This window comes from Alligator mississippiensis, chromosome 1, assembly GCF_030867095.1.
Source record: "Alligator mississippiensis isolate rAllMis1 chromosome 1, rAllMis1, whole genome shotgun sequence".
In the NCBI taxonomy this organism is placed as follows: domain Eukaryota; kingdom Metazoa; phylum Chordata; order Crocodylia; family Alligatoridae; genus Alligator; species Alligator mississippiensis.
This window is the reverse complement of record NC_081824.1, coordinates 384,856,914-385,001,092: the sequence shown is the minus strand read 5'-3', so window position 1 is coordinate 385,001,092 and position 144,179 is coordinate 384,856,914. Positions and strand designations below refer to the sequence as shown.

Sequence of the window (144,179 nt, the reverse complement as noted above, 5' to 3'; positions counted from 1 at the left end):
AGTGATCTCTGAACAATACATGATACCAGGAGTAAAATCAACTAAGAAAAATACAGCAAGTGCCAAAAAGGATCAGTTAAAGGCACCACTACAATGACACTTCTGGGAAATCTAACAGACAATGGATAAGTCTTAAGTCATGCTTCACTCTGTATTTGCAAGCAATCTACAAGCGACAGGTCCTAGTAAAAAAGGAGACGCATTAAATACCCCCATTGGGAACATCTTTTGTTCAGACTGCTGTTTGGGTTGTGTTTGGCACATGTGATGTTTCATAGGAAAAAAAATATTTAATGACAAAGAGCAGAGCTCTTCAACTAGCAGCCTGTGACTTGCAAGGAGTTAATTTGTGGCCCCTAGCCCCCCTTGACTACTGCTTCCCGTATTACTCTGGCCACTGCTGCAGCCAGTGTCACTGGGCTTACCATCTCCTCCAGCTTTGACTTCCTCTTTTGAGAGGGGGTAGGGCTGCCTGTGTGTATGATGAAGCAAGGCAGAGGTCCTGTGGCATGTACTATTGCAGCCCTGGCCACTTAGAACTTACAGCCCTGACATAGAGGGTATTACATTTGTTGAGTTTATGCTTTTATCTGGATAAAAGTGGTAGAACAGCATGACCTGAGACTGAGGATCATTGGAAAGAGTCCTGGTTAGTTAGAGCTACACCAAAAAGAAGCATAAATTTCACGCAATAGAAATAGTACACCAATGAAAGAAGTCAACGTGCAAGGGAGACAGGTAGATCACAGTAACACCAAGGCCGGCACCAATGAAAAACCAAGCTTGTCCCAGTGAACAAGGAAAACATGCAAAGTTTCCACTGACTACTGAGAACTGCATCAGGAAATGTGTGTTTAATCTAATCTGTTTTTATAAGACAAGAGCCATCCTGAAGGGAAGTTTTGGGCACTTAAATAGAGGAAAGGGCTTCAAGTTCTGAATCCCAGTCTCACTTAGGTGCTTAGTTGAGGGCTGGAAGCTAAGGCCTTAGAGTGATAGGGCTTCAGACATGTTTCTCCCTGCACTGTGAAGTCCTTTTGTGGATTTAGCTTTCAGCCCTTATTTGTTTTTTAACCATGAACTTAGAAGGTTAGATTTAAAGACTTACAGGGAAATCCTAACCTTGAAGCAATGACAATCTGACATAATGCAGCAGATACAACCCTGCACATGGTTTTTTAAATTCTTAACCCAAACTTTTATTATTTAAAAAAAAAAGTATAGACCTATTTGTAGAAAACAGTATCTTTATAAGTTGACTTTAAAGAAGATAATATTCTCTTCCTATATACAGAAGGCGGTTGCCCCCCAAATGTACTGCATATAAGTAGGGGTCTATCAAAGTTGAGGTGTGTGGCAGTGTACCTTTGAGTGCCTGCCACTTTAAGGGCAGAGTCAGGCACCTAGCAGGTGCCTAATGGCAGCAAATATTTTGGGAACCAGGTATATAAAGGCTGCAGTTTGCTGCTGCTAGCTGAGGCAGAAATACTGCCTGGCTGAGCTGCAGCATCAGGAGGTAAGAGCTCTTGGCCCTGGGCATGACATAAAACTGCACTCTGCCAGGGATGGGTGGCCTGGTGGGGCTCCTGGTGGTGTGGGTGTGCCCAGAAAATACCAGGCCAGTTACCACCCTGGTGAAACATGGGTCAGGGCACCTTGACCCATAGCCTCCACAATTCAGTGGGTAGGAGGGCCAGTCATGGCTATAGCCACCTGAGCCCTAGGGGATGGAAGATCCCAGGAGAGGAGTGGGGCCAGGCATGGCTGCAGCCACCTAATCCTGCATGGAGGAAGACTCTGAAGGCCCCTGGTCAGGGATAATTGTGTTGCCCTAGAGAATGAGGGCAGTTATGTAGGTGGCCCCACACAGAGTAGGGTTGAATGGGAGAAGGCCTGAAGGGCTGTGGGCAAGTGGGGATGAGTGGGGATGAACAGGAAGTAGGTCTGAAGGGCAGTCCCAGGGGCATGTTGAGTAGGGCTGAACAGGGAGCAAGCCTGAAGGGCAGTGCAAGGGCCAGCCCTGTGAATAGTTGATTGTGAAGATGATGAGAAGATCCCAGGGTGGGGTGTGGTATACAGGCCCTAGAGTGGGCATAGTATGAACCCCATGGGTGGGGAGTAGGCCAAGGTATGTTTTCGGGTGCCTGAGGCCGTAGTTGGGCCTGAGGCCAAATATGGGAGCTCAGCCAGGAAGCTAGGGGTGAGTTCTGACCCTGGTAAATTTTTCCACTGCAAGGAGGCCAAGTATGGGTCAAAAACTCCAGAAAGGGAGAGCACAATGACCTGCTGCTCCAAGGAGGGAGGGAGTGAGACCCGGGAGCACCAGTCATGGTGTGAGGGAACATTGTATGTGTGTGCCATCTGCAAGGCTTGGGATGTAGTATAGGGGTGTTGGAGCTGTATACATAGGACCAGGAGAGCAGAGCCACCAAAGGGCAGCCTCCTGCCTAATTAAGACATCAATTATTGAACAACAAGATATGGCAGGCACATGAGGTGGGTAGTTAGCCCAGAAACAGGTGGGTGGGCCAACTCCTAATCAGTCCCAGGAAGGCCCCTTGTTAAAAGGTGGCTGCCAGCTGATTTCACAGGCAGACTATATGCCTGGCAGCCATTTTCACAGGTGAAATGTGGCAGCCCCCCCTAAGCCTCTGATTGGCCCAGGTGCCCAAGAGAGCCAGCATTTTGTTTTCAGTGAGGGGGTTTTTAAGGCAGCCCACCAAAAGTGTAGACCCCACATTTTTTCAGAGCCTGGCCAAAATTGCAGTTTCTACAAAAATTGTGAAATAGTGATTTTGGCAGGTCCCTACATATAAGATGGAGGGGAAGAGTAGTTGCAAACACTGTGTCAAAAGCATGAATGACTTCTTTAAGACCAAGCTTCCAAGCCCCTTGCACACCTTACTCAGATATCAAAAGCTTTCACAGTGGCCAAAACTTCCAGCTTACTCCGCCCAACAGCTTCTGCCATTCAGTTTTATTTATTGTCAGAACAATAATCCACAGTCCAGTGAAAACTGAATATTGATGGACAGCATATAATAAATGATTTTATTACCAAAATAAAGAGAAAGTATCCAGCATAACAATTATTCACAATTAATTTTTAAATTTCCATGTTTAAAATTAGCCTGACATCCCAGCAGAATTGATCACATCCACTCAGCAAAAATCAAGATGACACAGCTTTGACATCAGTCTTGCCAGATGGTAAAAGAGCGAGCTTCCCAGAGTGCAATGGACAACATATACAAGAATGAAACATCTGACATACAAAATTGTAGAGACTGACTTGAAGTTTTTTCCAGAATTTAATCCCTAGAATGCCTTACACTATTACTGAATAACATGATATCTATAATCACTCCTCATTTCCAGGCCATAAAATACATGACATGTTTCAGGTACATTTATAAAAATAAACTAAAACATCTTCACCTGCAGTAAATATGGCAGAGTTCAAGATGGCTTATATTACATCTGTTATATCCCAAAATGTTAAAACTATGTATTTTGGGGTTTTTCCCCCCACACCAATCTGAAAAAAAAATTTTTTTTGATTAAAAGATCATGCAGGAAGGAGACAGCATTCATTGTTATCAATTCTTCCTGGAAACTATATAAAGAAAATTAAATGGAAATATGGCCATTGATTACCGCACCCAGGATTCTTCTTGATTAGATATGAATTCATGCAACCATTGCCAGAAAAAGTGGTTATTAAATTCAACTATCTAAACAGGTTAAAAATGCTCAATTTGTAAACATAATACTATTCTATAGAAAGCAACATATAATCTGGAGTATTATTAAAACCCCAGTTAGCAAAACATGTAAGTACCTGTTTAAAGTTAATAGAACTTAACATTAAATTTGTGCTTGACTTGCTCCTCTGAGCACATATAGACTTAAGCATGTGCTTATAAAGTTTGGTGAATAAGGGCTTAAACGGGAATTCCGATCAAATTATTTTTTCAAAAGATATAATTACAATGCAAAACATCATTACTACTGAATGGGCACATCTACATGTGCTATTAATGCAACACATTAATGATATTAATAAATTCTGGTGCAGTTCATGCCAGAGTTTATTGATCCCAGGCACAGAGTTTACATGTGCCCAGGACTGCAGCACATTGAGCCAGGGCAGCACAGCCCCATCTGGCAGAGGGCCCAAGAGTTAGCACACTAACCTGGAGCTGCTCCCCACTGGCTCAGCAAGCTATGAAGGGGCTGGCTGGGGCATGAGAGTGCTGTGCTATGGTGCAAGACTAGCCAGGAGGCAGCCCCCACATTGTAGCACTCTTGAGCCCCAGCTAGTCCAGGTCACCACCTACATATGTGTTGCAGTGGAGTAAATATCTCCACCATAGGATAGTACTTCTGTCTGGCAGTACTATCTTATGGCAGAGTTAATGAATTTACTCTGGACTAATAGGGGTGCATGTGTAGACAGTCACACCTTACTGTGGAGTGAATTAGTTAACAATAAAGCATCTTCTATAGATGCACCCAAGTGTGGTTTTTAGTTCCTCCATACTACCATCAATAAAAATGTATTAGAAGCATATGCCTCCAGAGACTATAAAATGAAATATTTTGGATATACCTAAAAATAAAACTCTGTAATTAATAACCATTATCTCAAGTCTGCAGAATAGAAGATTCTTTAGTACTCATCTTCAAATCAAAGTAAAGATTGGTCTTTACTGGACCTCTACATTTAAAATTTTAAAGTAATGATTTCAGTTCGGGTTTGAAAGGATGCAATTTCCTCTGTTTATATTCAAGTCCCATATACTCCTTTCTAATAACAAATATTCACAACCTCACATTCCTAGCCCCAACACTGTTATGAGTTCCCCTTCACAATTTGGGTGTCTGGCATTAAGTAGTCACAGACAGACAAACACATATTCACAACTATACCTTCAGGTGCTCCAATTTTTAACCCTTTCTAAGTTTTCACCTTCCTTTTTTAAACATATTGCAGTTTGAGCACCAAAACAAAACACTGCATTCAAGTAACAGTGTACTGAAATGCAATTATTAGATCTCACTCCTCCAACTCATTTGGAGCTAGCTACAATAGCTCCGCATGATAGTGGGCGCATCTACACATTCATTAATGCATTGTAATTATGGCACGTTTAGTACCTGTACTTACAGAAACCAACTTAATGTGCCATAGTCAGTACTACTGTGCAGTAGTGCCAGCGCATACTTTTTTTGTGACACTAATCAACACTAGACAAATTCTACTGTGCATTAGCCTGAGTTTTGCTTCCCGTGTTGATGTGCAGTAGAATTAGTCTACTGTGCCTTTAGCATCTCGTGTAGACACGCCCACTGAGTTACACTGTATAGACATACATTCCTTGGCATATACATCAAAGGAGTTAGCTTTCCTTACCAAACTACTGGGTTAGGAGCTCATGTTTGGTTGGTTTTTCACTTAGACCCATGAATCATTTAAAGAATTGCCATTTTCCTGGATACATTCTCCCATATTACAAGTGTGCCCTATGCTATTTGTATTTGGATACATTAAAATGCATGTTGTTCAAATGCAGGGGTTTAGGTTGTAGCCGTGTTGGTCTAAGGATATAGGCAGACAAGGTTCCTTGGGTGAATTTGATATCTTTTATTAGACCAACCCAAATGGTTGGAGAATAGTTATTAAGCAAGCTTTCGGGTTCAAAAACCCTTCGTCAGGCTAAGGACGCTGCAGCAGTTGCTGCGTGCTCTTCCTGGATGGAATGAAAAGTAAACAAGCCAGGGGCTGGGCTGGGCTGGGGAGTCAGTTGCCAGGCAGATTGTAATGTATCAAAAATCCAATGTCTGTGTTTAGTCCCTGATCTCTAGTATCCAGCAGGTTGATGAAATGGAGCTCATAGGCTCGTCTCTGGGATGTGTTGTGTAAATTTCCCTTGAGGATTAGGACTGAGAGATTGGAGAGAGAGTGGCCCTCCTGTGAGAAATGTGCCCCCACCAGTAATTGGGTGTTTCTGTCTTTGATGGATTTCCGGTGTGCGTTCATTCTGGTGCGCAGTTGTTGTCTGGTCTCTCCTACATATCTTCCATCAGGGCATTTGGTGCATTGGATGAGGTATACTACATTCCTGGAGGTGCAGCTGTAAGATCCTGGGATGCTGATGGCTCTGTTGTGGGGTGTAGTAATAGTGGGGGTGGTGGAGATGTGGGGGCAGGTTTTGCATTTCTTGTCATGGCACGGTCTGGATCCTTTTGGTGTGTTCTGGGGCTGAGGAAGTTTGCTTCTTGTGATGAGGTTGGCGAGGTTCGGTGCTTGTCTGAAGGCTAGGATGGGTGGCTCTGGGAAGATTTTTTTAAGAATAGGGTCTTTTTCTAATATGGGTTGCAATTTTTTGAGGATTTTCCATATAGGTTCAAGGGATGGGTGATAGGTCATAACCAGCGGTGTGCGATTTGTGGGTGTTTTTCTTCTGTACTGCAGCAGTTCTTCACGTGGTATCCAGGTGGCTCTTTCAAATGTGCGATCTACCTCTCTGGAGGAGTGTCCTTGCTGGGTGAAAGCCTTTTTAAGATTGGTGAGGTGGCGATCCCGGGTGTTCTCTTCAGTACAGATGCGGTGGTATCTGAGGGCTTGGCTGTATATCACAGTTTTTTTGGTGTGTTTTGGGTGATTGCTGGTTTTGTGCAGATATGTGTGTTGGTCTGTGGGTTTCTTGTATACTGTGGTCTGTATTTTACCCTTCTGGATACTGATCATTGTGTCTAAAAAGGGGATGTTGGTGCTGGAGTATTCTAAAGAAAGTCGGATGGAGGGATGGTGACTGTTGAATTTCTGGTGGAACTCAATTAGAGATTCCTGGTTCTCACTCCAAATGATGAAGATGTCATCGATATATCATAAGTACAGCAAGGGTTTGATGGTGCAGTTCTTGAGGAAGTCTTCTTCCAGGTGGCTCATAAAAAGGTTGGCATACTGTGGGGCCATTTTAGTGCCCATAGCTGTTCCCATCGTCTGGAGGAAGTGTTGATTATTAAAAGTGAAATTGTTGTGTGTGAGGGTGAAGTGTATAAGCTCAGTGATATCTTTGGGTCTGTATTCTGGGTTGTAATCTTGTTCCTGTAGATATGTAAGGCAGGCATGGATGCCATCCTGGTGTGGGATGTTGGTGTATAGGCTGGTAACGTCCATGGTGGCTAGAAGTGTGTTGCTGGGAAGGTGGTCTATGTTTTTAAGTTTCCGTAGCAAGTCTGTGGTGTCTTGGACAAAACTTGCTCTGTGGGTGACAAGCGGTTTTAGGATGGATTCAACAAAACCTGATATTTCTTCAGTTAGGGTCCCATGGTTGGATGATAGGTCTGCCAGGGTTCCCTTGTTTGTGGATTTTAGGGAGCATGTAAAAAGTCCCTGGGTTAGGTAGTGGGGGGATCAAGGTCTGTAGTTTTTCTTGTAATCTCGGTGGAAATGATTTGATGGTATTGTTGAGTTTTTTGGTGAAAAGGGGAGTAGGATCTTCTTGTAGTTCTTTGTAGTAGGTGGTGTCAGAGAGCTGTCTGTTGGCTTCCTTTATGTAATCCTCACGGTTTAGGATGACTATGGCTCCTCCTTTATCTGCTGGTTTTATTACTATTTGGTGGTTAGATCTTAGAGATTCTATGGTCTTTTTCTCTGGTAGAGAGAGGTTGTTGTGGTGGCGCGTGTTGCTGATTATTTCATTGTTCACTCTTTCCCTGAAGTAGTCAATGTAGCGGTCAAGGTTAGGGTTTCGTCCACTGCGAGGTGTCCAATCTGATTTTTTTTGGGTTTTTTGGCATTGATCTTTTCTTGAATGTTGTCAGAGGATGAGTTGTCGTTGGGAGTGGGTTCAGTGTGGTCGTGGAAATATTCTTTGAGGCGCAGGCGTCGGAAGAATTCTTCTAGTTCTCCACATTGAAGTATTTTATTAGGGTATTTTTCTGGACAGAAATTTAGGCCTTTAGAAAGGACAGATTTTTCAGTTTTGGTAAGCGTGTGTGTGGAGAGATTGATAATATTTGTGGGTTGGTTGCTGCTTGCAGTTTCATCAAGTCTGAGGTTGGAAGGTCGTAAGGTGTTGGTGTTGTTCCTCTGATGGTTGTTTTGTGGCTGGGGAGCTCGTTCTTGGAGTAATTTGTCCCATTTCTTCTTTTTATGTAGGATGAATGCTGTAGAAAGTTTTTCGTAGTCTCTTTGTATCTGCTGTATATTGTCAGGGAACATGCATGGATTTCTATCTTTTAAGTTGTTGTAGTGTATGACGATTTCCTTCCTGAGTTGGTCTCTTTTGGAGTAGAGTAGGTGAAGTAGATGTGTCATGGCACGGTCTGGATCCTTTTGGTGTGTTCTGGGGCTGAGGAAGTTTGCTTCTTGTGATGAGGTTGGCTCATGTTGTTCAAATGAGCTCAACTAATCAATCTATCCAAATCGGTCTGCCTAGCTGACTTGTCCTTACTTTATTAGCTTTACCACTTCCCCATTATATGCAATTACTTTTTGAGATCAATTTTTTTTTATTCTTTTATTATATATACCATCCAGATTTTGGATACTACAAAACTTTTTATCAGAATGTCATGCATTAACTAATCCTTACAGAAATCCAACTGCTACTTTTAGGAATCAAACTTCTGAACTCATCAAAAACCATAACTGAATTTCACAAAGTCTACTTTCTATAAAACCACATTGATTGGCAGTAGCTGTGCTATCACACTTTAATTCTTTATTCCTTGTATTCAGCTTTTCTATGGTTTTGGCAACGTTCAATATATTATGCTAACTGACCTAACATTGTGTAAATTCATCTTAATTACTTTTATTATTCATCTTGTTTACTTTATTTTTATATTGTCTGCAATATCTTTCCTCTGCCTTCCATGTTCATAATCAGGGATCCTGGCTTTCTTTGATTTAAAAAACAAACAAACAATTTTTTGAGTAAAAAAGTAACCCCAAATCCACATTTTTCAATGATTAAAATGAAACAACATTACACACATATACATATATGTGGCATTTCATTTTAATCACTGAAAAATATGGATTTTGGGTTACTGTTTTTAATCCAAAAATTGAGGATTTTTTTTTAATCAGAGAAAACCAGGATCCCTGTTCATAACAAAGTTCAGAGAATAACCATTAAACACAACCAATTAAAGAAAATTATGTCAATGAGTGATTTAATTATAAACTTAATTAAGGAGTTTGTCTTCTTTCCATGATATTTGCTGAATAATTTTCTCTTCTTTAATAAAAAATAGTTTACATAACAATTTAATTCATTTATTTTCATTTAATTGTTCATACAATCTAAACCTAGTTGGGTTAAATTCAGTAGATCAGAATATGTTATTAAACAATGTCACTGAACAAACTTTGTATCTAGATACATGACAAACACAATAATGTTTGCAAGACTTCTTTTGAAATATGCTCCCCCTCTATATTAATTCAAGAGAACGGAATCAGGCTGTCATCCATTTAAGCAATTAGGAAAAGAAGTACTGCCAATTTTCCAATTTACATAAATATTTAGGTTATTTATGTTAAATCCTAACTTTGGCACATTTACTACATTCCATTTTTTCAGTACTGAATAGCTAATGAAGACAATTAGTTTTGTTAGTAGGGATGGGCATTCCTTTGTCAGCTGTTAAGAAATGGAAGGTGGGAAGTAGCACCTGCAGTGGACATTAATGAACTACTAAAATACAGCTTATGAAGTTTTATTTCTATAATGGTAAAGTTCTTTAACTTTCTAACTTTATAGTTATTTGAACTCTTTCGCCTTGTTTTTCTTCTCTCATAGAAAACATCGAAATATTAAGACAGAAACGGATAAATATACATTGAAAACCTTTCACGAACTTTGCATATAATTTTGCAACATTCTTCATTATAATGGTATGTTTAATTCTGAATTTTCTGCTGCTGTTACTGTGTTCCTCCCTCACCTCAATAACCATGTTTAAAATTTTGCACAACCCAAGTCACAAACAACAATCTTTTTTACCCTCCAAGCAGGTGTAACAGCAATTATAAGTTTCCTGGTTCCTTACCTGCATGGTAATTCTCTCAGCAACCCTTCCTTTTTGTTTACTTTCCTGACCCAACCTAAATCGTAGGGTGCAAGAAAATGTCAGGCAAGCAATGTGGTTATCTAGGAGAGAGAGAAAAGCATAAGTCATCTATAAAGTCACTAGTAAGAACTTATCTGGAATACTGTGTACCCTTTTGGTCACCCATGTTCAGAAAAAAAATCAATTCACACTGAAACAATTGCAGAGAAGGGTTATAAGGAGGATCAGGGGAATGAGAGCCTAGCTTCTGATAGAAGACTGGACAGAGAAAAAATACTGAAGGTAAAAAAACTATACTGGATAAAAAACAAAGTGGCATAAACTGGTTATGAATAAATTTATACATTTGTTTGGGGTTTTTTGATTAACATGCTACCCTTCCCAACAAAGGCTCATGGATGGAAAAATGTTTGTAAACATCACAGCAGTGAGCTTTTGAAGTAGCTTTTTTATGGAAGTAATGGAGACAAACAATGACTAGGTTTAAGGTGGAGTTTGATAAAAATATGAATTGGCATACATGACGTGGTTGTCTTTGGTAGCAAGGAACTGGATTTGATGATCCAGAAGATTCTTTCCAGTCTATCTTTGTATGTAGTTCTTAAATTACTCATTAAACAAAAGTGTACCAATAATCAAAACAGACATTTAACTACCAACATTACAACTCACAGCAGAATACTTTCGAATCCTCTTGGCCTTGTCCATACCTTCAGCATATCAATGAGATCCAGAACTAGCAACTTCTTTTCTTGGTAACAACAAACTGAGAACGGGGAGGGAAACAACTCATTAGACCCCCAAAGTATCTTCTCAAAGAAAAATAAAGCCTACCACAAACAACTATGAGGTCAACCACCCAGGATACAGGTGGTGCAGTAGACTTTTTTTTTTTAACTTGAAAAAACATGGTGACAGATTAAATGGAAAGACTAAACTACTACCACAATGCTTGTTAGTGATGAAACTCAAATTTCAAGCCATAGCCTACTGCTATGGTACAATAGATCTCTTTACCTAGTCAGTGGCCACATCTACATGAGATGCTGACTACTTAGTAGCCTGTGACTATGGTGCAGTAGTGTCATGTGGCAGGAAGTGTGGCACAACAGTACTGTGCAGTCATTTAGTACTTGCTTATAAAGAAGTGCCTGTGGCCTACATGGCCTACATAGGAAGAGGACTTAGAGTCTTTTCTCACCAAGCCGTCACTCCAGTGTGATAGTAACAAGAGCTGTGTTGCACTTGCTAACATGAATAAGTTTAGTCTTCACATCGGCCATAGGTATTACACATTTTTCTCTGCGTAATGACTGTGTCATTTAGTACTTGCATATAAACAAGTACTAAATGACTGTGCAGTAATGACTGCTCAGTCAGCATTTCATGTAGATGTGGCCAGTATGTAGGGTAATGGGTAAATCTGGGATAAAAGTAACTTTATCCACAATAAAACAATTGCTTTGACATTAAGTTCAATTATTTTGGTGACTGTAACAGGGAGCTTCCTCGGGGCCATTCTACTAATGGCCCGCCCACCTGTTTCTGGGCCAACTGCCTGCCTTCTCTCCTTCCATGCCTTGTTGTTACATAATTATGTTATTAATTAGGCAGAAGGCTGTTCATTTCTTGCTCCGATTGCAGGGGGTGCTATCTGTGGCTCTGTTCCTCCCCTACCCAAGAGAGGTGGTGCTATCACCTAGCTTGGAGGTCTTCAAGAGGAGGCTAAATAGTCACCTGGCTGGGGTCATCTGACCTCAGTCCTCTTTCCTGCCAGGGGCAGGGGGTCAGACACAATGATCTATTGTGGTCCCTTCCGACTCTACAATCTATGAATCTATACTGCAGCCCAAGCCTCACAAATAGCATCCACAGATGTTCACCTCACCGGCCCCACACTGAGCCCCAGAATCCTCCAATCCAGACCCCAACTGGATCCCTCCTATCAAGCGGGATCCACCTTCATTCAGGGCTGCCTAGCTCCCTGAACTGTTCCCCTCTCAGATGTGGTCCCCCCAGGACCTTTGGCCACACAGGCCCTGGCCTCACCTCCAAGGCCAGTCAGAAACCCCAGGCCCTTAGCTCTGGGTGCCCCTTGCTGTGGGCCCCTGGCCCTTTTGACCCTTCTGGTCCTGGCCCCAGCATTGACCAGTCGAGGATTTTCAAGCTAGGTCTATGAGCCTCTAGCTCCGTCTCTAACTTGGGTCCACCTTCTTAGCCCGACTATGGGTTAACCCACCCAGTTGTGGAAGCTGGTGTTATTAAGGTGCCCTGACCCACCTTTTGCCAGGGTGGTAACTGGCCTGATATTTCCTGGGGGCTCTCGTGCCACTGAGAGCCCCACCAGGCCCCCCGCTCCTGGCAGGGTGTAGTTTTAGGTCATGACCAGGACCAGGAGCCTCCAAACCATGCCCTACAGCTCCTGCCTTACCTCCAGGGTGTTGCATGCAGCCTTGCAGCCAAGCAATGTTACTGCCTGGCCTGCCAGCAGCAAACTGCTCTGTTTATATAGGCGGCCAGAGATCTAAAATGGCCGCTGCAATCAAGCACCTGCTAGCTGCTTGGCTCAGCTCTTAAAGTGGCAGGCACAAACAGTGTCCTGCCACAGTGACCCTTCTACACAGACACACATCCCATTTTGTGAATTTTTACAGAAAATAGAGTTTTCTTACAGTAATAAACAAAATCAACAGTCCTTGGTTTCCTCAATAATAATCAGATTTCTGAGTAGATAGGATATAAGCATTAATTTTAATAGATTAATAGATTTCAACGGGAGCAGAGATCAATGATCATTTAGTTTGACCTCCAGCAAAACACAAGCTATAGGATTTCACCCAATACTTCCTGAATCATGTCCAGTACTTTCTGGTTAAGACACATTATGTCCTCTGGAAAAAGATCTGTGTACAATTTATACAGCATCCTAGGGCCTTGTTACATGGTCATTTTAGGTGGCTCCTGGTGCTCTTAACACCTGGATTGTCTGCACATTAACACCTGAAACTAGTTTTAAGAGCTCTTTAGGTGGCTCAAAGTTATATCAGTCCAGGGCAGGATTACCTCTGATGCATATTACTCAACTCATGTTACACTAAGGTACAGCCACTCCAGGTGACACCTCCATGTAAAAAACTCCATCCACCTCTTCCTCTACTGGCCTTGATCAGGCCCACTGTACCCCAAACCCCTCTGTCCCAGCATCTTAGATTCCCACTCGCTACCCTCCCTGTACTTGTGGCTGCCCATGCTGTCTGTCCCAGGGGAGCAGGTTAATCTGCCGGGGGGGGGTGCAAAGTGGAGACCTGGGAGCAGGGAGGCAATTGGGGGAGCCCTGGAGGTCAGGAGGAAGCCTGGCATAAGACAGGGAAGTCTTACCTTTCAGTCTTCCAGGCCCCTGCTAGCTTGAATGCCTGACTGCTCCAAACTTGAGCTAGCACTAACACTGATCAACATTCAACTCACAGTGTAACTGTAGTGGGACTGAATTCCAGGGGTGGCTATGACACCCCTTGGTGGTCTTGCAAATCCTGCCCTGCTCTGGTTCTCTGTGTGCCTTGCCTCTTTGTTCTTACCTGACCCATCTTGTTGTTAATACTTTTTAAAATAGAATTATAGAAAATTAGGGTTAGAAGGGACCTCAGGAAGTCATCTAGTCCAACTTCCTGCTCAAGGCAGGACCATCCCCAATTAGATCATTCCAGCCAGGATTTTGTCAAGCTGGGCCTTAAAAAACTACAAGGATAGAGGTTTCACCACCTCTCTAGGTAATCTATTTCACTACTTCACCACCCTCCTAGTTAGAACGTTTTTCCTAATACCAAACTTAACCCTTCCTTGCTGAAACTTGAGAACAGTTTATCTCCATCCTCTTTGCAACCACCCTTCAGGTAGTTGAAGGTTGCTATCAAATCCCCTCTCAGTCTTCTCTTCTGCAGACTAAATAAACCCAGTTCCCTCAGCCTCTCCTCATAAGTCATGTGCCCCAGCCCCCCCAATCATTTCAATTGCTCTCTGCTAGACTCTGCAATTTGTCCACATCCTTTCTATTGTGGGGTCCCAAAACTGGACACAGTACTCCAGATGTGGCCTCACCAGAGCAGAATAGAGCAAAATAATTACTTCCCTTGATCTGCTTGCAGTGCTCTTACTAATGCAACTCAGTATATTGTTAGCCTTCTTGGTAACAAGGGCACAACTGCTGACTCATATCCATCTTATTGTCCACTGTAACTCAGGTTAGAGAGACAAAAGGGAAGTTGTCCCAGGGTCCCAATGTGGAACTTTGTCTTCCTTGAGTCTACAGGTTCCTTAAAAATCCCTACCTGCCTCTGTTCTGCCCTCAGACACTAATTCATCCCCTCCTGGCCCATCTGCATCTCCCAGGACACTAATCACTTTAATGGCTCTTCACAGCTCCAACTTCCCCTACAGCCATGCCTTGCAGGTGTTATTTCAGGGACACTCAGCCCCAGTTCCATCTCAAGCCACTCTAGGCCTTATGTTCCTTGCTGGGACCTCAGTCTTTTTGGCTTTCACCCTTTTCTTCTTGCTGGATCCTTGCTGCCTATGCTTACTGTGCTGGACCTGACTTCTGCACTGCAGATACTGCCTTGTCCTATTTAGTTTGGGCCTCTGGCTCTAGTCCCGCTCCCCTAGAGTGGTGGGCCCCTGGCCTTGTCTCCATCCTTCATGGCTGCAGGCTATCTAGCTCTCTAACATCTCAGCCCCTCTTGGGCTATTGGCTCACTGGCCTTCTCTAATCTCTGCATCTCTTGGGCTATATTGTAGTTTGCGGCCTGCCCCAGTGGGCTCAAGATTCCTTCTGCCTTTCTCACACTATTTTGACCTACACCTCTCCTTGCTAGTCCCAATCAGTCTTTCGGTTAAAACTCAACTGCAACCTAAGTGCTCTAGCTGTCTACTCAAGATCTCTATTCATTCTGGGTCTCAGTCCCCTACCAGCCCACAGCTCTTTACTTCCTGTTCTCAAAATTGGTGGGGGCCTCAGTCAGCCACCCAGCAACAGCCATCTCACAGCAGAGCTCTTTCCCCTTTTGCCTCTAGGAGAAGACTGACTGCCTTGGCTCAAGGCCTGGGGTAGTCTTCCAAGCCCCACCCCTTTCTGGTCAGGAGACTTCTCTGGGCAAGCTACAGGTGTTCTCTAATTAGGTTTGATGACTGATCCCCAGGGGAGCCTTTACATGTGCTCTGGGATGGGGAAGGGCACCTTAATTACAGCTGTCTAATTAAAAAGCTCACAGCATTCCATGTATTCAGCATCCCTGCACTTCAAGACAGTGGTGGGGGCACTTTAAAGCTCATTGAATGAGCTTTAGTTAAAGCATCCTGGCACCATTTTGAAGTGCAGGATGCTGAATACATGGAATGTACCATGCACCATTCTCCATCCTAGATGCAGGGGGTGAGGAAAGCTTGTACACAGTGGCTGCCACTCCCCCACCCCATGTTCCGCTGTGCACTACCCCGCCGCGCCAGCCCCATGTTCAGCTGCCGGGGGTACACTGCTCCATGTCTGGCTGCCAGGGGTACACTGATCCAAAAAGGTTGAAAACCCCTCTTACAGCACTATTGCAAAGCCACTAACACTACAATAGGTTTCTTACCATTCTTGTGTATGGTACTTGCAGGATGTAAATCATTCTAGAATTTGTATTAAATTTTTCTCCATATTTCTTTCAATGGCAAATTTTGATTCCAAGGTGCAAGGCAATTGTGTTTATATAAATCTTTTATTCTTCCTGTATTTCTTTATACCCAGAAGGGTTCCCTGCAAAGGCCTCTGTCTCAACTCCTTGACTATTGCAAATATTTCTGAGAACCTGATGGCTGCCTATCCTTTTTAGCATCTAATTACACTTTGTAAGGGCTTGATTACCAAAATGCATTAAACAATAATTAGATAAGGATAATTTACATCTAAACTATAAAGTTGAAAAGAACAATATAACTGGTAATTGGCCTTGACCAAAGTAAATAATGTCTTCTTTTTTTATTTACATTTGGTTTTCCCCATAAACTGCCTACTGGGTTGTATGGAAGTAAGAGGCTAGCAAAAAACTGAATCCCCATCCATCAGTATTAATCTCACACGTTACTGAGGCCCCATCCATTTATCTTTCCGACACAAATTAGAAATTCAAGAGTTTTAACAAATGAGCCTGCAAATGTAAACTTATTAGGCCATATATTTTTACTACACACTGTGCGGTGCCCTCCACAAAGCCGTCCCTTCAGAGAGTGTTTTCCTATTTTGTGTTATTGATGGCAGCTAACTAATCACATTTTTAATGTTGTCTTTGGGGAGGGTTGTTTGAGTGAATGTGCAAACTAAACTACCCAGAATAAATCTACCTTATTAAATGCTTGAAATTATGTGTCTTTTACGATAAAGAAACTCTCGAGCATTGTTACATTTGCTAACCTTCTTTTCTGCAGAAATCAAAAGACTGGGATTAATTAAAATAATACATCAAAACTGGGGTTTGTAGAGAATGTGTCTGTATGTGAGAGAAAGGCCAAGAAAAATTGGTTAATTGGTCTCTTCATCCCTATTCACTTCCCCTCCATCGAAATATCTTTAAGAGTTGCTTTAAAACTAGCCTTTTTGAACTAAATGTTGTAATAATCTATGCTACAGGAGAATTTAATAGTGAACATATAACTCAAAGAATGAGCAATCCAGTCTTCATTCTTTCAAGACATGGCTGTCTTTTTGCATTCACCAATGAAGTTTGTCAAAGCTTCTGTCTAAAAGAGGATTTGAAATATAGTGTTTCACTTTTCAGATAAATAAGCTACTTTTCTGATAACAAAGCTTTGGAGAACTTAAGTGAAATATTCAGCGTTCCATTTTTTTTTCTCCAGAGTGGCCATTCATTTGAAACAGCCTGTATTTGTTTGCTTTTAGAGCTACCAAAAGAATAGACTAACTTGAGTTGCATAGACTTTATTACAAAATCTTAGTTAATAATCTTTTAGCTACATGTAGCTAAACAGCTTTGACCAATGATACTTGTACTGTTTAATCTCATTACTCTTAATGTTTAGCAAAATCATGTAATTACTTTAGGAATCTTTATTACTTTGTTAAAAGGCTGGTTAAATCATTTTAACCAATGATCAGTAGAAATGCTAATTGCCCTTTTATTGCTCCCTTCCCAGCAGCAAATACAAACATGGGTGAGATCTAGATTCTCATCTTTAAATATCAAGAATATTAAATGATGCCAAGACTTGAATAGTGGGAGACAGCTGGTTTGGGCCAACTGGGACTTACAGGAGTAGCGAAATATTCCAAATGGTGTGATTTCTAGTATATTTTCCTGAAAATGGAGAAGCATTTCTATACCTCTAAAATACAGAAAATGCAACCTAAGGAGTAATATATTTTACTTTTTTATGAACAGATATATTAATATTACAATATCCTGGCTCACATAAGTATTGACAAGAGGATGTCAGTATTTTTAAGAAAAGGGATACATAGTAGTGTCAAGAAAATACAGGTTGGGATAACAAAATACTCAGGATCCCTAGATGGGCAAGACCTCTGTGTGACATCTATAGAGAGCTGTGGGCACTCTTTACTCTCACCTTATCCCAGGGCTTCTTGGTGTAAAAAGCTCAGGCACCATATGAGGCACACTCTAATTTTAATCAGGAATGAAGAAGTACTTGCCGTGGCTCCATAGCCATTAGGTTGAAGTTCCACTCTGGACTCATGGCAAGGCTGCCCAGTCACCCAGTTAAAAAAGGATTATTCAGGCTGGGGAGTCAAAGTTAACCAAATGTGATACTAGCCATATCACTTCTTTTGTGTGACCTTAACCATTGTAGCCTAATGGGCTCCTCAGGCACTTTTACACATGCTCTGGGGACGGGGGGCTTTAATTACAGAGGCTCCGAGAACCCACATCATCTGATATATCCATGTCCCCATGCTTCAAAATGGTGATGGGGGCATTTAAAGTAAATCTCATTGAATGAGCTTTAGTTAAAGCACCCCTGCTTCCATTTTGAAGTATAGGGACACTGATACACGAGACGTGGAGGCTGCTGGAGGTGTGCTAATTAGCTTAATGCTTAATGTATATACAGTGCATTGGAGCAGCCTTCCTGCAGGTTTACAGGCACCCTTAGTCCCAGGGAGATTTTTGGTTTCAATTTTGTTCAGTTTAGGAAATTATTTGTAATTCTATGTCGGGGCATGTTTTTCATGTCTGTATCTAACAGTCTAGAAAATTTTGAAGACTTACAGGATGATCAAAATATACCTTCAGCATTATTTACCTTACCACTTAGCAGAAGGGAAAAACGTTGACTCATACTGTAGGTTCAATAGGTTAACAAATATTTTACCCATAGGCTAAATATATTGAATCTGCTCCTTAACTTCAGGAAGGGAAAACAATTAGATCATATCTATCTGTTTGCATGCACATATACACAGTGGTAACATGGATCTACAACCTACACTGTGACCATCTCAACATCTGAAATTTATTTCTGCAGCAGTCTACATTAAGCTATAACCTCAAACTATACAAATACGTTTTAAAAGACTTTATATAAATGAGTATGTGGAAGAAGTGCAGAACTGTGCTTCCTTTACATATTAATGAATTTCTACAAGGGGAGTTACAAACTGTAGCAAAACAAAAGATGTGGTAATGGAGGGTTTGTTTATTCTGCTAGGTAGCCAAAAAGACTGAGCTAGGAAAGAATGGTGTTTACCCAGGTGGATGTGGGAAAATGAGGAAATCTTTTTGACATACACAGAAGTATTAAGGGAACCAGGGAAAAGAATTCTTCTAGTTCATAAATATCTAGTAGTAGCAGGATAAACTGAAAGAGCACATTTTATTAGAGACAAGGTAATACTGCAACATATTTTCCATTTTCAAAAATTTAAACAACTATTTTTCATGCCCACTTTGGATTGGGTTTATGCAAGTCTATCAATCCAATGAACATGCAAGTGTGGAATGGTGATAGGGGGTACGTTTTAAGGAAATTTTTTGAAGAATTACATCTTTAAAGTGTTCACTTTGAAAAATCGGATTGTTGTAAATACTCATCCCTCCAAGGGAGAGAAAGAGAAGAAAGATCAGGCCCTGAATTTCAAGCATTTCTTTTACTCTGTTTCTATTCCACTACCCAATTCTCTTATGACTGCTCCTAAATTTGTCCTTAAATTCTAACCTCCTGATTTCTTATCACAACAAAATTGCCCTTCCCTTCACAATTTGCTTCATGGTTCCACTACCCTAAAAATTTGGCCACAAATGCTTCCTCCAATTTAAAATAGGCTTAAGAGATGGTGTCACTGTGTAGGCTTTGGATACCTTGACCTTGGTACACAGTTCTATAACAGTGGTCTACACGCAATGGAGAGTATTCATCTCACAAGCAGAGAGGAGAAGCTGTTTGGTATGAGAATTGCCACCTTGTTGAGGAAAGCTTTAAATTAGGCACATCTGGGAGCCAGGGAGAAGGTTCCAATGTTGTACATGAAGCCACTAACCCCAACAACAGACAGGAAGGCATTCAAGCAATGGACAACCACATTAGTAGTGACATCTTGACACATGGGAGGAATGACAGAAAACCTGAGGCATCTAGAGGAGAGCTCATGTGTCTTTATGGGAATGCCAGAAGTATGGGAAACAAAGAGAAGGAACTGGCACTCCTCTTGGTTGATGAGGATTTCAATCTGGTTGGGTTGACAGAGACCTGGTAGGATGACACACAATTGGTAAGTGAATATTGAGGGCCATAAGCTTTACAGGAAGGACCAGGTTGGAAAGAAGGGAGGAGGTGTGGCCCTCTATGTGAAAGAGCAGTACCCCTCCCTGTAGGTCATGTTTGACAGCAGGGAAGGGTCCCTTGAGATCCTCTGGGTCAGGATACAAGGGGAATCAGAAGAGGGAGACCTGATGGTGGGAGTCTACTACAGGCCTCCCTCCCAAGAAGAGGAGAGTGATCAAGCATTCTCTGGAAAACTAACTGAGGCAGCTTGCACTAGAGGCATGATTGTCATGGGTGACTTCAATTACCCTGGCATCTGTTGGGAGAATCATTCAGCTGCCTCTGACAGGTCAGCCAACTTCTTGGCAACAATAGACAACCTGTCTCTGACACAGGTTGTGGAAGGGCCTACTAGGGGTAAGGCCATTCTGGATTCAGTGCTGGCCAAAGGGGAGAACATCATAGGTGACCTAAGGATTGGTGGTACTTTGGGAGACAGTGATTACAACTTGATTAGGTTCACCATCCATCATAAGGCAGGGAAGTCAGTCAGCAGAACAGAAGTTCTGGATTTCAAAAAAGGAAGATTTTGGCAAACTCAAGAGGCTAGTTGGAGATGTCTTCTGCAACCAGCAAATGGATGATTTGGGAGTTCAGGAATGGCAGTGCTTCCTTAAGGAGGAAATTTTCACAGCCCAAAAACAGGCCATCCCCAAGTGGACAAAAGGCAGGAACGGAGCCAATAGGTCTACTTGACTCACCAGGGATATTAGGGAGCTATTGAAAAAGAAAAAAGAAGTATATGAGCAATGGAATAATGTCTCAGCAACCAGAGGAAAACACCTGTATTGCCAGAGCCTGCATATATGAGATATGGAAAGGTAAGGCAGGCTAAGCTGGCAACCAGAATTAAAGGCAACCAAAAGTCCTCTTACAGATACATAGGGAGCACGAAAAAAAATCAGGCTCTACTGTGAGACCCTTACTGAATACTCAGGGGCAGCCCACAGTCAATGCCCATGAAAAAGCTGAACTCCTAAATATATACTTAATGTTGGTATTCCTAAAATCAAATGGGGGACTGTTCACTTGAACAGAGGCCCAGGGACCATGGGGAAGACAACAGGCTACATGAAATCAGTCCTGAACAAGTGAGGGATCTCCTGTAACACTTGGATGTTTTCAAGTCTGCTGGCCCCAATGACCTGCACCCAAGAGTCCTGAAAGAACTGGCTGAGTTTATAGCAGTGCCACTGGCCAAGATGTTTGAAGACTCATGGAACTCAGGTGTGGTCCCGGATGACTGGAAGAGGGCCAATGTGGTGCCCATCTTTAAGAAAGGGAAGAGAGATGACCCCACAAACTACAGACCAGTCAGTCTCACCTTGGTCCTGGGTAAAATTTTTTAAAAAAATTATTAAGGAGGCCATCAGTTACAAGCTGGTAACTGATGCAGTGTTAAGAAGCAACCAGCATGGCTTTGTCTAGGATAGATCATGCCTGACAAACTGGGTGTCCTTCTATGACCAGGTAACTAGCCATCTGGATGAGGAACACGAGGTTGATATGATTTACTTAGAATTCAGTAAAGCCTTTGACTCTATTTCCCATGGGATTCTTGCAAAAAAAACTGGAGGGTGCTGGGCTGGACCAGTCTACAGTGAGGTAGGTGGACAATTGGCTTACAGGACACTCCCAGAGGGTGGTAATTGATGGAACAGCCTCATCCTGGAGGGCTGTCTCCAGTGGTGTCCCCCAGGGATTGGTGCTCAAACCTGTGCTCTTTAATATATTCATTAATGATTTGGATGAGAGGGTGGAAAGCTGAATGATTAAGTTCGCAGATGACACCAAGCTGTGGGGAAATGTGGGCACATTGGAGGGTAGGGTCAGGATCCAGGATGACCTTGACACGGGACTCATGGGCGGAATGGAATCAGATGAAGTTTAAAAGGTAGACTTACAAAGTCCTTCATCTGGGTAGGAAAAGCCCTCACCCACAACTGCACAATGGGTGGAGTCCACTGGTGGGCATAGCACGATCAACTGGAAGATGAATGAGCCAACAGTGCAATGCGGTTGCCAGAAAGGCATATAAAACTCTGGCGTGCATCAGCCAATGCGTGGCAAATAAATCCAGGGAGGTGCTCCTCCCTCTCTATTTGGCACTGGTGAGGCCTCAGCTGGAGTACTGTGTCCAGTTCTGGGCACTGCACTTCAATAAGGACATGGATAAGCTTGAGAAGGTACAAAGAAGGGCCACCCATATACTCAAGGGCATGGAGGATAGGCCCTATGAAGATAGACTCCGGGAACTGGACCTGTTCAGTCTGAGTAAGAGAAGACTAAGAGGTGACTTGATAGCTACCTATAAGTATGTCAGGGGTGAACACCAAGACCTAGGGGAGCAACTCTTCAGGAAGGCAACTCAAGGGAAGACAGGGACCAATGGGCCTAAGCTTATAGAGGGCAAATTCAGGTTAGATATAAGAAATAACTTTTTTTCTGTAAGGGACACCAGAATCTGGAACACTCCCAGCAGAGATGGTGCAGTCATCCTCCTTGGAGGTGTTCAAGATGAGGCTGGACAGGCACATTGTTGAGCTTATCTGAGCCCAATAATTTCCTGCCACAGCAGGGGACCAGACATTATGGTCTTACAGGTCCCTTCTGGTTCTACGTTTCTGTGATTGCAAGGATATCCCCGTTGCCAATGCAGAATTGAATCAGAAGCTTGAGAAGAGTTCTGGACTCAGCCAAGGAGAAAAGCACAAATAACTAGGATTAGATTGAAATTAAGCTCTAAAAGAATAATCTCCCTCTGGTATGGCTGAGGTTTTTTTTATTTCTATGCCGCCTTCCCCAAAAAGGGTCAGGGCTGAGTACAAAAACAAAACTGGCAATACAGCAAGGAGATCTGCAAGAACCTATCCCCAAAATGAGGAAAAACCCTGCCCTACACGCATCAAAAAATCTCAGGATAATGACCTTACCCCTCCTCCAAGCACTGACTCTACTATCAGGTGCAGAGTAAATAGAAATAAATATGAAATAACTAAAACTTTTTTCTAACCTCGAGTGCAGAGAAAAATGCATAATACCTATGGCCGACATGAAGACTAAACTCATTCATGTTAGCAACTGCAAAACACCTTTTGTTACTTTCAAACTGGACTGATGTTATGCAAATGGCATAAATGCCAGCTTTATATTAGGTAAATAACATGGAGATAGACTTTTACCTATTGCCTTAATCTTATGTATTTACTTGAGTTTTGAATTGCCTTAAGAAACTCCATTTTGTATTGCTCTGTAGCTTGACATAAGTGCTCAACCTTTGTATGCTGTACATGTGAGGGAAGGGATGAGAGTGTCTGTGGAAAAGGAAAACACCAGCTGGTGACTGGCTGAAGAATCCAGACAGATAAAAGACCAAAACAAGAAGAATCTGCCCCAGAACAGCGAGAGAACAACATCAATCGACCTTCAAGGAACAACACAGTGATAACACAGCAAAAGCCCAGAGGACTGAATTGACAAGTCTACAAAAGATGGGGTGAGACATATCAATTTTGGGTCTTGTTCTGCATGTCATCCTGGAGCATCAGTTCATCTGACGAGATGGAGCAGCAGAAGTCTGGCTCCCACTTGCAATCAACTTGGCTGGCCACTAAGTTGATCTGAGCACCAATAAGACTGGTAATGTATCCCAGAACAGAAAGTGTGTGTGAGTGTGAGTGTGAGAGAGAGAGAGAGAGAGAGAGAAGCTCTTAATCAATAAACACGGCACTTTGCCTTATCCCCCTCATAAGGTCTCACTCATGATTTGAGCAATTGGCAATTTGTGTAAAAATAAGAGCTTGGTGAGAAAAGACTCTAGGCCCTTTTCCTATGTAAGACATGTCAGTTACAGACACTTGATTGACCCGCTTCTTTTTCTTATTCCAGTTAGTTCTAGTATTTATCTGAAAGGCTCTCCAGACAGGGGATGAATTATCTTGGAGACCACCCTTTCACCTGTGATCCACAGAGCTGTTTCCTTAAGATGCAGCCAGGCAGACCTAAGTTATAGCTATGAAGAATCAGGAGGCAATAAACTGTGGTAACACTAACAAACATCCTACCAAAAGATAATTAAACTGAGCACATATCTATTAATCTTCAGGTATTAATATTCAGTCTTTATGATGGGCTTCCAAGCAAAGATTAGAGCTTAAAGACTGGTACTCCCCATTCTAGCAGAGGAAGAAGTTACCTCATTTGCAAAGTAGCAACCATTTGCCAGGCAGTCTCTAAAGCTCCTCTGTTGTATAGATCAGGGGCATTAAACTCACCCTGTGCCTTGGGCTAGATCCTCACAAGCTGGATCCAGACCTGGCAGGGTGAGAACCAGTGGAGCAAATGGCAATGTCTGCTGGCACTGGATTTAGGACCCAGCCCTTATACCCGTGTTCTGGGTGAACACAACCCTCAGACTGACCACAACCTTTCCGTTCAATAATAAGTAAATTTATTGATACGCAGTGATAACAAAAAAGCAACAATACAAACAATCAAACAATTCTGTATCTACCAATCCTAGGGCTGTCATCAGAGTCAAAGTACATCTAGTCAGGATGCAGGTTCCACTCTGAGGCTCTCTTAGGTGTCAGCAGTCTGGAGGTCAGATGCCAAGGTCCACAGCCTCCCTCCAGTGGGGTGCATGAGACAGGCTGCTAGTATGCCCTCAGTCCATGGTGGCCTCAGGGATTGGGACTCTTCTCAGGGAGCAAGAGAAGGAAGAGGAGGGATGAGAAGGAACAGGGAGGGACATGAACAACTGGTGCCTCCTGAAACTCGGAGGTACCATAGTGGCAAGCCCCTCCATGCCCCCCCTACGCATCACCTATGAAAAGAGACCCTTTGTTAATCTCAAACCTCTGCTTTTTTATTCTCCTTCCCTCTTGATGACTCTTCATCCATTGCTCTCTCTGGTTGGTTGTCTCTCTGTGGTCACATGTCTATGTACCTTTCCAGGCCTTCTCCTAATTTGGTCTGTTCCCCTAAAGCTGGGACTCAGCACCGCGCCACCCCTCCCCTCCCCTCCCCCCCCCGGGGCCAGGTAGCTGGTGTCACTTATGTTATGGGACAGTATGGTACATAGTACTTCGAGTCCCAGGCTTTGTGTTCTTGTTGTGTTAGACAACCTGTCTGCCTTGAGGCTGTGATCTTGTGTTATGGGATGCCACCCCTCAATTCTCAGGCTGTGTCCATCTATTGGCTTTGTTGTGCTAGACAGCCTGTCTGCTTCCAGGGCTATATGGAAGTGTGTGTGAAATTCAGGCTCTTACAAATCAATTAACCCTTGCTGACTATCTTGGACCCTTATAATGCATATATCTATACCTATAAGCCAATTCCAAGAAGAACTAAAAGATAATGTCAGCCTGAGAACAGATGGATACAAGCTGCCCATGTATAAATTTAAGCTAGGAATTTAAAAGATTTCTAAACATTAGTGCAGTAAAGTTCTGGAACAGCTTCGCAACAGAAGTGGGGACAAATAGCAAGTTGTTTCAAGCTGGAGATATCTGGATGGGATTGCATCATGTGACTACCAGTGATAGTAGGGAACTGGATTCCTTGACCTGGAGGTCTCAGCCTGGCCTATATTTGCAGGGCAAAAGAAGCGGTAGTAAAACTTTTTTTCAAATAAAATAGTTCAATTTTTAATTTAAATTTAACATGTTAGTTTAGAATCATATAGAATCATAGAAAATTAGAGTTGGAAGGGACCTTAGGAAGTCATTGAATCCAGTGGTTCTTAACCTTTTTCGTACTGGGACCCATTTGCAAAGATCAATGTCTTGTCATGACCCACAACCCCCTGGCCCTCCTGGTGCCTGATCCACAGTACCCTTGCCCTCACCCTGCCACAGCCTTGGTACCCAGCTGCCTTCCCCCAGTGCTAGCAGGCACCTGCCCCCCCACACCTATTCCCTCCCCATATGTGCACACATGCACGCACACACACATGCATATGAGGAGGGCCACTCGTATGGTTAAGGGTTTGCAGGCCAAGCCATATAAGGAGAGACTAAGGGACCTGGATCTCTTCAGCCACCGCAAGAGAAACCTGAGAGGTGATCTTGTGGCTGCCTACAAATTCATTAGGGGGGCACAGCAAGGAACCAGAGATGTTCTGTTCACCAGGGTGCCTCTTGGGGTAACAAGAAACAGTGGTCACAAACTAAGAGAGCAGATTTAGACTGGACATCAGGAAGAACTTCTTCACGGTAAGGGTGGCCAAAATTTGGAATGGGCTTCCAAAGGAGGTGGTGCTCTCCCCTACCTTAGGGGTCTTTAAGAGAAGGCTGGATAAGCATCTAGTTGGGGTCATCTAACCTCTGAGTTCTTTCCTGCCCAGGGCAGGAGGTCGGACTCAATGATCTGTTGAGGTCCCTTCTGACCCTAGCATCTATGAATCTATGACAGTCCCCAAGCCCTGGACCTCCAACTCCCACTCCCCATACACTTACCCTTTATTTGGCTGCTGGGGCTGCTCCTTTGACCCTGCCTGCCAGCATGCTGGCCACACCCCAAGCAGCCCCTTGCAAGCTGGAACGCTTCCAGCCAGCAAAGGGAAACCCATGTTTTTGTGCATTTTTCTGACACTTGCTTGCGACCCTTTGAAATATTCTTGTGACCCACTTGCTAAAGTCAAGGTATATCACATCTACTGGTCTCCCCACATCCACAGAACCAGTCATCTTATCACAAAAAGCAATCAGATTCATCTGGCATGACTTGCCCTTGGTGAATCTATGCTGACTGTTCTTAATCACCGTCTCAATTACATAAATTCAGTTTACTTCAATTACATTTTAAAAGACTTTAATCTTCAAAACATCCTCGATCCAAAATGAATCGACTTTTCAGTTCAACCCATGGACTAGAAAATTGGAAAAAAATATTTTTTAGCAAAGATTTATAGAATAATTTTCTTACTTTGATAGGACTGTAATAAAACTGCTTCCTCATTCTTTTCTAGTGGTATGTTACATCTATTTGGATGAAGTATATTTGTTACAGATATCAAAATGCTAGAAGAATTCGATATTAAATGACAGTTGTACACATAGTGTTTGTACACATCATCATTTGCTATTTTTTAAATAGCAACTGGTTAATTAGCAACCAAAAACTGCAGCAGGAGAAATTACAGTTATGAAAACAAAAAGTAATCTGTACAGGTGAGTTACAAATAGTGAATGAAAATAAACACAGTAGCAGCTTAAAAGCATGTTTGGAAAAGTAATAAAAATTATAGGTCTTAAAAATATCTGGGTAGTGTATATACTTAAGATCTTTTATACCACTTCAAAAGGGATCACTCATTTGAGAAAACGCTTTAAAGTGGATACAACATTTGTATATTAGCCTGTTATACATTTTTACAAAATAAGGATGTATTTTTATAAGTACTGTACAGTTTTGAACAAAAAAATATGAAAAAGATTTTCTATTTTATAATATAGAAAATATCGTGCTAGTATATGTAATCAAAATCACAAACATTTCCAGGGGTTATTGGAAGAAAAGGGAAGATGGCAAAATACAAAGACATATACCAGTAGAAGACTGCAAAATCAATTTAAGGAGTGCAACTGCAGTTGTCTTTCCCAGGTTTTTAATTATGTGTTTGTTTGCCATGGTGTCCTAATTTAGTCAAGTAGATGAGCCAACATTAAAAGCTGGTAGGAGAGGTAAGTAATCCCCAGGGTGGGTTGCTTGTGCAGAGAGTTTAAAAGCTACATGTACAGAAGCATAAGCCAAGGAAAATTTGAGAAGGGGGTCCACATGATAAACAGTGAAAAGCCAGCAAATCAAATTTTTCACAATTAGTTGAACAACAACTGTGACAGGTTCAGCGCTTAGCATTTTCATTTGTGTGCTCAAATTTGGTTATCCGTCCTCTTTTATGCAAATGTGATGTGACAGGAGAAGCTGGGAGCACTCATGCAGGCCGATCACTCACAACAGGGGCTAGGTCTGTACAGCTGAGAGGCCTGGATTAAATGGACTGAACACTGATGGATAAATGACAAGAGCAGCAATGAAAGCCTCATGAACTGATTTAAAACTTCTAAGAGAGGATGCCCAGAACATAAATCATCATTTATACACTTTGTCCTAAGATCAGAAAATATGGAAGAAAACCACAAACTGCTACCCACGAATACTGGCATTTATAATTTAACTAAACCCAACATGCTCATTGCCTATTAGAAAACAAAAGTTATGAAAACTGCCTGTAATAATTGCTTATGAATCTCCATGTAAGTGAATTGTTCACTGTGGAATGTTCTCATGTGTCTGTGGGATCCAGAAAGCAAATTAAGCTATTAAGCCACTTGCACTTTGATTTATTAGATTTTGTGTAGTGAAACACATGCACGGGCAGAGAATATATTTTCACTTCATACATACAAGTGGCTTAGCAAAAGAAAGCTGGTTAGTGCATCCTGCAGTGTTTTCTAGAGGATGCAATAATTAATGACTAATACCAGAAAGAGTACTTAGGCATGAAGGGATAAAGAATCGCAAAGGAAGAAATTCTCTATATGGAGCTCCCCCTTGTTGGCTTCTAGGAAACTGCACAGCCATGGATAAGTTCTCAAGAAAAATACCACAAGATGCTTAGTAATCAGTGCATTCCTAATTTTTCCATGCTGGGTGAATTTTAAAAGAGAGCTTGTGACATTTCTTGGTTGCAACACTTAAGTTTGTTTGAGAAAGGAACCCCAAGTTTTGCATTAAGACCTATATCCAATTTCTTTAACAAGTTTTTTTTCCCCACAGAAACTCCAAGGAGTTTGTCATCTATAGTACACTTTGCATCTTTACAACAATTATATTTCTCTTTTCCATCAGATTTGGGTTATTGTCCTCTGTATGTTGTAAAATTCCATCTATGCTCTTTTAACTATGTTGTTACAAGCAAATATTCTTTCAAAAGTTGCATATTGTTTCATTATTCTAAAATCATAAATCATTTAAATATGTGGAGTAACTTGATTCTATCCTGCCCTATGGCTGTATACCTGAATAATTCTATTGGTGTTATATGAACTAAGTATACTTGAAGGACCAGATTTAGAGTTCCATGTATTTTAGAGAATTGTATTTTCCCCTGATCTAAATCAGTGGTTTCAAACTAGTTTGAAAGAAAGAAAGCAATTCTGTTTATGGTGCACAGGTGAGGGAAGACTAGAGCCTTCTCCACAGTTGAAAGACCACTTACATCAACGCGTGGTTTGGACAGACATGGAAGGAGAATCCAGGCTTCATCTAGTCACAAAATATGTAGGCATTTTGCATTTGTTCAGTATTTTATCACCAGAATGATGGTTATATCTTTCCTTTACATTTGAAAGCCATAAGCTAAGCCACACAGTCATTCTTGGGTTGTAGATACACATCATAATTGCATCTCCATAGAAGGATACAGATGCAAAGTGTTACTTCTGTGTGATTCTGTAATGACACAAGTATAGCAAAACTGCTTCAGTTTTAACACTTCTTCATTCAGGGTCAAAGATAGGGGGATGTAGCTACCTTGTACCTACATGCTCATGCAGAGATAATATTTATATAGGAACAACTGCTGCATACTTCTGTGCAGCACAAATCCCTCCATTTTAAAAGCAGGTATCATGTACCTTTATCCATACCCTCAGTGTGTAATAAGCATCTTGCCGACCCCCGCCTTTTTTTTTTTTACTGACAAGCTGCAAACCTTTTATTGACATGTATTTACTGACATAATGTAAAATGCAACCTTTCTGCTAAGCCCTGCGTGGCAGTAACAAGGGCAGGATTCAATTTAGGGGTTTCACACTAACTTGCTAAATCTGGCTGGAGCCCCCACCCAGAAACCCAGAAAAATAAATTTTAACTGGATGTTTTAAAGTGAAAAAAAAATTCCCACTTTTAACTAACATTCAAACAAATACGTTTTATTATGGGGGGAAGGGATAAACACACAACCTTAAAAGAAAACTGTAGGCATTTAACAAGTGAAACCCAAACAGTTAATAGTTTTAGTCACTAGGGGTGCCTGTACACATGTGGGATGCCTGCTTCACTGCACTGTAATTACAATATATTGGAGCAGAATTGATTGATAAATTAACCAAATCTGCAGAAGCATGCCAATTAGCATGCTCCAATAGCCTCCTTGTCTCATGTATTAAGCGCCCTTACACTTCAAAATGGTGGCAGGAGCACTTTAAAACTCATTGAACTATCTTTAAAAGTGTCCCCACCACCATTTTGAAGCGCATGACACTGTATACATGGTATGCTGTGGGTGCTTTAATTAAAAGAGCTCCCAAGAGCTGCTTTACTAAAAGCACCCCCTCCCCACAACTGGAGCACATAAAAAGGCACTATAACAAACCAACTTGGAGAGCTGTCACCTAGCTCAGTCTCTTAGGAAGGAAGACTGGCCCAGGGCTGTTGTTTGGAGGTTCTACCACTTACGTTAGGCAAAAGTTACCCCAAAACAGCAGGGCCTATGCCCACAGACAGTAAAATTGGCATGAGCAGCCCCCAAACCTTTGAACACTACATTCAAATGAGACTATGCAAAGAAGGAATATAGGGTTACCATATTAAAACATAAATAGCGGAACCTACATAAACAGGGTTACATCAAGGAAATGCAAAGTACAAAAATATACACAACTAAGAATTTCAACCAAGAATTATTTTAATCATCCTCAGAATCCTTTTGTTTGTAGTTATACATTGGTACATCAATGCTGTCAACCACTGTAGTAGTAAATTGACCAGATCCACATAAGGCAATAAGTTCTCCAGCATAGGATTTAATAGTTTCGTTCTAATATTTGTTTTCATCAGATTAACAGATGGAAAAACTGATTCAATTTGTGGAGTTCCATGTAGTAGTGCTAATAGCATTTGTGTAAATTTTGTAAGTTGTGGAAATCTGTACATCAACTCAATGTGCATCAGCAATCAAAAATGCCAATAAGATGCTGGGCATCATTAAGAATAGAAAAGAAAATGGAGAACATCACCATGACATCATACAAGTGTATGGTGTACCCTCATCTTGAATACTGTGTAGTTCTGGTCTCTGTATCTCAAAAAGGATGTAGAACAATTGGAAAATGTAGAGAAGAGCAACCAAAATGATCAGATGTATAGAGTAACTGCCATACCAGGAGAGTCTAAAAAGGCTAGGTCTCTTCCTTTTGAAAGAGAGAAGGCTGAGAGGATACGACACAAGTCCATGAAATCATGAAGGGTATGGACCAAGTAAACAGGGAACTGTTGTTCACCAGAATCCTGAATACTAAAACTAAGGGGCTCGTGCTGAAATCAGCAGGAGACAGGTTTAAAGCAAACAAGAGAAAGTACTTATTTATGCAACACATAGTTAACTTGTGGACTTCATTGCCACAGGAGGTGGTGGAAGCAGAAAGCACAGCCAGGTACAAAAAGGAACTTGATAAATTCATGGATTGATCTATTAATGGCTACCTAACAGAATGGCTAGAGATATTCCCTCTGGCATCTGTAAACCAATACTTGTAGATGCCTGGGAAGGTAATGAATAAAGGACAGACCATTACATCTACCCAGTCCACTGCTCTCCCTCTAGTATCGGTTTCTGCCACTGTTAGATATACACTAGGATGGATGGACCATTAGTCTGACCCAGTATGGCACTTATGTTAACACTTGCATTCAGCCCCAATCCATATGACTGATCTTCAGTCAAGCTCGTGGTTTCTCAGGGTTTGTTTTGTTTTGGTTTTTTTACAGACTGCTCAGTTGTCTGTCCCCCACTCTCCCCCAGGCCTTTAAAGACAAGCATTTTTAGTCTTTTTTTTCTTTTAATGTACTGTCGATAAATTCAAGGACAGGTGGCAACCCCGATAAGCATCTAAATATTGAGCTAACACAATATTTATTCCAGGCTAATTCTTATTGTCCTTTTCAAGTCTTTTTGAGTGTATTACAAATTCTGTTAGTGCATAATAACTGTTGTAGTTTAAATTTACAGCGCTATTTAATAGTAGTTCCCTGGGCAGAGAAATTGTATAAACTCTCTCACCCTCTCATTTTTATACCCATATTGCTACTCTAGCACTTATATCTACATCACATTGTTCAACAGCCACAGTGCTTAGCTGCTAGACATCTGGCCTTCAGGGTGGAACTTGAAATCCTGAGTCAGGAAGCTAGGCCAAACTGGCAATCCAAAAATTGTACTTAGTGAGCTGAGTGCCACTTTGAGATAAGACAACACAAAACTGAAAATGGAATTTCAGATGCATTCCCCCCGCTATGATGCAAGCACCTAGGTCAGGTCTGCTGGGCTGGATCCACCTCAGCTCAGGAGATGCAGCACCCCATCTTTTTTGTAACAGTAGAGAGGTTACACTACTCACCCAGGATGAGAGAGATCTGGAGTTCATTGACCCCTCCTCAGCCTGAATAGATTCAAACCCACTTTTCACAAAGGTGCTCCGATCCCTGGCTCCAGGGACATCTTGTTTTAGTCTCATTGAATAAACTACACCAATGTGTGTACAGGTTTCCCTTGCTTTATGCAATACGTGTGTTCCCGAAAAAATGTGCATAACTCTAATTTGCATGAGAATGCAGTTTATAAGGTGACCGCAGGTGGTGTCAGCCACTCCTGGGGCTGCAGCAGGGAGCAAAGTGGAGGGAACTGTCAGTGGGTGCAGGGTGCGGGATGGGTGGGGCATGGCTCTTGCTACTATCCACACCCTGGGAGGGCTGCAGGCTGGGGGGCTGCACCGGGCTCTTCCCGGGGGAGGTGTGCCCCTGGATCTGTGTGTGGGATGAGAGCAGACTGCTACTGCAGGCTGGGTGTGGTGGTAGCACCGGGCTCTTCCCAGCAGAGGGCTGGGCTGCCCTGCACTCGGGGCAGGTGGCAGCGGTGCTGGAAGGGGAGCTGCAGCCACCCCAGAATTCACTGTAGCACCCCCCCCACTGCCCTTCCCAGTGCTACAACCGCCTGCCGTGAGTGCAGGGCAGCCCAGTCCCATGCCAGGAAGAACCTGATGCCACCACCAGCCCCAGCTCACAGCAGCAGCCTGCTCTCATACTGCATGCAAATCCGGGGGGGGCACAATACCCAACTCGCAGGCCTCTTGGGGCATGGATAAAAGCAACAGCCACGCCCCGTCCTGTGCCCCGCACCCACTGACAGTTCCCTCCCCTTTGCTTACTGCTGCAGTACAGGGAGCGGCTTACCCCACCTGCCTGCCACTGCTGGGCTGTGCTGTGCCCCTCCCTCTGCTCCATCCCCTACAGACTTATGTCGCATATAAAGAATTTTGGGTGTAAAAAGTGTCATCATCACATAAGAGCGAATCTGAATACACGGAACGTGCATAAAGTAAGGGAAACCTGTAGTAGGGACTGGAAGTCAGAAAACCTCTTTCCAATGAGAGCACCCTTCCTCACTGGACATACCACCCCCCTCTCTGCCTTCATAAATGTTGCATCCTTGGCTGTAAAAAGTATTCAGTGCAGCTTACAGTGCAGTGGTTAGTATATACTCCTGGAAGGTGGGAACTGTGGCAGATGTGGGTTTAAGTATGAAGGGAAGATCCACCACCTCCTCTTCCACTTCTGTGTTTGACTGAAAACAAGTGGCTGCTATATTTTCTGTTGAATTTAATACAGATAAGTGTATACTAGGCATGCTCTGAGCACACTAACAGGCTGATGTGTGAGAATAGCACTGAAGTACTAAGCTCAGTCAAGATGGAAATACCACTGGCTGTAAGCTGCTATAACTTCATTGGTTAAAACTTCAGTACCTATAGACTCTCGGGTGCCTAAACAGATTACCAGGGTGTTTTTCTGGCTGGCTTCCCAACTTGGATTTAAGTGCCTAAATTCCATGTTAGGTTTCAAAATCCTCTTCTAAACTGGACCTTAAGCCCATAACATGCATCTTTTTCTAAGGATGGTTCTTAAAGTGCACACGGGAGGGAATTGATTAAGCCAACTTCCAAACAAAATCCAGAGCTCCTCATTCTTTTCGAAATGAGAGATAGCAACTTAATGATAACATTTGGGAAAAAATGTGTGCGTGGTCATGAAAGAGTTATTCTTCACTACTTACAAAATTAGCTCCTGTAAAAACTATTAAATTCAGTGGTGGTGAGCAGAAATGGTCTAATAGAAAAAATTTAAGCAGCTAAAAAGACAGGCCAGTATTTGTTAATTCAGGATGACTCCAGAGAGTAATTCATAAGCTTCTAAATTAATATTTTTAAGGAGGTCATAAAATGTGAACTTTAGTAACTGCTACAGCCAATCAAGTTGCCATCAATCCTGGCTGTGACTACAGCAATACTAGTAATTATCTGCTGGAATTACTTTTAGAAGTTTTTTTTAAATCTTAATCTATGGCTAGTACTTTATAGTCCATAATCACTCTATAAAAGATTTGCTAATGACATCCAAAATACTGTCAATTTTTAAAAAGATTTCAGACTTCATTTTCTAATGTGATATTTGCTTATACCACTAACATTTTAAAATGCACATATTTAAAACCAGGGTACATTCTCTGATTTTTAACTTTTTTTGAAAATGGAAAATATTTTATATGTAAAATATAACATATAGAAGATTTTTTTGCAGGGTAGAGTGGTCTAATCAGTCAGCATCCTCACAAGACAAGGTACTCTACTGGTAATGAAAGAAAGACATGAGAGATGTACTGGGACAAAAATCAACAGAATTTCAAGACCCACTATAAAAGGAAGCTCAGTGATGCTACAAACAGATACAGATGGAATATTTATGTAATTATTTTAATATTAACATGTTAAAATCAATATCAAATTAGTGAAGAAATACAAGCATTTTGACAAGTTAATCAATACAATAAAGTATTCAAGTACAGTTCCATTCACTTGTACATTACATAACAAAATGTAGTAACTTATGTGAATCAACTTTTCATGGTTTAAATAACTTTAAAAGATAAAAAAAAAGGTTACATACATGTATTATGCTTTCCAGATAGTTGAGGTTAACCTTTTTATACAATTTTTTTTCTCTAGATCAGATCAGGAAAAAAAATCTTTTCCTACCATGCCTGCATCTGCTAAGCAATGAAAAGGACCAATTTCCAACCTCAAGATGAAAACCAGTTTTATTGCTCTGTCCTTCCTTTTGCCTCACTTCACCTTCAAAACTGGGTATACAAATAACAAATAGGTCCAACTGCATAATTTGTGGGAATGGATTTGTAAACTGGGAAGTCCACATTTGAAGGCAAGAATGTACAATGCTACATAAACATGGGTCACTTCATGTAGATGGATGGGCTTCATGAAATAAGTTAATTTTTTTAATGAAAAGCATCAGAAGTTCAGTAGTTCATAGTCTGAGACTTAAGTGCAGTCACCAATATTGGATATTAAACTAACGTCTACTTAGCAATTACTAAAAAAAAAAACATTTCTGAAATATGCTGGGACTGTTGTAATACAAGCCTTCCCTTACACAATTTCTTCTGAAGGGTTACCAGTAGGTGAAAAGTATATGCTCAGCATCCATATTAATCCAATCCTTGGGCAGTATCTATGGACACTTGCCAACAGTTTCTATTGTGCTTTTTTTTGTTGTTCTTTTTTCTAATTGTGTATATGACTGAACTGATCCCAGGACAGATCTGGCATTAAATTACTGTGGCACTGGTTCTCAACTTTTTCAATACTTTAATCCCATGTTAAAACTGAAAAAAACCCCTCCTTCCATCTAGCCACAAGAAGTAAGGTGGTCATAAAAACTCTGAGCTTATCTTCATAGCCCCCAGGCTGCAAACCCAAGACCCAGGCACTGGAGGTATACTGTAAATAATGTTCCACTGCAGTTAAGCAGAGAATCTGTACTTATCTTGATTTTTTCTACATTTGAAAATATTTATGACTGCAAGATTTAAGTGGGAATTGACATTCTCCTTTACTTCATGCATTTTCAGGATCAGAATTTCTTCCTGAATTTTCTTACATACAGCATGCCTCAGAATTATGTGCTTTTGCTTTTGAAAGGCAGAATGAACTGATAATGGTACAGAACCTAATGTTCAGCTGAATCACCCTCCCTTTCTTAACTAACACTGAAACCCTAGCTGCTGCTGAAGACTGGTCTCCAGGGCTAGATCTACGATTTTGAAAAGAGCTAAAGAGTCTCCAAGACTTGTGAAAGAGAGAGAGAGAGAGAGACCAGGAGCAACTGGCAGACAGCAACACTGCCCTAAAGATAGCTTGATCAGTGGAACATAAAGACCATTAAAAAGATAAATATGGTCATTAACACCTCTGGAGTAAAGAGCAATGAGCCAGTAAGTCAACTGAATCCCTCAGCTACCTGAACAGTAATGTCACTGTGGAGCGGGAATTAAAGCGAGGTGCTTCTATCCTGGGCAGAAAATCAGCTTCCCCCACTTAATAAACACACCCCAATTTTGGGGAGCTGATTTCTCAGGAAGGTGTGCATTGTATGCAAGGAAATATGGTAATGATGGAAAGTCCACTATTGGGTATGGCTGCACTATGTTACAGTGTCCAGGTACCCAAGCTACCTCATTTACAGGTAGCTCAGATCTGTATATGGTGCAACACAACAGAAAGTTCCTTAAGTCACATGAAAGGGGCTCCCAGTTAAGAATACAAGTATTACCATGAGGATATCTGTAGCAGGAGTTTGGACATAGGACACCAAGCAACACTGCATACAGGAAAAGCCCTCCTAGGCTACCTAGCCCTCCTAGGTTACAGACTGGGATGACAGCCAGGTCAGGCTAGGAACAGGGAACAGCTAGGGAGGAAACAGAATGGAACAGCCAGAGACAGTCGCAAGGAACAGGTGGAATGTCTGGAATGGCTGGCAGAGCCACGCACAGCACCTCTGAAGCAGCTGGAGGCAGCACACAGGCAGAAGCATTGGGGAAGCTCTGGAGGAGTGGAGCCATGCCGGAAACCACCCCTCTCATTGGACAAGAGACGTGGCAGGGGGAAGATGGTGAGCACCTGCAGACTCAGGAGTGAGGGACGTGGAATAGCTGGGTTAGCCCAGCCAGGCAGCACTCAGGAGCCCAGATAGGTGCTAAGAGTGGGACCAAAGGGGCCAGGACCCCTGAGAGGGGCTGAGGGAGGGACTAACAGGGTCTGGGAGCCCAAGGACTATTTCCCATGGGGACAGACTCGCTGAGCAGACAAGGCAAGCACAAATAGTGTTTACTGTTTGGACTCGAGATTCTAAAAAAGGTAACTGCTCAGAATGGGGCCCGGCACTTTAAGGAGGAAAGAAGAAAGAAGAGGGACCAGAGAAGGCTCTTGCTCCCACTACAACATCAAACAATGTGGACTATAATGGCAGAAACATAGAAGACAAAAGAGAACAATGAAAATGATCTGTGCTTTGAAAGAAAATGTGGGACTCTCTAATGAACAACTTTAGAGCGATCTTTTACCTGTGGGGTGTCCTTGGAAGCAACGAAGACAAGGTCTAAGTTTGAAACATTTCAACCTAGTAGATATAGTAATACCTTGTTAACATTACCCAGGGAAGCTTCTCCTTCCACATAATTTTTGCCATTTTATTCTCATTGGGGCAGAATTATGGACTAAAAGTAAATAAACCATTAAAACAAAAGTTCCACACATACTATATTTCAAGTATAAGAGAAACTCAGAAAAGGGCTAAACAAAGTTCTCTGTCAAAGTTTTAACCCTTTTATAGTTCAAATATTTTTCCTTGATTCTAGAAACCTGCCATCTCATAGAACAGACATCAAAATGGGCTGTCTTTTCCTTTCTACTTAATCATACTCCTACTTTCTATCAAGTTACATTTCACACATTGCTCTCTTCCTAACCAAACTGAAATAATCTTTTGGATCCTGAATTCGATTATATTACTGTTGCTCTCAATCATTAGGCTGGGTGATATACAAACAAGATAGATTACAAGCAAAGTAACTTAATATGAAAACAATGGGTTCTATATATTTGTCTCAAGTGACACGAGGGGTCACTTGTGGTCCTAATGAGCATGACTTCCCTATAAGTTTTGTTCAGCTCAGTGAAGCTGGAGGCACATATTCTACTGACAGAGATATAAAGAGGACATCTCGGAAGACAGCTAATGTTCACTGAAAGTGTATGCCAAGGTGCATATGGCTGGTTTCTAAGGATCTAAAAACCCTAACTGGTAAGACAGCAAGTTTCACATCCAGCAACAAGAGGTAAGAAAAGAGGGATGAAAAGCGAAAGGGTACGCCTGTTCCTCTTTTGTCCCATACATCTGGATCTGAAGTCCATGTTTCATGGTCTACATTTGGAACTTCCAAAGTAGAGATCAGTGAATAGCAAAGTTACACAAATCAATAGCATCTGATTGCAGCAGCTGAAACAGATTCATGTCAATTACATTGTACCAGTCCAAGTTACTTCTTCCTGAAAGCTAGTGCAGCTTGAAATCAAACCAAAGCATTACTATAAATATTAGACTGCCACAAACCAGAGTTATCTACTTTATCAATAGAAATTTCCTTAGACTTTCAAGTGGCCTAAATGCATGTTCCTTTTTTTCATGGTTTATATGAAAGTAGTTAAACCTCATTTCCTTTTGGGATATGACCCTTTAGCTCTGTGCCCACTACCTATGCACTTATTCTAGAGCTTGATATGAATGAGATTTGGCAGACAAAAGAGTTGACAAAAAACACAATGAACAGAAGATAACTGCGCAAGATCTATTTTTTCTTTGCAGTTTTTATCACAGTCTATTAAGAAAAATACAATTCAACTTCCACTAAAGAAAAAAAGAGTTGGATGGATGGGTGGATGAATGTTCCTACATAGGAATGCTCTCTTATTTTATCTGGATTTTAACATGTAAGGTTAAATTCTAACACTTGTAGCCAAATCTAAACAAGGCATTTGTGCCAACTCAAAAGCAGAATTTCTGCTGAGCTGATAAAGATGCATAGAGTCTTCTAAAAGAAATGTAAATATTAGCATGAGAGCTGAAAAACAGGGAAATCATATAAAAAGGAGGTGTTGAAATGAGAGCAAATTACTTTTAGTTGCTGGGTGTTTCACTTGTGTACCCATGCTGCCCTCTAGCTTTCAAAAGAGAAAACACAGCATTATCACCTGAGCTGTAAAAAGTCTCTTATCCTAAGAGGAAAGTGAGTTGAAAATGTTGAGAAAGAACATTTTTCCACGTTCAAAACAGGATACTATAATAAAAAGGACATTTTCCCCAGCTTTATGCAGCACAGTCCTGCACAGCTGGAAGATGATCGTTTTTATGCCCTTAAGGCATTTCTGTGCTTCCGTACATCCCACCTAGAGCAAATGTGCATTAGCAAGATGCACATTGTTTTGGTACAATATGCAATTTAACATGCATATATCAACATACATATTTGTCAAACGTCTGCTTTTTCCACCAGTAGGAAACATTTTGGCTCAAACATTTTTATCATATAAGATTCCATGCAAGATAGAGAATAATGATGAAACCTTTACAATTGATGAAACTTTTTTCTTATCTCCCCAGAGAGCAAATTGCTGTAGAGAGAGAAGGTTGGGTTTGCCTCAGAGGGAAGAAATCTTCCATGTAGCAAAGAATCATTATAAAAAAATTTGGAGAAGTCTAATGACATTTCCTTTTTTTTTCACAGCTTAGAAGGGTACTAAGCCCACAAAGCAGAAATCACCATTTACTGCTAAACAGAGGAAATGCTCCAATGATCATTCAAGTTCTAAGGACAGTAAAGTAGCAGCTTTTAAATGACTTCAAATTGCAGCTGTCAAAAAACATCCCTCCACTGTTATCAGGAGAAGCCAAACCCACAAGTCATAATGTAATATCTTTCCCTCTGTTTCTTAGCAAAGCAAATTTGCTCATCAGAAAGTACTTAAAAACAAGCTACCAAAAAAAAAAAAAAATCATATGTAAAAGTACAACATAGCTATTGCAAAGATAAGTGTTTTGGGAAATGTTGCCAACAAATAAAATTATGACAATTAGTGACATTGTCCCAATGTACATTCTAAAAATAACAAAATGAAATTTTACAAAAACAAAATAAAATTAAAAAAAACTCCACATTTCTATTGCAGACACTTTTATCTGAAAGAAGAATCCCATCTGAAGAATGAGTGCCCCAATATTGTCTTTCTCCAGCTGTTGACAAGGAAGCATCTATACACAGTTCACATACCTATGGAAATAACATTGCAGAAAGTTAACTTGTCATGATCTTGGAGAAAGTTAAAACCAGGATGTTTTGGTATTGTAGTAAGCACGTGCATCAGGACAGCAGTAAATCAGGAAGATAGTACAGTGTCAGTACCATAGGGGAATTACAGGACCAGACGAGAAGTCATTTCGAAAAGACATCACTTGGTCTCAGCATAACAAGTCTATTGAAAAAAAGTGAATCTTCACTTTTCTGAACAAAAGAAAAAAGATGCATAATTAACATTCAAATAAAATGTCTTCATAAACATATAAACAAATACAGCAAATATTAAAAGCATGCACAGTATGAATTTGTAAGCTGTTAACTATTGGGAAAAACAAATAACTGGCTTATGTCATGTTTTACAGGAGTTTCACTCAGTTTAGGTCTAAAGGGTTAAAAGCAAGAAAAGCACAATCCCTAATTTTTGCTGCGTAATTACCACTTACATCAATTCAAAATATGTTTGGGAATAAAAGCACAGAAGACTAAAAAATTGAAAATAAATCTATAGTATACAGCACTAATGCTGAACCATTAATGTAGCAATGCAATCAAACACAATAAAATATTTCATAAGCTACATAAATAGGCCCATACCATGGATTCACAAAACCAAAGGGATTACAGAGAGGATGGAGATGGGCTTTCCTCTGTGTTCGTAAGGCAGTATTAGGATCAATGGCCTTAAGCTGCCCCAAAGGACATTTACATTGGATATTAGGACGAACTTTGACAATAAGAGTTGTCAAGTACTGGAACAGGCTACCTAGAAAATTGTGGAATCTCCACAACTCCCTACAAACTTTCAAGAGCAGGTTAGACAGACATTTGGCTGGGATGGTTTAGTCCATTGTTTCGCAACCTTTTCCAGCGCAAGGCACACTTACATTAATAAAATTTTTCTGTGGCACACCTGTTAAGGAATTCCCCATCCTCATACTTATTGTAGCTCATTGCAATGGCAAAATTCCGCAGGAGACCTGTTCATTTCTGATAGCATGCTTTTGTTGGGAAAAACTGGTCGAGTCAGGGATGATCCTGCTTTCAGCAGGGAGCCGGACTGGATGACCTTGTAAGGTCTCTTCCAGTCCTACTTTCCTATGATCCTACAATCATCTACTGGTGGAGAACAAATTGTTTTGGACAAAGAATCAAGAGTTTTACTAGTTTTTGTGAATGCCAGCAATCTGAAATCACTACTAAGAATTTCTGAGAGATACCAGAAAAACTGGATTCTCTACGTTAGGTTCCTTAACCCACAAACAAAGATGAGGGCTTGCAAGACAGCAAGGAGTAGATGGTAACAAACAGCCCTATGGGACTGCTCAGATGTTCTAATTCAGCAGTTGCCAAAAATCTGTCCTCCACTGTTCTAGCTTTTTCAAAGGGCACTGCTGTTCCTATCAGCTGCAACTATGCTCCAGCTTTGAAGAAAAAGCCACAAAGGAGGCCTAGTTTTTGGAATCAGCTGCAAACTAGCCAGTTAGCAAACCATCCCAATATGAAAAACCCAGGCTGAATTCTTCCCAATTTGTTTCTTAGTAAAACAGCTGCTTCTGAAAGTGATAAATGGGATACTGTAGGAGCAACCCAAATCCAAATCAAGAAATAGAATAACAACCAAAATTGTTTATAAGTTTGTATAAATTTTGCAATTGCTTCCATTATTTTCTGAAGAAACTTTAGAATTTTAATTGGCTAATAATTGGTAACAATATTTAGTTAAATATGATACTATTTCCACTAAGCATCATATCTAATGGTAAAAAGGTAGAAAAAAAACAACGTGTCTGCACAAGTCTGGAAAAGTAAATGAGGTATATGGATAGAAACTTAGGTCTTTGGCCTAATCTGAAGAAAATCTCAGCCAATAACACCAAGTGAGGCTAGTGGGCTAACTAAGCAACAATCAAGGATCTTTGGTATATTTTAAGACATTTAATGGGATCTGAAGGCTTTGGAAATTCTAGTATGTAGGGACCTAGTGAAATCACAATTTCACAAGTTCTGTGGAAACTGTAAAATCAGTAGTTCCCCCATGAAAAAAAAAAACATGGGGACCGCAAAAAACCATGAAAACAGCCAGCAAGCGGGGGGGGGGGGGGGGGGGGGGGGAGAGTTATAAACAGAAAAGGGTGGGAAGCCCCAACGTCCTGAAGCATGAGGGGAAGGTGAGGAAAGGGGGGGCCAGATGCTGGCAGCAGAGAGTGGCAGGTCCCTTCCTACCCCCCATCCCCCACTGAGGGGCCCTGAAAGTCCCATCCCTCCCCCGAGACTGACAGATCACAAAAATTGTTATCGGTGCCGCTTTTGGACCGCAAAAATCGGGGGGCAGTCATCCTAAATGACAGGTCCTTAGTAATAAGACAAAGAATCTTGCTTCTTTTCAAGCCAGGGGTGGATAAAAGGATTAAAATAAGTATGCAGTTGATGTCCTTCTGGACTATTCTACCTGACAATAATCCTGATTTAGCTTCTTTACTATAACTGCAAAAGCCAAGTCATGAAGATTAAGCTACCTTTGCGTTTCAAGATGTGGCTTCAAGTGTTAAGCACGCTGGCAGCTCTGTGCAAGAATGCTTCCATACCTTTGTCTCATACTATACACAGTAGGTTTCAGTTTGTAGGGATGCTCCTAGATGAGTAATATATTCTTTAAACTGTTTGAAGTATGTTTAAATACCAAAAAGAAATCAAAATATGTTATCTGACAATTTTTCTCAATTTTTCAATAATAAAATAAATATGCTCACTTATCTATTGTTCATTTTACATTACCTTTTTCTGGGTGCTACAATTTTCATGTAGCAATTTAATTCAGTGCATTATTTGATCATCTGGTTGGAGTCAGGTGCAGAAACTATGGAACTAATGAGACAGGGCAATTTCTTCTCTTTATTTTCCTTTCTTTTTTTTCCCCACCCGTTTAAAGAGCACCTACATTCCCATCCAGCCGGCTCCACTTCAGAAGAATTTATTTTGCCCATGTTTAGACCAGTTTGCTCCTGAAAAAAGGCAAATACTTTATTAAAGTAATATATTAGTCAAGGTTTGATGAACAGAAAACTTGGGACTTAAATAACAGGTGGTCATTATGCAACTGAAAGTTTTCAACTGGCCATAATGACAAAAACCCCTCATGGATTGAATCATGGTTGTTTTGCATTTCATTTCATTACACCTTTGAGATTTCCTCAAATGGACTTTACTTTCTTTGGTGGAAGACGACTGTAAAATGGGATTTTCAGGGAGAAAAATATTCACAAGCCTAAAGTGCTATTTAAAAGGAAAATATTAACTAGAGGTATTTATATCAGCTTCCATGAAAAAGAAACATTTCAACTGTCATGCTTTTCTCTATACATCACTCAACAGCTTTTTCCACTATTTTAGTTTTAACTCAACATTTCAGTGAACAACATATTTGGATTTTTCTGATTCAAGCCCTTCAACCCAGAACAGAAAACAGCATCTTAAAAGATTTACCTTTCTTCCTTTAGAAATTTGGAACGGTTTTCTGGGGAAAAACAAACCAAAAAAACACAAGATGGCCATCCTTCTTAATGTTCAAGCCTAGCAAACTCCATTTGCGCAACTGTTAGAAAAAAAGAGCAATTTAGCTGAGCAACAACACATGCTAAGGAGGGAATCAAAAGTTGCAGAATGCATGGTTCATTGTTTAGAATAGAAAATTGCTCCAAAAAGTAAATGTCATGGCAGGCTTTCTGACCAAGGCAGGCTGTGACAAGGCACAGAGAACTAACTGCTGCTACAGAATAAGATGAAGCAAGGAAAAAGGCGCACACACACACTAGGCTAGACCAAGCAATAGGGTGCAAAAATAAATAAATTAAAAGGGCAGTTTTTAAAGGGTACTGGTACACATTAATTTAGTCCTGTAACTGGGATCTGAGATAAGGATCAGTTGGATCTCAATCACAAGACTGGGTGCTAGAAGCTAGGAATCAAGATGGATCCCCACTGCTACACTTCTCATGTCACTGTTTCAATTTGCTGGCTGACAAATGGAAAGTCAAGCAGTACTGCTCAGCATTGGGCTGCACTGTGTGGTTTCAGGTGCCAGCACACAGGGAGTGCATCAACTGATGGGCTCTCCGAGTCCAAGTTTAGCCCTGCAATTAAGCTGCAGAGTGATTTACAGCTTGCTGGCACGTGTTCTGTGCTGCCCACATACTGGGACCTAAAACCACACACAATGCAGCCCAGTGCCAAATATGGCACATGTTCAAATTAAAGTGTGATGCAAACCAGTGACAAATATGTCCCACATTTAAAATTAATTGGCGCTTATACACGTCCAGTGAGGATGTTCTGATGCACTATAATTACAGCGCGTAAGAGCAGACTCCAGCATAATGTGTATTAGCTTCCCCGCACTAAGTGGCAGCTTGGGCACTTTAACTAAAGCTTGTTCGATGCACATGATTTTCGGGGGCTGTAATTAGAGCGGCTTTCAGATCTGCTCTAATTAAAGCGCCCTCCCCTCTCTCCACTCCCAGAACACATGTATAAATGCCCAAAATGATTTGCCACTTTATCATGGCATGAATTGGCTGGACATAAGGCATATCCTGAATTACTGTGCAATTAACACATTAATTGTGATAAAATGTAAAGTCTACTAGGGCCCAAAAGGACACGGGAATAAATGGGAATCAATTTAGACTAGCAAGAACAACTCCTATGTAGAATAGCACTTAATCATATTGGGAGGCCTCTGAAAACTACCTACCACAAACAATGCCACTATGGTTGGAAACAAAATGAGTGGGTTTGTTTCCAACAGTGAGCCATACCACCTGATTCTGGAGTCTGTCCTTCAATAACTGAAAGCAACGTGGCAAGAACAGCAGTACAGAAAATATATTTCAGCGACAATTCTTCCATTTTATCCGACTTTAGAAAGAAATAATTCTAAGAAGTTTGTCACAGGAAAACCAGATGACTCAGGTGATCATAATTTGGCTATGCCCCTATTTTGAAGTTAAATCAAGTGAAAAATTTAAGTTGAGAATACCTGAAATGACCTACTGATTTCACTCTTTGGACATATCACTAACTTGTACTGGGTTGGCATTCAATTAGAATACATATTAAATGAAATATACAAAAGAACTATATCTAGAGAAGCATGTCAGTCCTTGGGCCTGTGATAAGTGTTCCATGGGGTGGAAAAAAAAAAAAGCCCACAAACTTCAGTCTCTAGGACTGACTATTGCCCTGACGAAAATACTAAAACTATTAAAAACAGAAGAGTTAAAATGCGTGTATTTATTCAATGAACCAAAGTAGCTCATTTGGAGTACCGGATTAAAAAAACTTCTTAAAATATTTTATTTTGCCTGAAATTAGTGTAAAAAAGTCATAGTTTTCCCAAATACAGTACAAGTCTTCACAGCATGTTTAAAAAAATTACAAGTCTGGCAGTCAACTGTGGAATTTCCATGTAATGTTAAGTTGTGTAAAAAAAAACCTACAAGCACACTTTTGCAAACATGGTGTGCATAATAGATAGCTAAGAAAAGATTTGGTATCCAAGGCTATCAGCAAAAAAGATCACAGAACAAGAAATCTACCTGGGAACTCCTCACCTAAAGGATGACATGGAGTTTCACTCTCCTTTCACTGTTCATGTAAATAAAAAAATCCCTGAGTGAAATAATTATGTTTCAAAGAATGGACCTATTGGGTGGTAATTTGCCTTCAAAGAAATTATTAAGAACATAATGAAGATACGATAGACAAAAACCATAATCTCCACACCTATCAGATAAGCAATGTAGAGGATTTATACTATACTATGCTTATTTATAAGTCAATGGATGCAGAAGAATTCCAATAGCTGACAGGTGACTTTCCCCAGCACAAAAAGTTGTGGAAAGGAGACTATATGCCAATTCAAGAAACATGGAACCCATTCTTTTGGGTGCAGGATGTCCCTTATTTCAAAAGGACTAAGCTTTAAGCATTCTTCCTTTTAAAGAAGGCGAGAAACTGCAGAATATATTAAAACAAAACTGCCCTGTGAAAAATTGCAGTGTTTCTACAAAAATCTCAATTCTATTAGTATCCCATAGCTTTATACATTTTAAAAAGAAACTAAACAAACAGACCATGGTATAGACCGATCACCTGCCAACCTTGGTTTAAAGTGGAAAAAATCTTTTTTTTTAAAAAGGACAAAGGAAACATTAATGTATATGCTCAAAAGCTCTTCAGACTAATACCTACCAAATTTTGCACTTTTCTTAAAGTATGCTGTATTACATTTCTTTTATTACATAGTTCTTCATGGGATCAAGTTTTCTTCTACAGGTCCATATTGTAAGCATACAGAAGGCTTTTCTTATTCATGAAACGTTATTTGGAATTGCTTGATAATAAATTAGATCATCAGTTTTAAAGCTTTAAAAACGTTTCAAAGGCTTTCATGGTGCAAAGCCATACATTAAAGTACACTTAAATATGAGACTTCACATTATGTCAAGTTACCTTTTTTATGCTTTCAATATTATGATGATGTAAAAAGACAGTGATTATAGCTCCTTTTGTGAATATGGGGGTGGGGGTTTCCATTTGGAATGGTCTTTCTTTTTTTTTTCTGTTTTTTCTTTTTTTAATTTTTTTCCATTATCAAGGACTGTTGTCTTAGCTTTTTTGGTTATTGCTTTTTTTCTTTTTTTTTCTTTTTTTTTTTTTAAGACCATTCCATTTCTTTATTTTTTTTAAACATCTTAAAGTCATACGACTTATATGCAAAGCAGTCATACACTGTATCATTAAAACCCATACGTAAAATACGTACACAAATCCAACAAAAGGCTAGTACATAGTAAAGCCTAAGCATACTACTATGCAATATTATGAGTACATAACTTTAGAGACTTCAGTTTAGTACTGTTATCTATTCATTTCTGAAAACATTCACAAAGATTTTAAATGCAAATTTTCATTCCATATCTGGAATAGAACAAAAATCATCTATGTTATAACAACCCTTGGTCATCTGTGTTTTGACCAATTCATTAAATTACAAAGAACCCAAAGAATTCTGTAACTTTCAGTAGAAGTATGTAATAAAAACATTGCATAATGTTCCTAATATGATGTCTTTAGCAATTGTTTACTGAAATGTAAAACATCACTCTCTCAAAATACTCAATCAGCTGCTTTTTCATCTATTTCTTAAATCCAACTTCATCACATTTACCAAAAACCCTTTAATACAAATATGCAAAAGTACATTAGGTAATACTAATGCAATACAGGTACAGTTCTAGCATTTTCAATGATCAGTTGAATCATCTTCTCCATGAACGAGATTCATTATCCTCTTCCTCTTCATCATCATCTTGAAGCAGAGAGTCATCTACCAAAGATTCTTCCTGAAACTTTAAAAGAAAGATCTGATAGGTTCCTGCTGAGAAGTCAGAGAACATATTAAAATAAAAAATATTTTTTTGGTAAACAGAGTTAAAAACATCATATACAGGAGCAAACTTTCTTAAAAATGAAATAGAAACAAGTATTTGAAATTGCTAGTATGTCATAAATAAATATAATTTCTTAAAAATGTCATTTTCTTTAAAAACAATAATTTAATTTTATTCTTTAAAACAACAAAAAAAGGACAATAAGGAACAGAAGGTGTACATCTTATGCTTTCTTCTGGCTCTTCAATACGTTATACGTGTTCAAAATTTAATTGCCATCAATCCTAAGACACTAAAATGGAAAGTAATCTATTACTCATATGATCATAGACACTTTTTGCCTTTACATCCAGAGGAACTTAAGCTACTCTAACCTCAAACCAATACCTAAAACCAGATATGCTTCATCTGGAAATTTACCATTAAGTTTGACACTGAAACTATACAAGCAATAGTTATTTTGCCTACCTCCAAAAGAAAGTCATTGCTTGTCTAAATAGAGCCCAACATTACATAAAAATTCAACAAGAGAAAATAAAACACTTACATCACCTTTTCCGCTTAGATTCATCACAAGATCATCTCTTCTATTCCTTATTCTCCAGATAATTCTACTTCTCCATTTAGAGGGCATGTACATGCACAAGTATGTGCCCATTTGTACACACATACATGCACTTGCACACAAATGGATGAACTATGTGTGCACAGGAATTACTATGGCATTCAGGTAGATTTCATGTTATAATAAATGCACGTCTGATGTTAAAAAGGTTGATTTTGGCAAAATGAAAGTTTTCTAATATAGCTGGAATTACAGCAGTTACAAAATGTAGATGAAATGTTGTTTAGGATTGCTTTCAGGTAATTTGTTCACAACTCCATTCATTGAAACATTACTCTTGACCTGGTCCATCTAAGATCTAGTGCTTATGCTACTGTATTACAAATACTCACAAGAGTATATACTAGAAACAATACAAAAGTGTCCTCAAAGGGAAAAGCTGACATTTACGGAATACAAAATGCTCTGAGGAACTCCGATTGGAAATCCATTATGCATGGGAATATACTGAAGGATAGAGAGGACTTGTTCAGTTGTAGAGAATATACATTAACTCTACCTGATTATGTAAACAGGATAAAAGGGCAACGTGGACCTGTATAGTTAAAAGGGAAAAAATATATATATGCACTTGAATTACCTACACATAAACAGAGCAAAATCAAAATAATAAGAACAACTGGCAAAACTAAAGATGTAGCTCTGGCCAGTGGGGGGAGGGGGAGAGATTAGAATCAACAAAAGACTGCACAACATTTCATAAAAAAAATATTTCAACAGATAGTTCAAAGATTTTAGCAAGCATACGACAGCAGTGAATCCTTAGATTTGTTTGTACAATCCTCTCACAAGAGTCATGTTAACAAAAGGCTGATACAATGGAAGCACAAGAAAAATGGCAAGAGATCTAAGTGGCTGCCCAAGGAGCTTCTAAAATTCCTCAAATGCAAAAGAAACGCATACAGACAATGGAAGAATGGGCAGGTCATCAAGAAAGCAGCCCAGGAAATAGCAAGAGCCCAAAGCGACAAAAATCAGGAAAGCAAAGAAAAAACCAAACTGCACTTGGCAAAGGAGGTCAAGGACAAGAAGAGGTTCTATAAGTATGCTGGCCAGAAAAGAAGGACCAAGGAAGCTTGTGAGTCCTCTGTTAATAAGCCAGGGGGAACTTCTAACCAAAGATGGAACCTCAGTCTTCACAAAACAATTAAGCTTCTGCCAGACACTTAATAAGGATTACCTAGGTAAAGAAGGGAACAATCTGAGGGAAAAGACAGCAAGAGAGACAGAGCTTTTGTTGGTTCTGAATTAATTTAAATCAGCAGGGCCAGATGAGCTTTATCCCAGGGTCCTGAAGGAACTGGCAGAGGATATCTTGGAGCAAAGGTTTTCATGAAGTTGTCAGAGATGGGCCAGGCCCCAGAGCACTAGAAAAGGGCCAGCATAGCGCCCCACTTAAAAACAAAATAAATTAAAAAAAAAAGGCAAAAAGGAGGATCCAAGGAACTACAGACCAGTTAGTCTCACCTCAATACAAGGGAATTTACTGGAGTATATCCTAAAGGAGGCCATTTGCAAGCAACTAGATCTGGACAGGTTACAGAGGTGGGCAGATGAGAATAGGATGGGCTTCAACACTGACAAGTACAGGGTACTGCACCTGAGGGGGAAGAACCAGCAGCATACCTACAGGCTGGGGAACTCCCTTCTTGTCAGTGCAGAGGCAGAAAAGGATCTTGGAGCCATTATTAATTCCCAGATGAACATGGGCCACCAATGTGGGGACGCGGTCAGGAAGGCTAATCGCATCTTGTCATGCATCCACAGATGCATCACGAGCAGGTCCAAGGTGATCCTCCCCCTCTATGTGACACTGGTCAGGATGCAGTTGGAGTACTGTGTCTAGTTCTAGGCACCACACTTCAGGAGGGATGTGGACAGCATCGAGAGGGTCCAAAGGAAGGCCACTCGCATGATCAGGGCAGCAGGGCAGGCCCTATGAGGAGAGGCTACAGGACCTGAACCTGTTCAGCCTCCTCAACAGAAGGCTGAGAGGGCATCTGGTGGCCATCTATAAACTTGCCAAGGGGGACCAGCAGGCAATGGGAGAGTCCCTGTTCCCCTGAGCACTACTTGGAGTAATAAGGAACAATGGCCATAAGTTGACTGAGAGTAGATTCAGGCTAGACATCAGGAGGCACTACTTCACAGTCAAGGTGGCTAGGGGCAGGAACCAACTTCCAAGGGAAGTGGTGCACGCTCTTACCCTGGAAGTCTTCAAAAGGAGGCTAGACAGTCACCTAGCCGGAGTTGTTTGACCCCGGCATTCTTTCTTGCCCATGGCAGGGGGTCGGATTTGATGATCTGATTAGGTCCCTTCCAACCCTACCAACTATGAAACAAACTAGAGGAGGAAAGACTGATCACAAGCAGCCAGCATGGGTTTATGAAAAACAAATCTTGTAAAATAAACCTGATCCCCATCTTTAACAAAGTAATTACTTGGTGGATGAAGGGAATTCTGTAGATATAATGCATCTGGACTGGACTGGCAAGCGCTGGGTAATTATTAGCTGGTCTATTTCGGAACGGCAGGAGGTTTCAAGTGAACTCCCACAGAGGTCTGTCCTGAGCCTGGTGGTGTTGTTAACGATTTGGATGTTGCCACAGAAAGCTTCTTGAGCAAATCTGCAGATAACACAAACCTTGGAAGGATTATGAACACACTGGAGGATGGGATCGTAATTCAGAAGGATCCTGACAAATTAGTAGGTTGGGCTACAGCTAACAGGATGAAATTCAAGGAGGATAACTGTAAGGTGCTACACCTCAGGAGGAATAATCAAAATCACAAATACAAAATGGGTGACACCTAGATGGATGGCAGCACTGTGGAAAACAACTTTGGAGTCTTGGTAGCTCATAGACTCAATATGCATCAACAGTGTGATGTACCCACATAAAATGAAGTTACAGGATGAATCAACAGAAGCATTAGGTGCAAGACACAGGAGGTGATAGTCATCTGGAGTACTGTGTGCAGTTCTGGGCTCCACATTTTAAAAAAAGGATGTGGAGAAGTTAAGGTCCAAAGGTGAGCAACAAAGATGATCAAGGGCTTGAAAGGCAAGTCATATGAGGAGAGGCTGAAGGAGCTAGGCATGTTCAGCTCATAGAAAAGGCACTTATGAGGAAACATGATAGCAGTCTTCAAATACTTAAAGGGCTGCAATAAAGAAGAAGGAAAGCACCTTTTCTCTCTTGCTGCAGAGAGCAGGATGTGGACCAATGGCCTGAAGTTGCAGCAAAGTACATTTAGATTGAATATCTGAAAAACTTCTTCACTTTTAGAAGTGATGTTGTGGAATCTCCATCTTTGGAGGTGTTCCAGAAGAGGTTGGAGATCCACTGGTCAGGGATGAGCTATGCCTATGCTCTACTATGTGCATTTCCAAAGCTACTGGGCTTTACTGGTTGCTCCCCCTGCCCCACTTCCACTGCTTTCTGCTGCATGTCTGAGGATGTTTTTAAGTGTTTTTTTTTCAGAAAGCACTGGGTGTTAGCTACAGCCAAGGTGGGGGACTTTGACTGGGGTGTTCCAGTGCTCCTGCTGGGATCAAGGCCAGAGGTTCCTGGCTAGAAGGTCTTGCCCCTCCGCCAAGGGTCAGACCGATTGCCATATTTAGGGTCAGAAAGGCCAGACTGGTATGAACTGTTGGGGTTCTTGCCTTCCTCTGTAGAGGGGGCATGGTTCCACTGCTTTACATGTGGCAGGGTAGGGTGCTAGATCTGTGTTGTGTCAGGGTTGAGGGGAGTCTTATGTAGAGTTTAGATTATGGTTTGTATAGGATTATTTGGACAGGGATGATCCTGCCTCAGGCAGGGGACTGGACTAGATGACCTCTGGAGGTCCATTCCATCCCACCTTCTCTATGAGTCTATGATAGCCACAGCAGGGAGAAGGGGGGGGGGGGGGGTGATTAGACTTTAAATTAAGTTAAAAAACCAACACTGTTAAGAACTGACACAGAAAATTGGTGGGGAGGGGGGAGTAAACTTCTAATCTACACATTCAGTTTCTGAAAAAAAAAAAAAAATCTATGTTCTGCAAATTCGCCTTCTAAGAAATCCTTAGAAAGTTTCTACAATTTACCAGGGTTTTAAACCGTATAAATCCAAACCACCTATATATAGTGAATTGGTCCTTAGGCTTCTTAATAAAAAGTACTTTACTTTGCAACTAAAAGGAAGCTTCGTGAATCTTGTCACTAAGCAGATGAGCAACCCCCATTTGTCAACTGTGCCCCAGAACATCTTTTCCTAGACAAGCAGCTACCAGGTCTCTAGGACTCTGTTCTCTTCAGGATAACTATGGCAATTTAGTAGATTATAAAATATGTTTGCTTGTTTCTTCTGATCCCTCTTTATGGGCTCCACTTCAGGCTTAATGTCTCTAGGAGGAGTCATGAGATGACAGCAGCATATTTTCAGAACAGATCATCATCCATTTCCTTCCACTGTTCCCAAGTTCCAAACACAACCCTTCACTACCTAAATTACATATTTCTCTATTTAACTAACAGTGTCTAAAGATTACTGTTGAGTTATGGAGGCAGAGAACTGCAGAACTCATCACTCGCTGATATCAGAGATCTTGCACCACATCTGCACTGAGGAGACTACCCACGATCACCACCACACAAATCTCAAAAGAGCTTTCACCCAATAATGACATTTCCCCAGAGAGATCGCACTTTGGAAAGGGCCACCTGATACCACACGAAGATTTACTGCAGTACAAAAAGAAAATCCCCACGAATCGCACATGATTATTTATGATATAACATCCTTCCCTGGAACCTACATGGAAAATCCTCAAACAACTGCAACCCATACTAGAAGACAACCCAATTCTTAAAGAAACATTTTCCAGAACCACCCATCCTAGCCTTTAAACAAGCACCAAACCTTGCTAAACCTCATCATCAGAAGCAAACTTTCTATGACCCAAACCAACCCAAATGGATCCGGACCATGTCAGGACAAGAAATGCAAAACCTGCCAACAAATTTCCACCACTCCCACAATAACCACAACCCACAACAGAGCCATGACCATTCCTGGATCTTACACCTGCATCTCCAGAAAAAATACATCTCATTCAGTTCACCAAATGCCCCAATGGAAAGTATGTAGGAGCAACCAAACAACTGTGTACCAGAATGAACGCACACCAAAAGTCCAACAAAGTAAAAAATATCCAATTACCTGCAGGGACGAGGGGGGGGGGATGGGCCCACACTTCTAACAGTACAATCACTCCCTCTCTGACCTCTTAGTTCTAATCCTCAAAAGGAACTTACAAAACACCTTTTGTAGACGAGCCTACAAACTTCACTTCATAAATCTACTGGATACAAAAGATCATGGACTTAATACAGATATTGAATTTATGACATTACAACCTGCCTGACATGAACCACCAGGTACCTGAATTAGCTTGCTACCTGCATTCTTCTCCCCCCACCTTTCCCTCCTTCCTCTCCCATCTCTACCCATCGTTTTTCCAACTTAAACCTATTTACATTTTTACAGACTTCTTGTCACACTTTTTTTAAGCTTCTTTTCTACCTTGGAGATCTCAGAACAACAGCAGAGTCTCACAATACCTGAAGAAGGGTGCTTGTGCCTGAAAACTTGCAAAGACTTTTTTTCCAACTATTTAGTTGGTCTAATAAAATATATCACATCTACCCAAAGAACCTTGTAAGCTAGGGTCCTAATTTACAGAGCACTTTGCCTACATGTGGACATTCTCTGCTGCAGTAGCTTCTCACCTCTGTGACTTTCTAAAAACTTAGACAATTTCATTCATTTGAGTAATGAGTACTTGCAGAAATAGCAGTTTGGCCTCTCAAACTAGATGGGCATAAATCATAAATATCCAAGAGTTGTCTTTGGTTATAACACAAATGAGTCTTGTGAAACAGAGAAGATGAAATCCAGCCTTGACGGCACAGATCCCGGACATGTATGACTGTACTTTACAAATAATTGGGATGTCAATAAAACAACCTTGAATACTTTTTTAGATAGCATTTCTTATTAGGTTCTCAGAAACATTAAAGTAATATCTAATCCAGAACAGAAGCTGGTTCTGTGATTTAATTTGTTAATGGAAATGACAAAAATCAAGTGATAGCTAAGCAAATAAGATACTGTATCCCACGAGACCTAAAATGTCACACACAATATGCATTTGTACATGTCTATTGCTAAATAAGGTCTCCAACAGCAATAGTTAGATAGCTCATAGATCACAGAACATGAATCAAGTGGGTACATTTAATACTTGAATAACATTTAAAAACAGGACAACCATGAAATTAAGTGGAATCAAGAGCAATATAACTATTTTACAATTACAAAGGAGATTATACAGCAAGTATACAGAGTTGGGAGGAAAGGTTGCCAAAATAATAGATACAGTGTTAAATAGAAGATTAGGAAATGTTACTAGCAGTTATAAATCTTTTACCTATAGACTTTAGGAACAGGAGAAAGACTATTACTAATATTAAAAAGTGAGCTACATACTGGCCACTACAAAAGTAAAACATTCTTGAGGAAACCCCTCCCTCCTAATCCTTACACCTTTAAAGTGTACATGGTAGTAGTTCTGCACAATAAATATGAGTTCAATAAGAAACTCACAAATGAAAATCTCAAACGGCAATATTCAAAAGGGGTTTTTTGATGCTTCAGAACACTAAAGAGTAGAAATGAGAAATATCAAAATATCAAAATTGTTTGGGAAGATTAAGCATGTTCAATGTGCAAGGCAAAATTAGCACTGTAGATAGTAAAACAAAAAAGTTCAAAATTAAAGTTAGATTTTAAACTATTCTGAGAATGAAGTTAGCATTAGCCTAATTACATCCTGAAAAATAACTGCCACTGTGCATTTTTGGCAAACACAACTTAAAATAAAGCTGAGAAAAACTTGGATTTATGCAGAAAATCCATTTTAAAATTACCAGGGTACCTTGAAAAACATTATTTTCATATACAAAAGGGAGATGCAAATTTAAATAAATATCAAATGCTTTGGAAAAACAGGGCTTATCCCATGATCAGTTGATCACCAAACAGCTTTAATAGTTAACATCAAGTGTTTAATTGCCTGAAAAATGCCATTTTTTTCCCATACATGATAAATATTAAAATATTTAAGTGATGAGTAAAGCTAAGATCACAAAACAATGGGAAAAGCTGAAACTTACCTTTTTCTAAATATAAGACACTTAGTATATATAGATACTAAATTCCAGGAGGTCTATGGGCTAGATGCTGTACTGTGAACCAGAGGAAGATCACCCTTACCTTCAGGGATGGGCAAAACAACTAAGAATAAACTAATATCTCTGGACAGTTTTTAAAATTGAATATATACTGGTGTTAAAAACTATGATTGTCTAAACCTTCTATTATTGTAAAAAGAGTGAACCTTCTCCTTGAAAGCCTTAACAATGGATATATGTGTAGCTCAGTTTAAATAAATAAAAACTCCATTTTTGGCAAATTGATCTTTTTCAAATCAGGGCCTTCAAGAGTAAAATTATTTCTCTGTTTTGGAAAGAAAATCTCACACTCAAATAAGTCCTAAGGAAATAATAGTGCATCTCAATTCAACACCACACAAGCATCAACATTTATGTAAAATTACATCAACTTCCTCTTCAGTCTGTACATACACTGTCAACAGATTTGATCTCTTTTGCAGTGCTTTAAAAACCACAACTAAAAACTTCCAAGAAATGATTTTAGTTTTTACAAAATTGTCAGTGTGTAAGTTTTAGCCAGGACCTACTTAAATAGAAGGGGGATCTTCTCTCACATTCATTCTTCAGCTTTGCTAATGAATGGAGAGCTCAACTGAAGATGTTAATTTATTATTTATTAATCACCAGTCTCAAATTTGGGTATATGTGCGAAGGTCAACCTGAAAACAATGTTTTCTGCTGTTTCTAGATTTTGCTATTAACCAGGGGTTGGCAACCTATAGCCTGAGAGCCACATCCAGTCTGCGGAGCCATTTGATCCGGCCTGCAGACATGGGCTGTTGGTAGCATTCAGCCATTTATGCCCATAAGTAATAAGCTTCAAATAAAAGTGCAATCCACAGATATTAACAATTTTTTTTTTTTTTTTTTTAAGAAAAATCTAAATTCTTTCAACTATCAAAATAAAATATTAAACAGAGGGAACGCAAGCTTACCTCTTCCTCTTCAGGTTCAGCTTCTTCTGCTTCAACAGCTGACATATTGGTAACTGGCTTATTCCATGCCAACTTCAATTCCTGTCCTTTGAATCGAGACCCATGAATAGCAGCCTAAAGCAAGTTAAAGTAAAAAACTTATTTTAGCTTAGCATTATCTTTACAAGGGAAAATAAAATTTTCAGTAATTGATCAGGAACAGTAGGTTTTCCTGAAGAAAACCTAGGGTTTTTTCCAATGCCTTCATAAGCTGATTCCAACTATTATAAACAGCTTAAAAATTAAGTAGATTTATTAAATATAACCTTTTATCTTGTAGTTTAGGAACTGATAATCAAGCGAGTTCACAAAAACTAACAGATGAAACAAAAAAAGCTTAGCAAGTCATGAATCATAATATGTAGATAACAGTACTTGATATTACTGCTTTTGAGCAACATTTTGATCGGTGTTTCACCTTTCAAAAATTGACAAAGCTGAAAAACGCTTAATACATAACTTATTAAAGGAACGGAGGCAACCAACAAATACAAATGGTTTGATGTAAAAAAAATTAAACTTGGCGATTATAACTTATTCTACTGGAAAATGTTCTGCTTCTTGCAAAGCCTTTGTAATTGAAATGTAAAAATTTTAACTTATGGGATATTCATGCCTTTCTAAGTACCCAATGCATTAAGTGGCTGCTTTGGAAATAGTATGTTCAAATTAAAGTAACATGAACTAGCATAAATCAGCGTTAGCAACATTCCGAAATAACCGTCACAGTCACAAAAGATTTATAGTACAATCTGAAAGTACAGCATAATGTGAAATGTAGAAACAATTACATGTTCAATGACATCTGAACATGAATTGTGTGATATTAAAGTCCCCAGGTATAGATTTTAAATCTTTACATATAAATTTATGATAAATTTAAAAGATTCCATGCCTATTAAAATGCAGCGCAGGAGCTTTTCGTCCATGGTCTCATCACAATGTCACACAACTAGAATTTTTAGAAGTACTTATACGTGACATTTGGGTTCAGAAACAACTTGTAATCTTTTGAAGAAATTACTGCTACATAAAAATGCAACATTTTACAGTAGGGAATCCTCCTCTCCCTTCCAGGCTAAAATGTACACCATCATAAAATTTAAGCCTCTCTCATCTGAGAAGGTAAAATATTAGCTACACTCCCTTCAGAACCAAGCCTCTAAGAATGTTTTCTGATGATGTAACTACTTCAGGTCTCATTTTTTATTGCTAATTACTAAACTTAAAATTTGCTTTCCTAGTAAATGACACACATTTTCTAATTAGAATATTTTTCAAGTATTAAAAGAAGTGAATTTCTTGAAATGTCTATATAATTAGGTTCCCTCTCAGGATGGACAAACCACCTACCACCAGCCAAACACTTTAACATGGCTAAAAGCTGTTCAGTGACAAAAATTCATGTTCCCCATATACCGGTCCCAACATCACATGCATCACCCTTACTCTTCAAAAGGAGCTGCAACAGAACTGCCCAGGATCTGTGTGCGTCTCATGAGATCTGTATGAGACTCACCCTTGCTATAGGCCATTCCTGCACTCAAGAGTGCTCTACCACTTTAGAACATAGAAGTTTATTATACTGGCAAATGTATAATGTGGGGGGAGCTAAACTGATAAAGCTGAACCTTGGACTTATAACAGCAGTTGTCTGACACCCATTTTTAAGCTAAACCAGCTATCCTAGTACAAACATTATATGGCCACAATTGCACCTACATAACTGCTGCCAACATATACTGATTAGGGATCACATCTGACAATTACCCTACTGAAAGAAATTGTAGTATAGAGATGGCCTCCATACGATTTCCAAACCCCAGCCAATTCCTACTTTGTAGTTAAGTTGAATGAGTTTTCCCCATGGTTACAGAAAAACTTCATTGTATAAATCATCAGTAACGAGAATTTGTGAAATTATGTACAGATGAATTCAGTTACCATTGCAGACATACTTTGTATAATACTTGCCATGTCTCTTGCATCATTTTTTGCAGGTTAAAAAAAACAGTAACGTTGCAAAAACCAAGTACTCAAAGTCAAGACATGCCACAATCAAACTTTCAGTGTTAATTCAGCCCCTGGTTTATAAGGAAAAACTCTGGTTGCATAATTAACATTTTCATGGACCCTTGCCTTGTTTACTGACCACAAAATGGCTCTTAATGAATGAGAATTGCACAACGTGTGATCCCGTGCCTTCCTTAATACAAATTTAAATTGTGTATCAAATACATTTTGAAAGTGTCCTGTTGGCATTTGGTGATCTTCACTGTGGTATCTGAGAATTCATTTTCACAAGACTTTCCTGAAGAGAGGACACAGCTCCATTTAATGAAAAGGGAAACAGTCTGAAGTAAAAATTTCCAAAAATGTACATTTATTTTGGAGCCCAACTTTGAAGTTCTGTGGCCTTGTTCTTGAGAACACTTTGCATTTTTATAAAAACTTTAGATGCTCAAAGATTCTTCACCTGACTTTCCTTACCACTGAAAGTCATATAATGGTTTTCCTTGTCAACCCTTCTGCAAACCAGGCCCTAGTTCCCTCAAATAGGGCAACCAGAAGAACACACAGAGACTCAGCTGTGAAAATCTGAAGAAATCACTCAGCACTGCACAAACATTATAGCGGGCACATATGGGGGAACAATCCAGTTTTGGAGCCCATAATGCAACTGGTCTTAATCACAAACCTAACCTTTTTTACGTCATACAGTCACTCCCCCCTTTAAGGTATACTTTCCAACTTCTACAATAAACAAGAGAATGAATCCTATTGACAATGGCTTTGTTCACAACATTTCTATTTTTGAGTACCATCTGATCTGTGCACTCAATGAGGCCACGATCATGTAATTAAAAATTACCATACTGCATACATATAAAAGGGGCAAATTAGGGGAAGCCTTAATTCTCTCATTCCCTAATCTTCTTACTAAATGCTTGCTTTTGCTACCTTATGTATGTCATTCCTAAGGCTTTAAAACTAAAAATGGAAAATCCCTTCATATGAAACTACATGGGTCAGCTGAGACTAGAAGTTTACACGTACACCAAGAAATTCTTAGCTCAAGCAATACGAGCACATAAGCTAATAAAAGGGTATGGAGTCACACAGCAATACCAAAAGGCACCTCCGAACCTGCAAGGGGTCAGTCACTAAGTTTGTCAACTTAATAAACAACTAAACACAAGGTTTTATACTGGGACTCATTAAGTAAAGTTGTCCTTGTTATTGCAGCTATCTTGCTTATTCTACAGACCAGGGACCATGGAAGAGCATTGCATCTTGATGGCTCTCATGAACCTGGGAGTATTTTAGAATGGGGGTCAGCCAAGTGATTCTACTGGGCTCATGCAAACAGGATGTCAGAAGCCAGACAGCAATGTGGCAGTGGCTGGGAAAGGGGAGGTAAGCAGTTGTTTATGTTTGCTCCATTAATTTGGTCCAACACTCCTAAAAGGTTTCCAACCCCTGTTTTAGAACAACTGGATAACTGAAGGCTGTCTGCAGGGTAAGATTTGGAGCAGTAGAATTTCCCAAGAAGTAGAAACAAGATCGGGTGTTAAAGCTGGCTCATAAACACTAAAGCTTAAGAGCATCTGGGGTGGAGGAGGGCAGTCATATATGTGTATTTTTATAGCAAAAGGAAGGAGATTAGCTGCTGTGGGAAGAAGACTAGCTACACAAGACAGACAGCTGCTACAGGTTACAGTAGAGGGCACGTGCAGAACAGAAAGCATTCCTGGACTCCTCTGAGGACTCTGGTCTAAGACCAAAGACCACTCACTAAGTTGTGAAAAAACAGAGAGAATAATGCATGCAGGTATGCATCATTTTACCTAGCAGAAGAGAACACACAGATCTAGACAGAGTAACAAGAGATTAAGTTTTGGGTTTTCTTAAAAAAAAGGTTTGGATCCCTGATTCTCTTATGCAGTCCTAAAGAGGTAAGCTGTGGACCCAGGGCCCATGGAGTAGGAACTCTATACGAGGGTGTTCTTAAGATACTGAGATATGGTCGCTGATCCTGGCAGCATAAGACATTGGGGCTGTGAACTCATTTCCAAGTCTCAAGAAAAAGTTAATTCTCAGTACTCAGAAAAGGAGAACTAAGGCCCCATCTACAAATTATACTTAAACTGTTATTAACCAGTTAATCATACCTTAAGTAGTCAGCTGGCCACATATTCAATCAATTAATGGCGTGATAAAAAGAGGACTAAGCTACAAAGTTATTCCACAGAATGTGTAAAATAACTTTGTAGTTGCTTTCTATCATGCAACTAATAGAACATGTGGCCAGGGGTGTTTTCAGCTGAGCAGAGCTCCCAACTGGAGAGGGGGGGGGAGTAGGGCTGGAAGGGACCTCACAAGGTCTAGTCCAGCTCCCTGCTCAAGGCAGAATCATTCCTAATTAAAACATCCCAATCAAGTGTCCATCTAAACTGCTTTTGCAAACTTCCAGGGATGGAGAGTCCACAAATTCTCTAGGTAGCTTGTTCCAATAACGGTCCTTCAGATGGGTTTTAAATCTTCCCTCAGTCTTCTTATGCAGACTAAATAACCCTAGGTCTTAAGGTTTTCCTCAGAAGTCATACTTCCCAGGCCCCTCATCATTTTTGTTGCTCTCTGGTAGAGTCTTTCCACACTGTCCACATTCTTCTTGAAGTATGGGGCCCAAACCCACACACAGTACCCTGCGCAAGACATCACCAGAGATGAACAGTCCACTACTGGCTCATATTCAGCTTACAGTTCTCTGTAACCCCCCAGGTGCTTCTCTGCAGCAGTGCAGCCTAGGCAGTCATTCCCCAGTCTGTATTTGTGCATGTAATTATTCCATCCCACAGGACTTTGGGCTTGTCCTAGTTGAGAATTTGTCCAAATTCTCATCAATCAGATGAGATTCAAGTTTATCCAGGTCATTTTGGATCCTAGCCCAACTCTTCAGACTGTTTGCAACTCTACTCAAAATGATGTCCTCTGCAAATTTGGTTAAGAGTGCACTCAATCCCATAATCCAAATGAAGATATTAAGAACAGTGGACCCAGGACAGACCCCTGGGCAACTCCTCTTGATACTTCCTCCCAGCTAGACATTAAGCCATTTTGAACAACTTGCTGAGCACAATGATCCAATCATTTTGTATGTTACTATGTACCCATGTTACTATATTTTTTGTCTAGTCTGTATTTCCTTAATGAGAATTCTGTGGGAGACTATATTACTTAACAATAAATACATTCAGAGCTTAAATTCTCTCAGATAATTTCACTGACTCCATGGGAATTTCTATAAATTTTCAGATCATGTTGACGTTAAGGGTTACAACATTCTTGCAATCACAGTGTTTCTGGTTTAAAGACAGACAAGGTTCTTTGGGTAAATCTGATATCTTTTATTAGATCAATAACTGTTTTAAAGAGGCACCTGAATTGCTTTTAACTTTTAATGTTTGTGTATATATATATATATATATATATATATATATATATATACACACACACACACACACACACACACACACACAATTTTGACAAGTTTTGTATAGATTTTTTATACAAACTTTTATACAAATTTTTCAGGCCTGGTCTCTTCATGAGTGATTCTTTTTTGCAAAGCTTCTGGACAAATGTACTACTAATTTCCCTAAGTGGATAAAACTGAGTTACATAGCAACATGTCAGACATTTTTAGACTGTACTTTATCCAAGCAAAAAATCTCAACTCCCTTAAGGATATTATTACCTTGCACTTCCAATATATTTGAACATGATGAAGCACAAGGATTCAGAAATTATTCAGTAGGCTAAAATTCAAAGAATACCAGTTAAGAGGCTAGATATCTTCAGAGATGACAACCCCTCATTAACCTCCAAATATAAAAAAGGGGGAAATTTACATGTTTTAGAACCCCATCTTCTCTTCTTATTCTTATTTTCTTTTTGAAGAAAGAAGAAATTAGCTTCTGATTGTGATAACTGATTTGATCCAGCCACTAGAGAAACAGAGCCGTTTATCAGAAGACTTCAAAATTGTGAAGTCTTCTGATATTAAGTGGGGCCAGCTGAAAATGTTTGGCAATAAGGACATGCGTATGCTGTTTAAGGTTGAATGTGAATTTCTCCCTGACTAGCCTGAGCCACCTATCCCTGTTAACATTGTATTATACAGCCTGCACCAAAAGTTTTCTTGCATATGGTACTAATATTTATCTTGGGTTTCTTCACACAATGCAAAATGCAATGAATCAGTTTGCCAGATCTTTGTTACTTCTGGACTTATTTCTATTTATGGGCAATAAAAGGAAGTGCTGAAGGGCCAGAAGTCAGGAAGAGGGGATGTGTCATTGTAACATGGCAGACTTTCTGTACACAAGATCTGCAGCATATGGTTAAGTTCCAAACACTGCAATAAGGGGCAGGCTATGAGGTGAGTGATGGCAAGTTAGATCTTACACCCAAATCTTAACTAGACATAAATTTACTTGCCAATATGTCAAAGTAAAATACAGAGAAATGGAAAAAATACTATATTTACTCAAACACAAAATAAGGTTATTTTCCTTCCTAATCAGCATGAGGAAAAACCCCTCATCTTAAATTCACATACAAGGAAGTCTCACTAAATACACTTCTGATCTTTGAACTCCCAGTAAAAGTAGCATGTGCTCAGTAATGAAAACCAACTATAAGTTTGATTAAAATCAGCCAGTAATGAGCACGATTATAAAATACATGCTCTATAGTGCGCAAACTTTTTTTTTTTTTTTTTTTAAAGGAAAATTTTTCATGTCCCAAGTCAAATCAGCCAAATCAATTCCAAATCCATGTGAATCATTCAAGAACCATATGTGACCCTGCTACTGGGAAGTATCCTCCACCTGAACCTGGGGCTTCAGATACTTCCAAATCCTTTGGCAGGCTTCCTACATGCAAGCTCAAGCCTGAAGACCTGTGGTTCGGATGCCTTTGTTTCACTTGCCCTCAGTCGTATGGCTGTAGAAGCAAGTTAGGGAGGAGTCTCCTATTTCCATAGTCGGTGTGTAGCTAAAATCCTGCCACTGGAAGCTGGCTCTTGCAGGGAGTCCTGTCCGCAAGCAGACCAGGGTGCCCCCTGCCACGTTCATGGTATGTCCCCTGCCCTAGGAAAACCACCTTTAGGGTCACGGTATTTCTCCTAAGGAGAAGTTAGTGCAGCCCATCTGAATAATACATCTGGTAGTGTCTATTGCACACAGTCCCCCTCAGCAACTGACTCTTTTTAAAGACATGGTGAGCCACTACACTGAATACAGCTTGACTTCCTCTTCATTCCAACAGCTGCACTGTGCCTTTCTTTCTCATTTCAATAACTCCCATTTCTTCACCAGCCTTAAATGTCTGGCAAACATCAACAAATGGGGCCCCAAACCTGTTGCATATGGATTAGCACAGCCCCACGCTCCAGGATGTGAAACCAGACCACGTTGCTATATGCTTCATCTGCATATAAATTTTGGAGGATTCCAGGACTCATGACAAGAACACCTGGATCCAGTCATAAGTGGATGACTAATTAGCACATGCATCCTTTTTTTTTTTTTTTTTTTTGGGAGGGGGTGGGGTGGAAAGGGCAGTTATCTGGAGTACATACATATACTGACCAGTGCTGAGCTGTGGAGTCACCAGAGCTTGAAAAATTGTTGTATCTGCTGGGGCCCAGCCCAACGAGCTATACAGTAAATTGAGTACCTTTCGGCTCTGGACTAATACCATGCATAGTTTGTACGATAAATAATAGGCACTCGAAATGCTTTTTAAGTGTGTTTATGGAGTACCTGTGCTTACACTTGCAGCAGTTTCAAAACAGGTAACATGCATTAATTCTAGACTAAGTCTATTAGTACTATATGAAAATTACTACAGCTATTTTTCTTTCAAGGTCAGCGTTTTCAAATTTAGTTTTCACTTCCATGTGCTCAGGGAAGCGGGGTCCGACAGGACAGTAAGGAGGAAGGGAAGGGGCTGCAGGAGAAAGAATGGGAGGGGAGCAAAGCCCCTCCCCCCCAATTTATTTTTCCTACTGTAGCAATGGCAAGGGGACAAATTCAAGGCAAACCTCCAATAATTAGATTCTATACATGGAAAATTATATCACATTTATAAATTTTCCATATATAGAATCTAATTATTGGGGGTTCGTCTTATAATCAGGGTCATCTTGTATTTGAGTAAATACAGTGCATAAAACAAAATCTTTGAATAAGCTGTTTCATGATCATTTATTTAAAAAAAAACAAAATAACAGCAGTGAAAACATTAAGACTTTGGGAAATCTAGGTAAGGAGAAATTAACAAGTAAGGTTCTGTCATATATTTCTACTGGGCTCTCCAGGCAATCTGTACTTTATACTTCTAAGCAGTTCAAGTTTCCTTTTTGCTATGGCTTTCAGGAAAAACAGCAGCTTCAGACATTTGGTGATTTTTTTATTTTTTTTTTTAAGATGGACTTGAGTATCTAGTCTTACTCTAGAATCAAATTTGTTTATCAAATAGGCATCCAAAATACTAAACAAATAAAATGAGTAAACATGATATTAAACTATTTTGAAAACATATTTAATTCTTAAGCTGAGATAATTTTAAGCAAGTTTAATGAGAACTTTTTTAAAGGACTTTCAACTGAAAGAATATACTTACAGCTTCAGCTTCAGCTCTTGTCTTGAAAGTAATCACTGCATGAAGAGAAGAGTCATCGATCTGGCAATCTTCAATTTCACCATATTGCTTTTAATATGAGAAAAACAAACTAACTGAAATTTTTCTTCTATGCAAATACTGTATTTCTCATATGTACTCAAACAAGCTACATAAAAAAAGTGATAAATGTCCAAATGACTTCGGCGATGGTAAATTTCTATTTATTTTTTTTTTTAAACACTTATTTTCACATGCATTTCTGACACAGCTCAAACCCTGCAGCATACTGCAACTGTTTGGGTCCTTTCTGTAAATCAGGGATGTCACTTGCTGTGAGCTAGACCCAGACCTCAGGGGCTCCTTCACGCCAGATCTGTGAGGCTACATTTGATTGGTAGTGTGGCTCTGGGGGCATGTGGCAGCACAGAGCACTCACTTGTTAACAGTGTCAAAGGCGTGCAGCAGTGCAGAGCTGAGGGTTAAGTGCATTTCCAGTAGCCCACCAGACTACCTGCGGGCCTGATGCAGCAGTTTCATGGGCCAAACCCAGCCTCTGGGCTAGGCCATTTGTTTGACACCCTTGACATAAACCTATGGGTATTCCCCCTCAAAGTTTCTTATTTACGCTAAAAGCAATTTTGAAGTGACTCCAATCTTTTACAAGTATGTCCCAGAGCAGGGGTGCTCAACCTCCAGCCCATGGAGCCCTGGAATCCAGCACACAGGGCTCCTCAAAGGTCAGGAAATTTGATGGTGGGGGAACAGTGGCAGTACTGGCACCTCTCCCTGATGCCTAAACCCCAAGCCCTGTGGGACAGGTCAGAGCTGGGGTACAACTGCCCCCCCTGCTCCCATATAGCCAAGCCCCCTTCTCTCTGTGTGGCTGCGTTGATAACTGGTTTACAGGAATGCAGCCCAGCATCTTGGATAGTAGCATCCTGCTGGTAAGTCTGTGGTGGGGAAGGGACATAGTGGAGGGAAGGGGCATAGGCAGTGCAGATCCAGGTCCCAAAGTGAGGGAGGGAATGGGCCCACGCACAAATCCAAGGATGCACGTGCCCCCCATGCCTCCCCTGGGGGTCCACACAGCAGCAGGGAGCTGCACCCCCTCCCCAACCCCTGCAGGGTCAAAGTTACAGTGATTTAACTAACTTACATCTACAGAAGCACGCAGTTGTAACAGTTATATTATAATTAGGGATCTACTTAAATTGAGTTTTTGCGTTTTGCAGGAAAAGCAGGCAATCGCCACTTTCCCTAAAGAGCAGGAAAATGCTCTTCCCGCCAGTAACTGACAAAAATCACCAGGGGTGGGAAGGGGGAACAGCTCACTGGCACAAGCAGCAGCACAGGGACCCTGTAGAAAGTACAGTCTCCCAGCAAGGCTCAGTGATTAAGCTAATCAGCATGCTGACTAAGCCAATCAGCATGCTGACAGACCCAATCACTGGGCAGCACAGGAGACTGGGAGGATTTAAAGAGCACACAGCACAGTGAGGCTGGCTGCTGCACTTAAGATCAGGTTGAGTGAGAAGACAGTCCACAAAGCAAAGCGCATGGACTGTGTGAAGCAGTACCCTGAAGGGACTCTTCATGCAGATGGTGGCAAACTGTTCTGTCCAGCATGTAATGTCATGCTGGATCTAACCAGAAAAAACAGTATTGACTGGCACTTAGAATCAGAAGGGCACCTGAAGAGGAATGAAGAGGAAGGCTGCAGCAGATGAGGTGTGAATATGCTTTTATTTAGGGTCCAGGCTGGGGGAGAATGGGTTGGTCAGGCAGGGCTGCAATGCTAAGCCATCTTGGGGCCCTGGGCAACATGGCTATGCCTGGTGGGAGAGGGCAGATGGGAATAGAGACCCACCCAGGAGGGTTAAACTAAAGCAGCAGGAGCTGGGGAGGGAGCAGAGAAAATCGCGAGTCCGGTGCTCATTTTATGCCAATCACCTGTCCCACAGTCATCCCCACTCCCATTCTCTCTGCTACTCAAGTTAGCCCTCCACCCCAGCAGGATTTTTTTTTCCAGCAGCTGTTTGTGGCTACCAAAATAAAAAAAAGATGAGGGGTGGGGATACTGCCAGGCTCTCAGCCAACAAGTTGCATAAAGGGGAGTGAAAAAAATGGGAGCTGCCCGTACAAAAAGTGCCTGGCAAAAGAGGTGGCTGCCAACACAATGGCCTCCTGAAAATAATCAGTGGCCAGTGAGATTTAAGTAGATGCCTAATTATAACACCTGAAGTCTTTTCCTCAGCAGCATCTCCCAACCCCCTTTCCAAGGAATTACTTTTTTTTTTAATCTGGCCAGGGAGAGTCAGAAGCCAACGGTTTATTTTAGAATATTTTGTTTAATTAAAAATTGGGTTTAACTTCAACAAGCAAAGTCTGTTTGGTAATATCTTCTAACGGATCAACCATTCATTTGGGAGAGATGTTAGACAAGCTTTCAGGCACAGAGGTTAGTGTTGGGGTAGCTTGTCATATTTTATGCTTTAAAGTTGCACCTGTTTACAGAGTAGTGAATTACAGTATTGTTTAAAGTTTTCTTTTAGATTCAGCTTTATTTAATCATTGCTTAAGTTCTGTATAGCCTCATTATTATCTGAACTTTTCATTCTGCTGGTGTCTGCAATATCAACTGGTCTTGCCTCCCGCAAGCAGCTTATGACCTTCAGTTTGCTCACATGAGGTTTCTTTCCTTTTCTATCACTGTGAGAAGTTTTTCTAACACAACATAGTAATATTTGTTAACAGCTCAAATTAAATGAACTTGGCACTAACTGGCTGAATCAGAGGGATGAAATGATTGGATATGTTAATGAAAGATAAGGGAGACCAATGGATAATGCCCAAAGTAAGATACCAGAAAAAGGCCAAATTAAGAGGTGTACTCATGGTGGGTCTGCTGAACAAAGGAATCTGCTGACAGAATAAAATATGGGAACAAGAGGAGTCATCAAAAGGAATGAAGTTGTAGAAAAGCATTAAAAGGGGGCAGCAAGAAAGTTGTGTGTCGCTGTCATAAATCCAGCCTTCAACACCTGTCTGGACTGTTTTAGTCAATGATGCACCCTTTGCTTTCAGGAACTCAGCAGCTGTCTTCTCTTTTGAGCAAAGTAACATCTGGGATTTGGTGAGATTGTTGAACTGTTTTTCTCCCTCTGTATATAGAAACTGCTAAGCTAACATTTGTTGTATTAATGAATTAGACTTTGATTTTAGGACACCGAGTTGTCCGTGTTCATATTTCACGTTCCATTTAAGGGTTAATAGTGCTAAGAGATCGTTAAAGCACAATCTGGGAGACAGTGGTGCTAACAGTTAGTTAGAACCATTCTTTGGGCATTTTTCCAGTGCTCTACCACAAGGCATCATCATCCAAAGAAAAGAAAAACTGAAGTAATTACATACCGCAAAATGAGGAAGGAGATCTTCCCTATCACTTTCTGTGAATGCAGAGATCTCTAATGCCCTTGGTCGGTGATCCACTACTGCATGAACAGGAACTCCTCTTCCTCGTCCCCGGCCTCGTATTCCTCTCCCCCTGCTACGTGATGTACCCCGACCTCTTGCATGTATTCCTCTGCCACGACTTGAAGAAAGGATCCCTCGTTTGGCAGCCTAAGAAGTTTGTATGTAAAATATCAGTACTCTGATGCACACAATTTAGAGATTAAGACAGAATTTAAATGTTATGTTATAATCACAGTGGACACTTAATTCCGCTTTAAGAAATGTCTCAAAATGGACTACTTGGTGTTAAAAATAATTAAATCTTCTATCTATACATTTTTTCCAAGCATCTGTTTCAGAAATGAGTTAATTTCCTTGAATGAAACAGGTCTCAACTTTGGAATGGAATTGAAATATTTTAGATGAAACTCAGAGTAAGGGGGACAAACTTTATGCTGTAGCAGTAAAGGTCTTGATTTCTGAAAGTATTTCAATGTATGAAACTGTTTCTAGTCACTTTACAGAAATCATAACCTTATTAAAGCATTGTAAAATATCTTATGTAGTATAAAGCTACGAGCCTCTTCTCCTAAAAGACAGCCAAGCAAGCCAATTGTAACCACACACAAATAAGAACATTTATCATAGTCACTGCTGATCACTTAAAGTGTCTTTATTTCAGTGCCCCTATTCCAAATGTCATCAAAAGAATAATACCACCTGAAGTTCATGTTAGTGGCAATATGGAAGGTTAACAGGCATGGTCAAACTTCATTGAGTTAGCAGAGAATTAAGCAAAAAAGCATTGCCAATCTACAGTAAAGAAAGGATTATATTGTAAGTATATACTATGCATTTTAATATACATCACTTTCATACATCATAAAGATGATTAAGAAAAGCTGCATTATACAATTAAAAAAAAAGTTTGTTCTCCAAGTGCCTTAAAAAAAGAAATAGGCATATAATTTGTATTTGGAACATTTCCGGATCCAGTTCGATTTATATAAATGTTAAAAAACCCCCCTCAAGAGTTAGACTATATCTTCTTAAAAACCAGTTAACAGGATGACACTGTTTCTCTCTAGCATTTTAATTTGATCAAGATTATGTTTCTTCATGCTGACAATTATTTAAGAGAGATGTTCTTTTTAACAAGAATTATCAAAGTAGGCCAGCATTAAGCTCTTTATAAGCATCCACAGCACCACCTATAGACAAATATTAAAAAAAATACATTGGCTCTTTTAAAAACTATTACCTACTGTAACTCTATAACACACCAAATAATGCCAGCTTTTAAAAATATGTACAAAATATGAACAGAAAAGTGATCAAAACATGAGTTGAGTGCAGGAACTGACGATATGAAGTAAGAGAAAATGGCTGCGTACAACCTACACAAATGAGGCTTCATCTTTGAAACTTCATTATACAACAATTTATGCTGTAAAGCAACTTGCAAGTTAATTAAAAAATACATGAACACTCTGTTAAAAATGGCAAATAACGAAAAAAAGGAAAGAAACATACTTCAAGCTGCAGTTCTGTGTACTTTCGTCTTAGTTCAGTGACTTCTTCCCCAGCCTGCATCTTCTTGTACAAATCCAGCTCAGTATCCAGCAATTCTTTCTGCATCTAAGAAACAGTCAAGAAAGGTTATTAGTTCATATACGTCTTACTCTCAAACTGGGAAATAATCTGCTGAGTGACCACAGTCCTGCTTGTCCATCACAATACTAAAGGGTAGTCATGTCATGTGAGGCTGTCTTAAAAGTATGCAGCATGCTAGGACTAATATGATACAGTCTCCAGGGAGCTAGGTGGCTGTTAAAGTTACAGTGAGAGTCTCCTTTTCTGTACATGTGTCTTAAAGTAGAATCTTAGGAGACAAAGCTAAACACAGAAAGAAGGGGATTCAAAAACTAGAAAAGGGTAACATGTCTATATCTAAGCCGTGTCTTTTCAGATCTTACTAAGTTAGCTCTAACTTAATAGGCAGTATTTCTATTCCATTGGGTATCATCCTTCAGAAAACAAAACATGATAGCAGGTTTTGAGAGCAAAGTGAAATTCAGTTTGCAGTGAGCTTTTTCAAGATCCATGTTGTCATGGTTTCTAGTACTGACTGAACAGGTGAAACAAAGTAGAAAAACAAAATGTGATCTGCCACTGCTACGTAGTTTTGGTAGGGAAGTACCAAAAACATGAATTCTACAAGACAATTCAGTATACAAAATGATAAGCAAAACAGACAGCATCCACTCCAGTGGCAAACAACTTTAAAGCCACTATAGTTCAGTAATGTGAGAAGTCCAACCAGTACTTCAATGCAGAGAACAGCAGGTCACAAATGTGTTCAGTACGCTACCAAGACCTCTGCTACGAAAACATTTGAACCCTTTTGCACATGCACCGATTCACTTCTCCCGGCATGATGTGTTAAAAACCATAATATACAAAACCAAATGCAGGCTTTTAAGACCAAGTTGGACAAAGCCTTGGCTAAGTTGAAATAGTTGGGGATGGTCCTGCTTTGAGCAGGGGGTTGGGGCCCCTTCCAACCCTAATTTTCTGTTATTCTAACCCATGCAAACAGATCATGGTAAAATGTGTTGCTCAAACAAAATTCAGATGTGTCAGATGTAATCACTAAGGTCTGAGGCACAGGAGACCTTCACGTATGACCATGTATTTGATGGAATTTTGTTCCAATTTGAGAATCTGGAAAAGACAGCAACCATTTGTTCCAATGACACATCAAATAAAAAGAACATGAGCAAATTATTTTATATTTACATATGATTTTAAACCAATGTGTCATGTGCTCAAGAGCTGACTGTAAGAGATGAAGACCTCACAGGTATGGTGACAGTGTGAGAGTTAGAAACCAAATGTCCATCACTGAATGATAAAGGAGGAAGATTTTTCAGAAGAAAACTTGAGGCTTTGAAAAAGAAAAGAAAAGGCTGGATTACTCAAACTGATAATGTCAACACGAACATCCTACAGACATCTTTTCTTGCTATCTCTCAAATTACATGACTTTTATAAGGCAAATAGTACTACAAAATCTTCATCTTTTCCTATGCAAGACTGTTTCAAAAAAGTCACAGGAAATAAACTACTTCTTTTTGTATAGTTTTTCACAAATTGTTTTGCCATGTATTCATCACATGGCCCAGGATGTCCAAAGTCAACTGTTTCAAAACTCAAGAAACATGACTCGCAGTTCGAATTCACAAAGCACACAATAGAGTCTGAGGTTATATAAGTTCAGGAGTTGGGAAAGATTATTTTTTGATGCTTTTATTTCCCCTTCCTCCTGCCCTCCCCCCACCACCCTTTAGTTGGACCAGGATCCAAAAGATGCAAAGGACTAATTAAGGCAAGTTAGGTGGCAGTCAGAGGTTTCCACATTCAGTGGGAGCAACATTTTGCAATCTGTGTGGCACAGTCACATTGATCTAATGCACTGCATGTACTACCTTAAGTTTTCAAGGCTCCATTTGCTACCCAACTTCAAGCATTAAGAAAATGCTACGAAGACATTTTTTTTTTGCCAGGATTGGCTGTGTCAGGATGGATCCCCAGCATAGCTGATCTGCTTGATTTGCAGGTATAGACACTGATCAGAGCCACTGCCCCACAGGGTTATTATTATAGAATAATGGCCCCAGATACCCGACACCCCAACTTGAATGCATGCTTCCAAACTGGCATACTGTGCCAGAAGGGTACGGACATTTGCCGCAACGGAGTGGCAAACCTGTTCCCAGGAACTGCTGGCACAGCCCTCTTTGGGCATCTGTAGTGCAATAAGAGGTAAAGATATTTGCATGTTCGTATTTTGCCTCACCACAGAAAATTTTATTGCAGGACAAAGGTGACATCTGCTTACAGTCCCAGCAACAAGGTCCTTTTGCAATGATGTTAACGTAAACGTCAAAAAGAAGTTACTCAAGTAATGCAAAGTGTTCTTTGTTTTGTTTTTTACTTTGTTCAGATGACTGATTCCTTTCCCCACATCTATCACTTGAAGTAAAGGTGGCTCTCATGAGGGTGCTTTTTGTTTGTTTTTTTTTGTCTTTAATTAAGAGCAAAGCAAAGATTTCCCTTAATGGTGTACAGTGTCCTCTTGTTGATACCTTCAATAATTCTCTTCCAGGGCAATTTACCTTGCATGTCAGACATCCTTGGCCACCTAAACAAGCTTCAGGGATGGAACATGAATTTTCTGTCCATTTAAGGACAAGTAAAAACATTCAGCAAAAAACATGGAAATGAATAGTCCTGAACTGCTTCCTCTCATTTCAGACTTCAGAAAAATAAAGACCTAGTCACAGTATTTGACTACTCACAATTCACAGTTTAGCACCCACTCTTATTTTATACCTACTTGGGACTATTTTCTTCTACAGAACCTCCTGGAGCACTGCTAAGACAAACTGATAATTCTCCGGTCACAAAAATACATATCTGCCATTTTCTAACCAACTCTGAAAACTTTAAATGAAAATAAGTTCAAGTTCTCAGCCCACTTTTATCTCTGCAAGTTTTCTCACTATAAATTGAAATGCAACACAAAACATGGTATTGCTAGCACTCACTGGTTAAAATCATGTTCATGTTGAATTATTTCCCCAGTTGAACCTTATAAAAAACTTTTCTATTAATTATACTTAAATTTGTATCAATTATACTTAAGAATGAATTTGCAAGTTACTGCCTCATTTATAACAGGGTTAATTCTTTAACATCTGTTATTTCTGGCATAGTTACAGTTCAATTTGTCCTCAAGATAAGGTTAGAGCTGTTCGGGAAGAGATGTTAGGACATCTCAACCTGAAAGAGGTCGCTAGCTGCAGAAGATATGAGAAACCTGTTTTTCCAAATTTTAATATACATTTTACACCCACATATTGTTTCTAATCAAAATACAGCAATATCAGGGTTCCACTGTCTCAGGATGCCCACACTGAAAAATAAACACAAATTCCAGGCCCAATTCTTTTAATGTGATGCCTAAAATAAAAATACATGCCATAAAATTTTATCAGCGTAACAGATGAGGTAATGAAGCCATGAGCAAGGTCACCTCAATATTTATGCATCAAATCTGTACTTCACCATCATTTTGTAGTTACTATTTTTTAAGTTTGATCTGCCTCTTAAGCAGATTGCTCCATGTTTTTTGCTCACATATATGGTTGAATGTCCTTTAAGACTTCACCACAGACTGGATTCAAGGCCATTCCTGAAAGAGGAGCTTCCTAAAACAAACACATTAGAAGGGAGAAGTAAACATTTTAAGGGCTGCAGATCAGAATAGCTGGAGGAGATCAAGATTGGTTGTGGTCCTCTAGAGAAGTACCAAACACTTTTAAGAATACCATCAATAGTTTTTAAAACCTTCTCTTTTTTATTTAAGTATCTCCTTATCTGGTTGCTAGAGCAGAAGAGAAAACAATTGGGGTTACTCATTTATAAAAGGACTGATATAATTCTGTAATACTGTTCTTTCACTAGGCCTTTTAAAATCTTTTTATAATGGTAGTGGATAACATACCCTCCCCCAAAGATAGCAAAAAAAATCTGTCATTAAAAGGCAATATAACTAGGTCAGAAAGCAGAGTTGGAGGCTGATTTTTACATTGTGGGAAAGACCAAAGTAATCAGTCTTTTGTAGCAGCAAAAAGAAAAGCAAACAGAGAAAAAGAAACCTCTTAAGTCAAAACCCGTTCTAAGTAGTTAAAAGAAATTGAGAATACTATGCAAGAATTAAGCAGTATGCAAAGTGGGAAGGTTCAGTGAGATATTTGTCAAATATCTATGTACTACATTACTCCTCACAAGCCACTCTTTATTCGACAGTACTGTTACATAATCAAGAATGAAAAGAACACAAGGTTGCAACCTAGGCAAGAGTATTTAGAACATGAAACAAACCTAAATCTGACCCTGAACCGCAACGCAACTTTTTGCTAAAGATATGCTGCATTCCTCTGAGTAAAAGACACTCTTGATTTTAAGATAAACCTGAATTTTATGACAAACTAACGAAACAAAAACATTTATAAGGATAATGGGTTGTAGCCGTGTTGGTCTAAGAACATAGGCAGACAAGGATGGATGGAAGAGCACACACCAACTGCTGAAGCTTCCTTAGCCTGACGAAGGGTTTTTGAACCCGAAAGCTTGCTTAATAACTATTCTCCAACCATTTGGGTTGGTCTAATAAAAGATATCAAATTCACCCAAGGAACCTTGTCTTAACAAGGATAACATATCTTTGATACATAAAGAAACTTTAACTTTTTTTTTTTTTTTTTTTTTAATTTAACTTGAATTTAAGACTCAGGAAATTATTGAAAGAAATACCTGGTTTAAAAAGTGCATTTTATAGCTGAAGGAATATGGTATTTCTCTTAATGTTGCTGTTTTTAAAAAGCCCAAACAGGAGAAATTGAGTAGTTACTTGGGATAAGCAGCAAAGACAGCGTGTGTGCGCACGATTTTAATTCTTATGATATATTTTGGATATAAGTATTACCTAGTAACAACAGCAGATAACAAATTTCAAACAAGTACTATGGCTTCTTTAAGTGATGGAAACATACAGAATCATCTTATGTAATTGTGTATTTCAATTATCAGTCAATCTAGACAGATTTTTTTTTCCAAATATTCACTCTCTCTCTAATTAATAAACATGAGCATGTAATTCTATAATAAAAAACAGAGTACCTGAGCCTTAGTTTTCATGCTTTTCAGAGGAGGTCCTCCAGATGACACACCTTTTAATTCATCCTTTAGCTTGGTAATGCTATTTGTCAGCGTTTCCAGTGTTTTCATAATTTCTGCTTTGTCTTCTGATTTCATGGCTTTGTTCTTCTCCAATTTTGAAATCAACATCTGTTCAATTTTAAAAGTTACTTTTTTATGTCTTAACTTAAACAATGCTTATAAAATATTTTTAAAGATTTTCCAGATGCATTTTATACTCTTGTATATTATGCTCAATTGTAGTAGGGTACTAAGCAGTCGCATTCACCATCTGGAACAGAACTTTGTCAGACATTTACTTCTGAGCCTTAGTGCCAAGGACAACCTGATCTACAGAATACTGGTATGGACAGCAATTCTCCACCAAACCATAAAGCTGACAGACTTGGCACTATGAGGACAAATAAAGCAAAGTATCAAAGCATTTTTACTGTAAAAATGCTCTTTACAAATGCAAAATGCAAAAGCTCTTTACTATAGTTAGCAACAAAGCAAGACAAGAGTAAGATGCTTCAGAGATCAGTAACTATAGATACTTAAGGAACAAGACTGCAAGATGTTCAGAAGTAGCAACAGCTGGAAGTCATATGTGGCTTCTTTGCTGACAGCATCCAAGGAAAAAAAAACTGGTTGGAAAGATCTAGGAACCAAGGGAGCAGCCATTATTGCCACTTCATAACAACCACAACCATGGGGAGAACTGTCTCCCCCAGTTAAGATTAAAACTTATATTTATGCAAATCTCACTGTCTCAGGATGGAAGAGTCAGAACCAGGAACCAGAACACTGTCGATAATAGTGTCCCTAAAGAAAGACTGCAATCCATGCCTACACATTTCTAATTATTCTAATAATGAAAGTTATTGACATTTTACAAGTCAGATTTCAACTCATTTTTACCATCTTACTCAAATCAAAGATATTCAACGTTTAACATTTTACCTTTTGTGTTTCAATATGCTTTTCTAAGATTTCTTGCTTCTTCTTCCTCACATCTTGTTGAAGTCTTAGTGCTTCCTAGGAGTATAAGATTACAGAAAGTTTCTAGATTTTGAATGATGAGCTGCTCAATAGAAGTATATTCTGTCATTGACTAAAAAGTTCTGTGTTAAATGATTTAGAAAATCTGATAACCACCATCAAATTTCTAGTAACAAATATAAACTAATATACTTACAGAAGGCTATTGAAACACAGTACAGCAAAAGCTTTGTTATCCGGCACCCGTGGGGAATGGGGGATGCCGGATAACCAAATATGCCGGTTACCCGAGAGGCCCAAACAGGCGTCTTTGCCTGTTCGGGCTGTCGCTTCTCCTGCTGCGTCCGGTGCGCCACTACCCCTCCCACCACATTGCTGCCCCTCCCACTGCGTCAGTATGCTGGGGGACAGGGAGGGAGGCCCCCCACTCAGGCTGCTATGCCCCAGGCCATGGGGACCTGGCGAAACCGGAAGTGCCATGGAGGGCACTTCCGGTTTCACTTTTACCTTACAAGCTGGCATGCCAGTTAATAGATCATGCCAGTTTGTAAGGTGCCAGATACTGTGGCTTTTACTGCTGTATTTGGGAAAGCAGCGTCAAACATCAGGATTTGATAACCTGATTTAGGCAGGTGCATTCCTCTCATGGATTAAGTATCCCTCCTTCACTGCAAGTAGGGTAATCATCTATAGCAGATCAGTACATCAGTGAAAGGCAGAATATTGTACTCCACAGTACCAGAGGAAGTATTTTTTAATGCACAACATTAATTTACATAATTTATAAGCAAAAGCTCAGACATGTAGGAAAAATATGTTGTAGGATTCAGTAAATTAAGCTTTATGGTCTAGTTCTAGGTCAAGGAAGTCAAAAGTACATTAAAACGCTGGGGTGTTCTTTTGGGAGGGGGGGGTTGAAACTTTGATACCATAGCCAAAATAATTAAGTTTTCTACCCAGAAAGAAGCTAATCAGTTGCATCAAAGGTTTATCTTGAAGCTATTAGGAATGTAACTCTTTCTGAAGACACGTATGAATGCACAAATGAGAAAAACACATTTGTCTGCTTCACTACTGTGAAAAAACCTATACTTAGAGGGCAGCAAAGACCAGGCCAGAGCTGCAGCTCAGCTCCTGTTAATGCCAATTAAAATATATAGATATGTATATTCCTTAATCTCAGACAAAGAATGGGAGTAAGGGGTTAGCCCCAGGACACTGAGAAAGAATTAATCAACGTGTCTGACATGGAGCCGTAGAAATGTAAAAACCCACCCGTGCATGAGTCAACAGGCTAGTATAACCAAACTACAAGAGTATTTGCCACAGAATTACTTCATGTAAAATGAAAATACACCAATAGCCATAATAAAAATACTAATGCTGCATCTGTATATCCTCCTAAATATCAGCTTAAGTTCTGCTCACTTGGTATGTTATGTTTCATGTGCAATCATATTCTTTAGTAGCTGCAACCTCCAGAGAGGATTATACACTCAAGGGGCATGAAGAAAAAGGGAACGGAAAAGGAAGATAGGTAAAAAGGCAGAGATGAGAAAAAACAATGAAAATAAGAAAAAGAAAAGAAGGGTATCTTACATCTATCACAATGAGCCATGATTTTCTCGTAAGTAAAATGGTTATAAAAGAAATCTCTTTAAACAGAAAAAAGCATGAGGCAGTAAGCCAGTTATGTTGCAGAACCTTAGTTCTTTCTTCCTTTTAAATGATTATTCAGTATTGCAGTTGAGATTTTAACCAATGGCTTCTAATTTCTGACACCTAATATTAGATATTCATCAGCTTATTTTCAAAGATGCTGAGCAACTGCAATTTTAGTTTATGTCACTGGGTGCTACAGGTACTAAGAGCTTCCAAATATCAAAGGAGTCTGGTCCCATGTTACATATAATCACAAAGCCCTGCTTAAAGTAAAAAAAAAAAAAAAATTGAAAACCCTTACAGACAATGTACATTAGCCTAGACTCTCTATTTAGGAGCTGAATTGTCCTTAATGCTTTTGTATAAACCTAAATCGGATGGATTCAACTTGTGTGCTCATACACAAAGACAATATATTCAATCTATATTTAGTTTACTCAAGTAAAAGTGAACCAGAGGACCCAGAAGTGATTTTGAAAATGTAAACTGAACTGGTGAGTCTCATCTAGAGCCAGGCGTGTTTTTTTGGCTTTATTCTCCTTATACTCAAAAGGAAATTGAGGACTTAATTTATTCACATAAGTATATTAAAGAATACTAAAGGGGATAAAGTACAATTAAAACAGGCTAAAGAGCTCGACAATTCTCACTTGAGGAGGGCAAATACAGCAAACGAGACAATTGGGAAACAAAGTTAGGATTATACTGTACACCCTTCTTCCAACTAACAAAGAAAATTAACATCCCAACGTGAAGATTCTTTTTTCCATTACAAAAGCTTCATATGTTGTGTCCTACTGGTCTTCATTGAACTGGTATGAAATACACTGCAAAAAGTAAACAAAACAAACAAGTACTAAAGTTTTACTTTCGTTGCCTTTTGAAACCAACTCTATTCTGCGATGAACACTTGATTTACTAATTCCACCTATGCAGTTATGATGAGATATGTTCATACAACCTCTAACAGTTACAAATTCCTAAATCTATTAAGTTATTTATTTTACATACATATAAGAAGCATGTTTAATTTACCTGTTTTTTCTTCTGTGCTTCATTAGAGTCTAGCACGGAAGTGGAAACAACAGGCAAAGATTTCTGTGCTGCCTTCAAAGCAGCAGGGTTGTACACAGTTTTTGTCAAGCCAGTAGAAGTGGACAATACCTACAGGAGGAAATCATTTAATTTTTGCTAGTAATTTCAGATTTTTTACTTTTAGAAACAGAAATGTTTTAAAAAAATATAGGCTTTTTCATAAGACCAATGACCTCTGCCTCCTTTGATTAGAAGGCTGGTAAAAATTATAGAGTAATAAAATGTTTCTGATAGCTTGGAGTTAAACAATTAATAAAAATGCACCACATCAAGTATTCTAAATGTCTTCCAATTAAACACGTTTTACAGTGAGATTTCAAATACCGCTTAAAAATTTAAACACAGAAGCTTTTTTAGGACTTGATCAAAAGTAAGATGACTGAGCTCTTGTGTTGCGTACCTGAGACTATAATTAGTCCTAAATTTTCTACCTAAAATGCTGTTACTTGTGATTACACGCTCTTAAAATACAGGACTGCACCCTAATTTTAAACACTAATGCTCAGAGCAGTCATTGTAGCTGTCATGAAAAGTCAAATGCAAAGCAAGGCTAAAATAAACAGTAAAAGGGAGATTTTCTTTAGCACCACAGAGCACAGAAAGGGATTTTAGTGTCAACTTCACTTCCTTTGCTTCACGTGTAATGCAGCACTATAAAATTTCCCTATGCCGTATTAATCTTCAGCTCAGTGCTGATCCTGGGAGGCAGTCAGCAACCAATGTAACTTAAAGCAGCCTTTGCATGCTTTTCAATAATGTTCAGACTCGACTGACACAGTCAGGCCCAGGTTGAGAAGTACAAGTGTCACTTCAGTAGGCCCTCCTTAACATATGCCATTCTCTATCACAGCTAAGGATCTGAAGCAAACTGCTTTTGTAGTGTTCCTAAAGATCAGGCCACTATGGAGTTTCAAAGGCCAGAGAAGATGCACATATGGTTTTGCCTGACTCCTTATCAAATACAGCATTTATATACACCATGCATCCAAATCCTAAGACATTTAAAATAGTTCCAATATAAATTTAAGGGAAAATTAAAAATAAAGCTGCATGGAGATTGCTGGTGAGACAGCTGATCAACTGTGTCTTCATAAAAAAAATATCTAACACTTAACAGCAAGAAAAAGCAACAGGAAAGAAACAGGAAAAAAGATAAAAGGCTTAGAAGACCAGCTACAACTAAGAGAGATTTACAATTGAAAATGTTTCACAAAAGGGTCTTTACTACTTTTGTATCTATTGTCTCTACTCTTTCCACTACACTAAAGTATTTTCTAGAGTGGATCTGCTGAGAGAGTAGGAAAAAAATATTAGTACGTTATAAATACTGTATTATAAAAGCCCATCAGGGTCCTTAAGTGGGCTGTTAAAGGTGAGCTGAAATGCAGCTTTAACGAGTTATAAAACACCAACATCTGGCAAATAGTACTTCAACAAATAGCTTCAGGGCAATCTTCATCAAACAGGCAGGAAAACAACAAAGAGAAAAATATTGACATCTATCTATCTATCCTTTTCTCCCAAAACACTGCTAGTACCCTGTTAAAAAGGAAACAATTTAACATTTAGCCATTTAACAGAAAAGAAACAACAGAACAGATGTATCTGTTCAGAAGTAAGGTCAGCCTCCCCAGTATATGCAGTATGCGAAGAAAAGGTGGGAAAGCCACCTTATTCAGACCTTACCAAAGGCCCTAAAGCAGAAGATCACCATTTCTGTTTCTGAACTTTTTTTCTTACAGCTGCTTAGAGACAAACCTGGCTCACTGTAGGCATATGCATACATGCATGTAATGCAGCGTTGGGCACTTTTAAAAGCACCCAGCACTGCATTGCACACATTCGTATAAATGACAAAATGTGCGTCAGCAGTGAGAAAATGGCAGCAGTGCACTTTTGAACTAAAACACATTAAAGGTGTTTTAGTTTCAAAGCAAACTGTTGCCATTTTCTCAGTGCTGACGCATGTTTTGCCATTTATACACATATATGTTCTCATGCTCCACATGACTCAATCGAGCCTGCTCTGACACACTAGATTTCCAGCATGTTAGAGAAGACAAACATGTATGTATAAGTGTCCTATATTCTCAGGGGTGTAGCAACTTTACAAGGATGTCTTAAATCGCATCCTATTACTCCATTCAGCAACAAGGACATACTCTAGGAAAATACCTTGCTCTTAACAGCTAATCTGTTTGTACACAGACACGGCAGTTGCAAAGAAATGGTATGACCCATACAACAGCGCAAATGATGAAAGAAATAGTCACCAGAAACTGGTCAGACCCAATTTCAACATCTGGAACTTGAGCAAAATGATGCTTTCCCCTAACTCAATGTGTAAACATATACAAACTGCAAATTCCCACCCATATTTGCCTACACACACAGCAAAGTGAAAAAAAAATTTTTTAATATAGATCTGCACTTCATAGAAATGTGTGTTAATAAATTCAAATTGTATGAGAGGAGAATAAAAGGAAGGACTTCCACTCAAACCATAACAGGCTTCCTAGGATTAAACTTAAGTAGCAATAAAATAGATACACCATGTATATACAACTACATATCTTTTTAATACAAATGCACACAAATACTTGAGTGCAAGAAGAAAGCAGTATTTCAGGAACTCTGGTACAAAATTAACAAAATGTCTAAGTCAATACTCTAGATACCTAGCTAGTGTGTTGCTCTGATTTACCCTAGAGCACACACAGCACAGTCTCCTGTGCCCCACTTCTTCCATACCATGCTGTCTCTCCTACACTCCACTTGTTGCGTGAGCCATCTTGAATCACCCTGGCCAAAGCCAGGCAACCACCAGAGTGACAGCTCTGGCCCTAGCTCAGGGCAAATGACAGCTGTAGCCCCAGCTACCATCTGTACCCTGGGCTGGTACTTGAATCTGAGATACCCACCCCCCCCATGTTGAAGGGTGAAAAAAAAAAATCTCCTCTTGGATTCAAGTAAATACAGTACTATTGCACCATTCTAGCGGGCGTTCTGGTTCTTTACCTCTTACACAAAGGTCACTTTTACTTCTGGTGCACACTACTTCCACCAAATAAATATTCTACTCCATCTGGATGGGACCATTCCAAGCACAAATGAAGGGATAAATGTTTGTAATATCAGTTTGAAGAGGTACACAGAAACCTGAGAGCCTTTCCTTCCCCAGAAAGCAGGCCTTTCAGTTTGTTACAAAGGTAGTTAAAGTTCACAGAACTATTTTGCTAATAGCTCATGATATTAAACAGATACTGTAAAAGCATTTAAGTTCACCTTTAACACAATTTTTTGGTAGATGAATGAAGGCAACTTGGTATGTAAAACAAATGTAAAACAGGAGTACATACCCACCTTGTTATAATCCTATCAATTATTTAAACCAAAAGTAGTATACACATACTTTATGTCGCTACGTAGCACTGGCCATTAACTGTTCTTAAACTTGTAAGTGCAAAGTTGAAATAATATGAATTCTGTATTAGGAATATATTAGATGCAAGAGAGAACACACAGACATGGTATTTTCTTACCTTTTCAGTTGTTGGAGTAGCTGGTTTTGATACAAAACCCAGTCTATCCTTCACAGATAATTTAGTTACATTCTAACCGAAAACAAAACATAAAATTAATTATTTTTCTAAACATGTGTAATTATGTAAGTTTGTAATGACAATCCAACCACAAAATTTTGAGAGCATACCATAACAAAAGAGTAGAGTCATATACCATACTTTTAAGATTCAAACATCTAGATAAAAGAATATTAAATGCTTGAATACATCAGCTGCCCTAGGGATAAGAGGTCTGAACAGATGGGATGACAAGAATTTGTCCAAACAATAGCAGATGTGGTGGTGTCACTTTGGAAAAAAGATGTTTTACAATAACATACCCAGAAGTATCTTTTTTTAACATGCAAGACAACTTAGCTAGAGAAGCCCCTGAACTAAGAGTTGTAGATGCTGAAAATCCAGGCACTGATTTCCAAATGTCACCTTTCAGAACTTGTGCTGTGAAACGTAAGCTAAAGATTTTCTTCCTTCTGGTATATGAACCAAAGAAACGCTGAAACTGTCTGGCTATAGACCAGATATAGTGTTTGAAGAATCCTTCAAAGAGAAAAAATCTGCTCTGAAATATTTCAGGATTCATACAGTTTACTATGTTACTTGCATTCCTTTAATTAAAAGAAATACAACATTTTTCAAAATATCTCCAAGTTAGATGCCGACCATCCACCTCTAATAATGCAGGTTAATGGAAGAAATGTAATATGTTAAATGTGTTGACTGTTAGCAAGTAAAGATTCCAATTCCTGCAGGCAACAAGAACCTCATGAATTAAAATGTAATCTATTGCATCTTTTTCATAACTGATCTCCTGAAATAAAATTCTTCCTGTAAAATCATTTAACTGCTACAGTGGAGCCATAAAACCCACAAGAAAGTATTTTGGAATATTTTCAATGCAGGTTCAGTGGGACTGATGACCAACAAACTAGATTTACAAGAATTTGAAAGTGCACAGCTTTAACACATGGAGGTAAAACCAAAAGGCAAGTTATATAGCAGAAACCTGGCAAAAACCACCTCATAAGAAAGCCCTACTACGTCATTATCACTCAAAGTTTGCATCCAAGTGTCCAATCTGTACAAATAAAAATTCTCACATGTATGTGGCACAACAGACCGTTTCTAGTAAGAAACCTCTCTCATTAAAGAGAGGGTCTAAAGATTGCCACACAGGCAATTAAGCCCCAAACCTTCAAGTTAATGGGATTCTTAAGGCAGTGGTATGCTCACTTGCAGTGAACTGAATGTAGAGATCTGAACAGTTTAATTTATCATGCTTCTCACAGCTGTTACTTAAGTGGACTGACATTTAGAAGATGGTCTAGACAAGCCAAACTGGAAGTCAAATCTGCTTAATTTCTAAGGCTTATTTTGCTATCCAAGATGCAAAATGAGCACCTACTGAAGCAAAAACATCTGAAGTAACAGTATTTCGCAACAAGTACTGTTCCTGGATTTTACAATTTCATGCAAATATTTAGAAAATATTTCACAATCAGAAGTTGTTTAAATACAACAAATTAAAAGCCTGAGAATTTAATAGTTAAAGTTTTATTTGGCAAAGCTTATAGACAGCTTATTTAAATGCATGCTTCCCAACTTCAGTAATATACAGATTATTATTCTGTGGTGAAATCTTTAAATTGAAAGACTGACAATGGTCATTCTAGAGGGCTATTTCTAACCATATGCCATAGGCCAGCCTTTTGCTGGCACAGTCAAAGCTTGCAACCCAGCTGCGATCGTGGGCTGGGAGTCTTCGCCTCCACAGCAACCACCTGCTTGCACTTGCTGCAGATTCCCGACCTCTCTGTAGCGAGGGAAGTGCAGATGTGATGGAGCAGCACAAGTGTGCTGTGGAGGGGATAGGCAGTATGGTGCAGCTCTGCATCACCAGTCCCCAGTGCTGGATCAGACCTCCCAGCCCACAAGCTACCTAGGTGATTCAGCAACATACACATGGAAGCATTTAAATGAACCTAATCCATGCCAGGTATTCTGACAATATTTATTTCATCCTGCACAACAACATAGAACAATTCTAGGTACTTCAACATCTAGTTCGACTTGCATCAGTTCATTGGCATCTCCGCACCAAATACTACGTGCCAGTTCAACACTTGGAAACAAAAAAAGGCTCTCTCAATACAAGCATATTTACCATAGTTACTCAAATTCAAGACAAGGTTTCTCCCCCTCCTCCTTTAACAAGCCTCTTGTTTTCTTGCATACAATACACCCTCTCCTCCCAAAAAGACAGGTACTTTTGGGGGCAGGGAGCAGGGGGAAGGTAGCATGTAAAGGGGGGGGGAAAATGATATTTTCCTGATTCACGGTCAACTATATGATGTAGGGTAAGCCCTTTGGGAAATGCACTGTCCAGGAAGCATGGCATCCCAGGAGACAGTCTAGAAGCAGAAGGAATTTCCTGGTGCCAGCTGCCTCATCCAAACTGTCTCCTGGGATGCCATACTTCCTGGAGTATGCTAAGAGGATGATGTCATACAAGTTTACATTGCAAGGGCAGGAGCAATACAGTTAGCTCTTTACTATATGTAGTTCTTTATACAAGTTCCTGTAAATAAAAAGTTTTGTTTCCACATCACAAGCTTCATCAAGATACTCCCACCAGCTCACTTGCTGCTTCATATAAGCTACAGTGATCAGCCTATAGCTAAGTCTGTGGAAAGGATGCTACAGGAGTCCACTCTTCAGTTTACTGAATAGTGGTTGGTATCTTGACAGCTCCCTGGCATGCTCAGTGCCTCTAGGCTTGCTGCTTTTCCAGCAGAAACAACTTCCCCACTTGAAATATGCACCCTGAATCTGGAGGGCTGATTTTAAGGGTGGGGGAAGAGAATATAAATGTTGTATGTAAGATAATATAGTATCGGACACTTGACCAAAGATAAATCTCTAATTATCACAACTTTTAGAAAGACTTTCAAGAAATTTTACTTGTACCATATCTTATCAGAAATTTTTTGAGGTTTCAGACATGTTTCCGTGATACCTGCCACTATAAAAAAAATGTATAAACTAGGAAAACATTACAATACATCACTACAAACACAAAAGGAAAGATCTGTATCATGGACCTTTGCAACAGAAAACGTTATACATACCTGAACATTTTCTGTATTGGCACTCTGAGCTTCTACAGGCTCAATATTACTTGCAGGTACAGGACCTAATCGCTCCTTGACTGATTGCTTCACTACTGGTAAGCTGGGTTGCTGAACTAATGGCTGTATTACCTATAAAAAAAATAAGAAAAAGAAAAAAAAAATTTAAAACATTCTGACACCATCAGCAGACACCCGGCAACCATGCAGGTTACTACAGGATCCTACCATTACAAAGTTCTAGCATGGCAACTGAAATATTAACTTTATGGGGATTAACACTAACTGCACAATGTATGAAAGTAGCAATAGTTGGATTTTTCGGTGAGAATTTTTAAGCATAAATATGTATTGCTATTCTTCCACATTAAAACATGATCAAAAAGTTGCTAGTGTACTTCCCATGAAACACTTTGAATCCAGTATTCTTCACTTCACTTGTTAAATTGGTGACACTGAATAAATAGTAAGAGCCATAATTCTGGTCCTTTCAGAAACTAAATTACCCTCTGCTACTTCAACTATTTATTTGCAAAATTATGAAAATACAAACATGCATATGCATTTTCTGTTTGTATCCACTTCTTTCAGTTGCTTGGTTACAAAACAGATAAAAAGGGAAAAAACATTATGTAAACGGAAGTCTGATTTAGGATGGATGGGGGCCAACTGAAAAGTAGTATTCTATTTGGTTTGGAAAAAACAAATAAATTTGTGACTGAAAAATGCTCGAGTCTGATCACAAGCTTTTTCTAAGAATTATTTAACAGAAGCTAATGAAAATCATCTTTGTTACCAGCAGTTTTTCCAAGATCCACAAAATTAGCTGGACATAGTAGCTGTTAACTGGGACAATTAGCAGGGCAATTACAAAAACAGATCACCGTTCCTCCCAAATTCAAGAAAAAAAAAAATCTACCTTTAGTATTGGCAAGGGGGAAAAACAACTCTGGGAAGTTACACTGTTACAAATAGAGGTAAACTAATTTTGATAAAATTAGATCTTGGTACCAAAAAAAAAGGGATGAAAAACTAAATTTTAGTTTTTAAACGAATTGCAAGTATGGGACCAGAAATTAATTACATATTACAAAAGTTATTCCTGGTTCAGGCCAGGGTCTGGAATGGGCTCCCAAGGGAGGTGGTGCTCTCCCCTACCCTGGGGGTCTTCAAGAGGAGGTTGGATATGCATCTAGCTGGGGTCATCTAGACCCAGCACTCTTTCCTGACTATGCAGGGGGTCGGACTCGATGATCTACTGAGGTCCCTTCCGACCCTAACATCTATGAATCTATGGTTATGGTCCTAAAATACAGATAATCAATGGCACAAAAATCTGGGTTTATTTGTTCTGCAGTTTCTATCTTCGATGTAACTGCATTTCCCACTATCCTGTAAATGCTAACCTTATGTTTTAATGAAAGTTCAATTTTGCTATTTTTCCCCACTCAGTAGAAGTTAAACTCTGTCCTTCAAAGCCCTACAGTGGAAGAGTCAATGTGCAAAACGATGTGACACTGCCCCTCCCTACATGTGCACGAAGGTCAGGAGGAAAAGCATTTGGGGGAAAAGGATATTTCAGGGGAGCATAAAAGATTGGGAAAAGGGCCTTTCATAAAACAAAATGTGCTGTCTGTCACTCTTCTCTTCTAATGGTCTGCTACAAAGAAAAGGTTGCATCAGATAAACAGAGCAACTGATAATTAACAAAGTAAATGCTACTTCAGAGCCTCATTTAAACTTTAGAGATGGTTAAATGGAATAGAATAATCCATAAAACACATAATGGTGTCAACATAACCATTTCACCCCACGACCTTAATTCATATCTTACTAATCAGCTCTTGAAACTCAAAACCAGAGTACAAGGAAAATTAATAAAGCTAGTTTTATTCTTTTAAACCTTATACTCCAAAATAACTTGTCCATCTTTTAGCAATTTAATTAAAAATGCTAATTGAAAAAATAAATTTTAAATTCTATTACAGGCAGCATATAGAATTAACTTTTTTACCTTCTGTGGGGTCGCCTGCATTTGTGGAGCACTGCCTTCTCGATGCCAATAGACTTTAATAAAACGATTATTTAATACTGCTTCTGTGCTTGATATAGCTTTCTTTGCCTCCTCATGTGTGGCAAACTGAATAAGCGCACCTTCTGGATCACCCTGATAGGCAACCTAAGAATTCAAACAGAAGTCAAGCACACACACAGCAGTTACTACTACACACACTTAAATGGCATTTCTATCGACTGAAAGTGGCAAATTTCAGTATCTTCCATGTTCTGATAGATGGTGAGATGGCGGTGCTGCCATGATGGTCCAAGAAGTGTGACAGGTAAGAATTCTTGTGGGCGATGTCTTTTTGTGGACTACTTGTGCGGCTGGAAAAGATATAGGTAAGCTTTTGGGCATGAGGCCTGAGGAAGAGTTCCATAATACTCAAAAGCTTGCCTGTGTCTATCACAATCATGCGGTTAGTCCAATAAATGATAAGCATAAGAATCCTTGACTCTCAGAGCAACAAGATCACCTCAACATTATCGTATCTATCATCAACATCATCATTAAAGTGCTATTTTCAGCTTTAAAACTTCCCATTAAATCCATTACGGATTAGTGAATAAGGACTTACGATTTTAGACTTTTTTGCCATTTTATTTGGAAGACAAGGGATGTTGGTGATCTGAACTCTCAACAATTATACCCCTTAATTTAAAACTACTGGTTTTAGAAATAGAAAATTATATGCAGGAACTCTTTTGTTATTCATTAAGATCATTTGTTTTCATTTAAAATATTAAGTACAAACTAAATTTATGGAGCATGATAATACAAAGTTCATAGTTACTCATACACTAGGATGGCTTTATACATATTTTCATACAAGTGCACTCAAGGATAATATGCTAGTCCTCTTTTCAGTCAACTATAAATAAACATGTAGGAAGTCAGACCCAAGGTATACATTTTACTAGCGTCTTTCAGAGGCATATAACTACGATTTCATTGCCATCCAAACTTAAAATTGCTTTTTTATATTCTAAATTTAGATTTCCAGTATGCTGGAATACCCCAAACTTCTGCTTTGTAGTCCGTACAGTTCAACAATCGTCTAGGTATATATAAGCAACATAGCAGCATGTAGGCAGATATCTACCTCAAAATACAAATATTATATATGAATACATATGCTTAATTAAAAAAAAAAAGTATATTTAGGCAAATAAAGAAAATTATTCAATATTCTTTCTTCTAATATAATGGAACTACTCAATTGCATTTTCATAGATAGCTATGCTATCTAAATTCCTGTATAAAAAATTTTCCACATACAAAGATCCTCTATAAACTTTCCACAAGAGGTGCACAGAAAAAGTAATCTGTAGCTTTACATTACTTTCACAGTACAACAGAACCCTTTTTTAAGTTAAAAATAATTAAATAGTCTAATAACTTGAAATACAGGTATTTCAAAATTGAAAGTTTGCAATTTCAAGTTTTTTAGTGCCTTTGCAAAAGAAACACTAATTTTGATGCAACTAAATACTATTAAAATGTAATGCATGGGTCAATTTTAAACAGAATTGCTTTAAAATGTGCCTTTTCTAGTAGGGTGACATACACTTCATAAAATGTGCATTATGTCCATGTAGATTTTATAAAGTCTATGCAAGACAAGGAGTTATATAAATACCAAAAGGCCAGAAAAGGCCAAGAATGCGTGTAGCATAAGAGGTTCCTACACTCCACATAGCAAGGAGAGATGCAGGGACCCCAACCAACAGCTCCTTCACATTAGAGTCCTAAGTGAGATGATGACACTGCAGAGATTCTGAACTCCACATCGGCCCAATGTTTTGAAAACTACAGGAAATTAACAGATGAAGAACTTCATTAATGTCAAGAAGCAATCTTACCTTAAAGCTGAAGTTAGCATGTATATTAAGAACATTTAAAAAACCTGAACAATAGAGGTAAAGTAACTAAATGGTCAAATGCTTTATTGGTTCATGGAGGTTATAAATATACAAATGTGCAGCCGCTTAGAAAACAGAAAGAAGTTACCTTGAAATACAGAACTCAGGGATAAACTAGCTTCCCTATCTAGCTCGTGTCTAGCAGTGCAAGATCAATTTGATTATAGATACAGATAGAAAGATAGATTTATGTCTTTATACACACACACTCACTTGGGGGGGGGAGGGGGCAGCGCAGGGATGGAGCACTGCCAGTGCTGCCACTTCACCTCTGGCCCTGTGTACCCCTCCCCCCCATGCACCACTCCATGTCCGCCCCATGCCTCCCCCCCTCCCCTCCCAGTGCAGAACCATGTGCCTCTCCCACACCTTGCCTCTCCACCCCGCACCACTGCTGGCTCCCAGGAACAGGGGGGAGGGAAGTTTGCACGCAGCGCCAGCCACCGACACCCAGCAGCACACAACATACCCCATTCCCTGCCTCCCTCCTCCTGTCTGCCGGCTGTTGTCAGGGCTGGGCACTGGTGGCAGCAGCAGAGGGTTGGGGCGCGGTGGTGGAGGGGGGAGCACTACTCCAGAAACCACCCCCCCATCCCTCCCCTTTTCCCCGCCACCTCTCCCTCTCTGCCAACTATTGTTGGAGGTGGGAGGCGGAGCAGTGGCTCCTTCGCACTCTCTGTCCACAACGCTTCAGGCCCTCACAGCTAATCGGTGTGCACCCTCTCCATGACACATGAGCAGTTGGCCTTGAGCATTACAGACAGACTAAGGCCATTATTATATTATATTATATTAGATATCTATCTATCTCTGAAAGAAAAGTCTTCAGGAAGGGAGTGGATTCAATATATACAATTTTTTCCTTTTATATGTGTCTTGGATCACCTAACAAGACACTCTTCCTGAAGACTTCTTTGGTTTTTTTGTTCTTTCATGTGTTAGATATCTATCATTACCCTACCACATAGATACCTCTCTCTCTCTCATCTATATATCTAAAATGTGGAACTATATGCATATATACATAGTTCCATATATATGATATATGTATGCATCTTGTATTGCCTAACAAATAAAAGAAAAAACATCTTCAGGAAGAGCATGAGTAACCTTAAAAGCTTTAGTTTTCATCTTGCTAAATTACATAGTCTACTAATTGCTACAGTATTTTCAGGTATGGGATGTAATACGAGCTACATAAAAGGTGGCAGTAAGAAGCTAGAATTTCAGAGTGGATTAAGGTTGACTGCCTCAGTGGAAAGGTGGATGCCTAATGTTTTCCAAATGTATACACAACATTGTAGTCTCTTGATCACAATGGGAAAGTGGGGAGAAGGAAGCGTCTCCATATGAAGATGCTGGTGCTTGAAACCACTACTAGGAGCGCTTGAACAGATAATGAAACAATATAGTCTCATCAGTCTGAGGCTTGGTACAAGAGCAAAGCAAGGTTGATATTTCACATAAATAAGATTTAAGTACATCTTAGAAAATATAAACCAAAACAAAGTTGATTTGCGTACGCAGGAAGTAATCAATGTAATTCTGGAAGTTTTATTTGTTTTTAGATTATGAATCCAGAGGCCTGGTCTTCCTCCCATTCTTCTGGGAAAACTGAAGGGAAGTTGGGTGGGAAAAAGCTATGACAACACAACCAAAACTTAGAAAACAGAGCAGAAAAGGAATTTGGTTGGATTTGTTTGAAAAGTTTCTAAATTATTAAAATTTCAAAAACCTGACTAGTCATCTGTGGGGAATATTTGTTCAACAAAAACACTGTCATCTTTTAAACAAACAAAGCTTTCATTTTAGTTCTCTGTGCTTTCAAGTAGGATTACTAAATATAGGACAGACATGGTTACAAAATAAATAAATAAAAACAGGTAGAAAAACTGAAAATGTTTTCAGGTAATCAAGCAAAGTAGCATAAAAAATCCACCCGTTTTCCCCCTTTGCAGTTTACCTTTATCATCAATGTGTTGTCACAGAACATTTCTTTTGACTCTTACCTGTAAATTCACCAAGCTTCCAAATCTGCTGAAGTGCTCGTTAAGTTTACTGATATTATTAAGTTCTGGAGGAACTTTCCTCAATTCAAGCTTTGTATTTTCATTTCCAAACTGTACCTTCTTCTGAAATCCAGGACTGTTTGTTCTGTTGAAATTTTGCCTGCAATAAAATTTGAAAAGAGAAATTCAGGGTGCTTCTAGTAAAGAAAATTTAAAAAGGATAACCCAAGCAGTTCACAGGCCGGTCTGAATCCTATTTAAAATATTCTCATATAATTCTTTCATGGGACTTCAAGTTAGTCAAACAAAAATTGAGGTTGATGTGAGCACAGTGTTTTGTGAGGAAAGCTGAACAAGATAAACAGAATGATTGTTTCTACTGTTTTGCCAAACACTGAGATCAGAACAATACCAAATCAGTTAAACATGTATATAAATAAGGGCAACCACTTTAGCAGCTCAGACTTTGTTTTTCCCTCTCCTTCTGAGCAATTAAGAAGCCAGTTATACTCTTGAAGGGAAAGCTCCTAAAATATTTTACTCTAGACTACAAAAAGCAAACTCCAAGGCTTAGATCTACCATTTATAGAGACGTTTCAGAAACCCAAGAACATTTTCTACTAGTTTGCTCAGTTTCCCAAACATGAACTTCCTTAAATTAAAACCATATTACTACATAGTTTTAATGACCACTCACTTGTCAAACCAGGTCTTCTTCGTAGGAATTCCACCATCCCCTGCACCAATTGTTCTCTTCCTGGACTCAGAATCCACCACTATCCTCATACTGCTCTTATTTGGTGGCTTCTCTGTACACAGATGTGAGATAATATATTAATTTTCTGGTTTTCTATAAGTTTCGTACCAATATGTTTTTGCTCTTCAAAAACTATCAAATAACTTCATACTGAAAAAGATGCTATGTTCCATAGATTAAAAACTAAGTACTGCCTTTATTCCAACTAGTGGAACTGCTAATCCACTATTTTAGCCAATTCGAAGATCAGAAGCCTAATGTCGACCTCATCTCACTTAGTGACTGACTTGCGCCCTGGGACATAAAGAGCTCAATGTCTTATTAGAGATTTCTGGTCAGTGAGCAAGCACAGCAAAAGTTATCTGCCAGAACAGATTTAGTCCACTTTTAGTGCCATAAACAAGAAGCAGCTACCCGATTTGGCTCAATGGGTCAAGTCCAGGGGGCAGGGTTTCCATGAGCTACAGTATCTACCTCCAGCAACAGGGCAGCTGCTTGAGCTGCTGCACTCGTACTGCTCCAGAACCTAGAAGGTAAACACTGCCACTGCTCACCACCCCTCCCACCCGCTTTTCTCCCAATGTTGATGTTAGTCAGTAACAGCTAAAACCACCAAATTTGGCTGTGGACAAGGGGGTGAAGGGACAAGCACCAGCAGCATTTACCTCTTGTGTTTTGGAGCCATGTGAACATAGCAGCTCTGGCAGCTGTGCCTACAAGCCCCAAACCCTGTGGGCAGCAATTTAGCTGCACAATTTAACCATCACTTGGATAGCCTGGATGGTCTGCAAACAATGCTGACATCCAGCTATAATTTCTGTAAGGGTCTATGTCTAATCATGAAATAACACAGAACAACACAAACTGATGGGAAGTTAGACACAACATCACGTATAGCTAGTAAGAAGCTGGCTAGTGAGGAAAGCTTCTACTGGAAAGTAATCAAACTGGGAAGCTCCTTAATCGAATAAACATATTACCAATCACAGATCTATATTGTGATTGTATCCTTGTATTCTCTTCCCTCTGCATGCTGTTTGGCTTACTAGACTAGACTAAGAATTCTTACATAGGGACTGTTTTCCTGTGCGTGTAGGCAGCACCTGCTGTCACACAACAGTTTACCTTCTTAAGTTTTGTTACAGGATTAACAGAATTCTGTGCATCATGTTGTACCTACTGCTATGTATTTCAACAGCCAAACTTTTATTTTTATATCTATCTATATAAATGAATATGAAATATGATTAAAATGAAACATACAGACATATACACACACACACAAAAAAATGTTTCATTTTAATAATGGAACAATGTGGATTTTTGGTTATCTTTAAGTCAGAAAATTTAGTAGTTTGTTTTTTTAAATCAAGAGAAAACCAGGATCTCTGATCATCAACCATGGCTTGTTCTTATTCCTATTTTGCTCATTTCACAGAAAAACAGTGTCTTATAACACTGCAACGAGCAGCCTTAAAAAGTTACCAGTTACTGTTAACAAAAGAAAACAAAAATAATGGCAACTTTCATAATACCTCTGGGTGGCAGATCCATATCGCCTGATGTAAGTCCTATCAAATTAGGTCGTTGGGCATGAACTCTGTGCCTATACATAGGCCTCGAAGTGTTTGTTATACTTGGAGCTTCAGGATTATATCCATCTGTGTCATATGTTTCTGGTAATAAAAGAAATTGTATAATACAAATAAGTTGCAGCTATAAAATCCTAGTTCTGAAAGCCTGCCATTATCTATGGTTCTGACAAATAATAATCAATCGTACAATACCACCCTCTGAAAAAAATAGTCACCCAAGTTTTAGTAAAACTTTTTTTTTTTTTTTTTAGAGTTAAAAGATTCTTGCACTTATATGCAAATTTTCAGATCAGAACATAGTTAAAAGCAGACATTTACAGTTTAATTTCTGAACTTCAGAGGCAAGGACTGTCTGCCCCAAACAGTACAACGTACAACAACTTCTAGGAACCATACTATTATATATTAATCACTATTACTCTATTTAGCAAACACCATGGACAAAGTATCAATACCTGCTGTAAAGAGAGAGGGTGGTGCAGGAGGTGGCTGGTGATGAATACCCGTTGTAACAACAGTAGGAACAGAACTTGTTGCTGAGTTTGGGGGAGCATCCATACCAGCAGGTTGTAAAGGTGGAAGCGGAGGTGGTGGTCCTGTCAAAACCAAGAAGGACACTATTTCATTTTCCTTCTTATCTCCTTGACAATGGATTCAAGCTCCTACAACAGATTACTTAGAGCAGAGATAGGTAACCTTTTGCTGCTTGCAGACCAGAATGACCTGCCTGCAACCAATGCTTGTCCCCCAGGCCATACAGGGCTGAACGCTGCCAAAGCTTCATGTCTGCAGGCCCATGAGCCACACAGGCTACCAACCTCTGACAGAGAGCTTACAAAATGTCTAGCCTTGGAAGTGTTTAAATAACACTTTAAACAAACACTTGTCTGGAATAGTTTAGACAGGGACAAACCAATCTTAAAGAGGGCACTGGACTAGCTGAACTACTGATGTCCCTTCCAGCCTCCTTTTCTATGACTCTACCCAAGGCCTCAGTTACACAGGCAAGGAACCGCATTTGAAGCATGTGTTCAAAAATACTTAATTAAATGCTTCACAGGAAGGAGACTCACTGATTCATGTAAAACTGTTCTCACTGGCACCTTAAACTATGTTAAAATACAATTTACAGAGAAAAGTTACAGTTTAACACTTCACACACAAGACCAAATATTCACTGCCAACCAACTACTTTATGTACATAGTGAATCTCCCTAACTAAACTGTATAAAACACAAATTAGATATTACAAATTTAGTAAAACAAAACAGACTGTCCAGTTTGTGAGTACGAACAATTTAATTTGTCAAAAACCACAACGTTCTCGAGAATATAACTATTACAGAGGACACCGAAGATCAGGCAAATTAGGCCTGACCTTTAAATTATCAACAAATACACATTTTGGGTGTGGCAGAAGGCAAAGCAAGCATTTAAAATAAGCAGAATGTTGATACTATTTTTTTGTTCAAAATGATACCATAAATTTGAAATTGAGACAATGAATTTAAAGTTGTTTCAAGTATTAGTGTTGAACAGTTCTATCAGACCATTATGATTTATGTTTTCATCTCACTGAGAAGGGCAGGAAGTTACAAAGCCACTATGTCAAAGGTGAAATTTTCAAAGCTTCCTAGAGGGTCTAGACACCCAATTCCCATTAAAACAAGGGAGAACCAGACACCCAAATCATTCTGGAAGCTTTCATAACATCATACTTGCAACTGGAAAAGGAAACTCACTGAAGAAAAGTTTCTTTCCTTTTCCTGTTCTATTATCTTGGGTGTCACAAATAATAGCAGATGCAACATTTTCAGACATTTAATTCGTTGTGCTGTGTTTTGGGGTTTTTTTTTAGACTTTGACAAGTTCAAATCAAGTGCTCCATACAGGATTTTGTGGATTTAAAGACCTCTTCCCCTAACTCTTGTCAAAATCTAGCTGTTTGAGATTTCAGGGATAGTACCTGCAGTGATTAAAACTATTAATCTGAAATTAAAATAAACAATTTACCAGTCCAAAAAATACATATGAGAAATCAAACCATTTTGAAAGAAACTTTTTTAAAATCTATTTCAATCAACTGATCATATTAAACATTGCCTGTTAGACTGTTATGTAGGCCAAATAACATGAATGCATTTTGCATCTAAAAAAGTTCTGCATATAATTTTTTTTAATTTTATTTTTACCTGTAACAGGTGGAAGGCTGGGTGGTAAAGGGCCTGGAGGTGGCACTGGAGGTCTAAGATTAACGGGTGGGGGACTCAGAATTGGTGGTGGGGGAGGAAGTCCAGGAGGAGGTGGTCCTTCAACAACAGGGGGTTGTGCTGGAAAAGGCAGAATGCCAGGAAGATTCACATCTTCTACAACTACTGGGTCACTGCCATGATCAAAAGGGCACATGTCTCCTCTCATACAGAAACCCTTTTCTGGAAAAAAAATTAAATGTTAGTAGCATTTAGCATCAGAGGTATGATCTTTAAGTATATAGCAGATATTCTTTACATAATACAGAACCTAAAAATTTAAAATCTTTGCCCAATTTAAATTACCTAGATTAGAAATAATTAAATAGCCATTTAACATGATTGCTACTTAGCCTATTTATAAAGAGTTAACCATGTTAGTATGAAGTCAAGCAGAAGGCAGAGCAGAAGTGAACCTTCTAGACCATTTGAGCAAACTGCAAATTCTCCACAGAAATCTACAAAACATCATAAAAGTTTAAGATTTTCCTAACAATTTCTGCACCAACAGCTGAGGATACACTAGCAGCAAACTGTTTAGTTTCACTGACAAGGAAATAAGCACCACCAAAGCCAAACAGGCTATGAACACATGAGCTTGGAAACAAGATGGTCTGGATGCCTTGAAAGGATGCCCAAGTAATGCACTCGAGACTTGGATTTCCAAGAAGTTTAACAAGGCAGTGGAAGTGTCACAAGCTACTGCTTTTTCCATTATAAATATGTGCAGCATAGGAGCAGACATTGTTTGCTTGGCAGTGAGACCGAGCACCCCGCAGCTGTAACACTGACTAGCTACAGGAACTTAACAGAGCAACCAGAGAAAGAAACCTGGAAATTATAAAGGCAGTCTTAAGGTGGAGAGAGACTTTCCAAGTATAATAATGGATATTACCCAGGTATAACTTCCAAATTCAATGTAAATCCTGATATGCTGTTTAGGTGCAAAAGAAATTAGCACTGACCAAAACCTTCTTTTGAAAGCCTTATTTTAAATGTTCTACATAGGACATTTTTAATTAAATTGTCTATATTGCAATGGTTATCCAAAAGTACTGAAATGCTCTAGTATACCTGTAAAAGTTTTTCTTTAAAAAATAAGTCATATGCACAGCAGACAGCAAAAAGCATTTTTTAATCTCTTTTTACCAGTAGGTCCAATGTCACTTGCTTAAATAATACTCCCTGAAAGTATTGTAAGAAAACCTGCTCAATAAAATAGCAAAAGAAAAAAAGTATTAACTATATTCACCTTAATAGACTATGTGGATAGAAAAAGGATACAATGACTTAGTTTCAGGAAGAATGTTATAACAGATATTGGAAGACTCAGAAAACAAAACTGAATTGTTTTATATGAAAAATCATCATGATGGAAAAGGAAAGAGTATAAAGAAGTAGGATTAGAGAGGCAGGGAATATGTCCTAAATGCTCAGAGAAAAATGAAGAGAGCATCTAACCCTGGGAGGAGGAAGGAGATGTGAGAGTATATATAGTTTCATAGTGCTTAGGGTCAGAAGGGACCTAAACAGATCATCAGGTCCGACCCTCTACCCTGGGCACAAACAAGTGCTGGGGTCATAACATCACAGCGAAATATCTATCCAGCCTCCTCTTGAAGACCCCCAAGGTAGGAGAGCGCACCACCTCCCTTGGGAGTCCATTCCAGAGCCTGGCAGCCCTAACCACAAAGTAATGTCTCCTGATGTCCAGCCTGAACCCTCTCTCTCTAACAATTTGTGGCCGTTATTCCTAGTAATCCCCGGTGGTGCCCAAGGGAACAGAGCCTCCCCCAATTTCCGCTGGTCCCCCTGGTGAGTTTGTAAACAGCCACGAGATCCCCTCTCAGCCTTCTCTTGTGTAGGGTGAATAGGTTCAGGCCCTTTAGCCTCTCTTCGTAGGGCCTGCCCCGCTGCCCCTTGATCATGCAAGTGGCCCTCCTCTGGACCCTCTCAATGCTAGCCATATCCCTCTTCAAGTGCAGCACCCAGAACTGGATGCAGCACTCCAACTGTGGCCTGACCAATGCCACACAGAGGGGAAGGATCACTTCCCTGGACCTGCTTGTGATGCATCTGTGGATGCATGACAAGGTGCGGTTAGCCTTGTCTATATAGAATTAGAACACACAAGCAGAGAGGCAACTCAAAGAAAAGTTCCACAGGGATTTATTTATTTAAATCAGAGTTCGAAATTGATAGAATATTAATGACAATCTAAAGGATAGTTTTATACTAGTTTCTGGACACATATTAGGTTTATTTTTGGAAAAGTAAGATCTGGTAAGATGTTGTATAGGAGGGACTACGTAAAAAAATAAAACAATATACTGGTATGGACAAATGGCTACATTAAAATAGGTTACCATAGAACATCTGATGTACAGCAACATTCAGAGAATCAGAAAATTAGGATTGGAAGGGACCACTGGAAGTCATCTAGTCCAACCCCCTGCTCAAAACAGGACCATCCCAGCCAGGACTCTGTCTAGCCAGGTCGTAAAAACCTCCAACGATGGAGATTCTACAACCTCTCTGGGTAACCCATTCAAGTGCTTTACTACACTTTTTATAAGAAAGTTTTTCCTAATATCTAACCTAATTTTCCCTTGCTGCAAATTGAGACCATTGCTCCTTGTTCTGTCATCTGCCACCACTGGGAACAGACTAGCTTATCCAACATACGGCCCGCAGGCCGCCACGCAGCCCTCCGAGCTGTTTTCTGAGGCCCAAGGTGCTGCAACAGGAAACGAAAAGTTAACACTGTATTTTCGTTTTGTTTTTTTTGGTTTTTTTGGGGGGGGGGGGGGGAAAGAGTGATACCGCTTCCTGTGAGGTCTTGGTTCGCCAGCTCACTGGGTGATAAAACGTTCATGATCCAGGCCCATATTCAAAAAGGTTGGAGACCCCTGATCTAGCTCCATCCTCTTTGGAACCCCACTTCAGGGAGTTGAAGACTGCTATCAAATCCCACCTCAGTCTTCTCTTCTCCAGACTAAATAACCTGTTCCCTCAGCCTCTTCCCATAAGTCAAATGCCTGAGCCCACTAACCATTTTCATTGCCCTCCGCTAGACACTCTGGGTGCCTATACACATGCAGGGAGGCTGCTCTGATGTGACGTAATTACAACGTAGCAGAGCAGACTCGATTAATAGAATCTGCTACAGTGTAGCAATTGCTGCACTCCAGCAGACTCCAGCATCTCCATGCTGAAAAATGCCAGCAGGGGCGCTTTAACTAAAACTTGTTTGACAAGCTTTAGTTAAAGCGCCTCTGCCATTCTTCAGCACAGGGAACCTTGATACACGTAATGCTCCGGGCGCTTTAATTAGAGCAGCTCTCAGAGCCACTAATTGAGACATCCCACACGCACTTTCCTGAAGCATGTGTATAAAATGCCCTCTCCTATTTGTCTACACCCTTTCTGTAGTGGAGGGCCCAACACTGGACACAGTACTCCAAACGTGGCTTCACCAGTGTCAAATAAGGCGAATAATGACTTCCCTTGATCTGCTGGCAACACTCCTACTAATGCAGCCCTGTATGCTGTTAGTCTTCTTGGCAACAGAAGACTAACAACTACTTATGGATATGCAGTTTCTAAAAATACGTAAATCTGCATCCCCAAGGCAAGTGGATGTAAAGCATAAAAAAAACTTCTAGGGCTTAGTCCACATCAGCAAAAGCTTCTTATAAATACCTACGTCTGCATACCTAAACTGGCAGTCCTCCTTAGTGTTCATGCAACTTGTGAAATAAAAGCACCTCTTTACCAGTATAATTGTGTCAATACGTGGGCTTTTGCTAGTATCAAAATGTCACTTACTACTCTATCAACTGAAATTTAAATGTAGATCAACCCTAGCTCTTCGATGGTATATGCCAACCAGTGATGATCAACCTCCAACATGTGGGGCTGTATCAACCAGCCTGCAGGGCACCCCATGGGTCCAGAAATTTGACAACAGGGGAGCAGTGGCAGCATTAATTACCATGACAGCTAACACTGTCACTGCTCCCCCACCACCAAATTTCTGGACCCGTGGGGATTCCAAGCCAGATGACAGTCCCACACGCTGACTGCGATCACACAAGGGTTCACTCAGCAATCAGATCCAGAGCACAGAGCCAGACAGACATTCTGGATCACACTCATGAACTGACACCACTGATCCCATAGTCAATCTGACCTGTAGACTGATCCCTCACTACTAACATATACCATAATGGGAACTGACTTGAAAAATTGATGGAATTTTGTAGACGAGGAAATTCTTCCTAGTGAGTAGGGTATCAACTTTGAATACATTTGACATATTTCTACTGAATAAATCCAAACCGTATCAAATTCATGAGCTGACACTCGTAAAAAGTGTAAAGAAGAATTAAATATTATAGATCAGTGATTCTGCCAGATCCTTTGAACAGTGCCATGAGGTGTGAGGAGATAGTGAGATGTGAAAAAATAAGCAGATAAGCCAGGATCAGGCTTGACCCTGCCTGGACAACCTCCCATCCCTACTGCCCAGCCTCCGTGTAAGAAGGTAAGCACTCTAATATATTAATTAGTTTCTAAAATAGGGTGTCAATTCACAACAGATACAGAGGGGTGCCTTGGGACCAATGAGGGGTGCATCAAGTCAAAACAGTTTGACAACCACTGATATAGATCATAGGTATTACCAGTATAAACACAGGACCTAAAATTTTAAGAAAAGCTACCAAAATTGAAGTGCAAAGAGAGCCTAAGAACTTAAAGCTAAAAGACATTACCAGTCAAAAAATATCAAGTAATAAGTAAAAAGTTAGGAGTAAAATCAGGGGAACAAGTTATCCAAGATTTCTTTGAATTGGACAACTAACTTCTACTTGAAGATAATAAAAAGTGTAACAGAACAATGGTAAGGAAATCACAACCGCTAATTCATATAAAAAGAGCAGTTTCAGTAGCACAGGTCAAAAATACACTGACAACCATGAGATTGTTTAAAAGTAAACTACTCAAATGACTTATTCATTTTAAAGATTTTATTGAGGAAAAAGGTTAAAATAGGATGACAGAAAACAGCTTTTGGGATGACAGTGCTAAACAAAAGACATTATCAAAAAAAGACCAAGATTACTTATCAATGGTGCAATATTTAAACTTCTATTTAAGTTACTAAAAAGTATTACCTACCATCATAGTCTCTACAGCGTTTCTTTGGCAGTGGCGGTCTTCCATATGAGTTGTGGTCTAGTTGTTCTTCATGGAACTCTGACCAACTTTCAGTCGTGTTATTGCCGTGATGAGCAGGAGCAATAACTGTAATAGTGCTGCTCAGTGTAGGGACAGGGTAATGGCCAGATGAAATGTTTGTTACAGAAGAAACCGGAGTATAGCTGTTTTCTAATGGATCTGTTCTATCCAGGTCATATTTTGGCTTTCCCAGATCCCTTTCTGTAAGAAAAGAGTTAACTTTCATAAGACTTATGGTATCAAAGTTGGTAAGCCCCCAAATCTGGCTAACTTGGATAGTTTCTTGGTTCAAAATAGATCAACAACAGCTACCTCTGCTTCGTGTTCTGCTTCTAGTCCTGCTCCTGCTCCTGTCCCTATCCCGGTCCCGCAATCTCTCTTTGCTCCAACTTCTACTTCGACTCCTGCTGTAACTCCGACTCCGCCCTCTTCTTCTGTTGTACCGGTCTCTGTACGAATCTCTCCTAGGTGGATTCCGGTCATAATCTCTCTTGCGAGAACGTTCATCTTTCTTTCTCTCATCACGGCTTCTAAATTCATAGATTCATTACACATCAATGTAATTGTTATTTAAAAATAAGACCACTTTGAAAGCATAATTTAAATTATAAAGCACGTCCATTGCTACTAAAACCTCTTCTTAAAAGGTTAAAAAAAAGTATATTAAAAGGAACATAATACATTAGCTAAAACTCCACGGTGCTTTGAGCATGAAGAGGGAACAGTAGGATTGTCTGCCCCATCACATAAAATTCGGAATAAATTAAGGTATTCAAAAACTAAATCCTCAGTACTATTTCACCTACTAGATCTCTAAGACCTCTGATCAACATTCAGTTTAAGGTGCGATGGGATCTAATCTCTATTCCTAACAATCACACCTCTTGCCACTTCCTGTGGAAGGTAGGCCATTAAACAGAAAACAAAATGTAAGAATAACTGGAATTCGGAGAACGTGCAAGCAGAAGTCTGATTCATTAGCTCAGGAGGACACTTTCCTACAGAGAAAGGAGCAAGTGAGCCCTGAGTGCCTTGCTCAATTATTTTAAGCATTTTGTTTTAAAAAATAGTGGATGAAAAGCATATAAGTGATCACTATATAATGCAAGATGCATTAGCATAAGGGACCAGAGATCAGGGTTTCCTCCTTTTTTCCTAGGAAAGTATCCTCCCTCACTGAACTATAGAATCAGTCTTCTTAAATGCTCTCCTTCCAATGCCATGCCTCCTGTATTCCTTTGCATCCAGTGGCCAGACTTCAATGAGACAGGGAGGATGCCCTCATTCCATCCTAGTTTTTAGCCTGGTTCAAGTGCTTCAGTGGGAGGTAGAGTTAAACCTCCTCCATCTAAAAAGGACCAAGGAACCCAGGTCTCAATTCCTGAGGATGTATCCTAACTATGACTATCAGGCAAAAGGTAAATCTTCCACTTGCAATACACTGATTCATGTAGCCATTTCTCATTTGAGCAAGCTGGATCAAAGTATGATGAATATGCCAAGGGCTACCCAGTGAAAGAATAGGAGAGCTGTGTGCCTCCTGCAAGGAAAACAGGAATATCTTCTGGAAACACAAAGCTCTGCATCTCCGCAAGATGGAACAGGATCAGCGTCAAGAATTTGTCCAGTAAGAACAGCTATTCACCTCCATGGGTGGAATAGAACTCCCAAGGTACGATGTGAACTTCGAAAGTTAGTAGCAAAGCTGAAGATGTGAAATAAGACCTGGGACCTACCTAGAAAATCTTGGCACATGATGCTAGATTTACTGCTGATTTTATTTGTGTAGCTGATTTTTTTCAAATGAATACCATAGTATAAAGTCTTTCACCACTCCTTTCTTCAAAGACAAATTTCTCATGTGAATGTTTGCATACTTTTTAGTGTATAAGAAGTCTTGTATAAACCATAAAGATTTAGATAAAATACTGAACCAGTAATTATTATCCCAGTAGCACATCTTCAAGAAGTTAAGTCAAAACTGAAAGCTACTAAAGAAAAATAATAATACTGTATTTACATAAATATAAGACAAGTACCCCCCATCGACATGAGGGAAAAGAGCTCCTTGTCTTATATTTTCATACAAGGAAACTGCATTAAATACATTATCTAACATTAAACTGCTGCCAAAAGCAGAATGTGCTTAGTAATGGAAACCTACTATAAAGTTGATTAAACACAGGCAAAACAGCATGACTATATGTATGAAATGCATGGCCATATTGGTTAAATATACTGATAGGAAGAGTTTGTTTATTTTTTGTGCACAGCCCTTCAAAAAAGAGGGGGGGGGGGGGGGGGGGGGGGAGACAATGGCTCCTCCAGGAGGCTATGACCACCGGGCCTGGAGGTACTGCAATACCAGAACAGCACTCGGAGACACCAGAGCAAGCTCCAACCATCTTCCCTGGTGCCAAAAATGCTGATCAGTACCTACACCACAAGGATAGCTTAGTGCAGCCCACCTGAATAAGATGTATGGTAGTGCCCACTGAGCTCAATCCCCCTCAGTGCCGACTCTTTCAAGTCATGGTGAGCCACTACACTGAATACACTTCGACTTCCTCTTCACTCCCACAGATGAGCTATGCCTTTCTTTCCTACTTCCAATCTTTCCTGTTTCTTCACCAGCTTTAAATGTCTGGCAAACCTCACCAAATGCAGCCCCTAACAGTTCATACAGAATCCCTGTCTCCTCCCCCCCCCACTTTTGCATATAATTAGCCTGGCCCCACCCTCTATGAGATGACATTGGACAAGGCTGCCCCTGCACCTGACCTGCATATACATTTTTGGAGGATCCCAAGACTCGTGACAAGAACACCCAGTTCCAGTAATGAGTGGGAGGGCTAATTAACACATGGATCCTTTGGTTGTTGGGGGGGGGGGGGAGAGCAGGAATCTAGAATCCACACATATACTAAGCAGTGCTGAGCTATGGCTTGAAATGCTGTTGACTCTGTTGGGACCCAGCCCAATAAACTATATGGTAAATCATGAGCCTTTTGGCTGTGTACTAGTATCATGCATACTTTGTATTACATATAAATAGCTACAAAAAGAATGCTTAAAGGTGGCTTTTATGTGCTAAAACTTGCAGCAATTCGAAAAAAAGGTAAAATGCATCAATTGTGGATGAACTAATCTATGTGTAGCCACAGTAATCTGCCTATATGTAAATTACTACAGGCATGTGTATTTCAAAGTCTGTGATTTCAAATTTGCCTCTCACTACCAGGTGCTCAGAGAGAACAGGGTCTGGCAGAAAAAGGGAGGGGAGAGAGAGAAGGTGCTGGAAGAAAGAGAGGCCAGAGGGTAAGGAGGCCACCTGATCCTCCCTTCCCCTCCCCCCCGCCAGATTTATTTTCTGTGTTGTAGCAAATGGGAGGAGGGCAAATTCAAGGCAAACTTCCAAAAATTATGTTCTATACCTGGAAAATTACAACTAAGTTATACATTTTCTGTATATAGAATTTATATATGGGGGGGGGTCATCTTATTTGAGTAAATATTCAAGGTCATCATATCCGAGTAAATCTGGTACCACATTAAAGCTACCCAGCTTCCAGGTCAATGCAAGATGGGACGTATGTTATAACAATCACAAAACGTTAACACAGAATCTGCTCCAAAAAATTACTCAAACAGAGTCTTAATATTTTTTTAAAAATTTGAAAAGCCTGCATAGCTACTCATAAACTGTACTGGTTTATGTCATAAATGTATACAAATATCAAGAAACTACTTGACAAACTTCTACTTTTAGTACATAAAAGCATATCGCAATAGAGAAATGGAGCATCAGATGACAGCACAAAAGAAAAACCTCCAAAAACTAAAACTGATTACTGATATAATGCAAGAGCTATCCAAAGTTTATCATCACCTGGTTTCTCTGTACCGAGAACTTGACTGAGGAGGACTGTGATTTAATCTTCTAGAAAACTTCTTCTCTCGCTCTTCCTCTTTAATTGTCTGGATTTTAAAGACAAACAGCAAGTCAAAAGATGATATCAGAATGCTCGAAGCTTTGCAATGAACCTTGCATATCAAAGTTTTGCAATAGTTTTAATAAAAGCTTCACAGAAGCTGAGTGCATTTTTTGCTGAGTGAAATGTGCATTAAGCTGCAACTTGATAGCATATTTGTCTGTAATGGAATAGCTTTTGAAGACTGATCAACTCCAAAATTTCAAAGAATGTTCTAACAGAGGGTTACCAATCATCTGACCCTCAGAGGTAGGTCATCCAATCTGTGGGGTTTCTCGTGAGCTAGACCAGCGTTTCTCAACCTGTAGGTCACAAGAATATTTCAAAGGATAGTGAGCTGTAGCAGGGCAGAAAGGTAGCAGGATGGCACCTGTCCCTGCAGTGGAAGGACATGGGGAAGAGCTGTGTGGCTGTGCTAGCTGCACCAGGGGCAAAACCCATGCTTGCAATGGTGGGGTGGGCTAGGAGATGCTGCTTGGTGGGGCAGGGCCATGACCAGGCTGCCTAGTGCAGTATGACAGTCCCAGCTTAAGAGTGGGGAAGGGAGTGCCATAGGACTTACCTACTCCTCCCTCCAGCTTCTGCTAGGACCAGACTCGCCAGGCTGCTGCCTGCATGAGCCTGAGCTGCTGTAGCCACCACGCTGCAGCCTGAGTGGGACAGGAATGGCTGGGGGCCCCTCTGGAAGGGCTGGGGGGACAGGAGGCTAAGGGTCAGGAGTGAGAGACACCAGCATGGCCCAGCGGGCCAGGAGACTGGGGGTTGGGCACTGGCAAGGCCAGGAGATGTGGGTCAGGACAGGCCATGGATCTTGGCAAATGGGTCCTGGTAGCAAAAATGTTGAGAACCACTGACTTAGCTGGAACTCCTGTCATGGTGAAGGCCAGCAGCAGTCAACAATGGGAAAACAGAACGCACCGGTGGCTGCAGCATAAAATGCCCAGGTGCCATGCCAACTCAGCAGTTCCAGCAGCCATGGCGAGAAGCCTCACAGCCCAGATCTGGTGGGGGGGCAGTCTGACCCGTGAGAAGCTTCATTACCCAAACCCTGGCTATGGCCTACCCTCTGGCTACTGGCAGAGAATATGGCTTAGCATTCTTAAGTTTGAAACCCCTTTTCTAATACCAGTTCCCAAAGATGGAGATTCCACAGTCTCGCTAGGTAACCAATGCTTGACCACCCCCCATGATCAAAAAGCTCCTACTAATCTCCAACGTAACTTTTCTCTGCTGCAGCTTGAGTTCATATATGTTCTTAGCCATTAGCAAGAGGCTTTTTGCCTCAGTTTTGATAACATTTTTAGGCCATATGGGGGCCAACATAATCATGCAGGCAAAAAGTCCTGCCTCATGTTCCTGAACTTGCACAGAGATGTGGGAGTTATGGCAAACACAAGAAGTTTCCTAACCTTAGGATCAGAAAAACAGCCAATAGGTAGCATGGACTAAGGACTCCATTGTAATAAAAGTAACCTCAGTTTCAGAGATATTTCTCCTTAGGTAGCCTCTATCTAGGAAGGCTGAACTGAAAACCAAGACCTTGGACCCCCAACTTGTGGTAAAAAAGAAAATATTCTTCAGAAGAGATTCTGTAACCTGTAAAGCTGTATTTTGGAAAGGTGTATCTGATGCCAGATACATCACTTCCAGAAACAAACTGCTTCTCTAAAGAGAAAATTTCACTTCTCCCTAACTGCTGAAGCAGAACATGGTGGTGCTGTTGTTGGTCCTCCTCTGGACCAAATACGGCAGAGAAAGACCCTGCAAGTTCTTTGTACCTCCTTGAGGTCTATCATACCACAGCTAATCCTCCCTGAGGTGTGGAGGGTTCTCCTCTGAAAATTAGAGAACCTGTGTGTGCAGAGGTCAACAGCCCCCAATGGTGAAAAAATATGTTGGGGACTATTTTGAAAAGCTGGACGTGTATAAGTCCATGGGGCCAGATGCAACACACCCCTGAGGATGCTGAGGGAGTTGGCAGATGTGATTGCAGAGCCGCTGACCATTATCTTTGAAAACTTGTGGGGTTTGGGGGAGGTCCCAGATGACTGGAAACAGGCAAATATGGTGTCCATCTTTAAGGAAGGGAAGGAGGAGGATCCAGGGACCTATAGACTATCAACATGGAACAGGTCCTCAAAGAATCTATTCCTAAGCACTTGGAGGAGAAGGTGATTAGGAACAGTCAGCATGGATTCACCAAGGGCAAGTCATGCCTGACCAACCTGAATGCCTTCTATAATGAGATAACTGGCTGTGTGGATGTGGGGAAAGCAGTAGACATAATATACCTTGACTTTAGCAAGGCTTTTGATACTGCCTCCCACAGCATTTTCGCAAGCAAGCTGAAGAAAGATAGGTTGGATGAATAAACTATAAAACACATAGAAAGCTGACTGGATTGTTGGGCTCAATGGGTAGTAATCAATGGCTCAATGTCTAGCTGGCAGTCAGTATAAAGTGGAGTGCCCTAGGGGTTGGTTTTGTTCAATATCTTCATTAACAATATGGAAAATGGGATGGACTGCACCCTCAACAAGTTTGCAGATGACACCAAACTGGAGGGTATAGTAGATAGACTGGAAGGTAGGGCTAGGATTCAGATCAACCTAGACAAATTGGAGGATTAGACCAAAAGGAATCTCATGAGGTTCAACAAGGGCAAGTGCAAAGTTCTGCACTTAGGACGGAACAATCCCATGCAGCAGTACAACTTGGGGACTGACTGGCTAAGCAGCAGCAGTGCAGAAGAGGACCTGGGGATTACAATGGACAATAAGCTGGAGATGAGCCATGCCCCCTTGTTGCCAAGAAGGCTAACACAGCATACCAGGATGCATTAGTAGGAGCACTGCCAGAAGATCTAGGGAAGTCATTATTCTGCTCTATTTTGCACTTGTGAGGCCACATCTGGAGTACTGTGTCCAGTTTTGGGACCCCCAGTACAGAAAGAATGTGGACGAGGTGGAGAGAGTACAGTAGAGAGCAATGGAAATGGCTGGGGCACATGACTTTTGAGGAGAGGCTGATGGAACTGGGTTTACTTGATCTGTAGAACTAACAGGGGATTTGACAGCAGCCTTTAACTACCTGAAGGGTGGTTCCAAAGAGGAAAGAGCTGGACTGTTCTCAGTGGTGGCAGATGACATACAAAGCGGAACTGTCTCAAGTTGCAGCAAGGGAAGTTTAGGTTGGATATTAGGAAACACTTTCTCAGTAGGAGGGTGATGAAACACTGGAACAAGTTACCTAAAGAAGCGGTGAAATCTTCATCCTTGGAGCTTTTTAAGGGCTGGTTTGCAAAGCCTTGGCTGGGATAATCTAGTTGGGGATGGTCCTGCTTTGAGCACGGAGCTGGACTAGATGACCTTCTGAAGCCCCTTCCAACCATAATTTTCTATGATTCTATGATTTGCTCATTCCAGTTTATTTGCAACATCAGTAAACGATATGAAGGTGAAGACTGAGATACTTCAGAACTTGGGGGGGAAGAGGGGTTTAATGGGGGCTGCTTCACATTAAGAACTTTGTTGCCAAGTAGGACTACAGCCAGAGATTTGCACTGAGCCACTCTCTACATTATGCTTGGCTCAAGGAAGTCCATTTTACTTTTGCTGGAAGTTCATTACATCACTGCCCAATCAGTACTGCACAGAGTCATCAACCTGCATCATCCAAAGGACATTGTCAATGAGGAGGGATGACAAAAGAAGACAGCATGCCTACAGTTTAAGGTTAGGGATAGAAGTACAGGAAATAGTTAATGACAGCTGAGTTACCCATGATGCTACAATGCTTTTGATCAGGCTCCTCTGCCTGCAGCAATGTCAAGAAGTAACTGTGAATATGAAGTCAATAAAAACAATGAAAAGAAGAGGAGCAGCTTGCAATATATGGCAAGTTTAATGACAGTATCCTGCAAAACTATTACAGGTTATGGATGAAAGAGCATGAGCATCCATCCTCCTGCTCTTCTTACCACCTGCCAGCTCAGTCCACGTACGCAATGAAATATGCAACCTTTTAGTAGTAAATAATTTAACAGATCATCCCTCTATGGGGACAACATACTGATTAAGGATTCTATAATATGGTGTAGCAAAACTATGGCTACATATATATTTTTATTTAAAAAGCAGCTCAGAATGAAAGCTGGTTTTCAGCCCACTACACAATTGCTGGGAGGGAGAAAGCTATCACTCTAATAGCCTTAAAGCGCTAAGGCAGGACTGGCCAACCTGCAGCATGTGCCACAAGTAGCATGGGAAGCTTTTGTGTGTGGCCTGAAGCAGTTTAGGGAGGGAATGTTCCAGAGAACAATGCAGCAGATAGGGCAGGGAACAGAAAGCTAAGCAACAGTATGGGAGGAGGACAGGAGTGGCCCTCTGGGAGGGTGCCTGGCTTACCTTGTACCACACCTGCCAAAAAGGCTAGCCCCCATTACACTAGTGTCAGATTCTGTCCTCAGATGTGGGTGCGAAACATTCTCCAATATCTCATGCCTTGTTCTTTTAATCCATTCTTATTGCTATAGCTTAAGTTCTACAGTGCGTATTAAATTGCATATACTGTATTATAAAATATATTGATGTATTATGTTAAAGTTTGGTTATACAAACATATTTGTTGGTTAAACAAGAACAATGAGAAAAGTTGTGTATTAAGATCGAGTCTTACCCAAATTCTTACCTCCTCTTTTTTTATGTCTTTTTCTTGATGTTGAAAAAATTCTACTTTTAAGCTTCCTGATGATGGCTGTTCTGGTGGAGGTAGATAACTCTTTGTATTCACAGCCTCAAAAAGTTTTTCAACAAAGATCTGAGTCTCTAAAAACAGAAAGTTTGTATGTACTTTACAAATGCCTGAGATTCAGAAACCCATAGTTTGTGTTTTTAATACATTCACTAAAATATTAATTACATCCTCTCTCAGGTAAACATTTCAAAGGAAAGTCCTGCCTGAATACTTGCAAAGATTAAAAAAAGAAGAATAAAAAGTACCAAGTCATTACCTAAGCCCTCCGAAATCTGTTTTTTTAAACCTTTCCTACCTAATTATAATTTAAATCTGACCTTTCCCATTGCTTACATTTACAAGCCACTGAAGAATGCTACTTAACATAAATATTATGGATTTGAATTGGTATTAAAGTAACAACTACTAATTTATTTGCCAAATACAGGGTTCATGAACAGCATCATTAGAATATAAACTGCACTGTGGAAGTTATTTAACCTAAATGGAAATAAAGAATGAAGGAGTGTGCTACATAATTAAATTGCTACAAAACATATTGCTCCTAAAACACTGATCTAGTCATTACATATTTTTAAATATTAGTTGGACAAAATAAGGGATAAAGTAAATACAATTACACATATAATCTTAATAGTCCCATTTATCAATATGCGACTTTTTATTTTGCAATGCATTATTTCACACACCAGGGATTTACTCTTGAATAAAGCTGTTGGAAAAATGTTAAGATGTTGCCAAAAAAAAGAAAAAAAATAATCACACTAAATGTTATTAGGTATATGACAGTGGTATTCTATTTCCATATAAGATTTTCCATGTTACTGACATTTTATAATTAAGTTTTAAGGATGACTTTTCATCAACACAAACAAACTTAGTTTTACCCACATCTTGCATCTTCCAAATCAGGAGTATTTGATATAAAAAAGATGGTAAGATAAGCAAAAGACATATATAAACAGAGAAAAATTACCCCTAAAATTATGCAATTTTTCCAATCAAAACACCTAACTGGGAGCTATAAAGGGTAGTCAACATCCTTAATAGAAATACATTAGAGAAAAGGCACAGCTCCTGCCCCCAAGAGCTTAATTTTTTCAGTCACAGAGTATCTACAAAAGCAGTGGATACAGAGATCCTGATCTAATCTCAATGTTAAAGATTTTTAAAGCTATAAGATATATACCTTTTTATAATTTAACCGTGGTGAAAGGTTTCATGGAAGGAGGACACAATGATGGAAGCTCAAAGAATGCACCCACCAGTGGCACACATTAGTAACCAAGGAGGAACACACTTAAGGCAAAATGAAATAAACTGAAATGGATATGTAGGACTGTCAGAGTTTGCTTCTGTAGTGATTTAAACCAGAGCTGTCTTGAGCCCGTTTGCAGCCTGAGCTCCCATTTGGTCACCACTCCACCCATTGCACTTGTGGCAGCAGCTGGGGTTTTAAGGCATCCCACCCTTCTCCTGCTTCTGGTTCCTGCAACAGAAGTAGAGCCAGGCTGCATGCTCAGGGAAAGAGGGAGCAGAGAGGGGTGGGAGGAGGGAATCCACCCCCCCCCCCCCCAACAAGTGTGCTGCTTCTAGCTTATCTGGCACTGCATGGGCAACCCAACTGCTGAGAAGCTGGACAGCCCTAATTTAGGTTGTCCAAGTGCTTTATAACAATGGTTCTCAACCTTGATAAATTTGAGGCAAGCCTTGGAAAATGCTTAAATTTTGACTCGTTTTGTGACTGCAGAAAAAAGTAATAGAGCACGTGCAATTCTTCTGCTGCAAAGAACTGAGAATACACACACCAGCTCAATGCTTTTGACACTCCTGGGAGCCTATACACATGTAGTAAGGCTGCTCCGAAGAGCTATAATTACAGCATGGAACAGACTTGATTAATTAAGTCTGCTGGAGCATGGTAATTACTGTGCTCCAACAGACTCCAGTGTCTTGTGTATCAGCATCCACGCACTGAAAAATGGTGACAGGGGATGTTTTAACTAAAGCTCATGTGACTAGCTTTAGTTAAAGCCTCCCCCATTGCCATTTTTCAACACAAGGACATGAGATGCTCTGAGCGCTCTGATTAGAGCAGCTCTCAGAGCCGCTCTAAATAAAGCTCCCCCTCCCCACTCTCAGATCATAGGTATAAACACCTTTTAATTCCCATTTAAAAATCTCTGGGTTTCTCTTGAGGATCACATTTGCACACCTAACAGTGCTAACGTTGTGCGGCAACCTGCAACATCCTTGAAAGGATCTCAAGGTACATCAGGGTGCTGCAACACCCTTAGTTAAGAATCGCTGCTTTATAACAACACTGTCATACTTTTAAACAGAAGCCAAACTCTTTATGTTTATACTTTAGAGATCCAAGAAAGTTGTCTAAGAACACATACATTTCACACCTCAAATACAGAGTGCCAAATGCATGTAGTTCAATTACCAATATTCCTGTCCTTAATTACACAACTGCTAAAAAGAATTAATATATTAAGCACAAGATTAATGCTTACATAAATATTACGGAATATCCCTATTTTAGATGTTAGAGATGTAACCTAAGTAGCTAGTTACATGCAATAAAGCCTTGTGAAAAGAATAATTAATTCTAAATTAAATTAGAATCTATGAACATTACAAAATAAAGCATCTCCATGAAGTTTTATAGTCACAAAAATTATCTTACCCTTTTGAAGAAATACATCCAGCTGATCAACACACAATGCCTTCAGTTCTTTTTCACTTTTATCCTTCTTTACCAGAGCAAGAACATATTTAGCAAGAGCTGATGGATCTGCATCACATCTATAAATAAAAATGTAAAATTCAACCAAAAACTGAAACTGCCCGCAACTGGCAAGAGAGACATGTCAAGGGCCTCGCAGTAGTCATATTAAAATTAATGGAAAATATATAATCAGTTTCAGCAGGGATCAGTACAGATAAAACTCCCTCCAAGATTCTTGTGAATATCAATATTTGCCTTAACATATTTTCTTTGAGCAACAGAAATTCCTCTTATCTTCATAAAATGATGCAAGTTACTTTTATTTATTTATTTTTTTTTAACAGAGAAAAAAAAAAGTACATTAATTCTGCCAAGCCCATACAGAAGAAGCACAAGGAGGCAAGGAAAGATTACTGAATAAGCAGCCTTACTAAATCTCATCTCAAAGCATATTGGTTAGGGGATGATAATTTATACCAGATTAGTTTCAACTTTGAAGCAAGCAGATATGAATGTTGCCTTTACCTTCTCCATCTCTCTCTTTCTGCTCCACAAAATGTGGACTGCCCCTTTATCTGAACATTATTGTGGAGTAGTGGTCATATGAATATCACCATCGAAATGTTACTAGAATGGGTGATTTAGGTAGCAACATGAATTAAAATGGCAGCAAGGGTCAACTGACTTGGAGTCAAAGATTTTTCCATCACTTCAGTGATGCCAGGATTTCAACCCTGATGCTTAATATCATCTTTCTCTCCCGCTGCTCAGCATAACAAGGCTGAAGAATGTTACACAGACGAAACTGCCAACCCAACCAAGACCTCTGCTTAGGCAAGAACAATATTCTGAAAAGGATGATTACCTCTGAAATGAAAGAAGAACTAAAACACTGTGTATTAACTCGCAAAGATAAAAAGCAAGTTTCTTGGTATTTTATCATTTAGTCCCATCCACCTACCAAAGGAGGGGTGTTCTCTAAAGCAGAGATTCCCAAAATGGCAGCCCACAAAGCTCTTGGTACGTAATCTGCAGACAGATGGCTAGTCATACTGGAACAGCTCTATATCCAGCTACTAGCCACTTTAATGCTTTCCCTTCTTTTCCAGTTATAGAATTGCTCAAGCTGCCACCAGGATACTAAGTCATTAGGAAAAAGACATGTGCCAGTATAATCACAAATCGGTAGAAAAGTGTCCAAGAAGGCTGTTAAAATAATCTACACCATAAAACATTTGAGAACTCTTTACCTTTGAGTATATTTGCTTTAGCATTTCACTTAGTCTTTCTGCCATGTATTTAATAATGTTATGTAAATGAGCTGGCTAAAAACCTTTTTTTTTTAAGTCCCTAGGAAAAGTACTCAAATTCCACTATTACCTAATGCTACAACTGTTCACTAGGGCACCCCTGGGGAAGACCAGGACCAATGGATACAAACTCCTGGAAGGCCGCTTCAGGCATAATACCAGGAAAAATTCCTTCAAAGTCAGGCTGTCCAGACTGGAATAAATTCTCTCCAGAGGTGGTGCAGTCACCTACCCTAGAGGTTTTCAAGAGCAGACTAGACAGTCACTTTTCTGGGGTCACCCTAACCCCAGTTGTCTTTCTCCCTAGAGCAGGGGGGCTGGACCTGATAATCTGCAAGGTCCCTTCCAGCCCCTAACAATCTATGAATCTAGAAAAGATGAGTGCTAAAATAAACTGGAAAGGTAAGACTAGGTGTTGAAGATTTATGTTGAAGAGAATGAAGACAAATATTTATATTTTAGCTGACATTTGACACGTGGAGTGACTTCACTAAGTAATGTTTCAGGCTTGTAAAATACCATTAGAAACTACATGTGATCAGACAATTAAAAGGTCAAGCAAATCTAGACACAGTTATGTTTATATATTTATCTAAATTCAGAGCTTCAACCTAAAAGCTTCACAAGGTCTGCTGTATAGGACCTAACTTTTCCAACACTTGCAAATTTATGGCAACTCTTCAAAGATTTGTTTTTATTAAAGCTCTGATCCCTGAAAAAGTGATTATGCAAGCATTTTTTTAAGTAAAGATAACTTCTTCACAATTAGAGTGAAAAGCTGGAAAATAACCTAATCATACCCTAAAGACTAAGAAATCAAAATACAACTGTATTTAGCCGAATCCAAGGCGACTTTGAATTTAATGATTCCCCGCAACCCCAATAATTAGAATCTAAACATGGAAAGTTATAAATAATATAATTTTCCATGCATAGGATCTAATTAGTGGAAAGCTGTCTTAAATTTGTGGTGCGTCCCCCACTACTGTGGCAAGACATCCCACCCCATCCCCTCAGTGCCTGTTTGCTCTGTGCCTGCCCCTCCCCATGTGCCCCCCCCCCATGCCTGTGCCTGTCCCTTGCTGGACCTCCATTCCCTTCAGCCATCACCTCCATCACACCCTCCTTCCCCACTACACCCTGTCTCCCACACTCCTTACTGGCAGTCAGCAGCACCAGCAGCCCTGGCCCAGTTTCAAGGAAAAGCAGAGGCAGTTTCCAGCCAGGTTGAGAAGGACCAGAGCTGGAGCAGAAGATAAGGGGGCTGAGGGGAGCAGGTTCTCCCCACCCTGCAATGTCCCCTGCACTCCACTGTTACCTGTCAGCTTTGTGCTCCTGAGGGATCCCTGGCACCCAGCTGCTGGACTTGCAAACGACTTCCCCCCCCACCCCCCGCCTCACTATACCTCATCTAACCAGAACTAAGCAGAAGAAAAGTTTAATAGGCATCTTGGCATTTCCCAGTCCCAGTATGGGAGGCCTATTTCAACTTGATTGACTAAAACTCGTTTGTCAGGTTAGGGAACCCTGAGGCAAGAGACCAACTCAGAGCTGGTATGGGCAACATCTGAACAATGGTTAAAGGTTCATCACAACGCCCAGCCCGTTGGAGCGCTGACCACAAATGCTGTCATACTTTTCCTGAGATTACTGGTGGAAGTCCTCCCCATAAAGTTTATGAGCACTCCAAATAATCCCCTTAAGTATGTTCCATGTGCCCTTGGAATTTCCTGCTTTAGAAAACAGACCAAATCAAGGTACCAGTAAATGACTACAGTAAGTTCTGAAAGTCATGCTAAGCTGAGGCTTATTCACAACACGGAAAATACAAAACACTAATGCTAACTTCACAGTGCCAGCATAGCTAGGCCATCTGAGAAGAAATAAAGCGGTATCCCTTCCAGTTTATCTTCTATAGTTATAATAATTTCAAGCTGGTTCCTAGGTGTCTGGTTACTCCTTAAAACCTTACATTTTTACTGGTCGTTGATCAGTTTCTTGAGACATTACAAACCAGATAACCCCCTGTCACTGGAAAAGGTCTTTCATATAAATCAGTGGGTAACGCGTAAGGGGTATATTGCCTGAGAGCACCAGTGCACCCTCCAACCAGCCGCGCTCACCACTTAGGCAACAGGCAGAGGAGGCAGCCAGGAGTGCCGGTGCCCGCCCCCACCCCGCAAGCGCTGGCCAGGAAGTAAATTACCATGGTGCTCTCAGAAGCACAGCGATTGGCCACACAGGAGCCTCCCCGGTCACCAAGATCAGCCATGGGAGACCCCCCCCTTCCCCTCACTGAGGGGGGCATGTGCCCCCCCCTCCTGACTAAGATGGCACCAGTTGCCCATGATTTAAATTGAAACTGTCTAAATAATAGGATTTTCCCTGTCAATTATAGCTTGGGACTCTTGATTTACACCAGGCTTGTCCAATATACGGCCCGTGGGCCAGGCCCGCCAAGTCATTTTATCTGGCCCAAAGTGGTGGCACCGCCACCGCGGAGCGCCGTCACCAAGCGCGGAGCTGCCGGCAGCGCCGCCACCACAGAGCATGGAGCCATGGCAGCGGCAGCGGGGCAGCAGCGAAGCGAAACGAGGCGGGCAGGGCCGGCCCACAGGCCCCAACTGGCAGTGAGGGAAGGGGAGCTGCTTACCCCCACGGGGCCAGGCTCATCAGTGAGCCAGGTCCTGCCGCCGCTGCCCCAAAGAGAGACAGCACCCCACGAATGCATTACAGGCAGCGATGCCAGCTCTGCTCTGCAGAGCCTGCAAGGGAAGCCTTGCACTGAGGAGAAGGGAAACCCCCACGAGACCCCACATAGCTGCGGCAGGGTCCCAGGCACGCTCGGGGGAGCAGGTAAAACCCGAAGGACAGCAGGAATTCACCTGCAGTCCCCCTACCCCAGCCCCAGCACTGCAGGGAGAGCTGACACTCTGGGCTGGGGGGTCATCCCAGAGACCCCCAAAAGTCCCACCCAGGGGCCCGTGCACACTGAAGAGTGGGTAAAACAACCCCCCTCCCCGCCCCACAGCACACAGAGCTCATACTGAGCGAGGGGGGGAAACACTCTATAAGACCTCCAGACCCTGGGCAGCATGTGGATTGCAGGGTGGGCACTGCCCCCATATCTGCTCCAACGGTGTGGCCCGTGCCACCGCCACTCTCCCAGCACCAGAGCTGGGGCTGCAGCTGGTACCCCTGCCAGCCCCAGAGACTCCCAGCAACCTCCATAGGTGTTTTTCTTGTTGCTTTCCACCTGACTACCTCTTCTGGATTTCCTGCCCCCACCCCCTGCCATTTTTACTGGGGGAGGTTGGGGGTGGAGGTTCTCAATTATACAAGGTTGGGGTGGGGGAACTCTTGGGACACTCTTTTCTGCCTAGAAATTGCAGCTGAGAATGTGACAAGTCAGAAGACACTCAAGTGATTTCTCTCTCTCTCTCTCCTCCCCCCCCCCCGAGTGAGGCTGTTCAGTTTGGATCGCCGGCCCACTGGGTGATAAAAAGTTCATGATCCGGCCCCACATTCAAAAAGGTTGGACACCCCTGATTTACACAATTAAAAGAATGCTTTGAAGAGGCTGGACTAAGAGTATAAGAAAGCTGTAAAGCAGCAAACAGTCTGCTCCCAGAGGGAGAAATCTCTCTGACACCATCCGCTGTTGTTCTCAAGAAATAGGGATAAACAGATAGTCTCTTTTCAGCGCCTCTTTAACCTTCAATGATCCTGCTAGGATCTTTGCCTGTCAACAAAACACCTAAGAGCCTTGGATTGGTGAGATCCCAGCTCTCTCTCTCTAGTTCTCTTTTTTCTCTGTAGGCATAGCTTTCTGAACCTGAATTTTATTAGTTAAGCTTGAGCTAGGTTTCCCCAAACACTCAACTGAACCAGGGTAATATTGTAATTGTTTCCGTCTGTTTTTCTTTGCATGGCTATTACTACTAGTACCATCTTTAATTTCATATACTTAGCAATAAATAACTTGTATAGTTAAACTGGTGGTAACCGGGTGCATTTTTCCTTCTCTGCTTCCCCTTCCCCACTTGCTCTGCCTAAGGCAAAGATCCTTGTAAAGCCCCAAAATACTGTGGGGTTCACTCATCAAGAGGCAACTACTACTAGGAAAGTTAGCACATCCCAATCTTTTGCCCTAAGTTTGAGACACATAAGGGGATCAGTGGGGTTCCGCAGGGCTCGGTCCGCGGGCCTGCACTGTTCAACATCTTCATTGGCGACTTGGATGAGGGGGTGAATAGCACCTTGTTCAAATTCACAAATGACACTAAGATGTGGGGGGAGGTGGGCATGCTAGAGGGGAGGGACAAGCTGCAATCAGATCTGGACAGGTTACAGAGGTGGGCAGATGAGAATAGGATAGGTTTCAACACTGACAAGTGCAAGGTACTACACCTGGGGAGAAAGAATCAGCAGCATACCTACAGGCTGCGGAACTCCCCTCTCGCCAGCACAGAGGCCGAAAAGGATCTTGGAGTCAATAATGGACTCCAAGATGAACATGGGCTGCCAATGTGGGGATGCAGTCAGAAAGGCTAACCGCACCTTGTCATGCATCCACAGATGCATCACGAGCAGGTCCAAGGAGGTGATTTTCCTCCTCTATGTGACCTTGGTCAGGCCCCAGTTGGAGTACTTCATCCAGTTCTGGGTGCCACACTTCAGAAGGGATGTGGACAACAGTGAGAGGGTCCAGAGGAGGGCCACTCGCATGATTAGGAGGCAGCAGGGCAGGTCCTATGAGGATAAGCTACAGGATCTGAAGCTGTTCAGCCTCCACAAGAGGAGGCTGAGAGGGGATCTGGTGGCCATCTATAAACTGGCCAAGGGAGACCAGCAGGCAATGGGAGAGTCCCTGCTGCCCGGAGCACTACCAGGTGTAACAAGGAACAATGGCCATAAGCTGACAGAGAGCAGATTCAGGCTGGATATCAGGAGGCACTACTTCACAGTCAGGGTGGCTAGGATCTGGAACCAACTTCCAAGGGAAGTGGTCCTCGCTCTTACCATAGGGGTCTTTAAGAGGAGGCCAGATCGACACCTTGCCAGGGTCATCTGACCCCAGCATTCTTTCCAGCCTGTAGCAGGGGGTCGGACTTGATGATCTGCTCAACAACCCTACTAACTATGAAACTATAATGCCCTCTCCACAGCCTGTCATCCACCTGCACTGCCCTTGTCTACCACACAGCCAATCCCCAACCCACACTACACATGCCGTATGCAGCACAGGACCTGAACCAGCTGGAACAGACACCATGTGCAGCACACATTCTGGACCAGCAGTGCAGGCACCACACGCAGCATGGGGCACAGCTTGGCTGAAGCGGGTGCCACATGCACTGGATCTATCATGAGGCAGGGGAAGGGAGTCCATGAGCCTGATGACTCTATGTTAAAGTCTGGTTAAGCAAGCTTGTTGGATACACAAGAGTAATGAGAAACAAGTTGTTCATTAAGATCAAGTCTGGCCCCTGATCTAAGGCAGTGCAGGCCAAACTTTTTAGAAGGCATCTCACAAGCTAAGCCCAGCATCCTCCCCAAGCACCACATCCATTCACTTCCCCTACCCGATCTGTTGCTCTGCTTTCTGCCTGATCTCTAACACTGTTCCCTGTTTCCTCCTTGTGCGTGTATCAGCTGTGAACCATACACACAAGCTGCCTGTGTCACTTGTGCCACCTATGCCACACAATGGCCACCCCAATCTAAAGCAATGAAAACCTCCCTTTTTGCTCACTCTCTCTTTTCAAAGCCAAATATGCTATTTCAACCATTTATTTCGTCTCAGCCACATAAATTATTTATTTTGGCAAACCACATCTATGTACAGGGCACTTATAAAGTTCTTATGCAACTTTAAACTTTAATAACTTTGCATATACACATGATATCCAAAGATATAAACAAACTGTAAATGGCAATTTAAAACATAATTCATTAACTTTGGAGCATAGTGTAAGCTATGCATAGGGTGAGGATCATAAATGCAATTCATGAAATCACACAACAGCAACTGGAAAATGTTTCCTACAAGTTGGAAAATCAGAATGACTCATCACAAAAGATGACAATTATGTTGAAGTTTAGAAATTTGAGCTATACTGTGTTAAAACTTAATTTGCATTTATTGTGTTAAAACTTAGTGCTTTCAATAGCCGTTTACAGTTTGCTTTATCATGTGTACATCCAAAGTTATTAAAATGTAAAGATGCACAAGGATTTTATAAACACCCTGTATTTTACTCTTTCTTTGACAGTATATCATTAAAGGGTTGTGAAAGTCGGACTTCAGCTAAGGACTGACAACCTGAAAAGGCTGAGTTACGCTAGACAGCAGCTTTAGAAAAACATGTATCTTAATTCAAAACAAGTGCATCAGAATGGGGCAGCATATTTGGCAGCCTCCATTAACCTGACCTGCCACTATCTGAAAACCTCCAAGGAATACCTGACCCAGAAGCCACTATATCCCATGGCATAAACTTTGAACACAGGGACACTAGGACTCCAAAGCAAGAACAACTTGCTGAAGTATTCTTAAAGCATAGAAAATGAAGAGAGATGTGCTGGTAAGTTTAGAGTAATCAAAGAATCTAAGGGTGATATGCAGGGATCCTGGTTTTCCCTGATAAAATAAATAACCCCAATTTTTGGATTAAAACAAGTAACCCAAAATCCACATTTTTCCACAATTAAAATAAAACACTACTAAATAGAGATTATCTATCTATCTATATCTGTAGATCTACACAAATATATATCTATTAGTGGTGTTTCATTTTAATCATGGAAAAATGTGGATTTTGGGTTACTTGTTTTAATCCAAAAATTGGGGATATTTATTTTATCGGAGAAAACCAGGGTCCCTGGTGATATGAGTCTACTTGATACTAAAAGATAAAGGTATCTAGTTATCTGTTTGTTTCCATGAGCATTTTAAGTGATCCAGACAGTGATAATGAATGTCCATGGAGTACTCTAAATAAACTTTACCAAACAGGTACTAATTTAGTAGAGCTCGATGGGAGGAAACAACAGCGACATCAACAGTGCATATGCCCATCTGAAATATTTAAAAAACTACTCAGCAATTAGAATGAAGAAAGGTGGAGCGCTTAACAGATGGAAAGAATCTTTTCTTAGTTTCCATCTCAGACTACAGCTGCCATCGGGAAAGGAACCTGTGTTACATACAGGGCAGCACATTAAATTCTTTGCACACAAAGCAACCTCGGACAATACCTCAAAACATGAACACAAGAACATCAGCATCCACATTCTGGTCAACCCCATTTTCTCTTTACCTTCTACCAGATTTTCATCTTTGCAGCAATTAGAACAAGCTTGATTTTATGGCAGCATTTCATTTCAATAGAAACTTAATTTTGCTAAAAAGAAGCTAAGTGAAAGAGCAAAATATAAGAACACAAACTGTGGATCTTGTGCATTTTCATGGTGGCCCGAGGAAAATGAATTGCTGCAAAGAAAAACAGCCCTTCTGGCAATTCTTCACTGATTTCTCACCTTTTTGTGCCACTTTTGCAAGAAATCTCATATTGCAAACTGGCCTTTTGGTCACCGCTGCTGCTTGCACACCGATTCCTAGAATCAGTCATGCATAAGCAGTGTTTGTCTGCAGAGCATTTTATAGCTTTGTAGCCATCTGGAAAACATATGCCAAATTGAACCCATCAAATTTTAATCTGATAGCTTTACTAAAGTGTGAACATTGCCAATCACTTAGGAAAGTGGTGGAAGGGGCAAAGACAGGCTCCTTCATCAAATCCCTTTGTTCTCAAAAGGGCAATTAATTCCAAAACAAGTTCACTATTTTAACTGTGTACTTATATCAGGAACCCAAACTTAAAGATGACAGTTGAAAGTAGCTGCTGAACGCTCCGCTCCCTCTTATTTTAGAAATGGTTAGCAAGATAACACAAGGTGCCCCTATTAAGTATGAGAACTTGAACATAGTCAACAAATACTCTGAAACCAGGTGTCTGAAAAAACAAGCAATCTTAACCTATGCAAAATACTGCCTTTCTAACTCATGTAAAGTAGGTGAGTGCACACATATAGTTATCCCATCCTGTGTTTAGTCCACAGACTCTAGTAGCAGCTGTCATGTTCAGACTTGGGCTAAACAGCACAAACGTTGTAGCTCATTCATCTGTCTCTAGGAGTGGTTCAACTCTTAACACTGGCCAAGAAGGCAACCATTATGCTCAGAAGCACTGATGTATTTGAAGGCTGCCCTCCACCCAGCCAGGGGATGACTAGAGGCTGCTCTGTAGCTCCCTCTAGCTCCAGGGATGCTGTCAGGGGATTGGAAAGGCTCACTGACTAACTTGCCTCAACAACTACTGCTACCCTTTACAGTTCCTGGTGCTTTCATGGGCTGGAGCACCAACAGCCCTTCAAAGTTTCTAGACTACAGGCACGTTCTGTCACTCTCACTGCCAGGGAGTTATGGATCGCTGTGCAATACTGAGAGACAGGAATACCTGTCCATGTGTTAAATTGTTAAACCTTCCAGAGACAAAGTTGCTGTTTTAAACAGCAAGTTTCCTGTCATGAATCTGCCATTTTGGGGCAAGATCAAACCTTTTTTTAGCATGACAAAAAGCCTGAACATGTGACTACAGGCTTTTTGTCACAGCAAAATACCAGACAAGGCGTGACAAATATAACATGTGTCAGAGCCCAAAGCTCTTTAGTAAGCAAGCAATGAAACAGACACCATCAAAGACGTTCCTTCTGTATTAGATTAGGTTGCTGCTAGCCATGCAGGGTTGCTCTTGCTACAATTATTTTTAGCAAATGTTTAAATCAGGATAAAACATTCTAAAGAGTTTACAAAGGAACATTACAGCTTCTTACACTCCTCAAGAGGCCTGACAATTAGAAGCAGCTTCATGGTTTAGTAGTTCCCTGCAATTCCGAAGCAGCTGAGACTCCCTTTCTCCTTTATTCAGGGGAGTTCTCCACTGAGATACACCCAAGAGGGAGGGGAAAAAAAAAAAAAAAGTGTCCTCACCAACGAAAAAGCAAATAAACTTAGCAAAACTCTGAGATGTCAGAGGCATACATGTTTATTTACTGTAATGTACATAAAAGCAATGTTAAGGTTTTGCATTAAAGCAAAAGCTTGACAAAACTAAAGTATGTATTGCTCTTATGTTTCTATTAGAGACAGAAAAAAAATCTTATGGGATCTAGAAACACAGCATAGTAAGCAATAATAAAAATTGAAAGGAATGCCCTCTCTCTCACCTTTGTTTACTGCCACCCGTTTAATGATCTAGGTAGACAAAGCATGCCTCATCACAACCGACTGTCACCAAATAGTTTTTTTCCTTGCCAATTCTCTTAAGTAACACTACAGGGAAAACTAAAACTGCCAACCTAATTTATGAAATTGCAAGAGCTCACCAAGTAAAAATTTGAGCACAAAAATACGAAGTATCAACAGTCAACAGAAAAAATTGTGAAAACAGGGTAAGATGGCACAAGAATAAAAAGAGGGAAGAAAAATATTGGAAGCTCATGATGACCAGGTTAATCTGACAGCTTGTTCACAATATTGTAAATATTATATGCAATTTTCTTACGAATTAAATGTAAGCTTTTTTTGTATTATTCCTATTGTAATAAGCAATTACAATACCATAATCCCATGGCAATTCAGATAATTAACCAGAGCAAAGAACATTTTCCATTTTAATGAGGCTATGCCCACATGGCACATAAACTTTATCCTTTAATTCACATAAACAAAAAGTTTTTGATAAATCAGTATTAACAAACTGAACAAAGATGCAAAAAAGATCTGAGACTACAGCAGGAGAAGAATTAAATACCTAGAACCTTAAGCCACTATGAGGTGAAAGCCAATGTGCCAATAAAATATCTTAATTAACTTTATAGTATGGCAACATTTTGTTTTAATTACCTCTATGTAAAATAAAGTAGAAAATGAAGAGAGATGGCTTAACCTAAATACTACCACTGTTAATGATGTCACCTGAGACAAACTGTGAGAGTATGCTCTCTACAGAGATAACAACCACTTGTAGGGTAGAGAAGCAAGAAAGGTAAAAAAACAACTATTGCTTAGAACTTTGCTAAAACAGATCCTGGTACAGGTACTCCTCACTTAACGTCATCCCAGTTAACATTGTTTCATTATTATGTCACTGATCTGTCAGAGAACATACTCGTTTAAGTCACACAATGTTCGGTTATAACAACATTGCTTGGCCACCACCTGCTAGAAGGTGACGTAATTGGATTTGCTTAACATCATCCCACTTGAAGTTGCATTTTTCAAGAACATAACTATGACCTTAAGTGAGGAGTAGCTGTAGTCTAGTGAATACTACACACTAATGGTGAGATCCTGCACCTATGCAACAGGCAAGCAGCAGAAGCCAGATGAGGGAAGGGGAAGCATGGAGAGTTCAGTGGCAGGCAAACAATGGAGGGAACAGTGCCCAGACTGAGCTGCATGGCCCACAGATTAAAACCTGAGAGGTCAGATGTGGCCAATGCACCACCAGATGCATAGCCCTGGTTTACATTATGGGGTCACTGCTGCCAGAACTGTGCAGGCACAACTATGACAACAGAACTCCCAAGCAGAGACTGCAAGAGTGTCAGAAGAGGGGTCCCCCCCCCACCCATGAGCACATTTACATCACCGACTGAAATGATAGAAGCCCTGTTGCCAGAAACCCTCTCCTGTCACCATATCTGCATCCAGATGACAGGTTTTGCCTGCAAAGCTACATCAGCAAAAAGATGCCATCATTTCCCACCTCTTGCCTACCATAGCCATGACTGCAAAATTTGTAGTGAAGCCTGCAAAGCATACAGCACTTAGAGACCAGGCAGTGAAGTGATCTTTGGCAGCCAAGTTGGGTTGTAGCTGCCTGTCCCTATATTCCACAGACTGACTTGCAGTAAGGTTAGCCCCAGCTGAGTGAAAGCAGGCAAAATGCAAAACACTGTAAAATGTGTTGGGCCCACACTCACTCACATGGCACTAAGATTCTGGGGAAATGTTTCACGGTTCTCAGCACTCCAGAAAAATGAATTTTGTACAAGAACTTGTCTGTGTTTCCTGGAGGGAACCATGGGAAGGCATAGGAGTACTAGCTGTGGTAGCCTGTGTTCTGGAACAACTCTTCTATCTCCAACGCAAGCTGCGGTCTACATCCAACTAACAGAGCAGCCAATTTGAATAAGAAGCATGCCCACACTCCTGTCAAGATAGAGGTCTACCTAGGTTCTGCCAATGACTGTGGAACAGTTCAGAGTTGGAAAGGTAAAATATCTCTCTCTCTCTCTCTCTCAATGAAACCAGAACACCTCCACTCCAACTCACAGCCTGCATGTTCTAGCATTTACTCAGAGACAAGTGATACTGACCCAATACTTCGAACGCAATGCCTAAAACACACACCTACTTTTTAAATCCATCTTTTCCCCAGTAAAGTTTATCGCCTCATTTTTAAAGTAGAGTGCAACAGAAAACTAGCTTGCTTTTAATAACTCATCTAATTAAAAAATTAAGATTTACAGTTCTGTTTCTGTAGGAGTATCACTGAAGTTGAGCTTCTTAAGTTTTTAACTTAGAGACATTCTAATTTATAGCCAGGTGCAAACAGACATTGTTTCTCTCAGGAGAGTCACTGCTCTCAGAGTATGGAACTGCTGGTGCCCCCAACCTCAGTTTTTCATTGGCCTTCATCTACTAGACGTCAATTGCTGGATTATGGATAGAAAACCAACCACTAGCTTGATTCATTGAAGCATATGGCTCCATGGAGTACACTAGCCAACAAAAAGATCAAAGAATCAGAATCTTTTTAAGACTACAGGCAAAAACTAGATAAATACGAATCTTTCCTCCCAATAAAAGAGTTAGGTATTTTAAAGTCTGTTCAAACTAAGTTGGTACACATCTACGAGGGGAAACTAGCCACAGCAATTTTAGTAAATACTATCCATTAACTGATTATTTGCAAGAACAAATGCATAGGATAACACCTTTTATGCAGACTCAGGAAATCCAAGTGAGCTGGAACTTTTGCAATCTAATTTTTAACAAAGCATTTTAGGTTTGCTTGGATATTACAACATGCTTGTATTTTGTACTCAGTGCAAATAATAAAAAACTAATACAACAAGATGACTTTTGCACCACAGGAATACCTATTCACACTACCATCATAGTACAGAGAACGGCTGTTATAACATGAACTTTACTTAAGTGTCGAAACAAGTAAAAACACAGAACACAGAGACTAAATAAGAATTAATAAGTTCCAAATCAGGAAGACACTTGGATATCTAAATCATGCTTAACCCATTTTAAACAAGATCCTACAAGTACACCCATGCAAAATATATCACATGTCAAATAAGAAAACCTAACCTATAAAAAAGATCTAGGCTCTACCACAAGCTCAAGTATTTCATGTTGTTAATGTGTTTTAATTCATGATGGGGCCTCTGAAAACAACCAAGAAACTCATATCGATTTCCGTAAGCTTTGAATCAGGCCCTACTAAATAAAGGTCTCCTGGATACATTTTAAGCATTTCACCTCGAGTCTTAATCAAGCTTATAACCACCCCATGAATTATATCATGACAGACATACAGATTAAAATGACATAGTCTTTTTATTCAGTTCCAGGTAGCTACTCAAAGTTATGAAGCAGTGTCCGAAACATCTGAGAGTGTTTTAGCTGGGTTACAGCAAGACAGAACTTAGGGAGTCAAATGTATCTGAGCTATCAGAAATTACTGTTTCACTAATTTCTACCCTGGGTTTGTCAGAAGATATCAGGCTGCCTTGTGTAGAGGCACAGATGTGAGCTGGGAGAGCTAACACTACTCTGTTTCTGGATGAGCATGTCCTTAAAAATCAGGTTAGTTTCAAGTCCCTTCCTTATAGGAATCATTCTCAGACTTTTAAGACTCAAGATAGAATTGAGGCATCCCTCCAATAAGTGCCAGCTCTTAGTTTTCATTTGTTTCTTAGGCAGCAGAAAAACAACAAAGCTATTTTCCTTTGTTGCAAAGAACTCAAGAAGACCCCAACAAGTCAGGCGGATTTTAACGCTATGGATTCTGCTCTCAAATCCCAGGGTTTACCTTGCAAATCACGTTTGTGCACCTAACAAAACTACCGCTGTGGGGCACCCACGGCACCCCTGAAAGGACCTCAAAGCACCACAGGGTGCTGCAACACCATGGCTGAGAATTACTGCCCTACAGTGTTTCTCAACCCATGGGTCACGACCCAGGAGCGGGTGGCAAGAACATATGTGTTGTGAACAAATTTTAAAAATGGATTCACCTTTAGTGGAAAAAAATTTAGGGAAGTGGGGCTTTTCCCTTGCAGGCTGGCACAGTTTCAGCTTGCAAGGGGCTGCTTGGGACCCCACACACCATTTCCTGCCCCACGCACTGGGAGGGCAACGGTTCAGGAGTGAGGGTCACTGGTTTGGGGATGTTTACAAATGGGTCCTGATCCAAAAAAGGTTAGGAACCACTGAACTAGAAGCTCCCTTGAGAGACTCTAGTTACAAGAGGGATTCCACATATTGCAGAGTGCTCTAGTTGCACCCACGGACTCTATGGAAATGGACCCAAGACGATGCGCGGGGGGGGGGACTTCAATGACTGGCGTGGACTGCAGGTGCACGTTGTGTGCGTGGGCTTGAGAGCACCCCCAGCGCCAGGATGTCTCCTGCCTCCTGCCCGGGCTCGGGGGGTCCCCGAGGGCCCAGGGGTGCGGGGCCGCCGGGTACTCACATGGGCTCCAAGGTTTTGCTGAGCCAGGATTTCAGCGCCTCGAAGTTTTCTATGATCATTTTCACCACCATCCAGAGCGGCCCGTGCCCCGCCTCTCCGGCAGCTCCGGCAGTGGCGGCGGGCGGGAGCCGAGGGGCGGCTCCCCCTGCGCCGGCAAGTGGACCCGGCTCCCCCGCCGGCCGCCTGGCACAGCCGCCGCTGCCCCGCTCCCGCTCCGCCGGCCCGCGCCGGAGGCCCCGCGCCGCCAAGGGGGCGGGGCGGGACCGGCCGGGCGACTCTGTGCGACCCCGTCCGCTGCGCCCTGCCCCGCGGCCCCGGGAGCGCGCAACCGGCGGGGAGGAAAGGTCTGACTGGCAGACGCCGCCAGACACCCGAGCGACGGCAGCTCCCAAAAGAGCCAAACGCCTCCTGCCCACCCCGACCCCACCAGCCACGGCAGGAGCAGGTAAGATGGCGGCCCCGAGCGCTCGCGAGAATAAGAAACCTCGCGAGAAAAGAAGGCGCGCCGGTATGGCAAACTGAAGGGAAAGGGAGGGGTGTGACGCGGAGGGGCGGGGCCTATAGACGAGGTGAGGACGGGGGGTGAGGCAGCCAATGAGAGTTGGGGCGGAGCTTCGACAAGGGGGCTGGGAGGGGGGCAGGCGGGGACCTTTAGGACTCCTGGGGTTGCGGGAGTGACCGCTTAAATTAAAGCCTGTGCTCATTGCACCAGTGCCTTTCCTCTGACCGAGTCCTGGCGTAGGCTGATTGCTTATGGTAAATACATGCCTACATACGTGTCTGTAGGGTGTGCAGGCATGTATTTGCCATAAGGAATCAGCCTGAGCAAAGACTCGGCCAGAAGAATGGCACTGACCGTGTGTGTGTGTGTGTGTGTGTGTGTGTGTGTGTGTGTGTGTGTGTGTGTGTACCATACACACACATGCACACAAGTCATAGCTAGATAGAGATGAGCCATAGACATACACACGCACACACCCATATCTTTTATTAGACCAACTAAAATAGTGTGTGTGTGTGTGTGTGTGTGTGTGTGTGTGTGTGGCCAAGCACCTGCCGGAATTTGAAAATATTGTTTTTTTTTAAACCAGAGCCGCGGCTGGTTTCAGCCGGTCCTGGAGCCATCATGGCCTCACTCAGAGCAAGGCAGTGGATGGCAGCGGTAGCCACTGCTTACAAGCTTCCCCCTCCACATCCAGAGGAGTGTGGGGGGAGCAGTGGCTGCACACGGACTGGTGACACAGGGTGGTGGATGGTGGCGGCAGCTGCCACGTGCAAGCTTCCCCCTCCTCATCCGGGGGAGCAGAGGGGAAAGCTTAAGAAGTGCTGGATTTTCGAGAATTCCAGATTTTTGAGATCAGGATTATGAGGTTATACTGTATATATATGTATATGCTAAATGCATGCAAACACACCATATATATGTGTGTGTATATAGTATATGTGTTCCATCTGCGTAATATATGTGTGTGTAGATGTTTGCATTGGTATATAGAGCATCTCCTATTCCCTGCTGCCCCCCTCCGATGAATTTATAGGCATCCACAAGATCACCTCCTAACCTTCTCTTGCGAAGGCTGAAGAGATCTAGCTCCCTCAGTCTCTCCTCGTAGGGCCTTGCCTGCAGGCTTCTGACCATGCTAGTGGCCCTGCGCTGAACCCTCTCAACATTCTCCACATTCCTCTCGAAGTGTGGCACTCAAAACTGGATGGAGTACTACAACTGCAGCCTGACCAGTGCCACATAGGTGGGAAGCATCACCTTCCTGGACCTGTTCATCATGCATCTGCTACTGCATGATAAAGTGCAGTTAGCCTTGTTGATTGCTTCGTCACATTGACAACTCATGTTCATCTTGGAGTTAACTATTACTCCAAGATCCCTTTCCGCTGCTGTGCTGCTGAGAAGGTCCGCCCCCAGCCTGTAAGTATGTTGGTGGTTCTTTTGCCCAGGTGCAGCACTTTGCACTTGCATTGTTGAACTGCATCCTATTTCCTTCTGCCCATTTTTCCAACCTGTGTAGATCCACCTAGATCCGTTCCCTACCCTCCAGTAGGGTAACTTGGTCCCATAATTTGGTCCCATCATCTGCAAGCATAGACAGGGTGCTCTCCACATCTGCGTCCAAGTCACGGACGAAGACATTGAACAGCACCGGTCCAAGGACCGAGCCTTGCAGGACTCCACTGCCCACTTCTTTCCAGGTTGATATCGACCCGTCCACTACTACTCTCTGGGTGTGACTCCTAAGCCAATTGGTCACCCACCTGATTGTGCAATCATCTACATCACAGCCTGTTAGTTTATTTATGAGAACAGAATGAGATACTGTATCAAAGGCCTTCTTAAAGTCTAGGTAGATGACATCTACATCAACTCCTGCGTCTAAGCATTTTGTGACCTGGTCATAAAAAGAAACAAGGTTAGTCAGGCAGGATCTGCCTGCAGTGAATCCGTGCTGATTTCCTTTCAGCATTATTTCTCCTGGGCTCCCACAAGTGTGATCCTTAATGATTTTTTCCAGAGTTTTCACAAGGATAGAGGTGAGACTAACTGGCCTATAATTTCCCAGTTCTTCCCTCCTCTCCTTCTTGAAAATGGGGACCACACTGGCCCCTTTCCAGTCCTCTGGGACCTGACCGGAACACCATGAGTGCTCAAATAGCCATGCCAGCAGCTCTGCTATGACACTGGACAATTCCTTCAGCACCCTTGGATAAAGTTCATCCGGGTCTGCTGATTTGAACACTTCCAGCCCCTCCAAGCGCTCCTTTACTAAGTGTGCGCTAACAGTTGGTGAGCTGGTGTCCCTCCTGTGTTTATCTATGATCCAATTGGAAGATTTGTCTTCATCTGTGTCTAAGAATACAGATGCAAAGAACTCATTGAAGAGCTCAGCTTTGTCCCGCCTCTCTGTCACCAATTGCCCTAGTTTGTCCTGTAGGGGGTCGTATGCTACCCTGCACCTTCCTTTTGCTTTCTATATACCCAAAGAAGGACTTTTTGCTGTCCCCAATTCCTGTCACCAGCTCAAGTTCTAATCCTGCCCCGGCCTTCCTAACCAATTCCCCACAAGTGCAAGCCAGGGAGGTATACTCCTCCTTGGTAGCTATCCCCTGTTTCCACAGCCTGTATACCTCTTTCTTTGCCCTTAGGCTTTCCTGGACTTCCCCGTTCAGCTAAGAGAGCTTCTTGGCCCCTTTGCCCCCTTTTACGTGTAATGGAATTGTTTCCTTCTGCACCCGTAGGATTGCTCCCTTGAGGAACAACCACGCTTCCTGGACCCCATTTCACCAATGCTCTTGAGCTTTAACTAAGTAATCTCCTGAGCACGCTGAAGTTAGCCTTTCTGAAATCTAGCACTTCAGCCCTGCTGGTTAGTTTACCCACCCTTCACCGGATAGTGAATTCAATTAATTGATGGTCACTATTAGGGCTGTGCGAAGCTTCAGTCCCTGATTCAATTTGGCAGAGATTCGGCCCGATTCGGTGGCTGAATCTCTGAATCTGAATCGAATCAGAGGACCCTTTAATCTCTCTGAATCAAATTGGAATCCTCTGAATTGATTCGGAGAGATTTGGAAAGATTCAGTGATTCAGATATACAGATAGCTTTAAATGTTTTTTCTACATACCACTAGGTAGGAGCTGGCTCGTGAATGCTGTGATGCTGGGACGCATGGAGTGTTGCAGAAAAATGTGGGGGGCTCCCCAGTGCACTCGGCAGCAGACCCAGAAGTGGACCAGAAGCACTTCCAGTCCACTTCCAGGTCCACCAGGGACTGCAGATTCCCCACCAGGCCATCCCCTGTAGCTAACACCAAGTCCAACAAGGCATTTCCCCTAGTGGAATCATATACCTCCTGCATTAGGTAGAGGTCCTGTATGCACGTTAAGAACCTACGTGAGCAGTTAGATTTGGCTGACTGCTCCTCACAGCAGATGTCAGGGTAGTTTAGGCCACCCATGACAACCATATCTCTCGACCAAACGGCCTCTGAGACCTGTCTGGAGAATTTCAGGTCTAGCTCATCCTCCTGGTGTGGTGGTCTATAGTTGACCCCCATTACCAAGTCCCTTTCCCCCCAACCTCCTTGTATCCTGACCCACTGTACCTTGGTTTGACCCTCCTCTGTACCTGGTTTTTTTCCAACTATTTTTCCAACTATTTTAGTTGGTCTAATAACAGATATTAGACTTAGCCACAGAACCGTGTCTGCCTATATATGTATGTATGTATGTATGCATATATATATGGCTCAGGTGTCTATGTATGTGTGTGTGTGTCTCTAGAGAGACCAGGTTCTTTGGTTAGATGTGATATCTTTTATTAGACCAACTGAGTAGTTGAAAAAAGGTCTTAGCAAGATTTCAGGCACAGTCACACTTCATCCTTCACACACACGCACACACATACACACACACACACACACACACCTACACACATATACGTACACATAGATACACATGCAAACATACACACACATACATATGTGTGTATATATATATACATACACACACACACACATTACACAGATGGATTAAATACCTTTCTTTGCCTTGTTTCTGTGAGGATTTTCCTATGGGTTGTGTTCACCTCAGGGTGAAAAAAAAATACAATCTTATTTATAAATGCAGCCTGCCATAAATCCTCTCAGAAACAAGGCAAAGGTACCTATTCCATATGTGTAACTAGATCCAGACCATCTTTACCTTATTTTGACCTCAAATAACTGCACAAAGAGGAAAAAGCTACTTGTGTGCCTTCCCCAGGCTTACCAACCTTCAAGGATTGCCCTGGAGTCTCCAGGAATTAGATCACCAGGGAGATAAATGATAGGCCATTCATTAAAATAAATATTAACTATTGACTCCAACTCAAATAGTAGTCCAGTGGGTTTTTAAAATGTAACAGTAATGTGCACTTGCCTTCCTGACAAAGTCTATGTACCTTTATTGTCATTACATCATGTGATGAAACCTCTCAAAATAGATTCAGTTGGAAACCCTAGACTTGCCTCTGCTAGGATTTTGTGGTAGGATTGCTATTCTGATTTCTATCATTCACTTACCCCGTACAGAAACAAATGCCTGAGTTGCAGCAGAGTCTGTTGATCTGGGATCAGCCTCGTTAGTCATCTTTGGACCCACAGATAAGACAGTCATGGAAGACAATCATCTTTGACTGCAAGGGATTGCCAAAGAAGGAGGATACAGAAAAGCACCTCCTCCCATTTTTAGTGAAGACACCCAGCCCTGCAGTAGTTAATTTGATGTACAGGGGCAAATGTAGTGCTGGAGAACATATTTAACATTCCTTCAGTCTGAGACACTACTGAAGAATATTGTGTACCAAACTAATATTGCCCATTATTTGAATCCTGTATTAGTAATTAGCTCACACCCATCAAAATTGAAATAGAATGTCTCGAACAAGTGAATTAAAATAGCTGTTCTGGTCAAATCAGCTAGGAGACAGAACTGATATAGATGGACACAAGTATATCCATCCATCCACATTCCATCCAGTCAAGGGCAAAGGACCATTACAATAATTCTCCAGTCTTAGTAGTAGTAACTGAGGGCCAGAGCAGTGATTCTCAACCTTTTTTTTGGATTTGAGACACCCTTGGTTAGACTCAAGGCAGCTTTCAGGAAATGCTGGCTCTTAGTTTTCACTCATTTTTTAACTGTGGAAATATAGCATTTTTTCTATTGCTAAGTGAGAGAGACCACGACAGGTCAGAATATTTTTAATACCTTAAATTCCTGTTTGAAATCTCTGGGTTTAGCTTGTGAATCATGTTTGCACACCTACCAGTGTAAACGTTGTGCAGCACTACAGTGCCCTTGAAAGACTCTCAAGGCACACCAGCATGCCAAACCCAGCATGCCCCAGGGTGGCACCCTGGTGGAGAATCAGAAGCAAAGGATTTAGGCACCTAGAACATGGGTTGGGCAGACTTCAGTCCAAACCTGTAAATCCAAAAGCCCATTTACCAGCCATCTAACACAGGAGGTATCCCTTACAATACTAGGTGACTCTCTGTTTGAATTTGAAGTTCACTTATGACCAGGGATCCTGGTTTTCTCTGATAAAAAATAAATCTTCAATTTTCAGATTAAAAAAAGTAACCCCAAATCCACATTTTTCCATGATTAACATGAAACACCACTGTATATCTCTATATACCTAGATCTAGAGAGAGAAAGAGAGAGAGAGAGTGGCGTTTAATTTTAATCACAGAAAAATGTGGATTTGGGGTTACTTTTTTTAATCTGAAAATTGGGGATTTTTTATAAATCAGGGAAAACCAGGACCCCTGCTTATGACTAGAAGTCTGTTTTTGACACTGCCTCAGTCTCAGCAGCTTTACACCTTATCTCTTGCTTCAGTCCAGTTGTGATCCAGAAACTAAATAGAATCCTATTTAAGTACCTAATTTGGTAGGCATGCTAAAAGTATGCCTATCACACAGATAAGATTACATCTCCCTTCAAATGTTGCTGTTGCCAGTTTTAAAACACAACCAGAGGAGTTGGTGGTCACCTTTCATGAAGTAAATCATTCACCCAGCGGAAATGGAACACCAAGGTTATTTATGTCTTACATAGAACGAGAGTGTTTAAACCCAAATTTTCATCCCTCAAGAAAGTGCCCTATCCACACGGCTATTCTCTGGGCTAGGTGTGGACACATTCTTCCCCTTCTGATGACATAAATCACTTTGCAGAAAGAAATACGAGGTAGATAGGGACTAGAGAGACAGGAACTGATTTAATCTTTGTCCCATCTACTCTGACTCTAGGCAAGATTGCCTGTTATCACTAAATGTAGTGCTAATGTTGTAATGTAGACAAATGTCCACCAAGAACAGAACTTTTTGCTTAAACTCTACACTGGTAAAAATAAATAAATAAATAAGTAAACCGTACAGACCTAGGATGAATATGAATTGATGATCCAAAGGTCAAAGACTCCATATCTATGTAATATAACAAGGTCTCTAGCAACAAACAGAAACCTTTGTCTATAGAAGCCAGTACCTGATGACAGAGGGTGTGGAACCTGGTGACATCAGGATAACAGTTTGGAATGAAAGATTTTTTTTGTTTTGGCCTTGTTCAGTTTTGATTTAATTTTTTTTAAGTGCTTGGTGTTAGTTTTGATGCCAGACTGATGACTAGTACATTGCTGTTTTCATCATTTTTGTAATTTATATTTGGTATATATAATATTTGGCAATACACATAGATTTTTTTATTGTATGTATTAAATGTATTCAACATATCTGTAATTAGTGTCTTTTGTATTTAGCTTGAATTTGAAAAATAACACAGTAGTATAATTGTGTGTTGGTTTTTTTAAACTTGACATTATCTTTCAATGTCAAATGGTTTTCTGCAAGCCACAAGATCAGGATGATTCATTATGATCAAAAGTCTTTGACAACGGCAACATTTATTGATTGTATTTATTTATTTATTTATTTACTGCATGCATATCTAAAAAATCCATGTATTGGTTATAGTGGATTTCTCACGATGAATGTCACACAACCAAGGTTAGACTCTCGTCATAAAATACTATATTATGTTCTAAATCTATATGCACCTCTCCAGTCAGCAAACACTGTGAACCAAAATAAAAATAGGTCAGTTTTGAAACACAACGTTCTAGCACAGTGAAATGCTAATAACTGCGCACTGTGTTGAGAACTGCAATATTTTTTGCTTGAAGACAAAATCAGGCCTGGTCCTTGTGCATATAGGCCAGAGGTGGGCAAAATGGCAGGCGTGGCTGGTGGCTGGACTTCATTTCCCTGCAGCTTCTGCCTGTGTGGCTGGGGCCGGTTTCCATGGAGACCCTGCCGCAGCCCTGCTGTCATAGTTCAAGGCCAGGGTTTCTCTGGAGACCAGCCCCAGCAGTGCTGGCAGGGTGCATGGCAGGGGGCAAAGCTGCTCCGGAGTCAGGCTGGGATTTTGTGGCAGAAACAGCATAGTCCAGAGCTAAGACAGAGCCATGATCTGCAGTCTGAATGCTCCAGGCAGGGGTTTGCAGGCAGAGGATCACGGCTCTGCCCCGGCTCCTTACAGCAATGATAGCGTGGTCCGGAGCCAGGGTAGAGCTGCAATCCACTGCCTGCACACCCCTGCATGGGGCATGCAGGCTGCAGATCGCGACTGTGTCCTGGCTTTGGATCATGCTGTCACCGCTGTAAGATCCCAGACCAGCCTCAGAGGCAGCTCTGCACCCTGCTGCATGCCCTGCCATCAGGGATAGTGCTAGGGGAGACTTGGGGGGCTATAGCCCCCCCATAGTTACCCCTCCCAGCAGCGCCGCCATTGCTGCCTCCACTGCTGCCCAACCTGCACAGGCGGCAGCAGCTGAGCCCACTCCCACCAGGAAGAGGGTGGCGCTGCTGCTGCCTGCCAGCACTGCTGAGGCCAGTCTCAATGGAAACCCTGGCCCCATACTATCACAGCATTGCTGCTGCTGGGGCTCCATTGAAACCAACCTCTGCCTCACAGGCAGGGGCTGCTGGAAAATGGAGTCCACTGCCTGCCAAATCCAGCCCACAGGCCAGACTTTGCCCACCCCTGATATAAGGGTAGAGTCCTGAAAGTGGCCCAATACAGATCCCATATGCAATTCAGGAGAAGAATTATTTTTCACTTCACACGTATAAATGGCAGTTAATCAGCCACATAACTGCCATTTTTTTTCTCACTGACACACAGTTTGCATTCCTACTCCACTCATCCATGATGCAACAGACCCAGGTTCTTACCCCCAACATACTCAAAGGGGGCTTGAACCTACACCTCTCCAACTTCCCAGCACAGTACTTTTGGCCAGGTACAGATGTTACACTTATCATGCAGGAAGCGCTCTACAGCTGTAACTGAGCAGATAGTCAGGGTGCATAAAGCACTGTGAAAATGACAGATCCTACTCTAAGATAACCCTGGATGGATGCAGTTTCAGCACAGTAGGTTAGAGCGCTGTAACAAACATCTGTACAAGATGCCATCACAACTCATATTAGGTTGCGTTCTGCCAGGAATCCATGGGGTTTTGTTGCACTTCGTTCACCCTCCCACCCATGGGACAGTGGTGTAGCCAAAGCCAGGGCTCATTTTCTCTTCCCAAGCACCAGGCCAGCCCTGCCCCTGGCTGTCAGTGACCTGAGGCAGCAAGGCCCCTGTTACCAACCCTGCCCGCTGGCATGTTCCCTCCAGCCACCTATGGGCCACTGTCTACATTATTGCTCAGTGTGCAGATTCCATCTACCCCACCTGGGCATTTGTAAAGATTGCAGCTTCTAATTAAGTGCTGTGCTGATTGTGGACGCTACATTCATGCAGGGGGCAGTCCAATATGTCCACCTTGTACAGTGTTGCTTTAAAGCAGCCATATCCAGATCCCAGTCTGTTCATGCTCCTTTGTCAAGGTTGTGCCTAATGTGGGACTCATCTGGTGTTGTTATAAACACTGTAAGAATAGATTTTAGACTAGATTACTCTGAACAATCATTTCATTTCCATTTAACCCTCCCCCTTATCTAAATTTAGCACAACACACATGGTCCCAGTACCTGCCCCGCCAGACTCTCCACAGGCCCATTAATCTGGCAGCAGGGGAGCAGTTAGGGTCGGTCTTCTTATGTCACTTGGTTTACTGCCCCAGAAGTGCTTGGAATACATCTGTGTAAGTTGTACGGCCAGAAGCCAGGAAAGTACCCAGTGGGGCCTGTTCTAGGAAGTAGTAGTCTAGGAGGAGAGGAGGACCAGGCTGCCTAAGACCCTCTGCCAGGGCCAGCATTGACTCCTGTTAGAAAATATTGTTGGAAATTGCTGGAAAATTAATATGACCCTTGTATGACCTTTTATCAATGCTGGCTGATGCAACCTTGCACTAAGATTGCCATCGTCTGTCAATATAGGCGGGCAAGCAAGGTGATTGGGCCCAACCATGTGGGGTGAGCAAAGCCAAGCCATCTTGGTAATTTTCCGCTGAGTTTTGCGCATGCGTTATGAAGAAGCTTATGTAACCAAAGTTTATAAATATATGTGTTGAGTTGCAGTCGGGGTCTCTCTGCCCTTATGAGGACAGGGGACCCGAATAAACTGAAAAGACCACACCCTCGTCTCCTGCTTATTCGAGTCTCAGCTGGGAAACGAGCCCTGTTCCGGTTAAGAGAGTCTGCAGGTGTTCCCTTACCAGATTGGGAGCCTGATCAGACAATTTCTCTCACACTCCACTTGCTCTCCAGGGACAACTCACTACCCACAGTTGCTGGTGGTTGCCAGTGTAGGTGCAGGGCCCCAAAGAGCTTCCAGGCCAGTCCCAGAGAGGCATGGGAGCACTCAGAATGAGAGAGGGGAGCAGTCTACCAACCCATCGTGGCCAGGCCACTCCAAGCTCCAGTCCCACTAAGGGAGAGCTGCACAGCCTCTGGAAGGAAAAGCACATGTTCGTGTCCAAGTTTTGGAGCAGGCGGACTTTCCACAGTTTTTCTTCATTATGTATATGAAAAGTTTGGCAGCTGCAACATTTAATTAAACCGAGGGGCAGCAATTTCATATGTGGCATTCACCTTGCCACCCCAGGGTTTCATGTTTGTTAAGTTGAGCCCCGTGTCCGGGCACACCCCTCCCCACCTCGTGGCATAACCACCCAGTGCAGCCAGGGTCTTTCCTCGCTCTCTCAGCATTAACTGGGATGAAGGTTCCAAGTTCTGTGGCAGGTAACGCTGCATAGTTTTTGTTTAATAAATATACTAAAAATTGCCTGCTTCAAAGTTTGATTAAAACAAGGCACACCTTTTCTTCTGGCTGCATTCCCCTGCACCCAGGTGTGTACCCCAGGGCGGGGGGAAGGGAGTTTGGGGAGGGAGAACAGAAGGGGAGCAGTGCTCAGGCACCATGGGTTGTGAGCAGTGGTTCCAGTGACTCAGGGTCAGAGGAGCCCATGGCAGGAAACCCATGGCCTGGTGCCACGCAGTGGCACTTGAAGCCCTCCGGCCCTGCTTATTTGGGGAGGGTTCCTTGTCTACACAGGTGAGGAGCTACTCAGCCAGAGCTTCATGGATCTGGGCATCCTGCCATGGTGCAGGGCCAGGGCAACACACTTCAATGGGGGGCTTTCCCTCTCCCTCATCCCTGAGCCTCATGTGCTCATGGTGCTGGCCCAGTCCATAGTTGAAGTGCTCTTTCCAGCGGTCTAGCTGCCTCCCATAGGGCTTCATGAGCCAGGAAAGGAGCCCCCCAGTGAGGACTGGGCAAGGGGGGCAATGATGTCACCAATGATGAAATTGGGAGCCCCAGGAGCATAGCGCCCACCCTCCATCACCATGGGGAACGTGGGTTTGTGCAAAAGGTGGACATTGTTCTTATTGACCATGTGAAAGTCAGTGGCTCAGTTGTGCCCCAGACAAGTGGGGTCTGAGTGTGCATATGTGTGTGCACGTGTGGGGAGTGTGTATGCACGTGCATGCATGCGCGCATGTGTGCGCGCACACACAGAGAACTCAGGCATCCTGAACAATCACACACACAGAGAACCTAGACATCTGGGGCACATGCACAAACTCACAGACGCATAACCCAGGCATCTGGTGCATGTGTGCACATGTGCATGTACATACCCACAGAATCCAGGCATCCAACATACAGACACACACTTGGCAGGTGCAGGGTACACTGGGTGTGCATACAGGATGGACAGCTGATGGCTCATGGTCAAGAGAGTGCACATCATTATGAGCCACTGCCACAACAGGTCCAGGTGAGCAGCCATGATGTCCCTGCCAGCCAATCAGGGATGATTTAGCCATTCAGCTCTACTCAGAACCCCACAGGGCATGCTTGGATGTGTGCAAGATTCCCACTACCTGCTGGGCTTGGGTTTTCATAGATGTTAGGGTCGGAAGGGACCTCAATAGATCATCAAGTCCGACCCCCTGCATAAGCAGGAAAGAGTGCTGGGTCTAGATGACCCCAGCTAGATACTCGTCTAACCTCCTCTTGAAGACCCCCAGGGTAGGGGAGAGCACCACCTCCCTTGGGAGCCCGTTCCAGACCTTGGCCACTCGAACTGTGAAGAAGTTCTTCCTAATGTCCAGTCTAAATCTGCTCTCTGCTAGCTTGTGGCCATTGTTTCTTGTAACCCCTGGGGGCGCCTTGGTGAATAAATCCTCACCAATTCCCTTCTGTGCCCCCGTGATGAACTTATAGGCAGCCACAAGATCGCCTCTCAACCTTCTCTTGCGAAGGCTGAAAAGGTCCAGTTTCTCTAGTCTCTCCTCGTAGGGCTTGGTCTGCAGGCCCTTGACCATACGAGTTGCCCTTCTCTGGACCCTCTCCAAGTTATCCGCATCCTTCTTGAAGTGTGGCGCCCAGAATTGCACGCAGTACTCCAACTGCGGTCTGACCAACGCCCTATAGAGGGGAAGTATCACCTCCCTGGACCTATTCGTCATGCATCTGCTGATGCACGATAAAGTGCCATTGGCTTTTCTGATGGCTTCGTCACACCGCTGGCTCACGTTCATCTTGGAGTCCACTAGGACTCCAAGATCCCTTTCCACCTCTGTGCCACCCAGCAGGTCATTCCCTAGGCTGTAGGTGTGCTGGACATTTTTCCTCCCTAGGTGCAGCACTTTGCATTTCTCCTTGTTGAACTGCATCCTGTTGTTTTCTGCCCACTTGTCCAACCTATCCAGGTCTGCCTGCAGCTGTTCCCTGCCCTCCGGCGTGTCCACTTCTCCCCATAGCTTTGTGTCATCTGCAAACTTGGACAGAGTACATTTCACTCCCTCGTCCAAGTCGCTGATGAAGACATTAAAGAGTATCGGTCCAAGAACCGAACACTGCAGGACCCCACTGCCCACACCCTTCCAGGTGGAGACCGACCCATCTACCACGACTCTTTGGGTGCAACCCTGTCACGGCAGGGTCCTCGCGGAGGGCCGTGATCTCCTTGAGGCTCTCTCCCCGCGCTACTCCGGCCCGAGGGCACCCTCCATTCTCGCCCGCCACGTCTTGATGGAATATATGTAATAGGGAGGCTGCCTTGTGTTTCCTCGGGCCTGTCAGCTCCTGGACCCCTCGTGGGTCTCCCCGTATAATGGGCGCTACCCAAGCGCCCTAGCCTTATGGGCTATGCGTGGCTCCTACCTCCCCTGATACCACGCCCCAAGCCTCGCAGATGTAAAGGACGTTGTTCGGTCTATACGCCCGCTTCCCGGGCCTCCTCTCTAATGTGGCCCACTCTGGGCTCCCTCTCTCGTGCCCAGCCTCTTGCTGGGACTCCTGTCTAGCCCACTCTGGGCCTCCCCTGCCGGTGTGGTTCCGCTTTGGGACTCTCTAGCGGGCCTCCGGTCCTATGGGCCAACCGCACGGATACCCTCCCTGACTCTGGCTCCCCGCGCTGCTACTCCCTGTCTTCTCAGGGGCAACCGCAGCGCCCTGCCTTGGTCTGAGGGGGATTGCCGCACTAGCCTGCGGCCGGGCTCGCTATGCCCGTGCGCCCACACTGGGCTACTCAACAAAGCACAATGGCGTTCCCCCTTTCTGGGGCTTGCCGCGCCCACACTGGGCTACTCAATAACGTACAAGGGCGTTCCCCCTCTCTGGGAGCTCGCCGCACCCACACTGGGCTACTCAATAAAACACAATGGCGTTCCCCCTCTCTGGGGGCTCGCCGCGCCCACACTGGGCTACTCAGTATGGCCCCGCTCTCTAGGGCTGCTCAGTATGGCGCTCCCCCCTTCTCTGGGGCCCGCCATGCCCACACTGGGCTACTCAGTAATACCGCCCCTTTCCTGGGGCCGGGGGCTATGTTCCCCCCACACGCAATCCGGGGTCTCGGTCCCCGTTCGCAACCTACAGGTTGTGCCCGCGACCCACTGGCCGCGCTCCTCGCCGCCAGTTGCTCATACACTGGCATGCAAGCTGCGCCTTCCCTGGCGCTATGTAGATAATGCACCCTCTTGGCGCTAGGGCACCCCACACTCTCTGGGGTCCCTATAGTTGAGGCCTCCTCCAACCCCTACAGCCTCACCCAAGCCTCCGGGTGTAATAGCACAAACACAAAGCAAAACCACAAGCCCCTAGGCTGTAACACAAATGCAAGCCACCTGGCCATAACTCATCATCATAGCTCAAGCCTCCAGGGCTATCATGAGCTGTACTTGCCACATCCTCACTCTCAGAGCTCCTGCCTCCCAAGCTGCTGGCAGAGAACTACCAGCCTGGCCTCAGCCCTGGGCTTTATAAGGGCCAGGCCCTGCCCCCTACAGGCAGCTGGCTCCGCTTGGTTGCTCCGGCAACCCGCAGCTGTGCTCACTTGGTTCTGCCAGGGCTCTCTCCCTGGCAGTTTCTCCTCTCTTAGGAGCAGGCACTAAGGTGCCCTGCGACAGACCCTCTAGCCAATTCGCCACCCACTGGACTGTGCAGTCATCCACATCACAGCCTCTTAACTTGTTCACCAGTATGGGGTGGGATACCGTATCGAAGGCCTTCCTGAAGTCTAAGTATACGACATCCACCCCTCCTCCTGTGTCCAGTTTATCAGACAGGCTCTGAGCCTTCCCAACCCAACAGCTAACATGTGTTCTGCTTCCTCCCAACCTAACGGTGGACACTTAGACTAAAGCTTAAAAGTGTTAGAGCATTTCCTTCTTGGCCTTCTTGAATGTCTGTACTTAGCTTTTATCACCAAGCACAGGTTAGGTGCTATTCCCCCCCCCCATGACTTTCATCTTGAAGCTGAGCCACTGCTCCTTGCTTGAGCAGTCATTGGATAAAATGGATTGAGAACAGCAAAGAAGTTTCTACCCCACTAGGGCCAAAGTTCTGTTTTACAGCCCATGGTTGTTTTGGTACTAATGGAATTAGTATACCTAATACTGTATAATTAGTATATGGTATACCCACCTGTTTTACAACCCATGGCCTTCCAGAACAGCACCCTCCTGGTTGGTTTGATAACCACTGATCCTTCCAGATCATGGTATATGCATAAGAGGCCACAGTGGTAACACATATGGGGTGCACAGGGGTGCACATGCACCCTCAGACAGCATCAGTGCACCCCCTTACTGGCCACACTTGCCACTTAGGTGACAGGCAGGGGGAGCAGGCAGGAGCACCAGTGCCCCCTGCAAGGGCTGGCTGGGAAGTTGACCCCTCCCTACCGGTGAGTGAGATCAGCTGTGCAGGGACTCCCCCACCCCTGTTCACTGAGATTGGTCTCTGGGGGATCTCCCCCGCCGGTCACTGACTGGTTGCTGGGGAGGCATGTGCCCTCCCCCCCACCCCCCCAACTAAGGCGGCACCAGTCTCCCATGAGAGGCCACCCAGAACTTCAACACATATGCCTAGGCAGGAGTTTGGAGGAGTGGAGGCTGCCTACACGTTGCACCCACCATTTAGGTCGCTGAGATAGAATTCAAAGGCCACACTGAATCCAGATATTTGGTGCCTCCATGCCTATAGTTACATAAGCACCTGGGAATCAAGCCCCAGTCTCCTGTGTGGCAGACAAAGATCTACCACTGAACCACAGGGGACTCCACAGCAGCTACCTCACTGAGCCATACATTTGTATGGTTTCTTTTCTTCTCCCTGGCCACTCCCTCTGGGTGAGCGGGGCTAGAACCTGGATTTCCTGATTCTTGGATGAGTGCTCTAGCCACTAAGTATTGGGCTAAAACTTGCAAGGGCTCCCATCCTCTGGTGTCTAATGCCTGCTGATCATGGGGTTTTGCTGAATACAATTTTGTGACTCATACTCACCA

At 41.4% G+C, this 144,179-nt stretch overlaps 1 protein-coding gene across 5 annotated transcripts; it reads right to left on the bottom strand.

Moving 5' to 3' along the window:
• Window positions 1-34,717: 34,717 nt before the first annotated feature.
• Window positions 34,718-128,817, bottom strand: RBM26 (RNA binding motif protein 26). 5 transcript variants are annotated; one of them, XR_009461702.1, is made up of 23 exons: window positions 128,373-128,817; window positions 113,177-113,295; window positions 110,407-110,555; window positions 105,627-105,715; window positions 102,050-102,267; window positions 101,678-101,938; window positions 96,440-96,679; window positions 94,703-94,843; window positions 94,188-94,328; window positions 92,593-92,704; window positions 91,896-92,055; window positions 87,920-88,084; window positions 85,906-86,037; window positions 82,739-82,810; window positions 79,137-79,265; window positions 76,401-76,475; window positions 75,420-75,587; window positions 70,206-70,310; window positions 68,631-68,840; window positions 65,220-65,306; window positions 56,490-56,603; window positions 42,712-47,604; window positions 34,718-40,399 (listed from the first exon to the last, which is right to left on the bottom strand). XR_009461702.1 is itself a non-coding variant. In XM_019488608.2 (22 exons), exons 1-22 carry the CDS (start codon window positions 128,441-128,443, stop codon window positions 47,515-47,517), a joined length of 2,931 nt encoding a protein of 976 aa, XP_019344153.1. In that variant the 5' UTR covers window positions 128,444-128,817; the 3' UTR covers window positions 45,467-47,514. The 5 variants fall into 5 exon arrangements, 3 of the variants coding, with proteins under 3 accessions (XP_019344153.1, XP_006261964.1, XP_019344154.1); XR_009461762.1 differs by having other exon boundaries at window positions 42,971-47,604; XM_019488608.2 differs by lacking the exon at window positions 34,718-40,399 and having other exon boundaries at window positions 45,467-47,604; window positions 92,013-92,055.
• Between the last annotated feature and the right edge of the window lie 15,362 nt (window positions 128,818-144,179).

Excerpts from the sequence above, each read along its gene's own strand:
- RBM26 (XM_006261902.4), bottom strand. The coding sequence starts at position 128,443 with ATGGTGGTGAAAATGATCATAGAAAACTTCGAGGCGCTGAAATCCTGG. Across the intron at positions 105,716-110,418 it reads AAGACATAAAAAAAGAGGAG|ACAATTAAAGAGGAAGAGCG; the intron begins GTAAGAATTTGG and ends TTTAAAATCCAG. Across the intron at positions 65,307-68,630 it reads ATCTCCTTCCTCATTTTGCG|CAATATGGTGAAATTGAAGA; the intron begins GTATGTAATTAC and ends TCATATTAAAAG.